The 144,179-nt window shown below is 38.9% G+C and overlaps 3 protein-coding genes and 1 long non-coding RNA gene across 13 annotated transcripts; 3 read left to right on the top strand and 1 right to left on the bottom strand.

The window, feature by feature from the left end:
- Positions 1-25,979: 25,979 nt before the first annotated feature.
- Positions 25,980-61,925, top strand: OTUD4 (OTU deubiquitinase 4). Of its 6 annotated transcripts, XM_074867400.1 has the most exons (23): positions 25,983-26,254; positions 30,283-30,799; positions 32,354-32,437; positions 34,319-34,369; positions 36,281-36,327; positions 39,735-39,807; positions 40,270-40,351; positions 41,157-41,301; positions 43,268-43,325; positions 43,707-43,824; positions 44,056-44,120; positions 46,135-46,235; positions 47,612-47,736; positions 47,849-48,029; positions 49,226-49,391; positions 50,698-50,818; positions 52,856-52,911; positions 53,465-53,623; positions 54,195-54,333; positions 55,397-55,476; positions 55,552-55,666; positions 56,377-56,417; positions 59,259-61,925. In XM_074867400.1, exons 2-23 carry the CDS (start codon positions 30,635-30,637, stop codon positions 60,507-60,509), a joined length of 3,423 nt encoding a protein of 1,140 aa, XP_074723501.1. In that variant the 5' UTR covers positions 25,983-26,254; positions 30,283-30,634; the 3' UTR covers positions 60,510-61,925. The 6 variants fall into 6 exon arrangements, with proteins under 6 accessions (XP_074723498.1, XP_074723502.1, XP_074723501.1 ...); XM_074867397.1 differs by having other exon boundaries at positions 25,980-26,254; positions 53,468-53,623; positions 55,397-55,666; XM_074867401.1 differs by having other exon boundaries at positions 25,982-26,254; positions 53,468-53,548; positions 55,397-55,666.
- Positions 61,926-63,732: 1,807 nt separating this feature from the next.
- On the bottom strand, positions 63,733-80,567 carry ABCE1 (ATP binding cassette subfamily E member 1). 2 transcript variants are annotated; one of them, XM_074867402.1, is made up of 18 exons: positions 80,430-80,567; positions 74,505-74,672; positions 74,117-74,202; positions 73,503-73,600; positions 72,997-73,114; positions 70,883-71,020; positions 70,646-70,715; positions 69,445-69,541; positions 68,788-68,877; positions 68,062-68,183; positions 67,170-67,391; positions 66,629-66,688; positions 66,485-66,543; positions 66,203-66,313; positions 65,966-66,108; positions 65,756-65,878; positions 64,500-64,611; positions 63,733-64,265 (listed from the first exon to the last, which is right to left on the bottom strand). In XM_074867402.1, the coding sequence occupies exons 2-18, from the start codon at positions 74,605-74,607 to the stop codon at positions 64,218-64,220; spliced, it is 1,800 nt and encodes a 599-aa protein (XP_074723503.1). In that variant the 5' UTR covers positions 74,608-74,672; positions 80,430-80,567; the 3' UTR covers positions 63,733-64,217. The 2 variants fall into 2 exon arrangements, with proteins under 2 accessions (XP_074723503.1, XP_074723504.1); XM_074867403.1 differs by lacking the exon at positions 80,430-80,567 and adding an exon at positions 80,369-80,387.
- Positions 80,568-80,810: 243 nt separating this feature from the next.
- On the top strand, positions 80,811-118,962 carry ANAPC10 (anaphase promoting complex subunit 10). 3 transcript variants are annotated; one of them, XR_012628808.1, is made up of 7 exons: positions 80,811-81,181; positions 87,595-87,711; positions 89,079-89,169; positions 89,970-90,090; positions 105,129-105,268; positions 107,001-107,117; positions 118,576-118,711. XR_012628808.1 is itself a non-coding variant. In XM_074867394.1 (5 exons), exons 2-5 carry the CDS (start codon positions 87,597-87,599, stop codon positions 118,804-118,806), a joined length of 558 nt encoding a protein of 185 aa, XP_074723495.1. In that variant the 5' UTR covers positions 80,835-81,181; positions 87,595-87,596; the 3' UTR covers positions 118,807-118,962. The 3 variants fall into 3 exon arrangements, 1 of the variants encoding a protein (XP_074723495.1); XR_012628809.1 differs by lacking the exon at positions 107,001-107,117 and having other exon boundaries at positions 118,576-118,694; XM_074867394.1 differs by lacking the exons at positions 105,129-105,268; positions 107,001-107,117 and having other exon boundaries at positions 80,835-81,181; positions 118,576-118,962.
- Positions 118,963-119,279: 317 nt separating this feature from the next.
- Positions 119,280-128,062, top strand: LOC141943006 (uncharacterized). 2 transcript variants are annotated; one of them, XR_012628807.1, is made up of 3 exons: positions 119,280-119,759; positions 120,928-120,997; positions 121,584-128,062. It is a non-coding gene; the product is annotated as an uncharacterized LOC141943006 (long non-coding RNA). The 2 variants fall into 2 exon arrangements; XR_012628806.1 differs by having other exon boundaries at positions 119,280-120,208.
- Positions 128,063-144,179: the final 16,117 nt, after the last annotated feature.

The following is a 144,179-nucleotide window of genomic DNA, read 5'->3' as shown; positions in this document are numbered from 1 at the left end:
ATTAACTATGCAGTTTAACTCTGTGTTATCTATTATGTGTAGGGAAATAGTATAGCTTTTTTTTTCAAGCAAATATAAGAGCTAATGTGATTGCATATGGTACCATTTTGCAACCAGGTAGAAAGGAACAGTACCCCAAACCTCTTGGGAGCACAGACAGGAGTTGCAGCCAATCAAAGAGAAGGAAGATCAAGAAAACTCTTAAAATTTTGACAGTTTTTGAAATATCTGGGAGTATGTTTAAAACCAGAATTTGGGGCCATTGTTTCTACGCAACTGTAGCTTATACCTATATGATTTGTTTGGATGCGGCAGTCACAAAATACAGGTTGAGAAATTTTGCAGGAAAACATTTAACTTCTATTTTTTGTTTCTCTATTGATATTCCATAAACTATAATCAGGCTGTGCTTTTTAAGGATGCCCTTTATTTATAAAGAGATAAAAAAATAATTGAAATCAAATGTTAAATGACACATTTTGAGGTTTTATGCAATCCAACTGTAATCCAGGTCATGGATTTAGAGGATATATTTTTCTTATGAAGAAGTACTTTTTGCATAATTCAGAAGAGTTTTACACAGAACTATATTCTCAGATGGATAAAGATGTGTAAATTCCTCAAAATCAAAGGGAACTGATACCCAGGAGGGCAAAGCAGACAAAACAGCCCATCAGCAACTCAACCACATGAAAGACCACAAAGAAACTCCAAAGCCACCCACACAGCTGCCTGAGGAGTCTGTCAAGGAATGAGAGGCTCTTGTTCAGCTCATGTTGCTGCTGGAAATGTGTTTGAAGAGCTTGGCAATACATCTGGATTTTACAAGTGGCACACAAAGATGCGAAAAATGAAGTCAGATTGCATTACGTGCTGCAGTACACTGGCGGTGTCACGTCTCAGCTAACTAGTATGTAATTTAATTTACAAGATAATGGAACAATCTCCTGCATTTTTTACTTCCAGAGGGGCAGCTGACAAACATATCCACAGTGTAAGTACAAACTTAACTAGATAGTTACCTAAAAGGCAAAGAAGATAGCATCCTTTTCATAGTATCTTAAACTGTGTTTATGTTTTAAAGATATCTAGAAAGCCTCTGTTTCTGAAGAATGAATATTCAGGCCTTGAAGATCAGAGATCTGTAAAACCAGAATAGATAATGGTGAAGAATCAAACCCTTTGTTCCTACACTCTTCAGAAACTACCAGTACTTACTGGTAGAGTAACAGAACAACACAGCTATTGTATCACTTGTTATTGCCTTCTACCTGTTTGCTTTATATAAAGCTGACAGAAGTGCCCCATCTTCCTGTCTTTCCACCTACAAATCTGAAGACAACCCTTCCCAAAATTCTTTGCTTTCCTCAGTCAGAAAGAAATATGACAAAAGACTTACATTTTCAAAACATTTGTCAATAAGAGTTCAAATCAACTCATCTTAAATTTTGATCTCGACTACACCAACTGAGCTCAGCTAGCTGCACTGAAATGTGAAAAGAGTTTTTGATGAGAAAACACTTATTTAAAGTACATTTTAAACAAATCGCCTTCAAGTTGCTGCAAGGAGTAGAAGGCAGAATGAGGAAAAACCTGGAACACTGAAGACGCTTGTCTTCAACCCTTGTTAAATGCTCCCTTGTTTTGTTCACTTTGTGAATCTGTAGTAAAGTGAACAAGATCTTAAATACACATGGTGAAGGCTGCGAACTCCTTATTCAGTCTCTGTTTAATCTTCCACAACGCTTTTTGTTTAAATTTGTGAGTGACTCATAGCAGTGGCTTCAGCCAAGCTTAGCACAGACAGACTTTGTGCGTGCCCACACAAATACTGATGAGTCTATTCCCACTGTTGGCTTGTAAGATTCCCACTATCACTATCTGGAGCTTTTTTGAGGAGAGATTATTCTTTGCATAGGCTTCTGCCAAAGTATCTCATATTCTGGTGATGGGAATAGTTGGAGACAAGAGACTCTATATATTCATTTTCATTTATGACCTAATATAGAAGATTATTTTTTGCATTAGTTCAAATGAAATATTTGTCCTGTGAATTATGCTTTTATAGGCCCCTGCATAATGTTCTTTTATTTGCAGTTAAAAAGCTCTCTAGGCAGTATCTTTTATATAAAACAAATTTATGTTGCAACAACATTCTCAAAATAAGAGTCTACTCACATGCCATTGCTCATTGTTCCACACAGTTAGGAGACTTCAGTGGCCAGAGCAAAAAATTCATTAGCTTTGACCATCTGAATTAAAATCTTAAATCCCCTTTCACATGAGAATCCTCTTCCTCATGCAAGTTTCTGGCACATGACTAGGTTCAAAATAGTTATAGTATAGTATGTTCTGCAATGTAGTTGCCCTTCTTTTCCTGTAATAATTAGACAGCACACTTGTTCAATATGTAGATCTTCTGCTTAAAAAGCAGGCAGGATGTGATTAAGTACAGAAGGTCCAGCCTAGGGACCATTACTGTGCTAAAATGATCTAAATTTTTAAAGGAAGGGTTTTACCCCACCCCACTTTTCTGAGATGGATTCTTTTCTCCTGGTGACATACTTTTTAGCCTGATCAGTTTTGTCACCTGGTCTATTTCCTGGCTGCTCAAATGCCAGTGTCAAGCCTGAGGGAGGCTGTGGAAATGCACACCTTGGGGCAGAGTAGGATCTCCCCTTTTGGCACTGCCCCTGAGCTTAGGTTAGTGTAAATGATCCTAGCACCACACTTGAGGATTTTGGTGGCCTGTTAAGTGTACCAGCAGTGGTAAAGTGTAACAGGGTTTAGTTGTACTTGAAGTTTTACAGCAGTTCAGCAGAGTGCTCTGAAACACCCCTGCATATTTAAAGGCCTAAGAGCCAACTGGTTCTAATTCCTGGCTCTTAGGCCTTTAAATATGCAAGAGTGTTTCATATATAATATATATGGTACTGAGGCACCATGGGAAGGTGTATACATTTTAGGATTAGGGTAGGGTTGAATTAACGAAATTTGACATCAAAATTGAGGTAGGAGTTAGCTATATTGGAATATAATCCTAAGAGCTTTTACACTAATTTTGATGTAAACCCTGTATATCCTTTAGTGGGTTTCTACTGCGTTGAAATATACCTGAATGGTATCTGATAACAGGCTGCTTCCAGCTCAAAATCTGCCTCATACAAGCGTACTTGTGAAGCTTGTATTCAGGGAATGAATTAAAGTCAGGTGTTTTCCTGAAGAAACTTGGTGGTGACAGCTCTGATTTCAAGTTACACATTTCAGGACTTTTTCTTGGCATTCATGCAGGTAGACTAAGGCTTTCTTTGTCTGTAAGGAGACTACTAGTACCTATGGGTACCATAATGGACCTATAGCTCTGAAGATTTTCCTGTGTTTAGATGCAAGATCTCAAGTAGATGAATTCTGAATTGGTAAAGCCTAATTTCTTCACCTTTTTAAAGAAGACATTTGTTTCTCAAGCTTCACATAGGACTGCTCTAATTTTCTCTCTATTTACAAAGTCTAATTTTTTATCCAAGTCACTCTAGTTAACCTTTAGTTAAAATTTTTAGTTAAAAATCTTACCTTTTGGTTTCACAACCAACTTAGGCTGATCTAATACTTTCGTGCAGACAGCAAAGATTCCAGATGTACCAAGAGGTGCATATTACAACTGAACAGCAAATTAAGATCCTTGAGTATACGATGGCATGCACTAGGTCAGTCTAGACCTTAGGCCAGCAAATATGACTCATTTATCATCTGATTATATTTTTTTTTTTTCCTGTTTTCAGACCTATTTCTACAGAAATCTGATTGACAAATTGATTAAAATTTGGGGGAGCTTGGCATTACAGGAGTAAGTTTAAATACTACATAATGTAACATACCTTACAGGAAGTGAAAATAAGACAAGTATCTAGAAATTTTCCCAAGTTCCTCCTATTTATTGTATTCTATAATACAGTATCGACTTGTAAAATGAGAGCTGAAAGATACTGCCGCCCAGTAATGGAAATATTTCTTCTGCTCACATTCTGGTATAATCCATCAAACACCAGGATAGAACTATAATTCAGATGCCTTACACTGCCAGTTACATTCAGTGATGGGAACCAAAGTGTTAAATAATTACCCAGTTGCTTTCCTAGATGTTTTTGAAATAGATTATCTTACAGATGTTTAAACCTATCCATCTATGCATTTATCTAAACTTTTGATGAAAATTGACAGCTTCCACATTCAAGCATCGTTCAAGCTTCTGAGGAGGCTGGAGGAAGTTCATAGAACTGTTTGCTGCTAATGCTATAACATGAAATAAGCTTTGGGCTTCACATCAGTCGTGATGTCTCATCACAACAATGGGGCATAGTGAAAGAAGGAAGTAGTTTCAAATACTAGCTGCGTTCACATCATCCAAATAGCTACCAGATGGGGCTCTGAGCTGCCTGGACATTCCACTTGGGGGGCTAGAGTTGCCCCTGCTCTCTGCAGCGGGATGAATGGGCTTTCTGTGTCACCACCGCCCTTAGTGAGAAACCCAGCTGATCACATCTGGTGAGAGTCCCGAGGTGGGCCACTGCAGTAGACATCAGTAGGGAACCCATGGGCAGAGGGAAAGGCTGACAGTGCTTCCTGAATTGTCCAGGAGTTCCTTAACTGTCCATTTTATGTGATTTATTCATTCTCTGGGATTAGGCAGTAAACTTCAGCAGCTAGAGAGAGAAGGACGTTTTCAGTAGCTGCCTGGATTTTAGTGCTGTCCTACCAGCCAAGGCTGGGGAAGGCTTCAAAAATACTTTTTCAGTCAGAGGTCAGGAGTTACAAGAAAGGGAACATGAAATTAAAAAGATGACTGAAATTAAATATTTACGTTTCCATTAATCAGAATATATAATATAAATACAAAAGCACACCAGATTACTTATCTGTAATACAAGGAATTTTAACAGTAGTTATAATATTTTTATTTTTGGTGTATCAGGTTTAGCTGTGTATCATACAGCTAAAATTACAGCTAATTTTCTGATACTTGAAACATTTGTCCTCAGAGCTGCCAAAGGGATATTTACCTGTAGTGAACTTGAAAATCAGACATAAATTTATACATCAGCTTAAATAAAATCTATAAAGCTTACTCTCTGCAATTCATCTATTAGTCATCTATCAGAGACAATGTATCTCAAGGCACTTGAAAAAAGTATAATTTACAGATAATACTCACAGGTTTTGTGTGTGAAACCAACTGTTCTAATAAACTACTTCATTTAGAAATTAAATGTACTTGTGTATTATTGCACAATTTAAAAAATATTTTGAAATTAAAAATATAATTTTTTAGCTATTTTACTTCTTAATATGTATCTTCTTGTACATTCATATTAGTAAAGTCAGGTCAAGAAGTCTATCTTGTACAGAGAAAAGATTTGAAACAATTCTTAGGTGCCTTAGATTGTTGAGAAAATTGATTCTTTCTCACACATGAGTTTTAATTTTCTTACAGTGAATACCATTGCATACCATGCACATCCTTTGTGTTCTGGCCAAGTGGATTTCATGTATGTAAGCAGGATACAACTGGTCCTACACTAGGAAAGGAGATATCTTGTACCACTACGTAATTGTGGCTGCATAGGTGGACTCAACCTGTCAAAAGTCTTGGGCACATCAGGACATGAGGCTTTCATGCTTTTGCTTGCCAGTGTGGAATTACTCCCATTCTGAGTGGCAGAGATAGGACACCACAGACCCTCTTAGAAAGTAAGAGGAAAGAGCAATAGTTAATCCTTCATAATTCCTTACTATTTAGTGAAAATGCTGAAGTATGTATGTGCATACTTTGCAGGCTGAGCTGGTTCAGAAATTCTCACACCCCTTATGCACAAAGTATTGCTGAGTTACTTCAGAGACATGACTCCCAGAATACTGGTACAGGGTTTATCTTGTAGCAGCTTTGGCTTCTCTTGAAAGCAGACATCATGGGAGGAAGCACATCTGGGTCACATTTTCATGACTTTATTAGCAACCATTAGGAAGAAACTAACCTGTTAAATGAAAACTCTAATTTTGATGTAACGACATGATGCCAAGAATAAGAGCTCTAAAAATGAAACTCTCATACGCTTGGTTATGTAGTGAGTGGCAGTATTCTTTTTACTGAACAAATAATGAACATACAAGCTTTGTGCTCCTAGAAGTCCCATTCCTTGAACAAGATATAAAACTTGAGTCCAGTATATATAATTAAATGAAAGATTAATAGAGAAATACTGATCTGGATAACTGTATTCCATTGAGCTGAATTGAATTTCTCTTGTAATTGTCCCATAGTTTTGCTCTTCACTGATAACCAGTAACCATGATTAAACCCAGAAGTAGCTGCCTTTTAACATTAACTGTGAAGATAATTCATGTGCATGTACTGATTTATCCTGAGTACCATGTGCACTGAAATGCGAACACGAAACTGTCTGACTCTTGTGGTGTGTCAAACCCAAATGAAACAAGAAAGCACTTAAATCATGCAAGAGGTTGAGGTTTTCAATCTAATTTCCAAAGTAAAACATTTAGATTTACTTCAGAAACTAATTTAATCTTCTGGATTCTTACTGGAAAAAAACTGAACCCATAATAATTTTTGCTTGAAAGGACTTCTCTTCTTTTTCAGCAGTACCAGACTTCCACTGCCTTCACTTATTTGGACTGTCCTTTATTATATGCCATTAGAGGAAGACTGGCAAGTAAACAATCTTCTAAACAGACAAATTACTCCATGTTATATGTCAGGCTGTGGATGTTGTTTACCTGGACCTTAATAAAGCCTTTGACACTGTTTCCCACAGCATTCTTCTGGAAAAACTGGCTGCTCGTGGCTTGCATGTCTGCACTCTTCACTGGGTAAAAAACTGGCTGGATGGCCAGGCCCAAAGAGTTGTGGTGAACGGAGTTAAATCCGGTTGGTGGTCGGTCACAAACGATGTTCCCAGGGCTCAGTACTGGGGCCAGTTCTGTTTAATGTCTTTATCAATGATCTGGATGAGGGAATCGAATGCACCCACAGTAAGTTTGCAGACAACACCAAGTTGGGCAGGACTGTGATCTGCTGGAGGTAGGAAGGGGCTACAGAGGGGTCTGGGCAGTTTGTATCGATGGGCCAAGGCCAATTGTATGAGGTTCAACAAGGCTCAGTGCTGGGTCTTGCACTTGGGTCACAACAACCCCCTGCAACACTACAGGCTTGGGGAAGAGTGGCTGGAAAGCTGCCCAACGGAAAAGGACCTGGGGGTGTTGGTCGACATGGGCTGAACATGAGCCAGCAGTGTGCCCAGGTGGCCAAGAAGGCCAATGACATCCTGGCTTGTATCAGCAATAGCGTGGCCAGCAGGAACACTGATCTTACCCCTTGTCTCGGCACTGGTGAGGCCACACCTCGAATACTGGGTTTAGTTTGAGCCCCTCACTACAGGAAAGACATTGAGATGCTGGAGCGTGTAAAGAGAAGGGCAACAAAGCTGTGAAGGGTCTAGAGAACAAGTTCTGTGAGGAGCGGCTGAGGGAACTGGGGGTGTTTAGTCTGGAGAAAAGGGGGCTGAGGGGAGACCTTATCGCCCTCTACAACTACCTGAAAGGAGCCTGTAGCAAGGTGGGGGTTGGTCTCTTCTCCCCAAGTAACAAGCGATAGGATGAGAGGAAATGGCCTCAAGTCACACCAAGGGAGGTTTAGAGTAGATATTAGGAAATACTTATTCACCAAAAGGGTCATCAAGCATTGGAACAGGCTGCTCAGGGAAGTGGCTGAGTCACCATCCCGGGAGGTATTTAAAAGACGTGTGGATGTGGCACTTGGGGACAGGGCTTAGTGTTGGACTTAGCAGTGCTGGGTTAACAGTTGGACTCAATGATCTTGAAGGTCTTTTCCAATCTAAGCAATTCGGTGATTCTGTGATTCAGATACTTTGATGTCAGATACTCTTATCAAGGAGACATGTTCTCATCACATGGTTCTTGCGAGGTATTCACCACTTTACGAAGCACTGTCTCAGTAATGCTCAAATCAAGGAGTAAAAAAGAATCCCTTCCAAGGATTGCTGTAGACTACAATTCAGCTTTGAGATACAAAATGAAGCATGGTAGTAAATGCTGAAGCAGGAGTGAAGAGTAAAAAGGCAGCCTGCCCAGTGTCTCTGAAAGGCTTCTACTCCTTCACTGTTTTCTTCACAGAAAACAGTTTTATTTCTATTTTCCATTCAATTCATTCTTCTTGTGCCTGATTTTTTTAAGTGAAGCTAAATAAGAAAATTGAAGAAATAAGTGCTTTTTATAAAAGTAAAAGCTGTGCATTTATGAGGAAACATCGTCTCTTTTCAACAGAGGTTTTATGTGTTTTCCTTACCTGCTGCACTATGGGGAAACAAACTTCCATTCACTTTGTGCAAACTGTAATCATCTGTACTCTTGTTTTACTGTACCCTGTGCCCATTACTGCAATTACAGAAATTTCACATTCCCTGAGGAAATATTTTGTAGTTAAAAAATACATATATATACATATATACTTCTGAATATTTTGCAGTCTGAGAGAGAGGAAAGTTACTCTCTGGCTTGTCAGGTTAGGGGCTGATGCTTTCACTTGGTGTCGCACAGTGCGGAACAAAACCGATCTGTTCTGGGATTTACAGAAATATGGCTACACAGGCAAAGACTAGCCACAAACTCTGAGAAAAAATAACTGGACAACTGAAACTAATATGAGGAATCAAACATATTTTCTGACTTTCTATCTCATGCTATGGAATGGAAATACTTATTTTGCTGGCTGATGTTTATCCACTAAAAATATCAACTGACAGAAATTTTATAAAATGTGATATATTTGTATGAAGATTGAGAGTGAGCAGAATAATTCAATGATTAATATAGTGATGAGGGACATAATGGCTTATTTCTACCCATAGGTGACATCATGCATTAATTTTGTAGAATTATTCAGGTCTTGAAATGGGGCAGGGGAACAATCTTGACAGCTCTCAAAGGGTGTGGTACACAGCTAGGAGAAAGGGAGCAGATAGAAACAGAACATAAAAAATGTTTGTGAAATGTGTCAAGGCAAGCACTGCAGGCCCCATTTAGTAAATCTAGAAGAAACATCCATATCCCAAAAATTAAAGTTTAAAATGTTTTCTCACAGTGATGGAAGAAAGATGTGCAGTTGAACTTAAGGGAGGCAGACAAAATGTCACTGCACTGCAATGAGTCCAGTGCAAATTTTAATAAGAAAGTGAAAATCTCCGTACATGACAAACTTCCACTAATGGCAGTTGTTGGTGATACTAATTTCTACAGATAACCATAGGGATAGATGACATGCAGTTTTCAAGGAGGCATGGTACCTCTCAGGCTATATCTAAACCGGGGACTTTTCTGTTAGCGCAGCCCAGTTGGGCAAGTCCTGAGGCTGGTGCAGACCTCAGCACAAATTTGACAAGCTGCTCCAGCTTACAGCTAGAGTCACCTGAAAAGACCTTTTCACAGAGCAGCATATCTGGACCACAGATCACCCCAGCAACTCACCCACTTCATTTTCATACATACAGACAGCACTGACTAATTTTACTGTGGGACACTGAGAGCCAGAATGCTGTGAAGTAGTCAAAGGGGGACTAGGAGCTAGCTCAGCTCTTACAAGAACGGGGACATCAGGGTATGAGTGTGGGGGAGCCTGAGTGGGTTAATACTATCCAGGGAGGTAAACTTACCAATTATCCCATACAACTCAGCATTCTTACTCCGATAAACAGGATGTACAGAGATTTTACCTAAGGTATTCAAAAGTTTAACCTGCATCATTCACATGCTAACCTGTTTGCTTTTGCTTGTTTTTTATTAATTTGTTTCTTTTAAAAATCACAGTATTCCAAACAAGGAAAAAAAGTAGCTTCACAAGAGAAAGTGACAATGAATCTGTCTACTAATCAGGAAAAGAAACTAAATTCAAGGGCAAGAATTCTGCAGGAATCCAGGAAACACCTGCAGGTTAACTTACTGGCTAGCTAAAGAAATGGAAAGCACAGCTGAGATGAAGCAGAGATGCAGTAGGTGGCTGACACGTATAAGGCCTGGGCAGCAGGATTCCCAACTTCTCAGCCTGTCCCACCTAAGTTTAATGTATGTGGTGATCATGGGAACCAGAAACCAAAGGGAAAAAAGGTGGGAAAAGTGTAAGAGAATAGAAATCACGAGGCTTCCCTTAAGGTGCATGTAGGGTGATGAATGAGAGGGAAATAATTTTCTTCCTGATGATCTATAAAACGTGAAAAGTTCTTGAATCTGAAACTGTGTAACTACTGCTTATATATAAGGCTATGTCTGCATACATGGGGGTATATATATGTATGTCTAGTTTGGGATTTTTGATGACAGGTTGTTTACCTAAGGGGGAAGATTACAGTGTTAGAACCACATTTGGAAGAGAAATGATTGTTAAGTTTCCTTTGCAATCCTTGATATCTTTTTAGTTCAAAAAATTTTATGAAAATTGATTCCTCAAAGCAGTTTTAAAAATATGGAGATGAAAAACTGAAGTGAGAAAACTTAATTCCTACTTAAATGAGAAGCTTATAGTTAGCCGTAGAATCACTGCTGCCACAAATACACACTACCACCACAAAAAGGGAATCTGGTCTGCTATGTTCAGCTCCTAGTATTGCACTCAGCAAAACACATAGAAACACATGTAATCTTGAGCATATGCTTAACCCTTTCCTAAATCAGAGCTTAAAATGTTCCCAGTAGTCTTTCCAGCCCAGTACAATTATTGGATTAGATGCATGGAAAGTGAACAGCATAAGGGAATGTGCATATTCTAAGGGAGAGATTCTTTTAGACTTTCTACACACTCTATATTCTTCTCTGTCCATTCTTGCTTCATTAATATTAATAAAAGCTTGTGTATTCAATAAATTTATAATACTGAATTACATTAGTCAGTGGCTCTAATTATGTTATTTCTTGAATTCCAGATTGACTCCAGCTTTACTCATTTTACCAGGTTTAAATAAGAACATGATTCATCATTTACAGAAAGCACATTACCTATGTTACAGTTTCACAACTGAGCACACTGGCTGTCTGCACTGAAGTTACAAATAGGAATAGAGAGGATTTTCTATCCTTAGTTTGAAATTAAACTCAGACTACTGTATCAATCATGTGAGCTCTGTCTGAAATGAGAACAGAAAACATTCATCACATGTTTTAGATGTTCCAAACTAATAATAGTCTGGGACTAGTTTTCAAAGAAAGATATAGCTGTGCTTAGGAAGGGTGTGAATCCCAAGTACAACTGCTGCAAATAAAAGCTTAGTTTCTTTTTTTTCTGTCGGATTCCTCATGAGGAAAATTTACTCCATATGTAGTACATATAATGGTTTTGCAATTCTAATGAAAAGTGTTAGCTACAGGCAGATTATACAGCATCAAAACTCTAGTACATTCAGCAGTGTACTGTGGCCTACAGATGTGACTCCAATAATAGTAAGTGAGCTCATCCTTAGTGTGGAAGATTATTCATTAGGGAGAGAGTAATGTAAGTGATATGATCATTACATCACCTTTTCCTGTACATTATTCTCACTACAGCTGACAGGGAAAACATTTCTCAGTTTTAAGTTACATTATTTTGCAGAGTCTAGATAAAAGGGGTATTTGAAAGTATATGTACTTCTAAAGTTTCATTTGATAACAAAGAAGGGCTAATGCTGCGGTGTTGAATTACTTGTTCAGTATCTCTATCTGTTTCCTTCATATTAAAATTATTATTCCATAGTATTACATCCCGCATCTATTCACACTAGCTGTTGTAATTTTTAGGTAAAGGTTTTGAAGAAAAGATGTTTTGAATCTATATAATCACATAATCACAGAATGAAGGCTTTTGGTTGAAAGATAAGATCAATCTGATTAGTGTAAAAGAGGTCTTCAAAAGAAAATTGCCAGAAGTTAGGAACTCAGGGAAATTTATATTCAGATTACAGCAATAACATGATTCGATGAGCATGGAGTCAACGAAGAAATATGAAAAGACTTCTTGGCTTTTTCTGTGCTTTTGGTAATAATGGTTTATATCCCTATATTCAAGGATGAGGAGAAAACCACATTCATTATGATGAGGATGGAATTTATAATGATGAACTGTGTTTACTGATACTACTGCGTAAAGGAGACAATAATGTAAAGCAACAGCAGAAGCCCGAAATTACACATATTTTGGTCTTATTTTTCCAAATTAGATTGCTGCTCCACAATGTTCTCAGCACCTGCCATCAGAATGAGAAAAATTATCAACTGTTTGTAAAAGCCTTAGCCTAGACTATATTAGTACAGACGTATGCATTTGTATATCATGGCCTAGTTTTTCAAGTTTCACTAAATAAGGATGTTGTGAGGATTTGGAATGCTTATGTGCAAATCTTACATAGCATTTCTAGAACTGAATTAATTTAGCAAAAAAATACCAGTTTCAAAATGTAAACAGTAGTCCTATTTGTGTTGCAGGGAGTCTTCAGACAATTAATACAACAAAGCTTTTAAAATAAACCCATTCACTCCATTTAGTGTATTGGACTGAATATTGAGGTGAGAAACAGGAATGGGCTTTCACAGCTTTTTCACAGGCTTTTTCTCCTGCTGCTTTCACCGGAGTACACCTCTTTGCATAACCACTTGCCACTGTCAGTATTAATAGAAAAGAAACATGTTGTTGTCTTAATCGTAGGAGAGTGCAACTGATCCAAGTATTTTGTGTAAGGAAATCATCAAAAAATATTTATATCCTGGTTTTGGCTTCGTGTGCACCAAGCTGGTTCACTACACACACTTCTACTTCTGTACTATACTGTTTTTCCTGCCTCAACAGTTACCAAGCAGTGCAGTATCAGTCACCATGTGGTGTAAATGCTACACCATCAATAGACAAGTTCCTCAAATACAATTAAATGAAATTCTGGAAACCTGCTTGTAGATATAAAATTCTGTTTTTGTCTCATTCCTATCATTCCCAGATGTGAATGGAATAGAAAATGTTTTCTCTTTTTCAAATTCAGGTATTTCTGTAGAATCATGTGTGAGAACTACGATTAATAAGTTGTCTTTAGATGTAAGATTTTCCTGATCTAAAGCACAGCAATTCTCTGAGAGCCTACATTTCATGAATGTAGATACACCCACAGACTGCTGGTCTCAGAAAATGGTTTGCAGGGGCCAAGCCAATTCGGTAAGCGGTGCAATAAAGGCAGTCTGGTTTACTACAAGCTGACATCCTACTTTAACTAACATTACCTGTCTCTCTCCTTTTCTTTTTTTTTTTTTTTCTTTTTGTGCTCCTTTCTTCCCCTCTCCATATTTCCCAGTCCTCTTCTAGGTGTTCTGTCGATTTTGGATTAGCAAGTGGCAGTAAGTGCTGTGGCTGGCATGGAGTTATCGTGAGTAGGTTGTCTCACTGGTACCCAGCCTGATTAGGCAACTGACTACAGCTACTTGTAGGCAAAAGATGATGGGTTGGAACAGCTTTCTCCCACCATGCAGGCAGTGTATTTGGGTCTCTTAATGCCTTTGATACCCCTACTTCTCCATTGTTTGGCTGATCAATAGGTTTAAAGATTATTACAGTGGACTGGCAGTAACTGTCTTGAATGCAAAGGGCTCACTTCCACAGAAAAACAGAAGAAAATTACAGTGGAGGAGTTGAAGGTCAGGAAATACCAAAATCCTCATTCCTTCCAACAGGGAGCATGAAGTAATGTTACTATTGCTGAGGCTGATAAAATAATTTTCCCCTCTTTCCCTCCTGCTCTAATTAAACAACTGAGATCTATTTTACTAAAACATTATTGCTTTCCCCCTTTAATCAGTGTTTCCATGGTTTTTTGGTTAACTTTCAGGTTTCTTGTCTGTTGTTCAAATTTCTGGGGGTTCATACCAGCAAAAGTTTTGCCCCCCCCAAAAAACTAGAAGGACATTGCTTCTCTGGAGTAGTGTAATTTTTAAATAATCTCCTGATTACAGGTGGGCCTATAAGAAAAATGTCAAGCATTACAAGATCTTACAACTTTAAAACTATCCCTGACAATTTTAAAACAAAGTAATACTTTCTGTGACATGGACAAAAACACATAGTTTATAAATGTTGAATTCAATTCTTCTTCATAGTAATAGTGCTACTTTAATTGACAGATTTCAAGATGAAGCCTGTAACTTGCCAGACTTCAAGAAACAGATTAAGGCTACGTTTCGCAGTAAGTTTTATCCATATAACCAAAGTGCTTAGACAGAGCTCACTACTGGAATGCTCTACTATCTCAGAAGACCTCCGTGAGATACGCAAGCAGCCGTCCCATCACTGAATGGACTGCTCAGGGCAGTGGTGGAGTCCCCATCCCTGGAGGGGTTGAAGAATCAGGTTGACCCAGCGCTGAGGGATCTGGTGGAGTTGGGAACGGTCAGTGTGAGGTTCATGGTTGGACTGGAGGATCTTCAAGGTCTTTTCCAACCGTGATGATTCTGTGATTCCCAGGTGTGGGAAGCAAAGGCATTACTCTTCTGCAGCAGAAGACCTTGTTGCTAGCACTTGTACTGGCTCACATCTGCCAACCTTGCTGTGTCTCCAGGGCACACGCCCACCTGGGTGCCTTCGCCAGGGCAGCATGTCTATCCCTATATGAAATTTTACTGGCTGGTTTGTTATGAGTGGGGACAGAAGCTTCTAGGTGCCGGTGCTGTTACGTCATTAGCAGAGGGGCTGGTGGCTGTGGGCTGGTGTGCTATGGGAAGACAGCTTCTTTCAAAGGAAGGGTTATGTTTTGCCAGCTTACAAACTTGTGTGGGAACACAAGACAACTTTTCTTAGAAAACTTTGTAGTGTAGATGAGGCCTGAGGAAATGAGGCTCTCTGGTTCCAAGGACACTTCTCACACTGACAAAGCTAGCTAAGTGCTTCCAGCCCCCTTTCCTCATCACTGATCATTTCCACGCCTGTGCTGACGCCCTGTTTGTTCTAATGTGATTGTCTGTGGAGCTGAGTAATAAACCAGATCAGAGAGCTGATCCAACTTTAAAAGCACTCCTCCTCCCTTTTTTCTATTTTTGAGGACATGCTGTTGACAGAATCATCTATAGAACTAAAACCTGCAAAACTAGGGACCAGATCCTTATAAACATTACAGCCAAAAAGAAATTAGATAGCTAATTAAATCTGTGAATCTGATCTTATATGACCTGTTCAAAATTGTGAGAATCCAGATCTTCAGATTCTGGCGGAGTCCGCCAGGTTCTCCAGATTCTGCCAGATTCCTATCTGGCACCCTAAAACTCAGTTAATCTTCTTTGTCATTTAGTAAATGAATGGTACTTTAATCTGTCGTCTTCTACATGCTGAAGTAATATATATTTCACAAATTTAATTTCAATAGAGGTACTAAAAATGTTGACTTAAGCCCTAGCTGAGGGATATGCAAATGCAACAGTATACCAACTATATTTGCACTAAAGATCTAATTGAATTAACTGTTCACAGAGCTTCTACACAGTCAGCTTGTCACGGCTTCCTTTGCAGCTTGACTACCTCCATTTTTGATAGAGAGATTTAAAAGGTTTTCTCTCTTCCCCTGGGATTAAAGATAGTGATGAGCACTAATTAGCCACCTGCGCCCATAGCAGAGTGCTACAGCTTGTTTACCTTACAAAGGCTGCTGCACCCCTGGGGAAAAGTCACAGTGTAGTGGTTTTTTCCTTTTAAATGTTTCAAGTTCAATTCCTTCAAGAAAAGTTTAACAGTTTTCGCAATTTTTAGCATTGATAGGAGGAGAAAGAGTCCCCTTTTCTCACAATGCTACCTGGATTCTGTAGGAGAGAAAATAAATACTGTTTAATTTTCTTCTCTTTTTAATTTTTCTTTTTCATCAAGCGATTCACACATTTGGTGTTAGCTGCAGCACATTGCTCCCTATAATATGTAAAAATGAGACTTTGAAAATAAAAGTAACATTTAGCAATCACAAGAGCTTTACTCCTGTTAGCACAATGTAGAATCCACTAAAGAGCCAATTAAAATATAAGAAAAAAATCAGAAATAAAGAAAAGAAACCTCTTCTCAAATCCTTTAATCCAGTGATACTTACGTAGCTTTTTTATTGTCAAACTGTGTCTTCGAATGAAACACTATTTAGAACTAGCAGCTGATATAGTTGTAATTTAAACTGTATTCTGATTCTTGTTTGCTATTTTTCCTTACCATGACTGGCTAAGAATGGTAAAAAATGTTCTGCTTCATTTGTCTTTTATAAATTCTGACTCAGTGGTAGGCAAGTACTACTTATGGGCCTGATGTAAAGCCTAGTGAAGTCAACTGGAATGTTTCCAATGACTTCATTAGACTTTGGATTGGGTCTGAAGTGCAGCAATTTACTCAACTCTGGAGCATAAATTACAGACATAAAAAACAAATTATTTGTGTCTTGCTGGATTACTGACAGCAAAATGTATGATGTCAGAAAAATAATAGGCAGAGATAGCCTGCACAAGTTGGAAAAGCTTAAAATACAGCCAAAGATAGGGGAATACTCTTTGGCAAGAATAGAGACAGTCTCAATTCCAGTGCCAATGGAGAAAGTTGAGTAATTTGACAGAAAATTACGTGATTAATCTAGTATGAGAAGACGCTGTCTCACTCAGTCACCACTCTGCTGCCTGATCACTGGACTAATATCTGGATGAGATGATGGTCTGCTATCACAGAAGGAAGAGCTCTGAACCCATAAAAACTGATGGAAACCCCTTCGGAAATGTTAAGAATTCCTAACTCAGGCCTAAACTCAGAGCAGAGGCGAACAATGTCAGCCAAACATATCAGTTGAGTTTGTTGCCAAAGTGGAATAGAATAGACTATTTCAGTTGGCAAGGACCTACAACAATCACCTAGTCCAACTGCCTGACTGCTTCAGGGCCGACCAAAAGTGAAAGCATGTTATTAAGGGCATTGTCCAAATGCCTCTTAAACACTGACAGGCTTGGGGCATCGACCACCTCTCTGGGAAGCCTGTTCCAGTGTTTGACCACCCTCTTGGTAAAGAAATGCTTCCTAATGCCCAGTCTGAACCTTCCCTGTGCAGCTTTGAACCATTCCTGTGTGTGCTATCACTGGACCCCAGGGAGATAATAACAGATTCTTCTCACAAACTTTTCCTCACTTACTGCCTTAAATTGTTATGGTCAAGAATGGGAAAGCTACAGAGAAGAAACCCTTGGAATAATACTTGGAAAGAAAAATTCTGAGTAACTAGAAATGCTTGTCTTTTAAAAATCAATATACGAGAAAAGATGCTTTTCTGAGATAATTTTTTCCCTTTCTTTTTATAATGGCTGTCTTCTTTTCTTAAACAGCATCCATTTTCTCCTGGGCAGATCACATACAACCTCACCTCACAAGTGTTGCACACTCTTGCTTTGCTCCACTAAAATATGTGCTCAACTTTACGTACGTATACTCCCGTGAATGAATGTCAACAGATAATAAACTATTTGATGTGAAAAGCTTTGTTTAACATGATTAAAAAAAAAATTTGGTAGGATTCCCAGGCAGGATTTTTACAGACATTTTCCCACATAAGATGGGCAGTTAGACAGTATGAAAAGTGACTTCCACTTCTCAAAGTTTCATTTCATTTGGGAGCCAATATGATTTAGCGGCTAGACTAGTTTAAAAGACACGGAGCCAGAAGAGTTTAACATTTAAAGGAAGGCTGAGCCATTCACCTTGGGCTAATCACTTAACTGTTATGTTCTTTAGTGAAACTATCTGTAATACTGGGTCAAAACACACACCCCCAAAACAACACCTCACTGAAAACCAGACATTTAAGTCTGGTTCAGTTCTCCAAAGTAAATAAATTACAAAAAAGAGCAAGACAAATATGGCATGAGAACAAGACATCCTTTAGCAACCTTACTAAGTCAAACTGAGACGCAGCTGCAATACAAGCCTACTCAAATGCAATGTTGCATATCACTGAAAAGCCATATCACTAAAAGCCAGCAAGAAATACACTCTGACGTCCACTTGATTATTAAATGCTCACTTGGAAACTAGAAGGCAAAATTCAGACTTCACTTATATAGCTACAACTTCACTGACTTCAGAAAAAACAGTGGAAATCCATGGAGTAGCATCCTGTGAAGTGGAGTCTAAACTTCATGCACACAAAAGAAGACACTTTTAAGCCAAGGAAACAGGCATTGGCAGCATTCGGTACTTTGTGTTCTTTGTTGACATGTGCTTACTTTAAAGCACTGTGTATTTTTATGGTACTCTATCAAAAAGAAAGAGTTGTCATAGCCATTGTTCTTATCTGGATACTAGCTCAGACTATCCTGTGGAAAGCAGCAACACTATTGCCATATAAAGATGTACAGCAAATGGAAAATTAATCTGGTAGTTAAGGCACAAGAATAGAGATCAGGAACCCACCCAGGTTCCATTTCCAGATATGTTAGATGCTTCATGGATGATCACGAGCATATCATCAGATTTCGATGTTCCAGTTTCCTCATCTACAAAATGGATCTAGCAGCACTTGTTAAAGAAGTTCTGTGCTTTGAGACGGAGATGGAAAAAGGCTTGAAAGGTCTGCAGTTAAGGAGGAACTGCACACAGCTAACTATGGCAGCCATACTAAATTCTTTTCCTTTTCAGTTAATGCATCATTCAGTTAATTTGGTGTGTCACTGAAAACATTCTGAGTGTAGAGGCATACACAGTTTGAATGTCCCAATGTGTCATCATCAGCTGAATAAGCTATCTCTTACACAGAATGCACATTAATTTTGTACTTAATAACATGCAGAAGCCCTGTATCCTACTGAAACGCAACACAGTATGTGGAAAATCTATAGTTTCAAACAACGTTACTTGCAGTGGTTCACAAAACCTAGGGACACAATGGTATTTATTTGCAGCAAAGCAGTGTGCTATCGGTTACGCTTCTTTTCATAATCTTAAGCACAACTACCTACTGCAATACTGTCACTTCACACACTAACAATAGAACTAGACCTAGTCACAGCACAGGGAGCCACTAATGTATCGCTCCAGCATATAAAGAGCTTCTCATGGCACCGAGCCAACAAAACAGTGTATTTCTGTGCCTGTATACAGCTGGCAGAGGCAGAATAGATAGGAAAAGAACCTGACAACCCCCTGCTGCTTTATTTACACCTCAGAGTTGTTGTAGTACAATGCCTGGGGACAGATCAAGCTCAGAACTGGTCATTTCTCAGCCCTGTGCTCTGGAGCTGGGCTGCATCCTTCATGTCTTCAGTCAAAAATCTCTTTTTATGTTTTCCTTTTTTTTTTTTTTTCGGGGGGGGAGGGGGGTGGGGTGGGAGCAGCATGCATTGAGTGTACTGACTGTGTTCCCCTAACAAAATATTAGTTCAGAAGTTATCGCCGTGTTCCCTCATCTCACACTTGAACACGTGAGAAAAATGAAAACCTAAAATGTTCAAGGAGTTAATGCCATCTAAAGGCTCACAAGCTGAACTACAACCTATGGCCACTAGCCTTATAACCATAAGGAAAACCACTGCATCTAGCTGCTACAGATTTTCACTTTGCTCTGAGAACAGCATAGCTGGAATGGCAAAAAAAAAAAAAAAAAAAAAAAGTTCTTATTAATCAGCAAGATTGTCTCATACAAAGTCCATCTCTTTGTATATGATTTTTTTTCATTTATGACTAGAGCTTTGCTAGTAACATCATTTATCCTGATTTTACTTATGAATATTATTTCATTGCACTTGCACTTAATTTCAGCAAAGTTGATAATAGGATGAACTGCTACCCATTTCAAAACACATCAGAAGTCAAAGAATGAATATTCTGCCGCGATATTAGAGATTTATATATTTGAATGACATTTTTTCTAACTTTGCTAGCCTTTCTAACAGGCTCCTCCAGTCATGTACAGCCTTTTTAAACATGAAGAAAAGTACCTGGTTTCTAGAAGATCCTGACTTTGTGCTCGATTTAAGTGTAAGGCTAAAAAATGGTTCTTCCCTAGTAACTGCTCTGGGTCTCTAAAATAAAATAACAAAATCACTCAGGTTGGTTAATTTAAATTTCAATTTTAACTATGTTTGCTTTACAAAACAAATACTACAAAAGTAGTATTATTAAGCAGTATGGAGTTTCTGTTCAAGCTATAATGAAAGTCAAGCTGCTGAACAATTAATCTAGGTTTGCTGAAGCGTTAAACCAGTTTTTGACAAGCATCTTTTTCTGCAAGCAAGGTGGCAGTATTTTCTTCATTTCTGCTTATTCAACTAGCTCACTTACCTGAGCTGATTTTTTTTTCATTATTTCCATCCATAAATAAAAAACAGATGGAAAGGACAGGATGATCTCTACTAGTTCTATACACTTGAGTGATCAAACCAATTAAATGCTCTTCCTACACATATACCTCCTTTTTTTTAAATAAAATCTTTTTCAGTGCAAAACAGTTAGATAATCTTCTTAAGAAGAAGGTTCAAATACATTTATAGTAATCTTATTTAACTAAAAGCAACTATAAAGAGGTTTTTTCTCATTATTTTCTTTCAGTTCCCATATTTATCCACTAGGAGTTTGATATGAATCACAAGTGTAATAACTATCTAGTAAAAAAAAAAGCAACAGTCCTCATCTTCCAAAATAGTAAAATGTATGTAAAAATTAAGAATCTATATAAATGTTATATTAAAGTCTGAAATGTCTCAGATTTATGTAGATATAGCATGCCCTGTTTGTTAGCAAAAAGGAATGCTAAATTATGCATAAAGACTATAATCAGCACATTTTAATGGTTACCAATCAGTGAAAAATCAGCCTTCAAGAAAAAAATACAACTGTAATTCAAGATTAAAAGCAATCATTTAAATCGAAGTTTCCTGTTCACTAATTTGATTCATTTTCATGATGGCTGATTTAAACCACTTCTCTAATATATGCTACTGTTTATTCTTTCTGAGTTATAGAAAATGTTTTTTTCTGCTTTTGAATCAAAAGATTGCTGCTAGACTCCTCACTTCTAACTGCAATCACACATTTGCTTCTGTAAGCAGGGTTATGTCCCTTCACTTCCTAACCCATATCACGGACGCCCCCTGTCCACCTTTCACTGACATCAACGTAGTTGCAGCCAAGCACTCAGCTGCATCAGTTTCCTGATCCAGATGAAACAAATTTCTTGAAAACAACACCAAATTACTTTTGATGAAGGACAGACTAGGCACAAGAGGAAGCAGCTAGAACAAGCCTGGGGAAAAGGCGGGAGTTCTTCTCTGTAACAGTCTTGTGGTGGGTTGACCCTGGCTGGACACCAGGTGCCCACAAAAGCTGCTCTACCAATCCCCTCCTCAGCTGGACAGGGGAGAGAAAATATAACAAAAAGCTCGTGGTTTGAGATAAGAACAGGGAGATCACTCACCAATTACCGTCACGGGCAAAACAGACTCGACTTGGGGAAAATAGTTTATTTTATTACCAATCAAAATCACAGTAGGATAATGAGAAAATAAAAACTAAATCTTGAAACACCTTCCTACCACCTCTCCCTTCTTCCTGGGCTTAACTTCATTCCAAAATTCTCTACCTCCTCCCCGCATCAGCACAGGGGGAAGGGGAATGGGGGTTGCGGTCAGTTCGTCACCATTGTCGCTTACACTCCTTCCTCCTCAGGGGGAAGACTCCTCACACTCTTCCCCTGCTCCAGCGTGGGGTCCTTCCTACAGGAGACAGTCCTCCATGAACTCCTCCAACGTGAGTCTTTCCCATGGGCTGCAGCTCTTCATGTTACTTCAGCATGGGTCCCTCCCATGGGGTGCCATCCTTCAGGAACAGACGGCTCCAGCGTGGGTCCCCCACGGGGTCACCATTCCTGCCAGCAAACCTGCTCCAGCGTGGGCTCCTCTCCCCTCGGGGCCACAGGTCCTGCCAGGAGCCTGCTCCAGCATGGGCTTCCCATGGGGTCACAGACTCCTTCGGGCACATCCCCCTGCTCTGGCGTGGGGCCCTCCCCAGGCTGCAGGTGGGTCTCTGCTCCATCACAACCTCTGTGGGTGCAGGGCACAGCTGCCTCACCACGGGCTGCACCACGGGCTGCAGGGGAATCTCTGCGCTGGCACCTGGAGCACCTCCTCCCCCTCCTTCTGCACTGGCCTTGGGGTCTGCAGGGTTGTTGCTCTCACATATTCTCACTCCTCTCTCTGGCTGCAATTGTGCAGGTGTTATTTTTCCCCCTTCTTAAATACTTTATCCCGGAGGTGCGACCACCATCGCTGATGGGCTCGGCCTTGGCCAGTGGTGGGTCCGTCTTGGAGCCGGCTGGCGTTGGCTCCAGCAGACACTGGGGAAGCTTCTGGCAGCTTCTCACAGAAGCCACCCCTGTAGCCCCCTCGCCACCAAAATCTTGCCACACAAACCCAATACAAGTCTATGTTAGTATAAAGAAAGTGGGGAAAGAGTACACTTTTTGGGTACAGTGTAACTATTCACATTACCTGCAGTAATATCCTACACCAATTCGAACCCAGTTACTCATGTTTTACCTTTATACAACTAAAGACATTCTTTTAAATGGATATAGCTTTGCCATCTTCCTTCATATCAGTTTTATTGGCCTCAGAGCATACTTCAGTATACACAACACTCCAGACCCCTAATCTAACTCTACAGCTATACTAGAATCCTATTTCAATGCATGTAATGTTTCTCTACATATGTACCAACTACCTCACAAACATCTCCCTGTGGTCTTCTGTTGTCTTCTGATCACCCAATACCTCAGGTAACAAATTTGGCTTTGAATTAATTGAAGGTTTACAGATAGACTTACATCTTCCCAGTTTGGAGTCAAAACATGACTGTGACAGGCATTACAAAGACAAACCCTTCATTTATCTTTAATGTTAGGACTACCACTTTTTCCCTAGTTTGCAAAAAAAAAAAAAGAAAAAAAAGGATCATTTATACTGTCTGCTTCATTATCCGTTGGTTTCTTCTCTTCTCTCTCATACATGCTTGAAATCAATCTGAAAATTGTGAACATGTATGACAGAGGAACAGAAGACTGTGATGACAAGATTCTGTAAGTATCATGAAAATCAGTATCCGAGACAAGGAGAAAGACCCAAATTACCATCGCTGTTGACCACTGAAGCTACCTGTCCTGTTTGGCCTCCTGGCTGGCTAACACGCCAAGCCCCTCAGCACAAAACCACAGCATATTTCAGAATCAGGCTCGACACCTGCTACCTCTTGTTCAGGACTTTGGGAGCATGGAGGGAAGAGGAAGATGTTACAGTGCACGTGAGAGAGCTCAAAGTCTAATGGGGTGCCAGAGCAATGTGCGTGGCATCTAGAAATAGGGGAACACAACAGGAAGCTCATGCTGATGGTGTAGCAAGACGGGGGTGTAGGTGATGTAAAGACAGAAGAAACAAAACTGTGGGAAACCAGGAATCCGTATTTCTGCTGCTCCAAGATGAGCTATGCTTGGAACACAACCACTCATGACTTCCAAAACCTTTTAAGTGACTCTTCTTGCCTCACCTCTCAATATTTCTTGACTACACAAACTTATGCCTTCAGACCAACATCTTCAAGACATTTTATAAAGAAGCATTCCTCAAGGGCAGAAGTTCCCCCTCGAATCTGATGCGGTATTAAATCCGCATGGAAGGAAAGCTCTTAAAATATCAGCCTGGGTTTTCTAGCCTTGATCAAAACTCTCCAGAAGGCAAAATGTTACATGATTACTACATTTTTGAAGAATAATATTTTCAAACTTGAGTAGACTGCATTTCTGAAGTTCCCTGATGTGTAATGAAGGAATGTAGATCCTGGGAGTATATGATCTTTGATGTGTGCATAAGCACAGAGATGTAGTCAGCTATAAATAGAATGCAGGAGTAATGCAACCATTACTATATTTTGCTATGATTGCACTGCTATTCTGTGACACCGACATGAAATCCAGGTCTATTCTTCATCAGCAGAATTAAAACCAAGTTGGTCTACACACAGAGATCCATAAATAAAATGGTTCATGTTGAAGATGCTCTTACCCTTCTGTGTTTAAGCCTGATCCATCACCCACAAATGGCAACAGAAATCTTCCTACTGACTCAATTAAACGTTGGACTGAACTATTTATGGTACCTCTGATGTCTGGAAAGGTTTATTCTTTCCTTTCAACAGGTAACAGCATCTGTTACTGTTCAATTATTTTGTATACGTATTTTTTAAAGCTTCTGCATAAGGGGTGTAACTGTTTTGTAGATGTCAGTAGGAACACAACCTGGGTAAGAAACTGTAAACTTTCACAAAATACTCCAAACCCAAGTAATCGTTACTTGTCAGAATGCACGCATCTGATGGGGAACGCATTTTACCATGGAAGAATTAAATAAAGACTTTGAACAGGCTGTTCAGATTTGGTACAAGGGGTCTGGGACAACTCTAAATCTTAACATCCTTGATGTCTCAGGTTGAAGTTTGACAAAGATCTGACCTGGCACTATACCAAAACCAAAACCTCTCATCTCCTCTTCATCTATTTTCTCTTTCCTACCTTCTCCTTCTCTTGTGTCAGTGTTTGTGCAGCAAGTGCACAACAAAATGGTTTGCAGACCTGATCTCACTGAAAAATAACGTAGGGGAACGCCTGGCTGTCAGCTGGGTCAGTTTTCTCAACGCGCTTCACTGTCTGGCACAAACGCAGGCACACGGAGGCACTACCAGCTTAAATGTGTACGGTGCTGTTAACTTTGGAAACCTAAGAACATATAGGGATAAATGACTTCCACAGGATTGCGTTTTAGCCTACTGTCTTCAAAAGTACTGTTCACATGCCAGCTTCGATTTAATATGCACAGAATAGGGAAACTGAATTGCACCTTACCAGATAAGCCTAATAGTTTATATAACCTCATATTCTATTTCAACCAAAAATGGTCAATTCAAAGCCAAAATCTCGTAATGGACTACTAAGCAAATGGGCAACCTAAAAATACTTTTTTTTCTAACCAGACTACGCTTCTATTTTTTTTTTTTACTGTGTCCCCTTAAGCATCAGGCTTTATCACCGTTATTAATATTTACGCTAGCTAGCTTGAAGTATTTGTTTAATTTTTTATTAGGTCCCCTTAAACACTTTGGCTTGGTCGTGCGTTTGAGTGATGACTTCCTACACTGAATAAGCATTTTATTAGGAAAAAAAAATCAAATTTTAATTTGCTACGCACTTGCTTTATCTTCTCGCAACCTTCCCACCACTGAGTTACAGACATTTTATGTATTTCTTCACATCCGTTATAGCATTTCTGAGAAAGAGCAATGCGATATGAAAACACACAGTCACTGTAACAGCACGCATATACCGAGGGCAGAGTTTTAACAATTTTTCCTCTGGGCAGCGATTGCTGGATCCCCCCTCTCTCCTGTCCCACACTTGTTCTTCCGGGCTGTTAACTCATTACAAAAAATACCTGTCAGAAAAACTCTTAAAAACGTTTTCCGTTGCATCCCACAGCCGGGGCTGGGGGGTGTGTGCTTACAACTAGGCTAAACTGCTGCTGAAGGCAGCGGTGCCATTAGGCAGGGGGTGTGAGGGCGGGCAGAGACCCTCACCCCCCTCCCGCCATTGGTGGCCGCGAGCGCGGGGACCTGCCGGCTGGGGGGAGGGAGACGTTCCCCGGCGGTACCACTGCGTGTCCCCGCGGGTGGCGACATGAGGACATCGCCGCTCGCCTCAGCACCACGCGGCTCCTTAAAGCCGCCCAGCGACGAAGCCCGGAAAAACAGCCCCCCCACACACACACACCCCGCGAAACCCTCCATCTTCCAGCACCTGCGTATTCTCCCCTGCCGCCTCCTTCCTCCCTCCCCCGTGCGGCAAATGGTACGAGCCGCAGCAGCCTGCACAGGTGTGGCCGGTGGGACAAACCAATAGCGGGCGGAGGGGGGGCGCCGAAGAGTGATGAGAGGGCGGCGAAGCGGGAGGGCGAGACCGGGACGGGGCTGGCAGCGGCCGCATCATCGGGGAGCGACGCGAGCGGAGCGGCCGCCGCGGGAGATTGAAGTGCCGGGGCCGCGACGAGGCGAGGAGGGGGCGTCGCTGCTGCCGCCGTCGCTCGGGGGGAGGAGGAGAGGAGAAGGAGGGGGCCGCCCGCCCCTCCGCCGGTAAGTGCCAGTCAGCGGCTGAGGGGAGGGTGCGGGCCCCGCCGCGCCGTGGCCTCTCCAGGCGGGGAGTCCGGCCCCGCAGCCCCGGCGGCCCGTGTGCCCCCGGCGGGAGGGCCGCCGCGCAGGCAGGGCCCCTCGTGGGGCCCGTTCCTCCGCCGGGCTGCAGGCCGAGGGGCCGCCCCTGCCCCGGTGCGCGGCCCTGGCCTGGGCCGAGTCGCGCAGGCCAGGTTTGCGGGCTGGGAGGAGGCTTCTGGTGAACCGGCGCTGCCTGAAGCGAGAAAGGACAGTCGAGAGGCTGGGTGAGAGCTGGCCTCCTCCCGCCAAGGCTGCGGTTGGATGAGTACAGGCAGCCCCCGCCCGCCGCGCTGCCCCCCCCTCCCCTCTGCCGGCCCAGGTGTTGGCACAGGCAGGCCGTGAACTGAATCACAAAACTAATCTTGGTTTAAAAATAAAAGTTGGGGTGATTTTTTGTTTGTTTTTTAGCTTGAGTCAGCTTTCTGAGCTGATTCAGTGTACAGGCAGCAGAAGTGTTTGTGTGGGCAATAGAGTTTGGTGCAGAGGAGGAACTAGTGGCTGGAGCTGCTGCTTGTGGTAGAAGTGCTGGCTGAAAGTTTTAATAAAGCTGCTTGCTAATTAGAACATCTGTAATAACTCATGAGTTATAATTTGGCCATTCTTATCTTGATAGAGCATTTAATGTTGAGGTATTTCAGGTGTCTTTTGGTGGATGCATTTCTCCTTCTGCCTTAGAAACTGTGCGTGTACAGGCTAGATACCTTCAGCGAGAACTTCACCTTTTTAGAAACAGATTGCTTCTTGAGTAGCAGTATTTGGAAAAACTAATCTGTGGGTCACCATTGCTTGATCGACTTAAGGAGTCAGTTGCAAAAAGAGCAGGCTTTTAAGCAACTGACCACTATATGACTTCAATTATTTAATTTTCTCAGTGTATTCCCTTCATCAGAACTACATTTACATTCTGTCACATACTAGATGACCTTGTGTGTACAGATGTTCTTGAGTTGAGCAGATGTGACGAAAGGCATTTGCCCTTCCTCTAACCAGCCTTTAGAATCACAATGACAAAAGGCTCAAATATGAGAGAAGACAAATTTGTAAACATGTTGGAGGATAGTTCTGTCTCTAACAGTGACAAATAGGGTGAGGAAAAATGGAATATTCCTAAGAAACTCTTAACTGGATACTAGTTTGATAGGTCTTAAAAGTGTCTTGCCAAATTGCTTTTATCTACAGAAGAAGCACCTCTAGCATGCAGGACTCTTCTAGTCTGAGTTTCTTAAGTGAATATGGTATCTGAGTCAGTGTCATCAACTGTTTATGGTTCAGTTTTGTTAGATAGCCTTTCCCATCTTCTGGTGAGAAGTTTGAGCCTTCCCTCCAGCTCCTTGCTAATATTTTTACATCATGCTCCTTTTCTTAAACATCCCCACGCTGCTTAACCAGCTCTCTGTCTTAGAGGTTCAGGTCATAGAATGGTTTGGGTTGGAAGGGACCTTAAAGACCATTCTAGTCCCACCCCCTTGCCACAAGCAGGGACACCTTCCACTACCCCAGGTTGCTCAAAGCCCCGTCCAACCTGGCCTTGAACACTGCCAGGGAGGGGGCAGCCACAGCTTCTCTGGGAAACCTGTGCCAGGGCCTCACCACCCTCACAGGGATGAATTTCTTCCTTTTATCTAATCCAAATCTGCCCGCTTTCAGTTTAAAACTGTTACCCCTCATCCTGTCCCTGCACTCTGTGATAAAGAGTCCCTCCCCACCTTTCCTGTAGCCCCTTTCAGTACTGGGAGGCTGCTGTAAGGTCTCCCTGGAGCCTTCTCTTCTCCAGGCTGAACACCCCCAACTCTCTCAGCCTGTCCTCACAGGGGAGGTGCTCCAGCCCCCCAATCTTCTTTGTTGCCTCCTCTAGACCTGCTTGAGCAGGTCTGTGTCCTTCTGATGTTGGTGCCCCCAGGGCTGGACACAGCACTACAGGTGGAGTCTCACGAGAGCGGAGGGGGAGAATCCCCTCCCTTGAGGGGCCACACTTCTCTTGATGCAGCCCAGGACACGGTTGGCTTTCTGGTCTGTGAGCACACATTGCTGGCTCACAGTCAGTTTTCCATCCGCTAATACCCCCAAGTCCTTCTCCTCAGGGCTGCTCTCAATCCACTCTTTGCCCAGCCTGCATTTGTGCTTGGGATTGCCCCAAACCATGGGCAGGACCTTGCACGTGGCCTTGTTGAACTCCATGAGGTTTGCACAGGCCCACCTCTCGTGCCTGTCCAGGTCCCTCTGGATGGCACATCCCTTCCCTCCAGCGTGTCCCCACACCGCACAGCTTGGTGTTGTCAGCAAACTCGCTGAGGGTGCACTCGATCCCACTGTCCGTGTTGCCAACAAAGATGTTAAACAGCGCCAGTTCCAACCCCGACCCCTGAGGAACGTCACTCCTCACTGCTCTCCACTTGGACATTGAGCTGTTGACCACAACTCTTTGAGTGTGACCATCCAGCCAATTCCTTATCCACCGAGGGGTCCATCCGTCAAATCCACATCTCTCCAATTTAGAGACAAAGATGTTGTGTGGGACAGTGTCAGATGCTTTGCACAAGTCCAGGTAGATGACATCAGTCACTCATTCCTTATCCACCAGCACTGTAACCCTGTCACAGGGCCACCAAATTCTTCAGGCATGATTTGCCCTTCATGAAGCCATGTTGGCTGTCACCAATCACCTCCTTATTTTCCATGTGCCCTAGTACAGTTTCCAGGAGGATCCGCTCCATGATCTTACTGGGCACAGAGGCGAGACTGACTGGCCTGTAGTTCCCCGGGTCTTCCTTTTTTCCCTTTTTAAAAATGGGGGTTATGTTTCCCCTTTTCCAAATGCTGTTAGAACTTTACTTTCACTTCTCTCAGTTTCTGTTCTCCTCGTCTACACAGATCACTGGGAATTTGCTTTTGCTTCCAGTACACCAACTCCTTTCTGGCAAACCTGGGGTTTGATCCTGCCTTTTTTTTTTTTTTTTTAATGTTTGAGCTCATTCTAGAGCTGCTAGAGCACTAGACTCAGCCTCCCCTGTAACTTCTGCTTACTTGGTCAGTTATTATTGTATACAGATCTTGGCTCAAGTTACTACCCTGCCTGGGCTTATTACTATGGGCTGAAAGTAAAAATTGGGGTGTTCATTCCTTCTGTCTTCACCTCTCTTTCTTACATCTAAATTTGTTCATTTAAACTAAGTAACCAGTAGCATTTTACTTATCACTAGTGCTACTGAGAGCTTTGTAGCTCTTCCTCCTGGGTAAGTCACACAATTACAGTAAAAAAAGCCTTACTAGTTGGGAAAACTTCCTCTTGTCATGTTTTGTGCACCAAGATCTTCTAAAGCCTGTTTACAATGCCAAGCAAAATTTAGTCATGCAGTTGTAGTAAAAACGTTTGTTGCTTCTTACCATTAAGAGTGGTATACAGAAAAAGTAGTATATTCAAAGTATTGAGTGGCTATGGGGTTTCATCCCTTTTAATTTAAGCCTCTTTTTACTATCCCAGTTTTATTTCCATCTCTTTCCTGCAGGTGGATGGATTTAAAAAATAATTTTACAATCTAATCTGTTGGGGGGGGGGGGAGGGGGGGAACCCCAAAGCAAACAAAACCCAGACTAAAACCACAAACCCCGTGTATCTAGGGATTAGGTGTCGGACATCCCGCTGTTAGTTATAAAACTAAAAAGCTGCAGCGGAGTGAACTGAGGCAGACTGGGTGCGGGGCTAAGGGGCAAGACCCCGAAAACGGGTGTCACCCCCCCGCCCCGGGCCGCTGCGGCCGCGCCGGGGGTGGTTCCCGCTTCTTCCTCCTCCTCCTCCAGGACTACCGCTCCCAGAAGCGCCCGGGCTGAAAGTGAAAATAAACGCCAGGTTACGCTGCTGCTTTTTTTTTTTTTTTTTTTTCGTTTCTTGTTTTCCGCTCGGGTGCCCGGCGGCGGTCGCACATGTCCTTTCCCTTTTGTTTTGCGCCCCGCAGGCCGGCGGAAGCCGCCGGGAATCGCCGCCCCGAGGGAGAAGCGCGGCTCGGAGCGCCGCTGCCCGGGAGCTGCTGCCCGGCCCTTTCCGGACGCCTGAGCACCGCGGCGTTTAGAGAGCTGGAAGTCCAGACCGCGGAGTAAAACTTGACGGTTTTCTCCCCGCGATTTCAATCCACATGCGAGTTGCTAACGGGAGACCGGCTGCTTTTCCTCCTCCTGCTGCTGCTACCGGGGGGGGCCGGCGCTCGCCTCCCCCCGCCGCCGTTCCCCGGAGGTGCGCGGCGGGCTCACCCTGCCATGTGGGGCTAGGAGGGGTGCAGCCATTCTCCACCAGCGTCAGGCGGTAAAAACATGGAGGCGGCGTGTAAACCCGACGGCGGGGAGCAGAGGCATCAAGGCGGCGGCGTGGGCGCCCCTGGGGACGCTTCCATGGACGGCTACTTGCGATCTCAGGGCTTGTACAGAAAGAGGGTTGCCAAGGATGGATCTTGTCTCTTCAGGGCTGTGGCTGAGCAGGTAACCGCATACCTCAACAGAGCTACTGCGCGTGAAAGCATGGGAAGTGGATCCCATTAGTGGGGGGACAATCAGTGTGAAAATGCAGTTAAATACAGGTTAAGGTTGCGTGGCCAGGTGCCAGCGAGGGGGGGGGGAAAAGTTTCTATCATCCGAGGTGAGAGGGGGAAGTTCTGTGTGTACAGTTGCCTTCTGTCATCAAGAAATTGGTCAAAACAGGTAACTTCCACTGCCTCCTCAGCTTTTCTCAGCCTGATTTCAACATTTGGGTACAACTGCTTTGTACAAGACTATTGAGGAAACGGAATTTAGCGGAAAGAGCTGAAAAGCCTTGTTCTTAGTTTTGTTAATTAGTTCACTATAAAATTAGAGAAAGTGAGTAATTTACTTTCAGTTCTTCCTGTTGAATTCCCCTCCCCCATTTCAGTGTTACTGTTAAAGGAAAAAAGTGACAGCGTCATCTTGTCTTAAATACAAACAAACAGCAGTGGGAGCTCTGGTGCTTCTGATTGTGGGAGCCCAGATTCCTGTGCTAATTTTACACAGTTCACTCTTTAAAAAAAAAAAAAAACAAAAACTTTCCCACTGAATCTATAAGTTCAGGCAAGCAAACGCTATTGATTTGAAGTGAGTGGGTTTTTTTATTTCAAGGGAATAATCAATGAATATACACTGATAATCTGATGTTTTTAACATATATAGAAGGTTTCTCCCACACTTCTGTGCATATAGAAGTTTTTTTCAACTATTAATTAAATTTTTAACGTCCCCTTCTTATTTTATTGAAGGGAAGGTCTTTAATTCAGAGTTAGTAGGTGTTTACCCACAAATTTGGCCTAATTTCTGTACTCTTCATGCTTCTACACTGATCTGGATTTGGAAATGTTTTAAACTGAGGGTAGTGTGTAAGGATTGCAAGAGAGTCTGCAAGTTAAAGTGACTGGAACTGCCCTACATCGTTATGAGGATGCAGACAAAGTCACATTAGAGATAGCTCTGAGCCTACGATGAAAGTACTATTTTTCCAGTAGAGATTTGAACAGGAGGTAGAATGCAGGTGTCATACTGGGATCTGAATTCCTGGCTTCCTAATCAGTTATGGGCAACAGACCTACACCTCTTGAAGTCAATAGAAAGTAAACCTGCACTCGCTTAGATTTGGCTGGATTTCATTTGAATGAGTGGATGTGGGTAGCTGATTTCTTCATCCACTTCTGCGGTAACTTACTTCTTCATTTAACTGAAATCCTTTACAAAGGAGTCAGTTAAAGAATGACAACAAATGCTATTCATTTTGCTCAGTAAATCCTCTTACAATGGAATGTTTGAATTCACAGATTTACTAAATTCTGTAGTTACTTAATTTTTGATTAAGTAAAAGAGGTTTCACCTGCATAAAGATGTTACTGAATGAATGTGCATTTTCTATGTTCTTAAAAATGAAACTAGAGTATTTCCAAGCCTGTATTTAGACAGCAGTCATTAATTATTTGTGGCCTGTCATCAAAACTCGCTGAGAACCACTGTCACTTTCTTCTCTTTCTCCCTTTGTAGGTGTTACACTCTCAGTCTCGGCATATTGATGTTAGGATGGCTTGTGTAGACTATCTCCGGAAAAATAGGGAGAAATTTGAAGCAGTGAGTATTTTTGTTTTCTTTGTGAGCATTTAAAAAAATGTTACTTTATTCCTTCCATTTTTTGAAGGTATGTTCTGCTGTTTGTGACAGTATTCATCATCTCTATATACTAGCTGATGTTTTTTCAAGTGAGCGCTTTTTAAATTAATTGGCATGTGTGTTGGTAACTAATTTTCATAAGGCTGGAGAAAGACCTCTATACTGCTTGGACTGAAGGGATGTGGGAGTAGGAAGAGTTTTTAATGCTTATTAAAAACCAAAACAAACTTTCTTAAACTTTAATAGTCTGTAGTGGAGCTATCAAAATCTGGATTTTATTTTAGTCATGCCTATATTGATAAAGGTCATAAAATGTTCTTACTGTGCTATTTAACTGCTTTTACCATATGTAAGGGATTTGGCTGGTGAGATTTAGTGACGTTTGTTTCAGGGTCTACAGTTTATTGTGAGTTGCCACTGTAGTTTTTTTTCTAAACGTCTGTAACAAAGTTCTCCTTCATCAACCGTGGACATAAAATATTCTGATACTGATCTATATTTGGCCAATGTTGTCAGTATTAACATTAGGAGATCCTTTTTTTTTTCCTTCCTTCTTTTAAAAGAACAATAATAAAGAATGGCTCCTGTTTGTGTTTGTATGTGTTCTAGTGTATATACCCTTTAACCAAGTTCCAGGATAGCCAGAACAGGAGTATGTGTAAGCATTTGTTACTAGAGGATTATTACTCAGCTCTCTTTTTCTGTTCTAAATGACCCAAAATAAAAAAGCTGTTTTAGATGCACATTGGCACAGGGAAGAGAAGGAAATAAGAGTCTGTAGTTTCTGACCAAGTGCCCTGTGCTCAAATGGGACTGATCACCGTTAATGTGGAAGTTGTCAAGAATGAATGCCAGAAAATACAGTGAATCTCTCTGGGAGAATGCAGCTCTGACTTGACTATTTTCATTTGCCAGGGCTGTTTGTTTCCAGTCCATCTGAGGACTTACCAACTCATAGATCTTTCTCCCTTCTTACTTTATTTTATTTTTTCACTGTTGGCTTTTTAATCAATTTCTTTCCAGAATTACCCCACTCACTCCAGTATCTGCTTCTCTACTTCTGTTTTATGTTGTGTGGTTTTTGGAAATACCATGACCCTTCTTGACTCTAAATGTGTGTTGTTTCCTCTCCCTGATTCTGGTGTCTTCTCAGCCCGGTAACTGCTTTGTCAACCCTAGCTGGTTTTACCATCTTGGTCTCTCTCCTCCAAACTCCCAGTCTTACTGTTCTTTTTTTCCTCAGACTTGATCCAAGCGGTATGACCTCTCCTCTATCCATCTTTGCTGTCCTTCTGAAAAGTCTCTTTTTTTTAAAAAAAGTTTATTGTAAGGCTTCAGAACAGGTGTTTCATGTACAAGGTTGAGGTGTTTCATATCTGTTCTCATTTCCTAGTGTTCCTACTCCCTCAGGTACCTCACTTCAGCTCTGCTGATCTCCTTTGCTCTCCGTATCTCTTACGGATCTCCTTTGCTCTCTGCATCTGCTGTGCACACCTGGGATGAATTGCCCATAGATGTCTACTTGACAGCATCTTTGCTTTCTTTCCGATTTCCCGTTTGGCTGCTGGATTTCTTTTTGGGTTTTTTTTTTGTTTTGTTTCGGATTGTATGAAGACTCCAAAAACTGTTTATGTGGTTATTTTCTGGAATGCAGACCTACATGTTTGACCATTTTTTCCCTTGTCTCTACATCACTTTTTATACTTAGATTGTAAGGACAGGATAGTCTTAAACTTCCGGTGGTACATTCCTATTCGTACAGTGGGTCATAGACTGGGGATTCTATATTCTGTGCTGATAAAAGTAACTAATTACTAATTCTTTTTTTTTAAAAAAACACAGTTCATAGAGGGGCCATTTGAAGAGTATTTAAAAAGTTTGGAAAATCCACAGGTATGTTAAACTTGTTTTATGATAGAAAGCAGTAATCTTGAATTTGATGGATAACTGGATTTTTTTTTTTTCCTCACAGGTGTTTTTGTCTGAGCTTAAGAGGTCTTTGCATTATGTGAATATATACATTTATTGTAAAATGACTTGGGGATTTTTTTTTGGTCTTGATTTAAACCTATTATTCCTCAAAACTGTATCCAAATGTTTCTAGCGTCTACAAATGCCAAGAAACGTAGCATGGCTAGCTTTTTCTTCAGGACAGCCTTGAACAAAGGTCTAAAAGTTTAGGTGATGAAAAGACAGTTACTCGTGTAAGGAATATTATGAACAGTAGCCACGGACTCTTATAAAGATACTGATTTGAAGCAAAATTTTTTTTTTTTTTGCCTAATTTAATTTTAAGTATTTTTATTAGAGAGTTAACCATTGGTGTAAGCTGAGGGGGGAAAAAAGAGGACTATCGAGTACAACATTGCAAAATTTGTTAACTTTTTTTAAGCACTTGTACATAAATTTTATTAAATTTTCCCTGCCTAGAAGTCAAAGCATGATTTTATTTTTTTTTTGTTTTTTTTTTTTCCCCCTGCCATGCCTATAGCATCCCTAGTTAGAAATGCTAATGAGATGGTTCTTTATTTGTTTCCAAAATGAATGGTGGAAGGAGGAAAAAAGTGGGTGTTAGCCTATTCTGCTTCTGTTATGCTTTTTTTATTCCAGGATTTTTAATTGCGAAGCTTTGTTAGTCAGATCCTGAGGTTTTATGCTATGCTAAATGGTAAATCTTGCTGTTTCCCAGTAGAACTTACTCTGCACTGAACTACATCAGTGTGAATGGTTCACAGCACTGCACTGTGTGTATAGAAAATGTCTTTTTCATACATGTCTAATAATGTTTAAAAATTTTTTAAAAATAAAACATATTGTAGCTTTTTTACATGATCAATTAGTATTATGTTATTCTATATTTGAAAATTGTCATGAGAATTCTAAAAAATGATTTAAAAAAGTTGAACTGCTACAAATTTCTACCCCAAACTTAATTTCAGTCATTTTTAATTTACTAAGAATTTTAAAAAGAACCAAAAAAAGGTTAAGAATAAAAGGAGGAAGATCTAATTGCGTCATACTGAAGCGCATTACAATAGTTAGGCTGGTAATGGAAGAAACAAGTTTTAACTTCTCTATGATATGAGTCTGGGTTATGGTGTTACTGACATTTCACTGTTTAACAGCTTTGAAGGGCAGATTTTTGGTCTTTAGGTACCGATATACAGCTGCTTCCATGAGAAATGCAACTAACTATCACAAGTTTATTTTGGCTGTTTGGAAGTGGTCTGTCTCCTTCGTGTTGGAGCACTTCACAAGAATGTATCAGTATATTTGTATGGAAGTTATCTCTGTTTTACGCATGAGAGTTAAGCCTCAAGGTTCTTTTTCCAGTTCATCTATAGCTAAAGACCCACAAAACCAGACAGTTCTGAAGGTAGTGAGTAACATTTTTAAAAGCACTTGGCAAATCTGACGCTCACTTTTTTCAAAAATCACTTTTGAAAAGCTAGAGTGCTGGTTGTTTAACAAAAGAAAAAAAACACTGTATCACCTTTCAAAATCATACTCTTCAGTGGTAGATCTGCATTTATGTGATTGTTTTTAGTTCTCTTGGTTTTCATACACATCCATTTCTAGTTTGGGAAAAAATCCCCCTAGCTTGTACCCCTTAACCACTTTACAGGAATAGTTACTGTTATTTCAAAAAAACCTTCAAATACAATCAGAGTGTCTCAGCTGAACTCCAGACTCAGTGTTAATATATTTGGTTTTGGCAATGATTTCTTGCTTCTCTTGATCTACACAGGAGGAAGTATAATAATTTTGACTTTGTTTGAACTTAATTTTTTTTTTTCAATACAGGAATGGGTTGGACAAGTAGAAATAAGTGCCCTTTCTCTTATGTACAAGTAAGAAAACCTTTACATTTTATTGAGATCCGTTGTTTTCTTAGTGAATCAGGTGGAATAGCAAAGATGGAATTGTATGTTATACTGTAGTTCTCCAGAAAATAACTAATATGCTTTGAAAATTGCAGCTGTCAAGATATTAAATAAAAATAGAACAGTGAACTTTGAAAATGACTTTTAATAGGGAGTTTGAATACAGGTTTGCAATAAGTTGTGCGTCTCACGTGTGCAACTAAAATAAATTTGTTAATTTTCACATTCTAATTTGTCTGTTAAAATTGCTTTTCTTATTTCTCACCAAGGCTTTAACACTAATGCTATTGCCAAGCTGTGGGCTGTACCCATTTATTTATTACCTCTGTACCAATGCTCTGATGTAGCTTAGGGATAGGAGTATTGTAGGCTGTATGCTAGAAAGCCCTTCTCTCACCTCCCCTGTATGAACTTGTATGTACTGATGTAAGACTACCTGGTGTACTGCTGTAGCTTACTCTCTCTTTCTTGTGTAAGTTTTCTTCTTTCTACTGTATCAGCATAGATGAAATAGTATGAGTTTGTCAAGGGCCATAACTTGAGCTATGCTTAAGAAACATTTTGGTAATTGGGCATAGATAAACACTTCTCTTGGTGATGAACAGTTTTGCTGATGTGTTTTTATTAAATATAATCCTATATGTAAATATTCAGCATATTGTTTCATACTACTTTGTGAAGAAAGATTAATAACTGCTTTCTAATGACTGTGCAAAGGAATGAGCAATGTACAGCATCTTCTCTTTCTGCTGTTTGTAAACTAGATAAAAATGTAGTACTTTAAAATGTGTACTATAAATTCATGACTTTATACTTTGACTCTTGATGAGACAGTTGATAAGAAACAAACTAGTTATTACTTTCAGGTACTTAGTGCTAAGTGCAGGAAATTGCATAAAATTCTATCTTTGCATTTATGTGGTTAATGGGACAGTTTGGAGTTGTATGTGCTGTATGGGAGGAAGAGCACTGAACTGAAAGTCAGAGTAATGTTTTGGCTGGAGGCTTAGAGAGAAGTCTGAGGGTTAGATCGAGCCACGGTGTGGAGGGGTGTAACTCAATTTAAGTCAACAAAATTACATGCCTGATTATGTTGGAATTGGATGGTTGTGATTTTTCTGTTGTATTTCTGGTCATGAGAAATGTATGTTCATGAAATAGCAGCAGTTTATTTGGAAGTCATGATACATTGGTATCCAGGACCATGACTGGTAAGCAAATACAGAGACAAATCCTGGTTGATAATAGTATTTTTTAAATTTCCATTGGAAGCGAGAGGAGTCTTGGGGCATAATTGCAAGTATAGGTAGTACTTCACTGCAGAGGTGAACACACAAGAATTGTTCCTGCCATACTTGTTTTGGGAAGACTGGCCTCTATTAAAAGGCAATTTAGAGGCTCTGGGAAAAGTAGAAATAGTGATGGAGGTAGGGGGAAAGAGCTGCTTCCCTTCCTGCATGCTGTCAGACTGAAGGCAAGCAGAAGTATGAATTTCTTGTTCTGTGCCAAGGGGAGAAGTGAGAGAGTTTCAGACTTTTCAAGCACAGGACAGAAATGCAGTATGAATAGGTTTGTTGTCATTTTCACTCCTCAGATCTATCACAAGTATAATTTGGCTATCTAGTAAATTTTCCTTGCCTCCTTTAAGTGGGTAAGCCTCTGAGCTATGAAATTCTTTTCCTCTCAGAATTACTTTTTCTGAGTTGTTGTAGAAAGTTTTGTTTTGTGATTTTTTTTTTTTTTAATCCAGAAACTGCACCTGTGAATATACTTAATAATTTTGCAAGACTAATAAAACTTTTGCTTGTGTGAGCAAGGCAGAAGTTGAAGGAAGTGATAGGTTGCTGAGCAAAGAATTTGTAGGGAGGATTATGGATAAAAGAGAGAGAGAAAGTAATTAAATTTAAGATCATGACAGACTGATTATAGCAGACAAATAAGTAGCAAAGATTGATAGTCTTTCAGGTTTTAGAAAACAAAAAATCAAATAGCATGTCATGTCAGTATCAGTTATGGATTTTCCTGTATTTGTCACTTCATATCCAGTTCCACTTTTACGCTTTCTAATCTAACAAGCTAAAAAAAGAACTAGGAAGTGTGGAATGTAAATTCCAAATTTGCTTAACTGTAGTAGCTCAACTCTTAATTTATGGTATTTTTAATCCTCTTAAATGAGATGAGGTACCCAAATTTAGTTTGCAGGAATAAAAATTTTGTAAACCTGTTTTGAAAAACTCTACTAGACTGATACCTTTGATGATGAGTGTCTGCCAACACCACAGTGGCACACTATCTGCTGGTTTGCTCCAAGCTTTCCAAAAAGTTTGTTGCCATTCTCTCAGTTTCTCGGAGTCCATTAGTGTATCACTTCCCTGGTATCCCTGAGAAGCGAGATGAATTCATTACTAAATTTGTAAATTCTGCATCATACTCTAATGACTACAGTTGGATTGCTTAACCTTGTCCCGCTCTCCTGTCTTCTGTATTATGCTCGGGAAGCTTTTTTGGACTAGCAGGGCTTCTTTGCCACTTTAAATCCAGCAATTTGAGTCTAATGAACACAGCATGGTGTTAGACTCCACGTTTCATGGAGTTTTTCTCCAAAGAAAAAGGGAAATTGAGCCCTCTGAATGTCTCTTTTGCAGTGTATTATCGTTTTAAAATGCAGAAGATGATTGTTCTCGCTACACAGGAAAAAACTGAGACGGGTGGAGGGCATGGTTTTCAGAGGTGGTGGAGCGCGATTACAGTATCTGATCCTCGGGTGGTGCCTGCTGATGGTCTGTTGGGCTTTCGGCATGCTCCTTAGCACACTGTAGCAGCTGGGTCACCCTTTGGGAGTAGAAATGTCCTGTGGACCCCTGTGAGCACGAGAACTTGATTTGGGAGGCAAGAAGAATTTCTGAGCAGAGACGTGGGCTGTTCTGTTAGCTGGTCTCCCAGCCCAAAAGGGTTCTCGCACACATGTCATAAATCTGCTAGTACAGATGTAGCCTAAGCCATTCCTCACCTTCTGGAAACTTACCACTGTGTCCTGTCTCTGTTCATAAAACCGACCTCCTCTTTCTTCTGGTGGGTTTCCAAGTGGCAAAGTATAATGAATTTCTCCAGGCCTGGGGAGGCTCTAGACGGCCATGTTTGTTTTACTTGTCATTGGGTCTGTGCATGTTGTGCCAGCACATGTTACTCTAGTATATTCTTTCATAAAAGTAAGCCTTTTTTTTGACCAGTGATAGTTGTACTCATCTTTTTCAGTATTCTTTTCCACTAAGTGTTTTCTGTGGTTATGTATGTTCCTTGAACTTGACTTGACTATTCTGATTTTTATTGATACTAATTTTTAAGTGAATTCTTAACTGCTACTTTTTTCATAGGAAAGATTTCATAATATACCGGGAACCAAATGCTTCTCCTTCACATGTAACTGAAAATGGCTTTTCTGATAAGGTAAAAAAAAAAATAAATTACGGCTATTGTGAAAGGCTCAATTAAGACTATAAACAGCAAGTAGTTTCATGTGAGTCTTATACACAATGAAATGTTCTGAGAATTCAATTTTAAAAATTTCATTTGTACGTATTTAAGGCAGCTATTCTGTTAATACATGTAGCACAGATGGTCCATATTTGGGGTGTGGTGTATCTTCCCAGTAATCAAAAATTCTGTAGAAATCAATTTAGAAGTGCTAACTCACATAGCTACCCCTGTCTTGAATTTTTCTTGACTTTCGGTCAAATTCTTTTTGGTTTATAGGACATCTGCTAAACATTTTTATCATTTTATTGATACTTTGAGATCCTGAGAGATAAAAAGTGCATTGGTACATTAAATTGAGTTTAAAAGGTAGTGCTCATATGAAAAACCAAGTGAGATGCAAAACCTAAAGTGTCTGTGTGGTTTTTTTAATAGGTATTGCTGTGCTTCTCAAATGGAAACCACTATGATATTGTTTATCCCATAGAGTATTCAGAAAAGGCTGCTTTGTGCCAATGTAAGTATTATGTTGGTTAGTTAAAAGCACGTGTTTTTACCAAAAATCTTAAAATGATCACTATCAGGTTTCAGGAAAAGGCTCTGTATGAAAATTTATTACAGTCATTCTTTAGTGGCCTAGTTTTCCATTCGAATTGTCAATAACTATGATTTTGCCAAAGCATGACTTCTTATTGTGTCCTGATTCTTGACAAAGCAGATTATATACCAAGAGGAGAAGACTTACCTGCCTCTTTGAATCTTGGTGGTCTAATGTAAACAGAAAATGTTGCTGTGCTAATTTATAATCTGTTGCATTGTCTTTGGTCAGCATTCTGGTTTTAATTTTGTGTTTCAGTCTGTGTTAGCAAACTAACTGTTTATGTTAAAATTATCCTTGTGTGTGTAACTTGTCACAGAAATTACAGGGGTTGCATGTGCAAAAAATACCTGTCTTCAGGGATTATTGTTTTCTTTACTAGATTTCAGAAATGCCCAAAGGCCCTATTCAGGTTTGGTGGGTCACTGTGACAGTCCCTACAAGGATTCTAATTCTTCATGAAATCTCTGCCTGTGTGCAGAGTTACAAGGCAGAGGCCAAATTTGCCTGTCAAGAGACCTGATTTCTAGTAGTTTCATGCATACCCATTAAGCCATAGTAGCTGCAGCTGGTTTTGCTTCTGATGCCTTCACTGTTTCAGTTGACACATCAAAATGTGCTTGCTTTGATTGAAGTAATTTGAAATGTGTCTGTAATGGTGGTATAAAACCTAATTTACCTTGTAATTGATTTTGCCCTTCCACATTCTTCTCCTCTTCCCCAGCTCTGCTGTACGAGTTGCTTTATGAGAAAGTATTTGATACGGATGTAAAGAAAATCATAGCAGAACTTAGTGCTGTTGGTGTGACAGAGGAGAGTAATGGTAGCAGTGAAGTATCTGCTTCAGATTCAGAAGATGACAACTACAGGTAAACGGGATCTAAAAGTTAATGTAAGATGCCTGTGGGCAGTACATGTTAAATGAGTTTTCTGAATTTCTGGTGGGTAGTAGAATCTAAGTTAGGGCTGAAAACATTTCTAAATTACTAAGAAAAGAAGCACAAAGAGGTAAGGTTAGAACTATGAAAGAATGAAATGTGTAATCTTCACTGTACCTAAGGACAGGGTTCTGGTTCCTCTGTTTTTCCTGCAGTCTAGCTTTGGGTCTCTTTACATAATGGAATATTGCCATTGCAACATGTTCCTCTTCCTGTTTAAAATAGCAGAATCCCCTGGGAGAACTGTCAGCTTGCCAGTCTGGCATGGTAAACTCCAGGAGAACTACTTGGCTCACTCTTGCAACTGAGTAGAGTTACAGGAATCTAATCCAACTCGTGTTGCTTCCACATCTGGGGGCTGAAATGCCTGCTTGAGATGTAGCTAATGGAGAAATACAGATGTAGCTTGCTCCATTTTGTTCCTTGATCTTTATGAAGTGATTATATTTGTGGGTTTTCCTTTTGCTGGACCTGGATGCTCTAGCTAGCTTTGAGATTTTGACCTACTGATTCCTTTTGCACAGTAAGTCTTTCACAGTGCCATTTTTGCATTTACATAGCGGCAGTTTTTCTTCTGTTTAATGCTGTTCTTAAAACCCTGGCTTGTGTGAAATTCCATTGAAGCCATGGAGATTATGCTATATTAGTGCATCATGTCCCCTCTTCCCGCTGAACGTCATTAAAGGCCTTTCTGGGGGCTCTGCTGTAGTCTGTGTGGCATGTGGCAGAAGAAATTCTTTGAGACGTCGGGAGCTGATTTTTATCTCAAGCTGAAAACAACAGAAAGGAAGATGATGGAAATCACCACAGAAAGAAAACCAAGTTCTGGGAAAGGGATTAGCTTCCTTTCTTGTTTGGAAAAAAAAATACTGGAGAACATTTCCAATTAAAATACAAAGTATTTCTGCCTCGGGAAACAATTATTGTAGTTAAATGTCAGAGAGTGGAAACCTTCTTTATTCCTTTCTGTTCTTGGAGCTTTCCTGGGCTTCATATGCAGTAGCATTACCCTGTATCTTTGGGATTGATAAGAAAATACACTGCTAACCTCCATAGCACCTTTGTAAATGAAGGTCATATACTCACATGAGACTATCGAACTCAATGGTTGTGATTTAAACCATATGTCTTATGATGCAAGAGCTAGTGTGTGTGACTTTTGACCTAGTTAACCCAAATTACGAACACTTTGCTGTGTTTATGAAGTCTTAAAGTTTTTGCTTGTGTTAAAGTTGACTTCAGCTTGTTTCATTACCTAGTTTTCCAGAAGATCTTTCTCATTTTATAAATGTGAACTTTTCAGTTATGTTGTTATTAAATGTAATAGTTTATTTTGGTTTTGGGAGAAGTTAATGCTGACAGTTGCCTACAACTGCTGTAGGGAAAAATACTTGTTTTTTCTCTGTGGAAAGTAGTTTTCCAGCAATGTCAGGTGTAGAAAAAGTAAATTGGAGTGCCTGATGCCAATTAACTAATGGAGTGGCTTTTGGTTTTGAGTTTTGTTTTTTGGGGTTTTTTTTATGTCTGCTTTTGCTATGTTTTCCTTGCATAGTTGCAAAAATTTTAGAGGAATTTTTTGTTTCCCTTGCCTGCCCCCTCCCCTCTTTTTTTTCCTTAAGTGATGGCTAAGTCAGGACATGCAAGTTAGGCTTCTTAAAACTTGTAGTTAGAAACAAAAATCTTATTTTTAGCTTTCTATGATACAGAAATGTAGTTCTTGTTTTAGACTTAGCTTTTTCATTTTAAGAGATGAAGATGTTCTGTGGTATGCCTATTGTGGAAAAACATGTAGAGAGTGGTAGTTTCAGTATTTTTATCCACTTGCAAGGTGTTTCTTACCTGCTCTCCAGGCCTTATTAATACTGTATTACCACAGCTTGCTTCTGTCCTTTTGCAGAAGTAAAGCTACAACAGTTAGTGATATGAATGGATTGAAGTCTGTCTCTGGCAACAAGGTATTTATATGTTAAGATTTATTTTCTTCCTAATAATTTTGCTGTATTTTTCAGTGCTTAATATTCATGAGAGAATCTTGAGCTTCTAGTTTTCCTAACGTGCAATATCTTAAAAACTACTGATTTCTTTGAAAAGTAATATTTGCTTTTGATGTGCCAAAATGTGGATAGTGTCCTTTTTAATGCTGCTTATTTCTTAATTTTGTTCTGGTATGATTAAAAGAACACCATTGAATTATTTTTTTCAAAGCTCTTTATGCTTTATGTATTTTCACCTTCTTTGTATTTCAGTTTAAAGCTTGAGCACTGTGATTGAAAAGTGGAAAACTGTGTATCTTTGTGTAGTTGACCATTTAGCACTTTGTTCTGTTTCCTGTTCAGCACCTTAAGAACAATGGGAATCCCACCTTGTTGGTCTTACCGAAAAAGGTTCTTAAATCACTCAATCCATCAGTTTACAGAAATGTTGAATATGATGTTTGGCTCCAATCCAAATGGGGTAAGTAACCAAATACTTAAAAGCTTCAACTTTTGCAAGCTGATGCATAAAGTGAAGCCCTCTTGAAGACCAGGGATGCAAATGGCAGTTTGGGTTTAGGCAGTGGTCTTCCTCACATGGGTCAGCGTGCAGATTTAGGGCCTGAACTTCTGGTTTGCAGTTTTACTACATTAAGAAAGTAACTCTCGGCATATTTTAAGTGACAGCATATCTCTGCTAATGTATTTACAGATCAGCAAAAACAAGATTTTTCTATTGCTGCTGGCATGCAATACTCAGTTGGAGATAAATGTAAAGTAAGTAGTATTGAATTGTAGTTTATAGAGACGTTAACATTTTGCTCTAGGTGCTGGTTATTCCTCTGTTAACTATTTTGATGTGTAATTGCTACTTTCTAAATATTCTTTGCTTGTGTCTTCAACTGTGCCTATGCTCATTATTTGATTGGTGCTGGTGTTAATGACTTACAGCATGCATGTAGAAAAGGCATGTAAAAGACATCTGATCAGTGCGATTTTACTCCATTAAAAAAGTCACAAGGTTAACTTCAAGAGTGTATTTAAGATGACTGTGGACGTTAACGTATGCAAATAAGTTTGTGCAGGCTTGCCTCCATGGGTCCTTGCTCAGTGTTGTGGAGTGCTAGTCTCTGTGAGAAGTAGGTGCATTTAGGGCAAGTTTACTTGGTTCAGGCTAAGCTCTGCTTTCTCGGTGAGCTCCATAAGCTAACTAGTCGATATCTCCGCTGCATATTTTGCTGATAGCTGTACTAGCTTTATCATACTGCTGCATGATAAAGTGTTGGTGTGAATACAGTTGCACAATGAAGAAGAAAATTGTAGTGTTTCGTCATATAGGCTTTTCTTTGGAGAGACCAAACCCAGCATCATAGTTCCATGTATTTATGTTCAACTCTAGAGATAATGATTACTGTTTGTAAACTGGCTTTGTTCTAATTGCATTACTTTCAAGTAATGGAATGCAGCTCACTTTAGTGAAGATCCTGATGTTCTGGGCGATACTTCCTCTCGAAGTATTCAAAGTGTGTTATACAATTGCTTTTTAAATTCTATTAAAATTTGTAGTATGTGTTGCTGCTTAAGAAGAAATAAGATTTGCCATTAAATTCTATAGTACTCAGATTGTAGATTAATCTCCTTAGGTGTGTTAACGAAACTGGTGGTACATGACTAAATATGGTTCTTTCTAGGATATTCGACCATCTATTGAAATTATTAATATTAATATGAAAATATTCAATTAGGTTTATCATGCAGCATGGGGGCTCTTTCAGGTTGTACCTTTTTTATTTGTGTAATGGAATTAAGCATAGTGACTAAATTGCAGGAAAAACACATCTCTAAACGTCAAAAAAAACCCACAAACCCCCAAAACTCCACACAAAACAAACAAAAACTCCTAATATGGAGTTGATTATATATTGCTTAATAGTACAGGCTTAAAATTTGTTTTTAAGACCCTAAGGCTGTCTTGTGTAGTATTTACTGAAGGTTTCAGATATTACTAGTAGAAAAACCTCTAGTAATCAACATACTTTCTTTGTCAAATTTTCTATGTACGTGGCAAGACAGTAAATATATGGGATAAAAACATGGGACTGGAAGATGGGGTAAATAGTGAAAAGTGGAGTTGACCAAATTAATACAATGGGAAAGCCAAATGTTGTAGCATAATGTTATGAAACGTTATTTTGTATTTAATGGAAGAATTTTAAGAACATGGAGTGTCAGTCAGACAAGTAATGCTGTGATCATGTCTGAACTTTTTTTAGTTGTTTTAAAAATCTTTCTGAAGAATAACTTCAGAAATAATTGGTGGTCCTTATGTTCTTAATTAAACTAAATTTCACTCAAGTTAGTAATTTTTCTTTGCTCTACATGGATTTTAACAAGTAAAAGCTTTGGGTTGTATTCTGAGAGAAAGTGTTTTCAGTAAAGCTGAAAAGCCTTAATATACTGATTACTCTTAACTTTCTCATGTAGTTTTGAAAGCTGTATTTCATTAAATAGTGTTACCCAGCAAGCTTTCTGGGTTTTGTTTTTGTGTGTGTGGTTTTTAATTTTTTTTAATAGTATTTTTATTTCTTTTTGGAGAAAGAAGTGATATAGATTGAAGACTTGCTTTTGATACTTTTACTGAATTATGTGATGTTTATTTCTCAGGTCTTCTGTTGCCCAGAGGAAATGTTCTGTTTTTAACACTGCTGACAATTTAGAGAGTTACGTCCTTTTGTTGTCTTCTTTGAAGCCAATGCACGGTTTTTTTTTCCCTTATTCTTTTTCCTTATAGGTGCGCTTAGACCATAATGGGAAATTTTATAATGCCCATATTCAAGAAGTTTGTTCAGAGAATGGGCCAGTTGTTGTATTCGTAGAAGAGCTTGGAGCAAAGTAAGTGCTTAATTTCTTTTGGAAAAGAGTGCCAAACTGAACCTTAGTAATGGCAGCCTTACTTTAGTTCAGAGTTCATTTCAGCCCCTGAAGCGTATCTACTTCTTTACTTGAAGCGGTACTACCACAAAATTGTTAAGAAAACCATGTACTAAATAAAAAAAGGAAAAAGGGTTTCTGAATTGATTGTCACATCAGACTTTTTTCTTTAGTGCTAAGTAGTCTGGATATTACTTGAAGAGTGAAACAGTAACTATGTTAGTATTAGATAATATTTTTTTTTTTGGCACAAGATTTAAACAGATTGACACCATCCTAATTAAGTGTTGCTTGTTGTGCTTAATAATTGGATGCTAGATTTGTGACAAGCTTTTCATATTAAGAGGTCCATCAAAGCACCTGGCTTCTCTGGTTGAGTAGCTCTGTCTGATTTTATACAGACAATGCCAAGTTTAGATCAGCATCATCTTTGTCCTACCTTCGGCTAAACTGTTTAAAGTTGTTGGTGGGGGTTGTGGGTTGTTTTTGTGTGTTGCTGGTTGGTTGTTATTGTTGTTTGTTTTTTCTGGGGTGGTAGTGGTGGTGGTTTTGGTTATTTGGGGTGATGGGGATTTTTTGTTTGTTGTTTTTTTTGGCGGGAGGTGGGGTGGTACTTTGAGACATCTTCTTGAGCTTTGCTGTAACTTCTGTAACTCTTCTGAGGCAAAAAATCCCCCACAGTTGAGTGTAGTTTGGGAAGAGGAATCACTTTCAGTCAAGGTAAATGAGGGAAGGAGAAAGATGCCCATTAATCTCCTCTGTTAAAAAAAAAAAAAAAAAAGTTGTGAGATCTGAAGATTGTCTTGCAGTTTATTCCCTTTCTAAATTGAGATTTAACCTGATTTGAACTATTATAGATTTGAATGTCTTCCTTTCAAATAATGTAAACAGTTGCTTGGACATCCTACAGCATCCTCAATTAAAAACACAGTAATTGCTCTGGGATATAAACCACCAATACAATGTTTTTCAATCTTTACATCTATTGCAGAGCTTGTGATAAGTTTATCTGAGTATATTGCTTTTTCTGATCATTCTTCTTTTCTGTCTGCCCTGAAGACATTTTGATACTCACTTCACAAATGGCTTATCATTCTTTACTGGATAAGTTTGCATTAACTTATCAGAGTTCTATTTAAAAACAACAACAAAAAAAGAACACTTCTTGTTCTTCTACATATTGCTTGAGTATAATCATAAAGAACAAAGGACTTTGAATCCAATGTTCTTAAAAATGGAAAGATCCATCGGTCTTAGTAAATGTGTGGTATTAATTTATGCAAGCCCCAGTCCGGTCTTTTAAGATATTTTTCCCTCCATAATTCCTTGTTTTGTAGGCATGCTGTCTCACTGAAGAGCCTTAAACCTCTTCCACAGGCCTCTCCTATGGAGGGCTGGAACACTGTGCCAGGGAAGAAGATAAAAAAGTTTTTCTCAACATGGGGGCAGAATGCTCAGCCTGGTAGGATTGTACCTGTCTTTGTGTGGCAGAACCTTTATTATCAGATGTTTTTTCCCAAAAAGCTTAAAAAATGATTAAAAACCAAATATCTATTTTCACGTCTTTATCACAGATGCAGATTGCAGAGGGCCAAAGAATCAGAGCAAGTCAATAAAACCCCAGTCAGCACTACCTCCTCGACTTCAGCATACTGTGGGAACCAGGCAGCATCAGTTCTTATGTTCTGGACCCCAACCTCATCAGACCTCAACTGAGCAAAAAGCTCCAGGCAGGAATCCTTCCCAGACTGTAAGGTAAAACTGCAATTAACATCTTCCTTATCTTGAACTCTAGCAGAGCTTCTTGGAGCACAGGTGCCTGCTTCAGATGCTTCCAACATGATCTTTTGAAATATGTTGCCATTGAAATCTTAAGAAGTGTTCCAAGTCCTTAAGAATACACACAAGCACAGGAAAAATAATTATTTCTTTTTCAAAATCACTGCCATCATAAGCTCCCACTTTTTTTCTTGCATGGCAGCATCTCCCCTGGAAGCATTGTACACAGAATTGTGGTTTCTTCTTGAAAAGTGGATGTTGGTTTTGGTTTTTTTTCCTGGTTGGGGCTGAAGTAATGTCCAAGTAGCGCTTCTCGGGCTCGGCTAAGATCTTTCCTCAGTTTCTGCAGAACTTGTCATAGAGATCTGCTGCGTGTTATGACCGATCACTTGGAGTACAGAAGAGCGTTTTGCCTGTGTTTGTTGGTAGTGACTTTCTGATCCATTGTGCTGTTGCAGCAGAGTTTCTGTCTTCATCATTGCCACTCTTCTATCTTATCTAAAAGACTATTCTGTACTTTGCTACAAACCCAGACTCTTCATGGTCTATTCTGTCATTCTTCTATATCGTAACTCTTTATGGAATAAATGGGGCTGCGTTGTCTCTGGATTCTGCCACATGCAACATTTTAAGGGCATTTTTCTTCCACCTTTAACCGAAATACATGATTATCCTAAAATCTTTAGTTAAGTAATTGAGAAAGCTGAAACAGTGATGTAAATCTTCTGTAGTGTTGCTTCAGACACTGAAAATTATAATGCATTTTCCCTTTTGTTGCTGTATTCACAGAAATCTTCTTCCCCAGCTTTCTCTTGCATGTTCCATAGATAGCAGGTGGGGGGTGGTCAGTTCTCAGTTGGCACAGAAACGGATTAGATCACTTGATGGAGGCATTTGTTTTTTAACTACAATCTAGTAATTACTGTTTGTTGTAAAGTCTGTCAAAATTGTATTGAACTGAATAAATCATGGACAAAATCCATTCTTTCCCTTCCTTAAATTTTATGTGTATGGGTAACTTGCAGTAGGCAGAAACGGATCTGGTATATGTGGAACCACATAAGTAGTACTATATAATGATCTTTCTTCCTTCTAAACCATGAGTTTGTATTGTGTTTGATACTGGTGAATTTCTTTGTCAAAGTGATCCCGTTTCATTTTTTCCTTTACAGAAAACCAGACCGGGAGAGAACTGAAGATGTGAACCATGGCAGCAGAGATTGTAACTACTTTGGCCTGTCTCCAGAGGAACGCAGGGAGAAGCAAGCTATAGAAGAGTCTCGTTCACTTTATGAGATCCAGCAGAGGGATGAACAAGCTTTTCCTGCTCTTTCCAATGTATGCTGTTTTCATAGTGCATTTTTCATACTTGTCCATGAACAATTGTTTTGCTGTCCTTGCATTACCATACAATTCAAAAGTTAAGGATATTTTCTTCACACTCACTTTCTACATAGAAATATGTGAATCTATAATGCTTTATGTAGTCAAGATAAGACACGTACGTAGTAGTTTCCCCTAGGAATAATTAATGTCCACCGTACACAGTTCTTTAGGCATGTAAATATGATAGACGTGTGAGCTTCTGAAGCTGTGGGCTTCTTTCTTCATGTTCCTCCTGTCTTTTTGGAAGGCTTTGCATTCCCTTACAGTTACTCAAATGTTGCCTTTTTCTTGTATGGTGGGATCAAACCTCAAGGTGAGGACAGAACTTGCTCTGAAGTACAGCTTAATTTAGCTGAGAAGTAGCTCAGTAAAATGGCACTGTGGTGCTTGAATTAGTATCAGAGGTGACTAGGTGATTGGTTTGGATATGGTTCACATAAAACCTGTTTTATTTATAAGTGACTTTTCTATTTAGCCTGAGAACTTCCTGGAGTGAGAACTTGCCTGGTGTCATGAGTAATGCAGGTTCTTTGTCAGACTTGCTCTTTTTCTGTTGTGGAGCTGAGTGGACTTGGCTATGTCTGAGGGAAGAGCGTAGCCTTTAGATTTTGAGAGATTATTCTGCTGATCCAATTTGTAAAGAAAGCCGATTGGAGTCTCAGTGGGCAAAGAGCTGCTGTCTGCGTAGGTTTGTTCTAGAGATGTGTCTTTTGGATTTAAATCCTGGGGCAAACAGAAACAAGAACCAGACCAGGAAGAATGAGTAGGTGAAGGATGGGCCTTAAATCTCTTGCTTTGCGAAAGTGGCTTCGTGCGCACTGTCTTTCAGTTCTTGAGCAGTAATTACGTATGTTGGTGTGATCAAGAAGAAATGTACAGCTCTTCAAGAGCAGGCTAAGACTGAAGCTTAATGGACATAGGTTGTTCTCTCTCTCTCTCTGAGCTGTGGTTAACAGTATGCTGTGTTTGCTCACCTGTAGAAGGAGGATGTGATGTTAAAGTGGATGTTGTCTGAGTGAAGCAGTTTTTGTGTCATGTAAACTAATGACACGAATGATTTTAAAGAACACTTTGCAAAATTTAGCGATGAATGAACGAGTGGATGAATCTGAATGCTACTGATCAAGATTGGTTTCGTACCGCATTCACAGGGATAAGTATTACGTGTCATGAAGTCATAATAGTATCATATCAGATGATGGCAAAGTGTCATTGGACTTCTTATATAAATTAATATTTCTGCTTTTGTAAACTTTAGAATCAGTCTGTCTGTCAGGCTGCTACACAGACTGTGGATAACTTGAACCAGAAGAAGTTCTCAAATAATGAGAGAAGAAACAGCAAGTGGACAGCAGAGATGGAAGAGCAGAAAGATAAAGGTAAAAATAAATGTTTTTAGATCAAGGGGTTTTTTTGTTGGCTTGTTTATATTACCAGCCTCAGAATTTATTTGAGATGGAGCATCTCTTTAGGCAATGAGGGGAAAATTATCATAAGTAGTAGTGCCAAACTAAGCTAGGCTCAAGGTAGCAAAGGTGTGGTTTGGGAAGAAAGTACATGTTTCCCTGCTTTGTGAATGTGGCTGAGAGCAGACTCCTTGCTGGGATTTTTGTAGTAAATGGGAAGAGGAATGAGAGAAACAAAAAGACTATCAGAGCTACTGTAAATTAGATCCTGTTGAAATTCTAGTGAGTGTGGCAGAAAGTGCCTGTGGAAGGATTATTAAGGGTGCTTACTGGACTCAAGAGAAAAAGCAGGTAAAAGTATGTGTGGCATGGTTAAGATTTAGCATACAGTGGTACAGAAAGAGGGGAGAAGATGGTGTACAGAAGAGCTGACACTACACCCCCCTTTACAGTAGAAGGAGCTGTCACATGGTCAAAATTTACTTGGGTTTTCTCCCTCCCTCCCCCCAATGTGCTATAACACTCTTTAGCTTCTCTTCATTGACTCTAAGCTTTTCCTCTTCTATGAGGAAGTGGAACGTGGCAGTAATAGATGAGAGCTATAGCTGTCAGGAGGTAGTTAGTAAGTCTTTGCTAAATGCAATTGATTGGGTTTTTTTGTTGTTTTATTTTTTTTTAAATTTTTTTGTCCTGTCAGCTTTGCCACAACTAAGCACTGAGTTTGGTCTCGGCTTCTTTATATTTTTTTTGTTTCCTCTGACTAAATAAAATTCAAACTCTTTAGCCTCCTCTTAGAAGCGGTTTCCTCTGTTTTTTGAATTTTTGTTGTTCCTTCGCAACAGCAGAGGCACTGCTGTTGTGTATTTATGGTACTTGGTCTTTGTAGTCCTTCTTACAACATGTCATGCCTTCTTGAATGGTCTCACAAAGACTGATGTTACCTATTTTTCATTCTCCAAAACACCTGAAAACTTGTTTAATTTGAAAACTTGTTTCATCAGCAATGCCAAAAAAGAATGTTCACGTAGAGAAAGCTCTTTACTACAGTGTCATGATAGGTTTTGCTGAAGTGCGTGGCATATACAGCTTTCTCTGCTTTTTGTGATGCTCTGGATTGCGTTGCCTCTTCTGAAACTAGGTTAAAAATCCTATGGGAATAAACTGTACTTCCTTCTGAGTATTTCTGGATTCCTATTGGTGCTTGGGGAATTGACAGTAATTCTCAATCAGTATTGTTTTAATGTATGTTGTTGTCTAGTTGTGATGGTGCATATACTAAGCTAATAAGTACATAACTTATTTAGTGGCTACTATTAAACATATGTGCATGAATTTGATTGACCAGCAGTAGTAACCAGATCTGAATGTGAGCTAGAATGTGAAGAACTTGTACAGATCTTATTATATGAAGATGATGCCATGACTGTTTTTTCAACACTGTCTTCCCCCACCAAGTGTTTGCTGGTGCTCAAGAAATTAAACTGTCTGCATCAGTCTGAAAACTTTCTAGACCTTTTAAACTGTTGAAACCTTCTAAACTGGTCTATCTTCTACTCAGTCTAAAGTAGACAAGACTTTAAGCTCCTGTTATCTTAACGCTTGAATATGAAAATGCAAAACGTTTTCACTTTAAGCAAAGTACAAACTGATTTCTTTTTTACTGGGAGGGATTTAGGATGAATGTTACATATTTAAAGAGACAGCTACATTTCTTTCCCACTTCCCTCAAGCGTCACCAAAATGATTAACAAACACTGGTAAAGAACTCCTGTAGAGTTTTGAAAACCCAGGTTGAAGTAGCTGCTCTGTTACTGCCCTAACAACTGTTTATTTTTGGATGCTTTGATCTTTGATTAAAAACTGAAGTTTAAGTTTTCTGAAGTAATATGTGCTGAGGTAGGTTTTGTTTTGAAGGTTTAACTTTGGAAAGACAAACTTTAACTGGCTTAAGTTGTGATAGCCATAAATGGTGTAATGGTTCATTTACTAGGTTATGTCTTGGTGTTACAGAGTCAAATTCCAGGCAGATCCACTTAAGTCAGAAGCTTGAGCCAAATTCATCTGAGGTAATCTTAAAGAAAAGACCAAATTTTTTTTTAATGTTATTGCTTCTCTGATACATGATTAGCAGAGCAATAGCTGCCTGTAGAGCTGTGATTGCTGCTGCTGCTTTACAGCTTTTAGTGAAATACTTCTAAGGTTGGAGGCTTGTATTGCTGTCAGCTTTCCTCAGCCCCTGTAACCCACCCATACTTACAGTCTTTCTCTGCCATCTGAGTTCTCAAATCTGGGCTATCGAGAGCACTTAGGAATCTGGATTTGTAATTGCTTGGTACAGTCTGTACTTTCAGTATAATGGGACCACAGAAGATTTGATGTTTACTAATAGCTACTGTGCTAACAGACCATGATCTCTGAAGTTCAGTGAAGATTTGTGGCCTCTTGTTGGCTCTTAACCTTTGCTGTCCTTTCAACGAGCAAAATGTTACACTAGTATAATAGTGATTGGGTGCTTAGCCCACTTTGTATGTAGTGTGGTTTAATATCTTTGAATGCCTCTTTGAAAAGTATGTCTTATTATTAGACTAGCTGTGTCTGTTGTTTCTAACTTTGCTTTAGAAGAATAGTCAAGATGAGAGTTATCCAAAAGCTTCATCTCCTTTGGAACAAGTCAAAACAGATTCTCCGATCCTTGCTGAGCAAGTAAGAAATGTTTGTTTGATTTCAAAGTTTTCCAGTCAGGAGACTTCAGACAAAGGGGAGCTTCATCACAGCCACGTATGTATTATAATACTGGCTTTTAATTACGTAGTCATTTCTATGGTGATAATGCTAAGAGTTTGTATTTACAGTTAGGAATCTGTTATGAAGACTGTAAAAGGACAACCCTTGATAGAAAAGTAAAAGTATGCCCTTTCTCTTTTGAGAGAGGGATTATTTCATATCTTTCTGCTAAAATAACCCTGCTTTTCACTTTAAATTCTTCACCTTTTACTTTTTCAGGTTTCTCCAAGGTTATTGGTAATCGTTTGTGAGGGTGGCTTTTCTTTTGGATGGGAGATACTTAAATTTAATGCTTGTGGAGGTGGTTATAACACTGATGGCTGTCTGTGGTACAGGCACATTCTGGATAGAGCTCAGTGCAGAGTTCCTCACACAGTGATGTAATGTATCTCAGATCTCTTACGTGTGCGGCCTGATATGTGACAACTTAATATTTTGCTTTGGTGATGGTGGTAGTGTAGATAATACGGAGTCATCAAGCTGCCTTTGGTAGAAGTCTGACACATTAGGGGCCACTGACAACGGTGATTTAGAATAATTTTATGTGATCTCTTTGTTTTTGTAGAACCTGACAGAATGCTTACCGAGCATAACTCCAACACCCTCACCAGTCTTTTCTGAGGTGCATTTACCTCCAGCAGTGCCTTCTGTACCAGCCATCGTACCAGCTTGGCCAAGTGAGCCAACAACTTATGGACCAGCAGGTTTGAAGAACTATTAACATAAATCAGAAACAACTAACCCTGAAAAATCCTTTTAACCTCTTGCTAAATTGAAGGTGCCTCCAGGAGACACTGTTTCATCTCACTCCACATTCCAAAGGCAGTAATTTATAAGAATATAGTTCCTCCTTGCTTAAAGCTAGTGAGAGTTCTAGTAGATCTTTCATTGCCCATATGTATAGTTTGCTTTACTTCCTACCTGAAGGTGGAAGAGGGATGCGTGCTCAGTTCTCTTGTTTTCCTCCAGAGTGGGATAGCGTTGAGTTTTGAGGGGGCTTATTCTGAGGATCTGCTTTAAGGTAGAACACGTTGTTAGTGTGTTGAAGTTTGATGTGTGTTTGTGCTCTGTGTCCCATGTAGTAAGCTCCTTGATCCACTGAGGACTCAGATTGGGTCTGGTATGTCTGGAACTAATGACATCTGTTTGGACCTGAGCTGCAAAGCCACTGTAATGTTTTTTCTGTGCTGTGCATATCTTCTGATACGTGGAATTAGCTTAAATTCAATATTGCTTATTAGATCAGGTGCTGTATTTTCTCTCCCACTGTTGGGTTTCTGTGCAAGAAGTAGCTTTCAAATTATCATACTGTGTTCACATAATCCGGTAATAATCCTGTCACACTTGACTACATCTGTGACAGAAGATGCACAGCCCAGTTCATCTGAGCTCAGAGTTGACGGTAAATGACTAGTCAGAATGAGAACTGAGGAGATTCACAGATAAGTTTTGGTTTGCTGCTTTTTTCCCTTCCTATTTCCTTCTGGTATTCATAATTTTAAAAATAAATACGGAAAGGGTTTAGCTATTTCCGGAAAGCTTCACTCTTTCTGAAAACTATTCTCTGCATTTAGCCAAATCTTCTTTTGGTTGTAACTTCCCAACGCAAGAATTTCCTCCTGTGTCTTCTTGAATACCATTTTTTTTCTTTGTTTTCTCCTGTCTTTTGAAACTTGCTTTCCTGCTGTAGTTTTCTTTTGTGATTGTATATAGTTGAGCTATATATATGTATACACACACACATACACACATGTTTTTTTCACTTAGGTATTCCAACCCAAATACCTGCTTCTTCATTGATGCCAGCCCCAGCAACGGGACCTGACTCTATTGTATCACAGGCTCAGGTAACATCTGCTCCAGTTGCTGGAGTTCCTGTGTCGCTACAAGCAGTTAACCAGCCTTTAATGCCTTTGCCTCAGACTCTGAATCCTTACCAGGATCCGCTATACCCTGGATTCCCTTTTAGTGAAAAGGGAGAAAGAGCTGTTGCACCCTCTTACTCCCTGTGCAATACTGGGGAAGACTTACCTAAAGGTGAGAAGCTAGAAGAAGGTCTGGACTTTGTACCATTTTTCCTGATAGGTTTTATTTTCTTCAAATGTAGATAAAGACAACCTCTTTGGTCCTGTTGTTAGTCCATGTTGACAGACCTAACTGTTGTCATTCCATGATTTAATGTGCAGAAGGAAATACTGAATAGAGTTGTAACTCTTTAGTTTGCATTGCTAATGTTATTTTAAGTGGTTACACCTGGAAATCTGATAGGATTATTTTGTGGTTCTTGGCCTGACCCACCATAACTTGAGTTTTTGTGAATGTAATGGATTTTCTTTAGAGAACTGCTTCCTTTTATGGTAACAGGTTTTGTCTTGTAATCAAAAGCTTGGAAATTGTTGAGCGTTTCCTTACCGGTCTGTGAAAATACAGCTTGTGGCATACTACAAATATGGAATATGCCTGTAAAGAACATATTGTGTCTGACTGCACAGTGGGTTTGTTTACTGAACCTATTCTTTAAAAACTCAGTTCCATAGACTGTTAAAATTGAAATTTAAACTGCAGTTTTGTTTTAGATATCTCACTGTGGCAAAAAACCCACCCAAATCAATCAAAGACATGCAGACAGCAACTTAATACCAGTGTGTCTCTACTGAAATGGAACTTTATGCAGGGACTAATTTTTGGCTGAGATGAAGTGTAATATTTTAGGTCTTCACGGATCTTTTTCTGTTTGTTTTTCCTAGATAAGAATATTCTTAGATTTTTCTTCAATCTTGGTGTGAAGGTAACTCTTCAAATTTACTTATGTTTTTGTGTTTGTTATACCATAAAATTTGCTTGCATTTGGTAGTACTTAGAGTGCAGAAGTTTGGTTGCTACAGATGTTTATCTTTAAATTTGAAATATTTTATTATTTTTGTCTTCTGTTAACTGGGATCCCAGCAGCAGTCCATGTTGCATTTCAAGTCAACAGGAATACGTTTTATCTCAACAGTGATAGTGAGAACTGTTGGCTTGTAGCTGTGGCTGTACAGTCAACAGATTGTGCTTTACAAATCCACGGGTAAACCGTTGCCAGTTTGAAGATGCATTCTTTCGGAAGCAGCGCCTAGTAAAAGAGGAAAGGCTCTCTGACTTGGACCATGCCTGTGTACAGCCATTGCAGTACACATACCCAGTGTGTCTTGCCCTGTGGACACTCCCTTAAGTAACCTGCATGTCTGTCCTTTCTGCTCAGGTTAAGGATAACAGGATTTTAACCTTCTAAGTAATTATAATAGCGGTTGATGTGCATATGGGGTGCAAATTCTGTGTGTGTGTTTGGGGAAGAGGCTCATCCAAAACGGCAACATTTTCTATTTTGTGGTAAGGACTAGTTGTTTAGTTTCTCCCTTCTGCACATAAAAACGTTCTTTTTTTACCTTCTCTTACTTTTTCTTCGGTGGCTGTGCATGGAAAGAGGGCATGTTCAGCACAACTTAGTAAATTTAGGTTAGATAACTGTGTGCCTAATACAGGTCTCTTTGCTTAACAGAAAATCCATAAGTCATTAGTGAGTGGCACTGCAATATATTGAAACAGCGTTTGTTTCCTAAGCCTACACATATATTTGGGCCTCTTGGTGGTGGTACTTTGTATTGACTTTGTATTATTTAGGATATAGTCGGTGATTTTGGTGCTTCAGCACCATCTGCCGGTCAGAGCGCCGTGTCCTGGCAGTTGTGCTCCTCGGCTGGTGACCGCACACTGCGGTGGGAGACCTGGGAACTCCTTCCTGCGTTACCAGGGCCCCTGCTTTGGTCCTGGATGCTGCCATGCTGTTTCCCTCACCCTTCCACCTGCTTGCTCGGGGCTAAGCGACTAGTTCCCGTTGAGAGAAGGGCTGGGGAGGCCTCTCGGGACAGTTTGCTCCAGGGACTGTTTCTACAGATGGCACAAACGACTGTGCCAGGTTTTGGGCCCTGCCTTCTACCTACTCCGGTGTTTCCCTCGACAGCCCTGTGCCTCCAGCAGCCCTGTGTGGTATTCTGTACGGCCTGAAATATGTCTGTTTGGCACATTGTATTATAAAAATGCCAGTTGGAGAAGGACCTGGGGGTGTTGATTGACAGCCGGCTGAACATGAGCCAGCAGTGTGCCCAGGCGGCCGAGAAGGCCAATGGTATCCTGGCTTGTATCAGAAATAGCGTGGCTGGCAGGGACAGGGAAGGGATCTTACCCCTGTACTCGGCACTGGTGAGGCCGCACCTCGATTACTGTGTTCAGTTTTGGGCCCCTCACTCCAAAAAGGACATTGAATTACTTGAGCGTGTCCAGAGAAGGGCAATGAAGCTGGTGCAGAGTCTGGAGCACGTGTCGTACGAGGAGCGGCTGAGGGAACTGGGGTTGTTTAGTCTGGAGAAGAGGAGGCTGAGGGGAGACCTCATCGCCCTCTACAACTGCCTGAAAGGAGGGTGCAGAGAACTGGGGATGAGTCTCTTGAACCAAGTAACAAGCGATAGGACAAGAGGGAATGGCCTCAAGCTGCGCTAGGGAAGGTTCAGACTGGATATTAGGAAGCATTTCTTTCCAGAAGGGGTTGTTGGGTGTTGGAATGGGCTGCCCAGGGCAGTGGTGGAGTCCCCATCCCTGGAGGGGTTTAAGAGTTGGGTCGACATAGCACTGAGGGATCTGGTGGAGTTGAGAACGGTCAGTGTGAGGTTAATGGTTGGACTAGATGATCTTCAAGGTCTTTTCCAACCGAGATGATTCTGTGAAAAACATCCTACAGTGTTGCTATGTACCAAAGACAAAGTCTGCGTTTATAAACTCTTTAACTCCGAGCAACGTAACTGTAAGCCGCTGTGTGCTAGTTAGTTAAGGAACTAGAGGAAAGGGAAGGGGTTGCTGCCTGAGATGAATGACTTCAGTATTGTGAACGTTGTGCTAACAGCACAGAAAAGGTTGCTGCAGAAGATGGTGCGTGTCCATTTTGTGACTCCCACCAGTACCTGGAAGGTGCGTTGTGTATCCTAGGGAAACCTCTGCCCCTGCTTCCTGAAAGGGTTTCTAAGAAAGCTGATCTGTGGGTTGGGTTGTATGTATATATATGGGGATTTCAATCTTTACAAATTGTCCTTGGGGAAATGATCTAACGTTGAGTCTTGGTGTAGTCTTTTTTTTAAAGTGAAAATATGTGGTTCTTGTTGTTTTGATTGTTACCCCTTAGAATTTTGAAAAGTGACCTTGTAGGGCAAATTGCCAATTAATAATTGTGATTGTGGAAAATGAATTTGAAATGTGTGTCTTCAAATGCATAGCTAAAGGGTCACTTAATTTAACCACATGATGGATGCTATTAACTATATAGAAATGGTGACCAAGTTTTCTTACTGGTCATAACTGTTGCCCGTTGCAACTGTGTTTGGAAGGAAAACCAAAAATGAGAACATCATCCTGCAGTCCTAGATATTCTTTACAATTGAGGGCAGTCACTGTAAATAAAATTAACCTTTACTTCCTGTAATTAACTGTTTCAAAATGGTAAATGACCTGTGTGCTTTTACATCTGTCTGAACATTCAAAAGACCAAATGCTTCTTTTTTTCTTTTTTTTCTTTTTTTTTTCTTTTTTTGCCATCTTGCAGGCATACAGTTGTCCCATGTGGGCGCCCCATTCTTACTTGTACCCCCTGCACCAGGCCTATTTAGCTGCTTGTAGAATGTACCCAAACGTGTCCCTGCCTGTGTATCCGCACAACCCCTGGTTCCAGGAGGCTCCACCCGCTCAGAATGAAAACGAAACTGCACGGACAAACAGGCACTTTCCTGTCCAGAGCGAGGCCAGATCCAACGGCCAAATTCCCCCGGGTGACGGTCGATCTCTGTCGCTGCCTCTGATCATACCGACAGCTCCGGTGTCAGAAAGTCAAGGACAGGTCTGCGTGGAATCGGAGAATCCGGCGCAAGCTCTTCATGCAAACTATGAGGAGTCCCTGAGAGGGAAAAACGTGTTCCCGCAGCCGCCCTTTGGACACAACCACTTTCTAGGAGCTGTTCCAATAGCGCCTCCGTTCTTCCCTCACTTTTGGTATGGGTACCCCGTTCAGGGTTTCATTGAAAACTCAGTAGCAAGGCCTAACGTTGTCATGTCACCCGAGGACAAAGAGGCGACGGCAGGCACCTCTGCGAACGTGTATGTGGCTAAAGAATGCAGCCCTCCAGCTCCTGCGGCGAGCTCTGCAGAACAGCTTCAGAAGACCAATGGCGGCAGCGGCGGCTCAAACACTGTAGTGTTCCCTGGGGCCGGCGCGAGCAGTGAGTGCAGCGCCCCGAAAGAAACTTCAGCTCGGGCACCTACGTTGGAGCAAATGTGTCCTTTGGCTTCTCCCGCTAAGCAAAAACCAGCCGGGCAGCAAAATCGCTCTCTGCAAACGCAGGGGACTGAGAGGCAGACGGCAGCGCCCAATGCTCCACCGCTGTCGGCGGAACCACTGAAAAATGAACTGAGAAATAGCGTTCCCGGTCGTAAGGAGAAGCCTGAGAAAGGCCGAGATTCTAAGGGTGCTGGCAACGTGCAGATAGAAAGCAGGGCCCAGAGAACCAGGGAGGAGAGCTCCGAAGACAAGAGTGAAGTTTCCGATATGCTGCGAAGTGGTAGATCTAAGCAGTTTTATAACCAGACTTACGGAGGAGGCAGGAGGCCTCGACTCGAGTGGGGTTATTCCAGCAGGGGAGGAGGATACCAGTTCCAAAGGAACGAGGAGGCCTGGAAGGGAGCGCCCAGCAGAGCCAGAGATGAAGGCTACCAGTATCAGCGGAACTTCAGAGGGAGGCCCTACAGGAATGACAGGAGGAGGGCAGCACTGGGAGAGAATCAGAGGGGGCATCAAGCGTAGACCGAATGGATAATTGAACATTTCAAAACACAAAAAGTAATTTTGAAGTAGCAGTTTAAAATCTTTCTTTTTAGTAAAGTTCAAGGATATGTTCAACTTTTGGCGAGTGAAGACTAGGAAGATGTGAACTCCTACCGTATGGTTTTTGGGGATTATAGTTTGTTTGGCTTAGCATTTTTTTCCTCAATGTCAAATTAGAAAAAAACAATATAGGTTTAGTGTTTGATAATTTTTTTCCCCCCCCCAAAGGTTTGAGTTTGTGATAGAAGATGGATGCGTACATTTATATTAGTGACACATTATAGCATTTGATGTGATCTAGATTCTAAAATTGACGGTAACATTGCACCAAATATAAATGTATTTTATCATACAATGCCTTAGTTCTGAACTGAGCTAAAGGAATTCTCAGCCTACTGCACTGTTGTCTTTGATATGCTTCCAACCCAAAGGCCTTTCATCTCAAAAAAAAAAAAAAAAAAAAATCTGTCAAACTTGAATGTTTCTCTTCAGTGTGCGACACACATGGCAGCCAGCTAACCCTGTGTCTTAGGTATGTTGTATATAGTTCTTTTCATATTCATAGGGTATATTTTTGAATTTTAAAAAGCATTTATTTGCTGAAATCAAAATCAAGACAAGCAGTCGAGAATAGCTGTGTATGGATTGGTAAGAATGGCTGTTTCCACCAAGAATTCTTAACGCTGGTGTGACTAGACTGGTGCCTATGCCAACTGAATATAATTACAAAGACAATAAAAATGTAGATGCTATGCATTTCCAAAATAATTCTGCATCTGTTATAATAGCAGAAGTTTTTTTAATGCCACTTTAACACTAATGCACTGACAAATCCTAGATACTTTGTGAGGAGATGCATAAAGTACATGTTACGTTTTTTTTAAGTTTGTATGATTGAGCTACTGTTCAGTATTCTTTTGTTGTTGCACTGTTGATGCAAATTTATGTTTTGCATGTACAACTCCTTGCTGGAACTACTTTTAAAAACAAGATGGGGAGTCTGGGTGTGCTCTGCTCTTCCCTACAATTCAGAAGAAAGTGGCTTCTGCCTTATATTTTTACACTGTGTCAGAGTTCTGATGCTGTTTCTTCTGACCCCGATAACGATCTCCGCAGTGTTCCTGTTGCCTTTGCAGTTTGGCTGTTCAGCTGTCAGACTGGGAGAGTGCAGTGTGCACAGTATTCACTCAGCTCTGTTGCTCTGTAAAATTAACTGTTGTGTATATTTTTCTATCTCTGTATATACTAGCGTAGGTGATGGTACCCCTTCAGTCATGTCCCAGATTGTACGCCCTCGATCAGGAAACTCGAGTGATAGCTACGTGATAAAAGAATTTCTTTTCAGATGCATGCCATGTATAAAACCCTACTTAAAATAAATGTTTTGTCTTTTCACTTTCTTTCTAGATTGTATTTACAGACTTGGAAGTGTTGCAGTGACATGAAATGGAGGGGTTTGTGCTGCTAGGAGCCACTTGTAGACAGCAGCAGACCTATTAACAGTTAATACATAGGCAAGCTGCAGACTAAAAGGGGACATAAACTGGGTTTCTAGTTCTTATTCAAAATCGTAGTGGTGGGGGCTGTGCTGTGGGGTTTTTTTTAATCTAAATACTTTTCCAGTCAGAAATGCATTCAGGATTTCCAGAGGCAAGCTTCAGTTCTTCAGGTTGAGAACAAAGCAAGCACTGAGGGATTTAACAGCTGATACCACTGTGGTCCTCTGTTTACCTCTACTACTAGACCTAAAAGGGGCTTCTTGTCATCTTTCCTGGGAGGCTCTAAAACTAACTCCAGTTGTAGCCCAGCTCTGTTCACTGGTCAGTACTCAAGCAGGCATTTATTGTGAGCTTTGATGCAAAACAAGGGCAGAAACTTCTTGGGGAAACGGTGGAAGACATCATCATGGCAGTAACTGTGGTAGGGCCGCATGTGCTCTTAGAATTTACTTTTAAAAATTGACTTGAAGTATTTGAAGTGGGGCCTATGCCCTGCCTGGCTACTCTAGGACAGTGAAAGAGTGAGATGTGCAGCTGTGGTATTTTCTCCACCTTCACTGTTGATACAAGTCAGGCTGGTTTCCTCTGGTTTTGCTGAAAGACTTGTAGATTGATTGGCCAAACCCTTTACCTGGGGCAAGATGGTTTAGGTTGCAGAGGTAATATTTAGCATATAATGAAGTGATAGAGCTTCAGAGATTTGCTGAACCACCTCTTTTCCTTACCCCAATTAGGCCTGCTGAACAGAAGATGCAGAACTCAAGTCCAAAGGGATCTGCATGACTTGCCTGTAAGTTTTAGTTAGCTTTGGGCAAGTTTTTGTCTAAACACAGGGGGGGGGTGGTGGTGTAAGGCTGCATTTGTTAACTGTACACTTTCACAGAGTACCTCTGCAGGCATAACGCGGGTGGATTGCTGTTGGCACTTAGACATAGCGAGGTACAGTGTGTGTAACTCCTACACTGCCAAGGTTAGAAAATATCCAAGTTACTGACACACAGAATGGCTTAAGGACAAACGACAGCCTTCTCCTGTAACTTGAGGCAAAAACGTAAATAAAGAACAAAGCCCTGTATTCTTTTCTCTCTCATAACACTTTTCACATGCCAGTGAAGGCAGACAACTGTTGCATGGAGAATACCGTTCCTTACTTTCAAGATACATAGCTAAAAGTTTTTACATGTCTGCAAAACTTACACAAGTAGGAACCCTTAAAAACAGGCAATTTTCCCTCTGTCTCCCTGAAGGACTGTACTTTTTATGGAAATTGATTTTTGACAAGTTATTTTATTTACCTTCATTGTTGTCTATAGTAAGGATCAAAGCTTTTGCTTTAGGCAAAAGTAATTCTTGCATCTTAACCTTAAATCTTTCCATGGAAAGAGGGTGGGTGCCAGCACTTCCAGATGGAGGAGTGACTTAGAAAAAACAGCCATTAACCTTTTTTCACTGTGCTAAAGTTACAGAAGATTAAAAGGATTTTAATATTTACAACTTTATTTAACTGATTATTCTGTAACTAGGTTTGAGAATATGTACAGGGACAGATGACTGAAAAAGGCAGATATCTTCCTTCATATTGTTTGTGTTCCATTTTTTGGTGTTACTGTAGTGTAAGAAAAGGTGTGCGTGACAACATCATATAAATAAATAGGCTTTTGAATTAGTAATTCAAAAAATTTTGCACTGTGTCACAGAAGAGCTGTAAGTTAGGAGGATATTTATTTATGAAACCCTCATCCAGAGAGATTCAACCTTTTTAAAATAGGAGTTGCTTCTGTAGCTTGACATACCTGGTAAGCTTCCCTTTTATACTGAAAACAGCTTGAAAGACTTTTAAAATTAAGAGGAAGTGCAGTCAGTACTTGTTACATGAGTAGGATATACTGAATTGAAAACCTCCCTTAAATTTTGAAAAATCAGGCGACTCATTTGCGCAATTTCAAGGTGGTCTATTTTGAAAATATTACACTGAGAATAGGGCTGTGTCACCAAAATATAGAAAGTGGCAGTTTTACTCAGACTAGGATTTACACTGCTACTGGTCTTGGATGTTACACGCAGCAAGAGATTTTAAGCTCCAAAAGATTAAGTGTTCTAAAACCCGATCGAGCCTTCTCATCCACAAATATTTAGATTCCAATAGCCATTTCTTTGTGCCAGTTACAAAGATGCTCAGATTCAATATTTAGTCATCCAGGAAAAAGTAGTTTCCACTCTTCTTTTGTTCTACATCCTTGAGAAAAGAAAAAAGGTCAATGTTACTTAGTTGTCTTTGGCAGACGTGGACATAGCTGAAATAAAAGACACTTATCTAAACTTCTTCCTACTCCTCTTACTAGTCATTCCACATGCTGTTTTCCAGCACAGTAGAAGTACCAGGTTAGTCTTAATTTTGTTCCATATTTGAAAACCCAGCTTTATGTTAAACAGTCTTGGCTTCTTTACTGTAAAGGGGCTTCTCTCTTACCTTGATTGAATTGAGTTTGTTTATTCTTGGTCTGTAATTGTTGGGGTCTCTTCTAAAAGTGATTTCAAGTTGAGATAAAAACTTATTCATTCCAGCCAAAAGGGTCTGCGGACTGTTAAGAGAGAAGAACATTCCAGCTCAATTCTCAGAAGTTCTATACTAACAGGTTAAAGGCAGCTTCGATCTCCATCCTGAGCTCACTGGGGTCTGGTAACACAAGTGCGAGCTGTAGACGACGTACCAGGATGTGCTGCTACATTTCCAATCAAATCATGGTCTCAGACAGGGAGTCGTAACTGCTGCACTTATCTTTCAGCAGTATCTCAGCCTGGCACTACAAGACTCCAGGCTGCTACCTCCACATGATTTTTACTTTGTATCCACACCTGTGTGTGCTGGAAATTCCACATTTAAAATTCCAAGGAAAAAAAACAGTTGCACCATCAGCAAGATCTAACAATAATCTTCATGTATACTGATGCTGAGGAATGGTTATGTGATTGTGATTTTTTTAATTCAAACAAGTCTGCTCTTGGAAGGAATACCATCAAAACCAGGCTAGCCCTGTGTTGGGAACACACTGGTAGGCCAATGTGTTTACTTCATCTGGCTCATGTTAAGTACTTAGTAATTACACTGTTCTAAAAGCCTGGTTTCTAATAAGCCTGCTCCTCAAAAAGTCTCTGTAATTTACGTGAAATTATTGACAGGAACAAAAGCAGACATATCAAAAGGGCCAGCTTTGAGAGTAAAACTCACAGATCGGGCCCATGGCATGTTGCTGTCAAGCCCTGCACTTCATGAGATTTGCATGCACGTCTCGTTAGTACACCGCTTCCTTTTAATACATCTGAAAGTTATTGTCATAAGCATAATTTACAATTGATCCTTTTCTTCATTCCTTACACTTGATGCCACTTATTTGTTCTTCTCTGATTGTAATTTAATTGGTGTGCAGTCGCCTAAGACTAGTTGAAGCCAAGAGCTGGTCTAGTTTTAGAGGGCTTGGTTACGTCCTCCAGCCAGGCCCCAACTCGGTGTCTAGGCAGCCTCTGACTGTGGGTTGATCCCATTTTCTTTTTCTCGCTTCAAAACACAAGCCAGAACGCCCAGGACACTCTTGGATCGCTTTAAATGCAGCTTAAATTTCCAGAGTTGGAGATACTTCATCTCCTTGTTCTTGTTGCTTCTGATAAACAGTTTATTTCTACGTTGTCCTCCTTTATCTTGATTACTAATCCAAACAAGTCTCTTACCTGTTCGCAAGTGTGTTCTTGGAAGGAATACCATCAAAAACAATCACACGATCAGCAAGATATGTAGCCATGATAAAATCATGTTCTACCACAAAAGCTGTTTTTTTAGCATGGAGAATGAAACTGAAACAGAGAAAAAAGAAAATGAATGTAAACTTCTTTTAAAACTAGTGAGAATTTCAGTTATTTTTCCCACTGTGTATACTTTACCGTTTAATGACTCTAGCAGCCATCAGACGTTGTTCAGAGTCTAAATATGCTGAAGGTTCGTCGATTAGGTAGACGTCCGCAGGTTTACCAAGACAGAGAGCTAATGCAACGCGCTGCAACTCACCACCAGACAACGTCTGAACCTGTTGGGGCAGGGGGGAGTAAGGCCAGATTTAGTTCAGGTACAGGTAGAGAATGAAGAAAAACAGTCAGGATATTGTCTCACGCAATGAATACCTCCTGGTCGATGATGTTTTCTATCTGAAGAGGTTTCATCACATCAGTTACAAACTGGGGGTGTGTATAGGCATCTCTGATCTTCTCGTGAAGTAGCTGACGGACACTTCCCTATTAAAACAAAAACGCTGCCCCTCAGTTTTATGCAGCATACCACAAGAAAATGTGAAGAAATAGAATTAATAGAGCTTTTTGTTCCTGGCATAAAGAAATTCTACCTGCGTACTAAGAACATGGTTTTTGTAGCAAACACAATACTTAATGAATAAGGCTTAAACGTACCGTAGATTTAGGACTGATCTTCTGTGGTTTGTAGCTGACGTTTAGAACTGGGACCTCACCTATGAAAAGATAAAACTTAAGAGTGAAAACAAGAGCCTTTCCAGTATGTTCAAAATAGGTTTCGACTAAGGTATTAAGCACTACCTCCTTCATCAGGCGTAAGTCTTCCTGCAAGCATTCGGATAAATGTAGTTTTGCCAGTTCCTAAAATAAAATGCAAGTTACGTATTACTTTGGACTTTTTAGTAACTTAATCGTTAAAGTCACCAATACAAAAAAAATACAGGCTTAATGAAGCATACATTTTAAAATTAGACTGCTTTGAGAATTCCTGTATTTGCTTTCAGCAAGCAGCATTTGCTGTTACTTGTTTTTTCAAATGGAAGAGTCAGCTCAAGCTCCAGTAGTCTAGACTTGTGGCTGAGCTCACCAGGTCAACCCTCATCTTGCCAATCTAAGTTCTTAAAATGGGGTAAAAGACAACCACAACGGCATCACGACCACTCAGGAACTCCCAGTTCCCGCTATTCAGAAAGCAAGATCCTGGCTTGACATCTTTGCTAGGAAACAAGCAGTTCAACCTGACTCAAACCCAGTAATTTTGAAGCCTGGCTCCCAGGCTGCAAAAGGACTTTAGGAACATATTTAGGGCATAGAAGCAGTTTCCGACAAGAACTGCACTTACCGTTTTCCCCCAACATCACCATAATTTCAGAATCAGTGAATTCTCCAGCTACTATGGATAGTTCAAATTCTCCCATCTTTTTTTTCATTCCTGGATATTTGTACATACACATCTTTTTAACCTCTTCTTCATTCGCTGTCTCAGCCACTTTAAATACCAGAGATGCATCTCGAAACCTTAGATTTTCTGTTGGAACGTAGCCATCTAAGAAAATGTTTATGCCTACGAAGGGAGGAAAAGAGATCATTAAACAAGGTCTACAACAAAGCAAGACAAGGTGAATTTCAATGCTTGGCTGTAAATTCCAACCAGCTCAGGAGAACACTGCATTTTAAATAGCAAACCTCCTATTTGAAAGTGGGTACATTATGCAAATTGAATGAAGAAGAATCTTACTAAAATTACAGAAAGGCTGTAGAAGCTCTTCCTGAAAACCTAGTATTAGTAATGTGTGTAGGGTTTAAAGAAACTACTGCTGTTGGACCCATTCTCACAAAAACATTTGTTACGGAGTCTCAGTGCTAGAAGTGGGGTGAGTTCAGTTGAACACTACGTACCTCTGCACTGGGCAAACTGTCTCCTGCCCTTTCGCTACTATTTATAGGGTCTTTTGTGTAACTCCACTGTTTACAAAACACCTGCAAGTATCAAAATCATGTCCATAGCAAGAGACAAGGGGCATTTCATAATATTAAGACTTCCTGGTAGAGTTATAAATTTAGGATCACGTAAAACAGAAATTCTGTACAACATAAACCAGCAGTTTTTTAGTTACTGAACTGTAACAGGAAGAAGACAAGTTCATGCAGTAGACAACCAGCATTTTGGTACCTTTTTTTCTTCCACAGATATTTTTGGGTATGTTTAAAAAGAGAAATATGGCAAGAATTACCTTCTCTTACGCTGAAAGGCATAGTAACAACACCATAAGCACTTGGCACACCATACAGGCAGCAGATAAAGTCAGAGAGATAATCTAACACACTTAGATCATGCTCTACAACAATAATGTACCTGAAAAATAGAGCCAGAGAGATGCTTTTATACTTCAATTCAAAACATTTTTCTTTCTTTCTTAGTCTAGTCTTGCATAAGCAAAAGCTATCAACATGATTTTCATTTAATATAGTTTCTTAGCTTTATACTAAATAACAACAGAGTTCAAATCTCTGATAAGCATTTTTTTTAAACTGTCCAATAAACAGACACTGTGAATGACAAGTTCAAAGTCCATCTTCAGTGGAAACTGGCAGCTTCTTTATGTATGGTAAGTGGAAGCATATTGATTGACTGGAGTGAAAAATAGCACATCTTAAGAAAAAAAAAATCTTTGTGAGAAGGGGATGGAACAGCAATATTCAGGTGAAAAATAACCACCTATATTTTCACATTCTTATTACAAAATCTACCCCAATGCTGAAATAGTAGAGAAACTATAGGAAATAAGTTTCCAAAATGCAAAGGAATAGAATATTACTGACTTAGAATATTTTAAACGTCTATTAGTGTACCATACTGAGAAGTCAGCTCTTCTAGGGAGATGGACTGGATGTTTCTTCCCTCTGTAAACAGTCACCTATTGTTACAGTCTAGCAAAACATTTAAAGGTTGTATTTACCTGTCAGGGTTTATTAGGGATCGAATAGTAATGGCAGCCTTCAAGCGCTGCTTGACATCTAGGTAGCTAGAAGGTTCATCAAACATGAAGCTAGCCCCAAAAGAAAGAATGAAAACTTAGTAATGCAAGCTCTCTACATATTCAAAGCTAATACTAACATTTCAACCATTAAATACGAATAAAACATTATTATTTATATTGAGACAAGAAATGAGAATTATGTACTGACACCTGCCTTGAATCTCTGACGACTGTCACGTGAAATTGTTCAATGGTTCGAGTTAAGTATTAATTTGCCAGAAGCTCTGGTAAAGTTATCAAACATTACTAGAAATCATCAGTGAGGAATCCTGTGCATTCAGTTCTGATTCAGCTTAAATCTAACATGAACTGAAAAGTGCAAAAATTCTTTAGGAGACTGGAAGACAGACGTCTTCCAAAAGAGAAAAAACCCAACAAAACAAACAAGAAAAACCAGTCAGATGAATTAAAGTATAAAAACCCCAGAGGTTATATAGCGAGTAAATATGGGTTGGTAAAAACAAATTATTTTTTAAGTATTTTAAACAAAAGTATTATTTCTAAGAATAAATTAGAGGACCATATTCTGAGACAGATCATTAGAAGCAATGTGTAACAGAAGTAAATTAAACATACATATCGGCCTTCTGAATGCAAACAACTGCACAAGCAAATCTCTGAAGTTCTCCTCCTGAAAGGTCCTCAACATTTCTTTCTTTCAGATGGGTTAAGTCTGCAAATAAGTGATTCATTTTAGATATGTTACAACCAACACACCAATTCATATTTTTATTACCTACAGAAACATGTATAATCACAGCAGACATCCTACACAGAGGAAAAAACACAAAGTAGTGTTCAGTTTATACAGCAGCATCATAATGCTATTTGTAAGTCACAGCTTCTCTGCAGCACTAGCAGATTAATTTGTATGGCTGCTTCTTATTATGCAGAAGGATTACTTTTCTATTTGTTTTTCCACCATGTATTTGGTAAAGATCTCTGGTCCTAAAAAGCAACCATACCAGTTTTCAAAGTGTTTCTTGTTAGACCTGGCTGAAGAGTTTGAATTTTCAGGAAAATCAAGTCCCCCAAACATTAGATGGGCAAAGCCAGTATTTTCTCATCAGAATATACGTTTCAAGAATATAGTATTTCACTAACAAGTTAAGTGGGAGCCAAAGACCAAGCTCTTGGTGGCACAATGCAGCCCCACCTTTACCACTCAGCTCCACAAAAAAGAACCCTGTTGTGAATTTAGCGACACCTAAATTAACACCTAAATTTAGAAACAACTAAATTCACAACACCTACAAAAAATTACCAGGGCTGGGCTATACAGATGTTGTTCTTAACTGCATTGTTCTCAGAAGTCAGTACTACTCCCATTATAATTAGCTATATACAACTTTTTTTTGGTAAGAAAAAAAAACCATTTTTTTTTGGTACTTGGATAATATTTCTTAGATGCAATGGTTCTCACAAGAGAGGATGCTAAGATTTTGCCAGAGTTGTGAGCAAGCATGAGCAGCAGATGGTAACTGGAATTTTTCCAGATTTAAAAATAAACTTTTTCTACCATGAAAAAAACACTGCATTAAATTCTGTTAACTAGTATCTATCAATTAGTTTGCCTTTGCCACTAGAAACTATTATCTGCATTGGTTCAGACATGCTTACAGCAAGTCCAAGGCTTCAAACTAAATAATCTTTACTTTTTTCTCTTTTTTTAACTGGTATAATTTAAATCTACTATCACATTAGTAGTACCTTTATTTTTTTCAGTAGATACGAATTTCTCAAATGCTTTGAAGTTTGACTTTACAAAACTACTTACCAAGCTGCTGACATACAACAGTTTGCGTCTTAGTTTCATCCTTCCTATCCAGAATTGATCCCACTGTTCCCTGCATGATAGATAATAAAAAACCTCTCAACATTATTTCAACATTAAAAATTTCAGACAGTAGTGGATTTTCGTCATTGAATTATACTGCTAAAGAAAATCTTTAAACACAAGAGAAGTTTTACAGGAGGAGCTCCCAGCCTTCTATTAGCTCATGAAATTTCTCACCTTTGCAGCTTTAGGAATCTGGTCCACATACTGAGGTTTAATGATAGCTTTCAGGTCATCTTCCAGGATCTTGGTAAAATAATTTTGTAATTCAGATCCTCGGAAGTAAGTCAAAATTTCTTGCCAGTCAGGTGGATCCTGTGACAAAATTAAAGTCTGTGTTTAATTTTACCGTTCTAAAAACATCATAAAAAAGTCAAATTTTAAAATTCCTATCAATACAGCAAATAAAATATGCTTGCAAGATCAAAAAAAAGCCTGGATAAAAGTTAGTTACCAAACTTATGCTGCCTCTGCAAAGTTTGCATTAAAAAAAACTATAGAAAAATTATAAAATTACAAAATGGAGGTCAGAAGTTCAGACTTTTTTTTCCCCCAGGTGCATTGTCACCTGCATTCTCAAGAAAAAGCATTTTAAATTTGCACAAAGGATATCCAAAACAGTCCTTAAACAGTTAAGAACTACAAGTGAAATTACTTCATGGAGAAAATTACAGTATGGATTAGTCTAACTGCACTCATTAGCTATGTGATCTAGCTACTCCAAAGGAAAAGGGTTGGACTGATAAAATCAACTTGCGCAAAAGACGCAATAAGATCTGGTCATTTTCTCTGCTTCATTTCCAAGAAAACAGAAGGAGAAGACAAAGGAAAAATGACAACCACAAAAAAAGGAACTGTTCAGTGCAATCACCCAGGAAGAAGTCCCAACTGGTACAGTTTTGTTTTACGCAGCATACTACTCTGGATGGTGCCAAGCTAATTATTTTGATGGTAAACACTACAGAAACAGAGTGCCACAGCTGTATGTCCAAACCAAGCGAATACACAGAGGAAATGATTCCTAAGTTTTAGAGCAGAAGCAACACGAAAGATTCAATTCATACCACGCGTTTCTGTGGTCATAATGATTTGGCTCTTCACAGGAAAGTCTGATTTTGGAAGCATGGTAATTCAATTAAGTACATATTCAGAAAGTCAAAAGTTTTGCTATTTCTGCAATACTACCACCTGAAACAAGAAGTCCACAAAATAATATAAACCAAACTTGAAACAGAATGGAAAATGTAGCTGGGAAATGATTATTTCTTTGCAGTTTTAAGGGGCAGCCACAAAATGAATAATTTATTAAATTGTTACTCTTTCAGGTAAAGAAACTGATGAAGAAAATTTGAACACACTTGTTCCTACAAGTCCTTCTTGAAGGACAAAAGCGAGCGTCAGAATACAACTGTCAACACAGGATTTGAAGGTGAGAAGGTGATAACTGAAATACTGTTTTATAAGAGGAGTCACAATAGTTATTATTTATGTCTTTTATCTAATAATATTCACTCTCTGGAGTAGTGCTAGGTAAACAAACCCCTGTAAATTACTTTGCTTGCTGGCTGCATGGTTTGACTTAGGGTAAATACACAGGAAACTGGATTATGATCTCCCATGAAGACCAGTAGATCACAAGTTGTTCTATGTCTGGTTCTCAAAAAATACTATCAAAATTTCTAAGTAACTATCAACATGAAGAAACTAAGGATTTTCAGAACTCAGTATTGAAGTGTACAGTGGGAAATACCTTCAGCAACAACTTGTAATAACTACACATTTTATAAGAGATCATCTTCTAAAGAATCAAAGATAAAAAAGCCTAAGAGATCACAAGGACACATGGAAAGTGCTCACAGAGACTAGAGCTGTTCAGCTAAAAACAATGTTGAACTTGGAAGAAACTCCAAAACTTGAGCTACCTAAATCCCTTGGTGGGGAACAGGTAAATTGTGCAGGGGAAAAAAAGCTGACATTTTAAAAGACTGGTATGAAAAGAAACCTTAAGTGTGACTTAAAGACAGAAACCTACCTCTGAAATTTATCTGTAGTGAGTTACAGTTAAAATTGGTATCCTTATCTTTCTTGAAAGATATACAGAATTTGCAAAAAAGCCTTTCTTACTAACATCCTTCTACTATTGTTTCTGTGTGGAGCAGGTCACTGGCTGCTACTAGGGGAAGTGCCAATGTCCTCACAAATTCTATCATGTTCACAAATACAAAAATTCAGTAAAAAAATACAGCCACAGCTATCTATAATGCCAACTCTATATTATTGCTGATACATACATCATATTTTCCAAGATTTGGCTTCTGTTTTCCTGCTAAAATTTTCAAGGCAGTTGATTTTCCAATACCATTGGTTCCAACCAGTCCCAGCACTTCACCTGGACGAGGGATAGGCAACCTGTACACAACATTGATAACTCTGGATTATATTAATGCCATCAGACACCAACATTTGGTGGTAAACATTACAACCTGTTTTCAGACTTTCTGATTATTTCAGCCTACTTTGTTTCCTTGCCAATACATAATTCAGATTAAATCAACATTCCTTAAAAACAGAAGATCAGGACAAAGATTTAAGAGCAGTCTGTTCTTTATAAACAGGAGCTGCATAAAATGAGCGCTAAAATTTTATTTCATTATAATACTTTTTAACAAGAAAAAAATAATTAACATTCAAAAAGGAAGCTACTGAGGTAATAACCACAAACACCTTGATGTGCACTATGTTTGGACTATCAAAAACTTTTTTTGACTCTTTTACATTGATTTGAAAAATAAAATACCTGTGAAGTTTGAAGGCATTGGCACAATATCTATGCGTTGTTTCTTTCTCCAGGTTGCTAGGTAAATTAACAATTGACAAGGCTCCAAAAGGACATTTCTGTAATTGAAATAAATTTATAGATTACTAGTGCACACAAGCAATTTATTAACAAAGTGCTATGTTCTGTAGTGCACCCAGCTGTGCATTTAAATACTTAAAAAAGAACTTGTACCAAACTACTTCACTTTCATTTACATAGTCAACTTTCCAAAGAAGTTCTATACCACAGTTTTCAAGTTAAATAGTTACCAATATAGACTGTCAGTCTGACACACTGCATATATTCTCTAGCTCTTTTACAAAAACATCTTTCTACTGGTCCGTATCTACAGCCACAAACAAACAAAACCAAACAAAAATAAAGCCACAAACAAAAAGTTACAACCCACACCCTGCAACCCAACCAGTTCAGTAAACTGACACAGTACTTTGCTTTCTATAAACAATAACAGTTAGCAAGGTCTGATCATTCAGGGAAACTAAACTGCTTTTTGAAGTTACAGTATGCATTACTAAATATAACGGCATAATAAAGAAATTTTAACACGTTAAATAAAGGAGCCTAATTTTTACCTTGATGCAAATACCACAACCGATACAAAGTGTTTCTGAGATCCATGCTATTTTGCTCTGTGATGTGACTTCTATGCAGAGTTTTCCTGGTGAAAAAGAGTACGATTAACTGAGGAAAGTTTCTGATGAATCACAGTTCTTGCCAGTACTACTAAATTCCACAGAGGAATGTGTAACTGATTAACATTCATGCAACCTCCAGATCACCTGAAGACCTGGAAAGTGGCATAGTTGTTCATGCTTTCAGTGGTATCTCTAAAGGCTTTATGAAACAAAGCATGAATGATAAACAAAAAACTAGCAATTATAAAAGTATTGCGTCCTTCTAGTAGAACATTACCTAAAATGTCTCCAACTGATTACATACTTTGTAAATGACACTCCTTACCCATTCGAACTACAGGACAACTCTTCTTGCATTCTTGACGGCATTTCTTTGGCTTACACTTGTCATGGTTGACAATAGCAATTCTTGTTAATTTGTCTGCCATAATGCACGATTTAGGGTTAAACACATACACCAGTTATGAGGAGGAATAGCGGGAGTCTTACAGATCTTAAGAAAGAAAAAAAATCCAAAAGAGAACATAATTACTGACAGCATAGAGAAGAACATACATATCTGAAGTTACTACTAGCAGAGCTCTAAGATGAAAAAAGCAAAATGATTTGATTTTTTCCTCTCTTAAGCAAGATGGCAAACTGGGCAAAGTCTCAGATACAAGTAGTAAGGCTGCTGATGTGTAAATAACTGCACAAATCTTAAACATAAGCATTCCATTCCTTTACTATTTCTCCACTGTAAAATAAAATCATGATTATATCTGAGAATGTATTTGTTTCCAAGAAAAGCATGTCGTAGTAAGAACAGAAGAATCTATACTGCTGCAAATTTCAGTTTCACAAGCTGCCTTGTGTAAAGTAACCCTGTTCATGCTACAGGGTCTGGTAAAGTCAAATTATGACTACAACTATTACTCCAGTAATCTGATTATAATATTCATTTTGCAAACTCTAAGCCAATATTCTGTATTAAATGATTAAAATACTGTAAAATGTAAACCAGTTTCCAAAGTGAACATTTGTAGTTGCATAGAGAAAAGTAATCCAGACAATGTGAACAGACATACATGATGATGTTTGATTCTTTTAACTCGAGTTTCGTTAGCGTTTGAATAATTACACTTACATTCTGCATTTCCTAGTATAGTATCAATGACTATCATATATTTCAATAAAAATAAGTGAGATTCTTTATAAAATTATTTTTAGAAGAGAAAGGTCTTGGAGCGCTAGATGATGAAATATTCCTGAAATCACAATTAAATACACTCAAAGAAGTGAGATTACTACTTGTATTCATCTACATAACTGTCTCTTCCCTTGCTTAGGTATTTGTAATGAACACTGACAAGCACTGGATTGTACTGGGAATTTATGTCAGCAATTGCAGCAGAAGGGAGGGAAGGACAAAGAATTTAAAATGTAAGTCTTGATAGATAAAAAAGGTGGAATGTATTTTAAAGTGCATTTATATTTCCTTTACCATATTCACACACAGTACTGAGAATAACAATAATGACGACTTTATCTTCCTATGAGCCACACGCACCTAAGGACAATTACCCTCCACTCGCTCCTGCTCCGGAACAACAAAGACAACCGAATTACAAGGCTCTCGGAAGTTTACAAGTTATTACAGATGACAAACTGATTTTTTAGGTCTAAAGAAAGACCATAAATACAGCACAAAGCATCCGCTAAATAAAGTGATGGCAGCTCTACAGATGATGCCAACTGAAAATCATTTCAATTTAATGCAATATGCATCAGTAGTTCAAAGACATAATTGGGAAGGAGTCTTGAAATACTTCAGGTTTCTACACAGTCCACATGTGCACTTCCTTCCAAGAAAAGGATTCCAACATTTCTTATTAAAGAAATATTTTCTGTTAGATGGCCGGTTCATCTTTGCTCCACCAACCTAAAGTATTCTGCAGTGGTTTAGAGACTATTTACTACATACAGCTATTATATGAAGAAAAGTCGTGAATTCCAATCTCTGAAAGAACCAAGAACAAAATAGGTGTATGGCACATTTATCACCTTGAACTCCATCCTCCCCTAAACCCACCTGTGAACTTTAGTTGGAAGGAATCCTACAGATATTACTGTAATATGAAAGAAAGGAAGAGACTGGCATCTAACAGGGAGCAAAGGTCAGAAACGAAGATGTTATTGTATCTTTAAATCCATTATTACCATAGTTATGAATATTTTAAGTGGTTCCTTGTAAAAGCGGTAGTCTTATTTCTCTTTTCAATTTCCAAAGTGGTTTTAAATTGGTGTCTAAAGATATTCTCCATCAGATATAAATGGATGTAATTATTAGTCATACTGCCAACCTTACTGTGGTAGTTTCTAATTTTTTCAATTTTTTTCTCTAATCTTTTAACATTTCCTAAACCAAAAAGTCCTAATAACATAGTTGGTGTTTTCAAATAAATGACTGCATATTAAAAAAAAATTAAAAAGTGATTTTACAGTTCTGCATTGTCAGACTAGATTGACAAAGTAGGGCTGAACATTGCAATTACACCCATAGGTGAGGCCAACAGACATCGAATAATGAATGGGTTTGCAATTCTCACTTTAATACATTTTTTCTTCCATAGAAAACACAAACCTGAAAGTCTTATTCTTAAAAACTGTAAGGATGTTTGAGTCAGCAATATTCTAGGAGACAGATACTGGGTTTTGTCAGTGCTTCAAATAAAGACCCATTCTTTGGGAATATATCCCAGTGCTTTTCATAAAAGTCCTGTAGTTTGCAGTGCACAGAGTTTTCGGGGGTGAATCACTCACCCTCTCTTTGCTTTCCCAAGGGAAGGGCCTCACCTGGGTCAGCCCGTTCTCCAACAACGTCGGTGTGGCCGAGTACCCTGGGCAGACAGACCGACCACGCTGCCTATCTCCCGGGCAGGGCTTTCCCTGCTAGTTCTCTCAGCTCCAGCTAGCACGGAAAGGATTTCTACAGGTTACAAAGCAAGCTCTAGAAGACAAAGCTGCTGTACCCCAGGAGCCTGCCTCCCCTGCCCAACCTCCCAAGCTGCTGGTTGGGTTACTGCCTGAGCAGTACAGATAGCAGACCAAACTCCGTCCTTAGCCATCCACCCTCGTCTGGTGCTGGGTTTAAAGCACCAAAGCAGGACTATGGGGTGGGGTTTGCTCCAAGAGACCAAGGCAAATATGGCTTAAAACAATTGGGTTTTGCCACCTACCTCAGCAAGCTTTCCACCCAGTCTTAGTGGGATAATCAGGCTGAAGTTTACACTACTACCCATTGCTGAATCAGATGCGGGTTGGTTAAGTAAGAAAACAGCCTCACATTTTTTTTATGTCTAACTTACTTGTATGAAAAATGCTGATCTGTGGTGAAGAGTTTTGAAGGGGCCACAGAAGTAAGTACTCCAAACCTTTATAAAGTACCTGGTGGGGGGAATAGGCTAATGAACCTGCATGGAGACACACGCTCGTCCCTCCCTGCTCCCACCTGCATGATGGAAGTGTCACTTTATCCAAAACTCTGCAGGGTCTTAAACCATTTTCAGTAAAAAATATTTACAACTTCTGTCACTTCTGCAATATTTCCAAGACTGTCCTGATGTTTGTCCACAAGAGAAAAGAATAATTTCTACTTAGAACTGACAAGTCTAGAGAAAACTAAACAACGCTGTCCAAACCCAGACTGAACTCAAGTTACATATTTATATGCAGTTAATTTGGTGGCATTTAACATACCAAATAGGATCGTTTGATTTCAAGGTGCAGACAGTAGAACTCTCCACAGACCTGTGGGTCAGCAACACATACAATATGCATACGCTACAATGCTGCATACCAGTAATTGTTAAGTATAGTCAGCAGTTTAAGGGCAGGAGAAACTGGTATTCAGAAGTTCATATCTGCATTTCTGCTTTCCAAACCATGAACAGAACAAAGTGCAAAAATATTAATTTGTTACTAACTACAGAGTAAAGCATTATTTTGAATTAGTGAATTCTGATGGAGTGACAACAGAAAATCTTTCCAGAACAATGGACTGGCAACACAAGTGAAAGAATAAGAGAAGGAGTAACAACTGCTAGCAAAAAAAAAGTTCTAAAGAACTTGACAGTATCATTTATTGAAGCCAAAAGCTGTTCATTAAGTCCAATTATGACACTTAATACAAACACTAAAATGTCTAAAACTAAGACACAAAACATGTTATCACAAGCATTTTAAGTCAGTGTTCTTAGGGTCTGACACAGCTGCCGCTATCTCTGACACACCAGAAGAAATTAAAAAAAAAAACAAAACATGTAAGCAGACCTTGCTACTTGTCACAAAAAGCAACAGCAATGTCCAGTTTGTACAACAAATGTAATGTACTTGCATTAAGAAATGCTGATATTTATTTCTTTCACAGGCATTAGAATTATATTAGATTTTATTAAGTCGAGTCAATTATGACCCAGAAAGATTTATAATCACATTGAATTATTCGGACATAAACAAAGAAACATTAAAAAAAATTAAACGAAGGCTGAAACATAACCAGAGACAATTCAATTAAATGATATGAAGGCGAGATCTGTGTTCAGAATTGAGGCGTACTTCAGTCACTTTGCAGAAAAACAGTTAATATTTTAATAATTTAATTATATTTTAATAATTTAATAAATTATATTGCATCACACCTCAAAGATAAATGCTGTGGAAGGTAGTGAGAATGAGTAGCATTTACACTTTCCTCTGAAAATAATTAACCTCAAGAATTATCTCTCAATCCATTGCTGATGGACAACATAGAGTCACTCCATAATAAGAACAAGAAAGTTAAGAACTAGAGCACCCAAAGTTTAAATGAAAGACAAAGAACAAATTTTCAAACTGCATATGGGAGATCACTACATTTATAAATGTTAAAGCAGAAATAATAGCAAATGCTACAAGAACAAACAAAATCTACTGCGAATGAAGAACTAGTCTATGCTTAAGGTTTTGACGTTTGTTTTAGAAACTGAGACAACTTACAAAAAGAAGTTGAAACAAGCCCCAAATCTCCCTACTGTATTTAACTCCTATTACTCATAAGGCACAACATGAATATGAAAATAAATACAATGTTAACATGAAAAAGCATATGGTCAAATATACTGACGCAGCATAATGAGTGGGTGTGTTTAGCTGGTGCTGAACAATATTCATTATCACTCAATCTTTAATATTTCCTTTTAACACAAAGTAAAATGCATGGGAACAAACCCATAAATTAGCAATCTACCACAGGAAAATTACAGTATTTCACACTAGAGTTTAAGAAACCATAGCAGAGAAATTGAAATTAGAACTTGAAAACCGTCACAGAAACTTGCAGGTGAAATAATTAAGACCATTCCAGAGAGGCAACACTACCATGGTCCTAGAGAAAAGCCCTGCCAACCTTATATACTTTTTTTTTTTTTACACATACCTTGTAAAAAATAGCCTTACCCTACGACCTTATTAAACCTGCAAGAAGTCTTGATCTCCTCGCCACACAAGCACGCACGTGGCTATTAACTTTCTCCAAAATAAGGCAAAACACGGCTTTTTCCTCCAGCAGAGGAAGGCCCCTGCTTTCACAGGAGAAAAATTCCCGCTTTCCCTCCCCCGGACCCCGGCCATCACAACGCGAGGAGCCCTCCCAGGGTCCCCACACGAAAAGCGATTCCTGCGGCCGAACCCATCAGCAGAAGGAAACCTTTTCCCTTCACCCTGCTGCTGCTGCCCGGCCTAGGACGGCTGACAAAAAGGCAAAGCACTGGAAGATGACGTACAAGTCGCCAGAGAGGACGAGCCGCATGTACGGGCAGTGCCAGCCAGGGAAGGGACGGCCTCCCACCCCTCACGGGCCGCTCTTTCTGCCCGGGCCGTGCCCACGCCGGGATTCAACGGGGCGTGCGGCCCGGCTCCCTCTGAGCCGGGGGGACACGGCTTCAGGGCGGCTCGGCGCTGCCGGCCCAGGCCGGGAGTAGCCGGCCCCGAGGCCCGGGAGAGGAGCGGCCGGCTGGCCCCGCTCCCAATGTGGGTGGGGGCGAGTCCCAGGCCCCAGCGCCGCGGGAGGAGGCCACCCCCCGGGCCGAGCCCAGCGGCGGGAGCAGGGCCGCCCGCACGGGAAACCGGCGGCGGCTCCCAGCAGGGGGAAGGGGGGGGGCCCTTCCTTACCTCCCCCACGCCATGCGAGGAGGCCAGTATCCCCCCCACCCGCCCGTCAGAGGCCGCCTACCGGGAAAAGGAGGAAGAGAGCGAGGCGCCCCCGCTCCCCGGCCGGGCCGCAGCGGGGAAGCGCGTCCCCTGTCCCGCGGGCCGGCACGCAACGTGCTCCCGCCGCCGCCACCCGGCCAAGATGGCCGCCGCCCCCACAGGGAGGGGCCTGGGCGCGCACCATAGAGAAGAGAGGAAGGAAGGGCACGAGGTTCACCATAGAGACGGCGCCTCCGCTCAGCGAGACGGGGAGAGAGAGCGGCGCCGCCGGCGCGGGGGCGGGGCCAGGTTGCGCTCCGGGGAAGCGACGGCTGGTGACGCCATCTCCGGGTGACGCCGCCGCAGAGGCGCGTTACGCGCGAGGCGGGCCCGCCTCCCCGCCCTCATCCCGGGGCGCTCGGTGAAGGCGGCGGCGGCGGCGGCGGCGGGGGGGCGGTGGGGATTGGGCCGTTACGGCCTAGCACCGGCTCGGGCACTGAGGGGAGACCCGGGGCGGCAGCGCGCGCCGAGCGCCGCCCCTCCCCGCACCGGCTGCACGCGGGCACCTGCGGCCGGGCTCCACCTCCCCCCGACTGTCGTTCCCTTGGAAGCCGGGCTCGCGCGGGGCTCTGCGCGTGCGCGGCCCCGCCCCGCCGCCGCCTTGGCGAGCCCCGGGCGGGTCTTCGGGCCCCGGCGGAGGCGGCGGTCCCTGCCCGCGCTGAGGGGACCCGGGCGGCCCCGGCCCTGCTGCCCCTCGGCCGCCCCCTCACCCGCTGCAGCGGCTCCGAGGATCAGGTGGGGACGGTGTTTCGTACCGGCCCGGGGGGGCTGAGGCGGCGCGGGAGGCGTAGTTCATAGCCGCCCTCCTCGGCCGGCGAGGAAGAAGAGATGAGGTGGCGCGTTCTGCCGCCCGTCGCCTCCCGGTGTCTCGGCAGCCGCGGGAGCTGTGGCCGTGCCCGGGCAGAGGCTCCGTTGTGGGGCGCGTTGCGCTCGCTTGCCCTTTGGAGCGCCCACCGGCTCGGGGGGGGGGGGGGCTGGCGGCTGTTTAACCGGGCACCCCTGCCGGGTTCCTCCATCAGGGCGTGTGGGTGTGTTTGCACCGACCCCCCCGGCTGACCGAGGGGAGCTCGGGCTGGGGAGCGAGCACAGCCGGTGGGCCTCGTGAGGAGGTGTTGCTGATCTGCTTCCAATAGTTGAGGGGTTTGTAGGCCTGGGGGACCTGGCCATAACGTGCTGTTATAAAACGAATTAATTCTACTTAAAATCGTAATTAAAAGTCCTACAGAGGAGTCGTGGGGGGAGGGCTACCGAGGAGCCTGAGCGAGGGCAGCTCGGTTTGTCAAACCGGCTTCATTCTCTGGTTGCTGTGGTTTTTTAAACCTTTCACCTAATGTAAGTACTTGTAAAGAAGGACTTGCATCCTTTAAAGAACAGCTTATATCCTTACCAGGTAATTTTGGAAGTCTGGCCTTGTACAGAAATGCATCTTTAAAAAATGTATTTATTTAGATTGATTTGGGATACGTGTATAAAAATTGCTAAGGTAATTCTCTTGCGCAGTTGCTCTAATTACCTTAGTTTTAGTAAAATGTATTTATGTTTGTGACAATGAAAGACAAGTAACTTTCACTAATAGGCTTAAAGCAATATACTGAAGGCAGAGTAAAAATAATAGGTGTTTAAAATTGTATTGAGAGAATAATCTGAAAGATCAAACGTACAGGTGAGCTAGTTGTTGAAATAGGTTGCTACTGAACACTTACTAACTTTGTTAAATATTAATTAAATATTAGGAATTTGAATGTTCAGTGTTAGTGTTTAATCCTCTATCTGAATAAAAAAAAAGGAAACGTAGTCAGAGACTAGTTTCTGGATATATTTTGAGATCTTTAAAGTCCTTAAACCAACAAGGATCCATCCAAAGAAAAAGGAGAGCAGGGAAAAGAGCTTGTGAGGTAAAATGAGCTGTGAAGTATGAAAGTCAGGGAACCTGAGGTATGAAATCCCCTTCTGTTAAGAAGAACAGGAAAAACAGTCTTATAAATCATGGATGTTGCAAAAATGCTGGAGTAGTCAGTGCTGCCTTTGTTCAGTTTCGCTGGAAAAGTTATTGTTAGATACTTGCTAAAACTGAATAAAATGTTGGGAATGCAATCAAAATAATAATTTAAAAAAAAGAGCAAAGCTAGCTGAGCTTTGATCCCCTGAAAGCTTCTGAGGAGGTGGTTTTGGAGAACAATGTGTCAGTAAAGAGAAGACAATTAAAAACAATGTGCCAACAGAAAATGGACTAGTTAGGTTTGTTCTTAACAAAAGTCTGGATCAAACTTTTTTTTTACAGTAGCCAATGCAGTAAATGAGGAAGGAATATAAGGGGTTTGTCTTTGAGTTTTACAGGATTTCTGCCGTTGTCTGGTTTGATGTTAAAAACAAGTTACTGAAATGTGGTCTAAAAATAATTTTTGTGAGAACTTGTACAGCTGGTTGAAAAATTGCTTTTGAAGCTAGCTTGTAAATAATTCGCTTTTAAACAGGGGTGTCACAAAAGTGTCCTCGTAGGGAGTTCTGTTTTGAATGTATTTTTACGGTTTTCTGTAATGGTGAACGCAAAAGAGATACGTTGCCAAGTTGGAAGGGTTGCAGGCACTGGACAAGTCAGGGTCAGAGTTCAAAATGATCTTAATATTGATAGCAGATTGGAAATGAGTGTAATTAAGCTCAGTTAACAGGAACTGAGGGAGGAGGAGAACACATAATTAGTGGAAAGGGTGTTACTGAACAGCAAACAGTATCCCAAAAGAGCATGTGAGCACTGTAGTGCATAGTATATTAAATATTAATTGATAATATGATGTCCTAGATAAATGTTATTTTGGCATGATAACAGGTGTGATTAAACATAAAGACAAGGAAAGTGATTGCTCTGTTGAATAAGGGCCTTAGCTAAAATAGTATGGCTGGTTTTTTTAATGGTAGTATGTAGATCTCTAGACTCTGCAAGAATATTGGGTTTATAAAACTCAGTTTGTGGGGAAACTTTAAAGGCATAGGCAGAAAAGAAGAAAGTAAGCAAACTTGATGAGTGCCCTCACATCTATAAAAGGGTCACTACGTCAGGGCTGGTGATTAGTTTTCAAGCTCTCTGTAGAGCAAGAGAGAGAATCATGCTTGTTTTTAAAAGGGAATACCCTAGTTGGATGTTAAAGCAAAATGTTTGACTTTTAGGTTGACAAAACACCGAAGCTGGCTGTTCACAAAGACCGTGAAATCTCTTTTGCCAGAGAAGTAAATGGCTGGACAGGCTGGTCTCTCAAAGGTCCCTACAGGTTGAAACAGTTCTGTGTGTACTAATGCGATGGCATTAGAAATATTAATGGGAGAAAACGCCGTTGGAATCTGCAAAAGTTTCCTTGAGCCTGGATTTTTATGGGGCTCTAGTAGAAAGGACCAGGATGTGTCCTTTTCTATCTTCTCTTCGGTGTGTTGCAGAAGAGTATGTTTGTGCTTAGCGAAGGGTTTACATTCAGGTGTGCACCTTGTAAAAGTGCCTTCCACTCGTATACTGAGAATGACCTGTCTGTTCTGGTTGTAAAAACTGTAGACTCTTAAACCATTGAAATCCCTTTCACCCGGTTTATAAACTGTACGTTTGTTAAAACATCTTTAATGGCTGCTACTTGACAGGGATGTTCTCTGGAAAAGAGCAAACTTCTCTAAGGAAGATGCTGAGGGATAAAGAGTTCAAGGAGGGGGGGAAAAAAGCTTAGCTGCTGCCTGGTCTTTATCGAAGGATGTGCATGCCATATAGTGGCAAAATGAAAGTGTGATGTTGATCGTGTCATTAAGACATTTATATATTAATATTGTCAATAAGGAAACCAGCGGCGTATTAGTTATGTTTTGGGATAACGGAATTGAAAAATCAGAGATGTTTCCAGTCAGTGCTTTATAGGTGCGGTGTGTCTTTTCATTCTTCAGTACATGTCAAGGAGAAGGGCTTCTAGACAGATTACTTGCTTTTACACAGCCTGCAAAAAATGAGGAAAACCGGTTCTCTTTCCATTATCTTTTTGGGGTAAGAAAATGTTGGGTTTTTTTATTTGGTGACTTAAATTACTTTTAAGTATTTGTCTCTTCTCCAAAATGAGGTACTTGTACTAGCTAGCAAAATGTCTACTACTTGCTAGCAAAATGTCCAAAAGTGTTACTTTGGTGAGCTGGCCTGTTGCTGTATTATTTTGTCTTAGTACTTCTATCAGCTTTCTAGGCTTTTAAAATTCTTAGAGTATTGGGAAGCTTTGGCTATCCAGAATGTATTGTTACTAAGCTGGTTAAAGAGAAGTTCTGTCATGAAAATCCGACTTGATTACTTCAACTCATTAGTTCAAACATTAAAGATTTTCAGTCTTTCACATCACTAATGCACAATTTGTGGCGAACTTATTTGTCAGCAGTGTTTTGGAGTTGAAATCTGGATCTTGAGTTGCTTTGCCTGCTAGATAGAAGGAAACGAGCTCGGTTTAAGACAGTAGGAAACTTGGGTGGTGTTTCTTGCTGTATGTTTCAGACCCCCAGAATGTATGCTCAAACTTTTGTGAACCGGTGCAATACAGGTCTTGGCAGTGTTCAGTGATTTTGAACTTCACTGTGTGTGCTGAAGCTTATGAGAAATCTCAAGATCATTGTTTCAAGGGATTCGGCATACTTTAAAATTCTAGTAATTTTTCTAAAAAGCACGTGTAATCAGTTTTCTGAGAGAATCTGACTGTATGACGTATTTTCTGTGATTTACCTTATTTTGGTGGGTTTTGATGGGATGTTTGCATATTCCTTGTGTCTTAAGGTTGGGTTTTCCTTTAATCTGAGAACAGCTATTTCTAGGAATGAAGATGTGACTATCCGATGCGGAGTTTGTTGTTAATTTTCTCTTGAAGTCAAAATAATAAAGGAGTGTGAAGACTTGCTGGTGGTGATATTCAAGAGGTGTTTTGTATCAAGTGAATAATTTAGCTTTACTTTATGAAGTTGAATTTTCTATGTTTACATTTTGAGGTGGGAAGAACAGCATTATTGGTTTCTATATAAATCTGAGAATTTAAACGAATGCAACTCAACCTCTCTTAGGTGGTTTATTGTCGCAAAAGTAACAAAATAATGCAGAGTTTGGACTAGTAGGTGATTTGAGCTTTAAAATTCATGAGTCCAGGAAAATAGTTTCCCCAGTGCTTAATAAACATAATTTGACTTCTGGTGTAGGGTGGGAGTTGGACTAGGTGATTTTTTTGAAGATCCCTTCCACCAGTCCGAACCATTCTGTGAAAAATGTTTGTTTTTCAGGTAGCTGTGAACTAAGTGTTTTGTAATTTTTTTCAAGACTATTTTAAATTTTTAAAAGATAAGAATACTTGTGATATTGTGCTTTACTGAAGTTGCTATCAATAAGTTTAAAGTTGTATCAAGTAGCAACTAGAGCAAGTAATTTATTTTCTATTCTAGTCTATTCTGCAGGTATACAGTTTTATGCTGTAGCCAATTCAGTAGACAACAGCCACATTTGAAAGAGCCTATTGTAAAGACCTGATAAAAATTTTAAAACGGATAATGCTGTATTTAAATACAGTGACTAGGGAAGATTTATGTGCTGGTGTCTTGTTATAGGAATGGCTAAATGGATTGCCTGTTTAATTTTTTTTAATAGTTTTGTATTTTTTTTGAACAAAACTTTTCCGCATGGACAAGAACTTTAAAACATCTTGTTGCATGAGTTGGTTTTTTTTAATTGGATGGCATTAGGATTAGTATATCTGTGAATTATATGAATATACGTGAAATCTGTAGGATTAGCTGTGTAGTGTTCAACCCACTTTTCTGAGAGGATGGTGTTTGAGCAAGGCTTTCTGTTTGTGGCCTTTTGTGACACTTGCTGTTGTCAGTACTTAGATTTTATTACACATGTAACTATTTCTTCAGATTTTTTTTATGGTAGTCAGGACTACTGTCTTGTATGTGAGAAAGTAGGTAAAAACCCCCTGGAAGTCTGTCTGAAGTCTGTGTTTGCAAAATGAAAAAAAAAAAAAAAAAAAAATGAGCCAAGGGTCAGTAGAAAGTGTTTGCGGACAGCGATGTACACTACAGAATTCAGATTTCCTGTGTCCAACAGTTTTTAGCGACAGAGTTATTCTTACACAGACAATCCTATCTCTGCTTTGTATTAGTTCTGTAGTGGTTAAGGTCTGGATCCTGTGGATATCAGCCTAGTTCAGTACCTTGTTTGCTATCTAGGTGAAGTACTTGAAGACTTTTCTGAGATTAGCGGAGCATAGTATGATGTGCGTATTAGCAAAGGATTAGAAGTCAGCTCTCATTCACTGACTCCTGAGTGCTTTGTGTTTCATTTTAAGATTTAATGTAGTTCCTTGAATTTACGTGTCTTTGGAATATTATTTTCTTATGGAAAAAAAGGTCTTTTAAGCTACTGTCTAGGAAGTAGTAAGGTGCTACATGATTATGTTGTAATACATGTGGCAGTAGTCTAGGTGTTGAGACTGAATGGGATTACTTGAGCAGTACAAGTCACAGGTTAATGATTCCAGATGAACTTGTGAAGTTAAGGAAATGGACTGTGGATACATGTGGCAATAACCAATTCCTACCAAATTAGACTGTATGATTTGTTTAAACTCTCATTTCCTATTTTTAAGGAGAAGTACTTGGGAGGACAGGCTTGCTCTAGCTTCTGGACTTGCAGATTAAAAAAACCCCTTTAAGTGCATGTGGGGGGAGGGAGTGAAATTGTTGATTTAAAGGCTAGCAATACAGGGTCTGTTTTAGTTTCTTAAAAACTAACAAAACCTTAAAAACCCAAATCCTGAAACCCTGACTGACTCTGTACCTGTGAATTATAATAATACAAGCAAAAATGTCATATGAATGTTCCAAGTCTGTATTGAATTTTTAGGGACACAAAATTTACATGTGTTTAGAACCTCTTATTTAAAGATATACTTTATTTTTTACTTTATTATATATATAAATAGAAGGTTCTACAGGCATGCAAAAATGTATGCATGTATGTATAAACTCCATGTTCTATTAAGTCTGAAGTGTGAAGCCAAAGAATTAAAGTGTCTATATGAACAAACACAATCCTTTAATTTTCCAATCAAGCTAAAAATATATCAACTAACTTACTTGTTTTCTTTTACTAGAAATGACTACCCCAAACAAGACACCACCTGGCGCTGATCCAAAGCAGTTAGAGAGGACTGGTACTGTTAGAGAAATAGGCTCCCAAGCAGTTTGGTCTCTCTCATCCTGTAAGCCAGGTAAAATCACAACAAATGATGTAAAAAGCTGAATGTTAATTTTTCTTCTTAGAATATATAGTGGTTTATGTTTTTATAAGAAGACATACATACAGAGTGTAGCAGTAAAACTGCTGTAGTGTAAGCTGTATGGGTAGCCACTACAAATAATTTTGGCCTAGTCTATATTTGATGCAGTATGAAAGTTATAACTATATCAGAAATCCTAGAATGAGGAAATATCTCATACTAACAAAACAGATCTCTTACCAGTTTTATATGAAATTGGTTTTTTTACTTGCACAGTGAACAAACTAAACCATGTGAGCAAAACCACACCCAACACTGTGTAATTGTTTATGCTTTGGCATTTTGCCTGAATATCTTAGATTTTTAACTTAAAAAACCATGTAGCTGGGTGACCTAAATGTTATGTCCAAACTTTGTGTGGACTTTGCTCCCTAAAGTCCTGTGAAAAAAGTGAAACTGTTATAAGGTGCAGTTAATGATAGCTTATACCTGCTCAAAGTATCTGAAAATCTATTCTTTTGAGGTAGTTGAGTTGCTATTTCAGAAATAGCTGTTGGGAATTGATTCTGGTATCTTGCTTCAACCTAGAGTCAGTGATCCCTTTATGTCACGATATTGTGCTCAGGCTGAATGTCTTTAGTCTGATATCCCATTATCTTCCTTGGAGAAAAATATCATACGGTTTATTCACTTTGGAATGAAGATAACTTTTTATTGCAGATTAAACTTCAACTGCTGAATTAAAGCTGCAGCTAGTGTGGGCAATCAATAAAAGGATATGATTAGTAAAAGGACAGGTAATGAGGGAACAGGAAAAATAAAGATTTGGAGTTGTTTCTTTAAATGTGACAGCATTGACTTTTAGGAATACTGTTTTTTGGCATCTATTTATTGCTTGTTCTAGCTACTAACTTGAAAAAGGAAAAATATTTCAGGAGACTGCTTGAAAAGAATATTTGACTAAAATTTTACAAATCAATGGTCTCTGCTAATGGTTTTCCTTTAGTTCAGCAGTTAGATTATGGAATAGGTGGAAAAGCCGAACCATTAAGTATTCTTCTTGCAATTAGTATGAATTAACTGTTTGAAATTTCAGGACATGTTGAATGGTTTCAAACCCCACAGACTTCAGTAGATCAGAATGTAAAGACACTCAAGTGCTGAGCTTTGACAGATTCCCCTGTTTTGGTTTTGTGTCACAGAAGCATAGACACAACTTGGAGATCTAGAAATATTTTCTTATATATTATAACTTAGGATACATACTTCAGTTTGTAACAGCTGAAGAAGAGTTATGTCTGTGATGTCTGCATCACAGAAATGAGATATTCAAGACTATCACATTTTCTTTTTCTTAGGATTTGGAGTGGATCAGTTGCGAGATGATAATCTAGAAACTTACTGGCAGTCAGATGGATCACAGCCTCATTTGGTGAACATCCAATTTCGGTATTAAAGATTATTCTACATGGGTTAGGGTGTTTTGTATAACTATTGATTACTGTTCACCAAGATGGGAATTTTGGAAGTGCAAGGACGACTCCTGGTTTAATCCCTTTACCCAACTGGTAAGAAGCCAGTTAGGTAGCATTTGAAAAAATGAGATTTTTTCAAATGTTATGGTTATTAAATGCCTAAATAAGCAACAAAAAGGAGGAATGTTTAATAGTATGTAATTTGTAACAGTTTCATATTTACCTAAGGTGACATTTTTGTCCTGACTTTGAGTGTAGTTTGAAGAGTAGATGCCTATTTTTAAAGTAGTCCTGTGTGACTTAACTGATTATTTGAGAAACCTTTCCCATTCTATTCTGTGTAGGATGCTTTCAGTCCTTTTTCTTTAACCAAACTCTTAAGATGAGGTTAGATGTTTGTCACCTTTTTTATTTGCTTTCTGGAGAACTCCTTGGTACAGTAATAGAGCCCGTATTTGATAAGCTAAACATATGCTTAATCACGTACAAGTGCTTACTTGGCATCTTGACCTTTTGTTGTATTTCTTGGTATACTGACACTTCTGAAGGAGACAAAGGAGAAGAGTGAAAATGAAGTCTGTGTGTGTAATTTAAAGCAACTATACAACTGGAAAAAAGTTTTTTCCACATTAAGAGCGGGGTTTTTATAAATTAGTAGACACAATTCTATTAAGTTTTAGAATGTTTAAATCTGTAGTTAGTACAAACTAGCAACACATTCATCCTGAATATTTTTCGTTATGATGCTTACATAGCTTTTGTTGCTTCTTGCAGAAGAAAAACAACAGTGAAGACGTTATGTATTTATGCAGACTACAAATCTGACGAAAGTTACACTCCGAGCAAAATCTCTGTCAGAGTAGGAAATAATTTTCATAATCTCCAGGAAATCCGGGTAGGTCAATGATGCTCTGCTTTCTGTCTTAAGATAGTCCTCTCTTTAGCACAGCTGATGAAATGAAATTGGTTTTGGAGGTAAAATACGGCATTGTGCTTGGAGGGGGAAATGGCCGGGTTTATTTTGGTGTTTGCTTTTAGTTTTTATCTTGTAAATTTACTAGGCTGGTTTCTGGTTTTTATCAGGCTCCATTACCTACATGGTTATAAGAGACTTGATATCTAGATCCTGTAATGGAATAGAGTGGGGTTTTCCAGAACAAGGCTGTTGAGAATTGGTTAAACTTCGATCTCCTTTAAGATATCTGCAAACCCTATGCATTGCATACATCAAAAGGGAGAGTTAGCTTTTAAATACTTGCATTTTTAGACTTTAAAAAAAAGGCACAAATTCAAGTTTTCATGAATGGGTTGCTCAGCTATTGAGTCTCACTAGGAATCAGAATTTAAAACTTCAGGTTTTAGTTATGGCTGTGTGGTGCATAAATATCTTTGGAGTCTGGATTTCATTTTTGGGAGGCTGCATGTACTCTTATGAACTAGTAGCATCTGATTCAAAGCTCACTTTGAGACCCTGGCAGAAAGAAATTGGGACACAAGGCCTGATCGTCAGTTGTGCAGAGGTTTCTTTGTGTTCTGCTGGTTGGAGAATCTTCATATAACTGGGAATCTGGTACATATTTGCTAATAGCTGGTTCTAGCCACTGCTGATGGTGAGAGCTAGCAGAATTGCAACACTTAACTTTTCCAGCATTGTATATAAAACAAGCAAGATACCAATTTAAATTGGAAGTCTAATGTAAAATACCATCAGGTGTGTTCATAAAGGATGTTTTACTTTTAAGTATAGTGTCTAATCTTTTGCAATGCTTTTTTTACACTGGGCAGTCACCAAGATATAGAAATTTTGGAAGGGATGTAGTATTTTTGTTTTTAACAATATGATGCAATATCCACTTTCCACTTCTGTAGATACGCTGTTTGATGCTTAAGACTTTGAATGGGATATAGATTTGTAGTGTTTTGTTAATATTTTTATTTACAAAAGTGTGATAGTTAAAACTATTTTTTTATGGTAGCCAGAAGAAGTTTCTTTGACGGAACAACTGAGATCAGATTTGTGTTGCTATAACTGCTTAGTTTTGCTAGCCTTTTGGTAAATAGTAAAAGCAGACTTAAAATAATCCATGATCTTCGTAGAAGTCCACCTTGTAAACTAATCAGGTTACTCATGAGCCAGGTTTCTTTGCTAATTTTGAGTTACAGAAACCTGATGTTTCAGCTTCCTCTGGAGCTCAGCAGCTCCTGGCTGATATATTGGGAAGGTTTAACTTACCTCCCTTATATGGCGGGTATTACAATAACCGAAGGATTGGAATGATGAGAAAAGGCAGGTGCTAAATAGTGGTTTGAATTTTTACTTTTTGGGATTTTTATTGTTTTCACTTTGTTTTTTCAGTGTTTGAAGTCCCAACAAGAGCAACTTATAAGTAGAAGGTTGTAGATGCAGTGGGAATAGAAAGTGTAGTAAACATGTATGCCTCTATGTTGGTGCTATGTGGCTATATCATTTCCAAGGTTTGTGGTGTTTCTCAAGTTTAGACTTTTATCTGAACCTTAAATGAAAGAGTCTTGACTTTTTTTAAAATTAAATATTTTTTTTTTTAAATAAATGAATGGTCACATTGCTTTGACTTTGATCAGCTGCAAATTGTCCTTTGGTCTTCTTAACTGCATCGTGGCAATTTGGGAGCTGCACATTGTGTAACATACCAGCAGTTGGATCTTTTCCTTGCGTGAGGCTATGGGTCTGTTTTCCGAGTGTCCACTAGATGTCATTGTTGTCCTTAATTAGAAGTTTGATTTTGTGCCTCTCATCTACTCTTCCAATAACTAAATGATTATTCTTTTATAAAAATGTTTAGTACAGCATTATATGTATAACTACAATAACTTAAGTTTCTTATACAGTGGTAAACTTCCACTTTTGAGGGTATATGTGTCATTAAAGATCTATAGAAACAATAAAATGTATAATAAGCGTATTAGTCTTATGCAGTTTCTCAGGCAATATTTCTTTAGCTTTTTTTACATTATGTATAGAATCCTGTGTTTAGTATTTAGTTAAAGTCACTTCTAAATGAAAAAAGTTACTAGTATCTTTTATAGTATATTAATATGACTGTAATATGTTTCATGAGAGCAGTAATGCTATGCATACCACATACCCATGGCTTTTTACTTCAAAGCTGAGATGAAAATATGGTCGAGCTGCTTACTAATGAGATATAATACTTTGATGGTGTAATATACTAGTGACTAACTTTGTTGCCAATGTAATGTTAAATATTTCTATCAATTTTCATATTTCCTAAACTGCTTGATACTCAGAATGTGTTCCTTAAAGTTTCAGGACTGAAGGAAAATTTCTCTTTTCTTCAGCTTCCCTGACACATAGGCAGGTTATTAAAGCAGTGTGAACTGTTATGAGCTCTTTAGAGAAATCTGCTTAATTATACAATGATTCCATTGGCTTCGGGACTGATTAACTGGGTGGAAAATCCAGCTAAATCATTTTATATTTTTCCATGGATCCCTGCCCAGCTCATAGTGTCTAATGAAAGTCCTGTGATGCCTCCATGCATTTTCTTCCTAATGGTCTAATTTTCAAAACAATGCAATGTGCTGTTAGGCTCGGTTTTATCACTTATATAAGATCAGCTTAAGTTTAGGATCTAGTATGTAGGCATGTCCTTTTTGGAACTTAAGATGAAATTATTTTCTGAATAAAAGTGTGTTTTCCCTCTGAGAAACAAATAATTTGTACCCCATGCTACGGGTGAGAACAGCTGTCATGATCTGACAGTTTTATTCCCTTGCTCAGCTGGAGAAACTACGGTGAAGATGTAAGCTTTCTCCTCTGACTTAAGTGCCTGTTTATCACAACTGTCAAGCTTGGAGAGCAAATATTTTCTCATTCCCGGTCTCAGAGGTCTCCCACATAATGGTGCAAATAGGTTGGATAGACAAGATAGTCTATAGAGGCCTTTTAGGAACTGCATCTAGACTCTTCAGTATGTGATTGAAGTTGTTAGACTTTCTCATGATATGAAAGTAACCCACTGCAAAGGATGCAAGTGAAATGTTGGCTGCAAGAGATCTCTGGTCTCTTCAAGTAATGCTCACCTGCTTGTTGCCCTTGTACCTCTCCAAGACATTTAGGTCATCAGCAGTTCATCTTGCTATGGAAAGATTAAGTGTTGTGATGTGAAGTGCAAGCAGGATTTTGGTTTATATTCACCTAGTAGTTTCAATGGATTCTGCTGTCTGTAATGTCGGGGGAGGGACTTCACACAGCAAAGCAAGACACCTGTAAACTCTTGTATTCGCCAGTTCTACACCTTTGGATATAAAAGACACTGGAAAGGTGAGGGTCAGACTTTCTGAAAATAGCTACTTCTCACGTTAGTTCACATCTGAGAAGCCATTGGTCTTTAATCCCAAAATTCAAGTTGCTTTAAGAGGCATAACACCTCTGGAAAGAGACAGTGTCTTCTATTCTGCTGTGTCCCGTAGAGTACTCAACAACCAAATGTGACATATTTGTCTTGGCTGTAGCTAGGTAAGATGCAACTGGACAGGTATAATTTCCTTCCTATTCCAGTAGCAGTTAGTTCTTCCAGCATACTTTTTGGACTTCCTCATGATTTTTGATTTGGTGTATGACATATTTTTCATTTAGTAGTTCAGAGAAACTGGCAAGCTTTGTGATAGGACCAAACCGTTGCTAGTGCACACCGTAGCTGTGGGTACTTTGCTTTTCAAACTGCTTAAGGGTGGGAGTAACCCACATGGCAGCTAAGATGTATTAGTGTTCAGGCCTACAAGGAAATGGTCAGAAATACCCCGCTGAAGGCAGGGAGAGAAAACCTCTGGCTGTGAATGTGCTCTCTTTATGTAGTAGGGCAAATTTGCAAACAGATCATGGCTTTGTGTAATGTAGACAGGCAAGGTGTTTGCATTTGGCTTCTCTCGGAAGCCGTTCGGTCTGAAGCAATGTTGTGGGAGCACGGTAACTCCCCTGGTTAACAACCTGTATAGGCATGCAGTGCTCTATCGCTGGGCAGCGATGCGTAGCCCGTACGTAGCAAAACCACACTTTCTCACTGGAGGTCCTATGTAGCAGGTCTTGCATCAAAGAATGATGTTAAGTATTAAACACGGCTTTGGAAGAGGTCCGCTTTAACTCAGTTGCTGTACGTTTTCCTCCTGGAACAAAAGCCTACTTAAGCTTTTCAACAAGATGTGGTTCTGAAGATGACTTTGAAGACTCAGGTGAAAGCCTTGTTATCTTAACATGTCTTTGCCGGCGACAGTGCGAGTCCTTTCGTTCAGCTTTTTGTTGTCTTTTGCTGAATTGCTGTCTATTATGTTTTCAGTTTGTTTTTGAGCCCTTTTGGTCTTGGTGTTTGGTAGCCAGGTGCTCCAGAGCCGTGGCAAGTGCAGCAGTGGCCCCGGTGGCCACATGACTGAGCACCACGGACAGGGCCGCTCCTTCACTGCTCCAAGAGATTCCACACTGGAGCAGGGAGCAAGCAGCCAGAGGAATGCCCAAACTGGGGAGCTTTCTGACAGGTAGTTAAGGAAATCGGACCCTACTGTAATCTCGTCACTCCTACAGTATCCAGTGACTGTAGTGAAGAGGCTGGGCTTTTCTAGCCATTTTCTGAAATTCAACAGCTAGCAATCTCAGCCTGTTTTCTGTATGTGGAGTAAACTTGGATACTGAGGAACAGGGAGATGCTAACTTGTCATAGAACTGTTGTGAGCTAATGAATCAAGAAAATGTACTGCTTCTGAGTCTGGCCAAACATCTCTAAGGTGCTTTTTAAACTGCTTTCCTCTGAAGATGGAGTACTGAGTTGTTACTCCTTTATTTAGATTCCTGACTAAGCTTCAAGTACTTTGGTTAGAAACCATTCCTCTGTGCTCTTTCTTCAGTACAAGAAAAGATGCATTTGTGTCCCCTAATTATTCCTTGGGTTCAGAATGTCAATTAAAAATATTCAGTCTGCTTTTTGCAGACTACACTTGATGCTAAAAAAAGACGGAGTAAGCTTTAATTTTATAGAATTTCAAACTGTAGTCTTGTCTGCCTCTAGGGTGCTCTGCAGATGAGGCCATCCCATCAGCTTGTTCATTTTAATTGTTATCTTGCTGTTATGCTAGTTGGGTATGGATTTAGTTCATCAGCATGCAGACAGTACCTGTTCTTTACATCTAAAATTTACCAGTACTGGAAATCTGTAAAGCAGATTCCACTGCTGTTGGTTAGTTATTAGGCCTTGTGATTGATGTCAAGGGTAGGAGTCAAGTTTAGGAAGCAGGGTTATTTCCATTTGATGCAGCTGGTACTCCATATTTCCGCCTTCCAGCAGAGAGGCTATTTTGTGAGTCACCAACTGTGATGTTCACATGACCTCTCTTTACAAAAGAAAGGCTAATTTAATGACATAACATTGCTGTTCCCTGCCAGTGTCAGCATCGCTGTAGATGATATGACCTGCTCATCATTCCTATGCTTATGGTAATGAACTAATATATGCTTCGAACTGTAAATTGTGAACAGGATTGCAGTTTTCCTGCTATTTATACCCTGGAATAGTAATACATTGGAAGAGAGCTTACTATGCAGTCATGAGAAATGCAGTTACAGAAACAGCCTTTGGTGCATATGAGATATGTGCATACAAATACCAAGAGCCGCATTAGATCTAGAACAATTCTGAAGAATGGGAGATTATTTTGGTCCACACATAAAATTGTTAAGCATTTTCAGAGAAATAAGCATCTTTCCTGTTGGAACTTAGAGGAAAGAGAGAGGAACATTGTTTTTATGCTGTGGCATGTGTTGCATGTAAAAAGATACTTTGTTCTTGTTTTGTTTTTGATTGCTGGGACACAAATCTAGGAAGGAACCTTTTCTTGCCACAGAGGGACTAAATTAGGCAAGGGTACGTTAGAGAGGCCCTGTATTTTTAATACTGTCAGTCCAACTTTACTTTCTGAAGCAGGGGAAAAGCCAGGTGAAAGAAAGTGGCAACAGCTCCATGGAAGGCAGGAACTTGATGAAGTACAGAGCTTTCCTCGAGGGAACTCAAGTATATAGAGGCAAGGAACTGATCGAAGCACAAAATATTACATGTATGTAAAAGCCTTGCCTGGAATTATAACCTTTTTCATGATTATTCGATCTAAGTTCCACCATGGAAAAGGAATTAGAAAACATGTATTTTTCATCTAAAAGTGAAAGAGCTTCTCTCTCCACTGCCAATGAGAAAAGGCGAGATAACTTAGAATCGATTTGACACTAATTGTTATGTTATGCTGTGTAATACCTATTTTGTAGCAAGTGTTTGGTTACATGGTTTCATCTTGTTGCTGTGCATGAAGTTCCAGTAGGAGGGATATGAGGAGATTTCTTGAAAAGCTTGTTCGTTATATATTCTGTAAAAATCTTTCTGGTATGGATGGTTTAAAACTTCAGATGGAAAAAAAAAGGTGTGTTTTCAATGCAGGGAAACTATCCCCCAACATGATTGGGGGAATTTTTCCTAGGCTTTAATGCAAGCTTCCATTAGTGTATTCTAATTACAATACTATAAACAAATTCCAGTCCTTTCTCTAGTGGACAGGAGCAGGTTGCAGATAGTGTGTGAGTAAGAGCGTGAAATACTTGAACTTTTCGTATTAGTATTTTTTTAAAAAGTAGGGTTAGAATTGTGGCCTTATACCAAGTATAGAACAGTGTAGGAAACCAACTGCAAATTTAGATGGATGTATTCTCCAACACTCTTTTGAAGCATGGAGAATGATAATACTGTTGTAGAGTAGTAACAGTATTAATCATCTTGTAGGAAGGTGAAGTGATTTGTTTGTAGTCTGTGCAGATGATCTGTGCTGTTGAACCAATATCCCAAGTCAAAGTCCACATTGGATTGTGTCCAGTTTATACCTGACCAATTGAAACTTTTAATTGTGATGTTCATTGGTACCAGGTTGTGAATGCCAGACACTTTTGTTCTGTCTAGAATGGCCTGATTTGCACTGATGTAATTTATATCTACCTAAAAAACCCCCCAAAATCAAGGTAAAGCACCATATATACTTATGTATAAAGCTGCTTCTTCAGTTAAGTCAAAATAAAGCACTCCCCTTTCCAGTCCTTAAAACCTATTGTTCCCATTTGTGCATCAATTTGTTATACTGACTCAACTTTTCTTGGTAACATTTTTCAGAAAAAGTGTTTGTTTTCAGTGGTGCTTTAATATTAATTAAATAGTTTTTAGAGATTTAATATGCTGTGTTAAATACTTCTGTGTTCACCAAGTTTATTGCCTATGGAATCCGTGTTTCCTTATTGATTATCTCTGTGATTGTCTCCTGTACTATAGACTTCCCAGGTGGTTTCAGGAGGCTTTTCAGTTTTTCTAGTATCTGTGTAATACCCAAAGTGATAGAATACAGCTGTGAAAGATTTCTGATTTTCCATTATAGTTTCTTACTTTCTTTGTATCTCTGAAGGATTTGTTCAGAGAAGACTTGAATAATGAAGAGCAGTGTACACTAGCCCCTTTACCATTCCTAATTAGTAAAAATGGAGAATCTCTTCGTCGCAAGAAGATCTTTGTGTGAAGGGAGTACATGCATGTTTTAATACAAGTTCTGTGAGACTAGGGTCTGTCATTTTTCCTCTTCAGGCATTTTGTCAGTGGCATGGCTGTGCTGCTGACCTACAAAAATTCTAGCTAGAGCTGTGGAATAGTCCTGTGCTTCTGGCTTTTGTGAAAGCATTTTATGTAGTCTTTAACCCCTAGCGCTACATATAGCATCTCTGTTTCTTTTAAACTATGGCTTTTTCCTTTTTAATGCCTGGATAGAGCAGAGATGCTGAGCTGTCTCTGATAGCATTACCAAATTTTTGGAGCTCCTAGAGAAATGAGTAAAATGTGCCATGGCTCTTATGAATTTGTCCAAATATGTATATTTAGGTACAATAGATCATATATTTAAAACAGTAGCGCCCCCCCCTCCCTGATTCAAGTTGTAATCACTTATGTGCTATCAGGATGAGGGAAGAAAGGCATGTTTTTCTTTTACATGCCCAAAATGTAGTGAAAATCCCTGTGGACAGTCGTGTTTACAAGGGAAACTGTCTGCATTCAATTGTGGGTTATAAAAGTGCTTGCTTGAATAAATACACTGAGCTATCAGACAGAACAACCAATAGTTCCTTGGACTAATTGACCTCGTCAGTAGAATAGAAACACTTGCAAATAAAATTCCCATTGCCAGCAAAGTTGCAACTGAAAACCCCTGAAGAAACTGTGTATATCCTCTAACTATCTTGGAATGCAATGATTCAAGCAGCAGACATGTGCAGTGGGGGGGTAGGAGGGGGGAATCATTAACGAAGAAAGTTTTATATCCCAGCATTTTTCAGTGATCTTTTTTTGTAGCATGAGGTTATATGCGTTCCGAAAATCATTAATTAGCTCACTTGCCATATTCAGAGTTATGTTTTCTAACAATTGTTATTACTTTTACCATATCTCAGGTCCCCTTGTATTATTTGTTTTGCTTTTATTATAACATACCCTTTTCAGAAAAGGCAAAGATGTTTGGCTAGTAACCGCAGCATGTTGTAATGAGGGTGGAGTATGTTTGTCATTCTACAGCAGTGGTTGACTTACATGAATGCCAGTGTCCATAACCACACATACTGTGGCAGTTTATCTTTTTGAATATATTAAAATTGCGTAACAATAGAAAAGAATCACAGTAAATAACAGAAGATCTGGTCTTCCAATTAAAAGCGTGATGGAACCATTTTTTACTTTACCAATGATGAGTCATGTATCTTCTTATTAAAAAAAAGGAAAACATTTCACTCCAGAAATAAATCTTCACAAATGAATTAGTCATATATCAGACATTTCCTTTTAAAATGTTGGATAATGTCACACAGGTGGAAGTAGTGCTAAAAAAAAAAGCGACAGTGCAAGACATAACAGGCTTCACTGTGTGCTATAAAAACATGATTTTATTTTGGTTAGAAAACAAAACAGGAAAAATCGCATTTGGGAAAAAAGTTTGAAAAACAGTCTAGTTAGCTGCTAAATAAACTTCAGAGATGAAGGTTTAAAAAAAGCACCAAGATTTGTAAAAGGGGGGGGATAGTGTATTTCACCTTAAGTAAGGGACAATGTGTAATAAGGGATTTTGTGGTTTTACAGCTCGGTGCATGTGTTTGAAAGCTGTTCTCTCAGCAACGTGGGTGGCAGGTTATGCTACCATATAATGTATTGTAGTTGGCTCTCCACACTTGTCAGGGTTAGCGTTCAACCATTCGGAAAATTTTCCCATTGTTCTATCATGTGAACCGAGGCTAGTGTTGAATTCCCAATAACCTTCTGCAGGAAAAAGAGGTTTAATTAGAAAGTTTGAAATTTGATTACTTCTGTTATTGTTTTAATGTACTTCTCTCTAATTTAGGTGCTTATCTGCAAATGCAATCAATTTTTTCTCAGAAAGATGAAAAACAAGCTTAACGCTGTCCTGCAGTTGCTTCAACACTTTTAAAAGAAAACTTGTATACTCAATTCTGTCTTTCTTCAGCATTAACACTCTATTTCCATCTTAAACATGTTTGCTTTAGATGGATCATAGCTTTTGGCAGCTACTGCATTTTTAGCAAATAATACTGTTTCTAGTAAGAGTTGCAAAAAAAAAAACTTTGTGTGAGGTCCTTGTAAACTGAACCTTGGGAACGTTATGTTATTTCTGTATTTTCCCTTCTTTTGTGCTTCTTCTCTATTTGTGTCATGGTTATAAATTACATCGTTTGAACTAGAGAATTAAAAACATTTTATTTTGTGATTCCTGTAATTTAAAAAAGAGAATGTTTGTTTTATGTGTATTTTTTTTCTTTTTACCTGTTATTTCAGAGGCTGGCACACAGAGAAATAAGCAATTATGGTATTGAAATTCCATTGTGCCAGCACCTCCAGGGCATAATCCAAAAAAAACAGAAAAATCGCCTGCTGGGTTGTATGCAGTATGCTTGTGTGAACATCAGTGTCTGCTGTTCACACATCATTTTTTACTGAAAGTTCCTGTTGGAATAAGGGTTCTGTGTTTGGAGGGTGCACTGGGATATTTGTTGGTCAATGGTTTTTCAAAGTTTGTAGGGATTTCTAATTACAGTTTACCAATGTAGGCTAGCTAGATACTTCTGAAGCATTAATGATTATCTGCAAGAAGTAAGAGAAGCAACCAGAGATTTGGGGTTGGCCACATAAAAACTATCAAAGAGGAGCTTGATGCTCTTCCCTTCGATTAAGCATTCTGCTTGAAGACTCAGCATCGGAGTGAGGAACAAGGTGGGTGGGTGGAGGGGGAGATGATCGCATGAAAGAAGAGACTCAAATATTTAGTTTCCCTACTTCAGTATTTTAACCCCTTCTCCTCCTTCACTCCCCTTTTTAATGCAAACGTGTTGTCAAGTTGTCATTTTAAAACAGTGCAAGTGCATCCGCATTACAGTTTATACTGGGTTTCAGGCTCATCTAGAATGTCTTCGTGGTGATCAACCAGATCACCCCTGGTTGATCAGAATTAATTTCAGGTCTAGTTTACAGAACACGTGTAATACTATTCACTTGCAAACTGTAGTGCGTAGCAACATCTAATTTCTCATTTGTTTTTAATCTCTCTGCACTTGAGCATATTGTTGGACACCCTGGTAGGCAAACTGTTTAATGCAGGGACAGATGATTACAGTTTCTAGTCTTTTGCTAGATTTATAAAAGCTAAGAGAAAAGGAAGTGATTCTAAATCAGATTATAAGGTTCAAGCTAGGTAAAGTGTGATAGTTTACTTTGATACTTAGGATAATTATCTATTTATCTGACTGAGTAAACACTGCTAAAGTCCTTCTACTAGTATAATTGCCAGTGGCAAGTGATGTCAGTGTGTGCTTGCCAGTAGAGAAATCATGCTTTTGGTTATCTCTCTAAAAAAATATTACAGACTGACTTCACTTGTGGGTTTTTTTTGGATCCTGCCCCCCTCAACTGTGGTTAAGATCATGTCACATGACCACAGAACTATATATACATGTATGCCTTTTTCCTTTGACAGAGTAATTGCAAAAGTGTATGTCTCTCCTTACTGTTATCGGTATGGCAATGGGCTAGTTCTTAGCTATATGTTATCTTAATTTCTTTTTCAGGTTAAAGGATAATGCTTTTCCACTCAGGTGTGGTCTTCTATGTTAAACAGCAAATTACTTAAAAGTTTATTTTACTGTTTTTGTAACTTCTTGCAAACAAATGCGCTACAGTCCATTGAAGAAATTAGGTCAACAGGTTGTTTGGGTACAGAATTACTTTTTTTTTTTTTTTTGATCATGGACAAGGGGAATGCCTGCACTCTGGATTTCCGCACAGTGTTAATTGCTGTAACAACATCATGCATCTCTTCTAGTTTTCCTTTCTTGTGAAGATTTGAAGGGAAATGTCTGGTAACAATTTTAATTGGGTGTATCTCCAAGGGGAATTTGCTGTGTGTTTGTCAGTTTTTTTTTCTTGGATGTTTGAAGAGGCTCATAATCACATAAGGCTTCAAGGTTTGAGCTAAGGAAAGCCGAAAATCTTTGTTTTCTTTGTTTGCCTGCTGTATCCTTTACTGGCTTTTGGGGAAGTGCAGGGGGGAAGTGATGAGTATTCTGGGAGGAATCCAAACACCTGACTTTACCAGTTATTTAGCAGAGCAGGGAGGTAGGTGCCATTGAAGAAACTGTCTGGACCAAGGGACTTTTCTTTAATCTCTGTGGAGCAGCATGCTAGGGACAAGGTCTTGGAGAAGTGCTTCCTGATCTCAGCAGACCTGTATTTGAAAAGGAAATGATGTTTTTCTGTAATAAAGGGTCCTGCATACTGCATGGAAACTCTTTAATAGAGGGCTGTTTACTTATCTCCTCTTCTTTTTCTTCTCCCCCTACCACGTTCTACAACCATGCTTTTTCCCATCCTTGAAGATCCCCAGACCTGAGAAATCCAGAGTTACCTGCTCTGGTTTTGGATCCCATATGTAAAAGAACATCGTGGGAGTCCAATACTGAATGCCAGCATCTTCCTTGAAAGATTTAAAACCAAGTTGTTTTGTGTCAAAGATGATAGTAAGACATTGCTTGTTCACTCCTGCTTTTCTCTTTCTGGAGAGGTTGCTAGCCAGTTGGAAATACCTTGCAGTGGCATTTGAGCTATTTTTTTCCACAAACTGTGAATCAGAATTGGGAGGATAGAGTCAGTGAATTATAGATAATCAGCTTTGATTTACCCGATTGTTTTCACAGACTTAATTGTGGAAAGTAATCCTTAGAGGGAGTACTCGATAATTTCAAACAGTGAGAAGTGCTAAATACATGCAGAAAGCTGAAATCAGAGATTGATTCTGATCCCTCTGGGTGCTACTCCTAACACAGCGTGAAAATCCTTCAAGGAGTAAATCCATCAGTTGACATTTAATTTGGGTTAAGCATAAGAAAAGAAGATATAAAAGGAATGGGAGCTTTCTAAGATGCCCAAAAACTAAGAAAGTCTTGTGCGGTCATCTCAACTGATGCTGGTCAACTGGTACACCACACCTCATTTTCTGTTTCACTTAAGCAACTTGAAGGCAACAGCAGCTGGGAACATCCTGTGACTATCTTAACCACTCTTCTTTAACAGTTTAGCAGTGGGGTGGGGGGAGGAAGTGGCCCCAGTGTAGAAGAAATTAGGAGCCAGTTGCTCCACTGCTTACTATTTTCTGGCCTATGTGTGACTTCCATGTTGTAAGCATCTTTATTTGCATCAGTACAAATTCAGTCAGATTTAACTGTAGTAGGTGTTGTCTTGTGGCTAAGTTAGCAGGTGCTTCTACTAGGTAAGATTTCAAAAAAAGCCCCCAAAACCAAATCCATAAAATGCACTGGATATGCCCTACTTTGTCAGGCCAGCACCAAAACAAAGAACCAAAAATTTCCATACATTCACAAACAGTGTTAGCATGCAAAACCAGTAGTAAGAATATATTATTCTGTATCTCTAAAAATTAAAAGACAGACTTTTTCGTCAGATAAAAGTAGATGAACAAACGTATTTCATGTAGGTATATGTGGGGTGTTTTTCATGAAAGTCATTAAGTAATTTTTTTTTTATAATTTCTGCAGCTCAACATTTTAGTGGAGAACTGAGATTGTAACTACTAAGAAAGTAGTTAATGGTAAGAAATGCTTTTCACATGACAAGTTAAAGCCATCCTTGAGGTTCAGAAGAAAATGCTACCTGGCAAGTGATAGATATCTAGAACAAATATAGAGTTCTTGAGCAAGCAATTCAGTTGCTTGAGCTGTCATCATGACAGTCCTTTCTAGAGTTAGGTCTTGCTCCCTCGATTGCTGAAATGTTATTTTGGTCAGGGATCATGTGTCTGCTAGGAGCTTTGAGGAGGACGCTGCTAGACAGTGTCTACATCATATTTGCTAAAATTTCAGAGATGGGAAGGGAATCGAATGTAGTTTTATCCTGTTCCTTATCTCAAGTAGTGTATGGAAAAGTTTATATAGATAGTATATAGTATATATATATAAATTATATAAATTATAAATATAAATATAAATATATAAATTATAGTATAATTTATTTCTTTCTAAGGACTATTCTCCGCCTTATTCTGTCATAAGATAACTGAGACCATGCATCTGAATCGGAAAAACCTTTCCCAGTATTTTCCCATTTTCTTCAGGAACACACAAGACAGGGTGGAATGAGAGTAATAATGTAGCATGTGTGTCTGGCTTGAGTGTCTGTGCTCTCTAGCCTTCTTTGTCCAATTCCTAAACTAGGTTTATCTCACACTCCTATTTTATTTCAGAATGAATTCTGGAACGTTTTATGTCTCATGTTAAAGGAATGTTAACAAATACAGTTTTTATTGAGGCTTTTTATGAACGCTGTTCTCAGTCTTTGAGTGAACCATGAGAGTCTAGCCCCTAATACTTATTATGCTCCTTTTTTAAAAAAATTGTTTTCGTCCTCTGTATCTGTCAAAGGTCAAATTCAGCTGTGTGTATGAAGGATTTTTTTGGGTAATTTCTACTAGTGAATGCAGAAAATCCTGATTTGTTCGTCTTATGTTGAGACTCATTTGTTACTTCTTAGCAAGATGATGTTACTGAGGCTAATTAGTAAGGTTAAATCAAGTCATATTTTATTTTTTCATTGTTGCAAAAAGAGTTGCAGTTCCATATCAGGAGAAATGATTCAGTAAAATTTTCAAGTAGGCTTCCCTCTGTTTGAATAGGTCTGTTGTGACTGACAGTCACAATGTTTTAATGGAGTAGTTTTCATAAATCGGCTTTGGGTAAATCCAGCACTGCTGGGGTAAGAACTTCTATTGTGGAATTATTGGACTTTCTGCTTTTTATTTATGCTGTCTGTCATGAAGAGATAAAGATTTACTCACATAGCAGAATTAAGCAGAGGAGCACATGTGCCCACAGGACTTCAAGATACAACAGTAAGTCACATATCCTTGTAATCCAATTCCGTCAGCTTGTTACTGACTTCACATCTCTAAGCAGTAAGACGATATCCAACAGTAGCTATAGATTTAGGACTTAGTAGGCCTATTGGTAATCAAGTTTTCAATTATGTGATTCTCGTGTTTTGTTTTTTCCGCTGCCCTCTCCTTCTTCAGGAACATACATGATGTAATTTTATTTCAGTTCTCATACAGTTTATGCTGAAGAGCTGATATTCTTACATCTGTTGAATGTAGCATTAAGGCTGTTCCAGACTGCTGTTTACAGTAGACATGCTGTTGCAGTAAGGTAGTCATTAGCCTAACACTGTATAGCTCCATCTGGTTATCTTTTTGAACTGTACATTCTTGGAGTGAATGATGACTTGAGGAATCTTTGACTCCTAGAAAGAAGTCAAGAAATGGAATTCACCTAGATTGAGAGGAGCAGAGTCCAGAGTCTGAGCTTCACATTAAACAGTGAAACGTAGCCTTGCATTTTTCTGGACACACTTACATATGGATTTGTAAGAAAGCACAAGCAAAAGGTAAAAACTCTACTGCATTTATTCCAGTACGTTAAAGAAAAAGAAATTGTGTGTAGATGTAAAATTAAATGCTTCCATTGGGCAACAGTCCTGATTCCAGCTCTGCAAATTTATGAAAGTGTATTCTGGCTCGTATAAAACTACCCAGCTGAACCTCTGACAGATATACTCCTATTTCTTCTCTTTTAAAGTTCATTCGTAAGGAAATATGTCTCCAGTGAGACATGTTTATGAATTTGGGATCGTTCTCAGATGAGGCATTGCATTTTAAATTTACGCAAATAGTTTTCACAACAGTCTCTTGCATTTGTTTCCAATGAGTAAATATTCCTTGAGTTGAGCATTACATCTGCTCCTGATCCTGTGAAATGTTACTCTGCATTTGCTTATTGAAATCTGGCATGCTATAATGAACTTGAGTAATGTTACACTTACCGGGTTTTGCCCCACTTGCCTTTACTGAGTGTCTGCATCCACAGAGTCCTTAAACATTTTTGCATCTGGATTACTCGTTTGTATACTAATACTTCTGCAGGATTCGGTGATTATTTACATAGGTTTAGGGTCTTTAAATTCCTTTATTTTAGTAGAGGCAACCCTCTTTCATTCTCTGCTTGCTCAGAAACAAGTCATTCCTGTGGAACCAGGAGAAACCCTTTCACTTAACCCCATTGGTTTTGTGTCTTACTAAGCGACAACTTGTCCTCTTGCTGGTAAAGAATAAGTAGGATTTTTAAATTTGATAGCACTCCATAATTTATTGCAGTCTTTCTCTAACAATTAAAATCACTCAGGAACTACATTTTCGTGTAACTGATAAAATGTTAGAGCCATGCAGTTTTGTGGGCCTCTCTTTTTGTGGAAGATCAGAAATCGAGCTCACGTCAATGTATAATAAGTGCCCTTTTCAGTGAGCAGAATGTTTTTCTTTTGGTTTAGATGTACTTTCTTCCCCTCACCTATGCTAGCAGCTGCTACTACTACTACTGACTTTTTAAAAAATCTTGTGCTAATCACATTTTCTTATATTTATTCATTTCCCATATTAATTTTCTGAAGCGTTCCAGCATTCTCTGGAATGCAAAGTGCAAGGCATGAAGTGTAATCACTAGGCTATCTCCTCTAAGTTATTCAAGATGATTTGATATAAGATTAACTCTGTGGCTAGTTTTCAGACACTTAAATCTTTAATATTCATTGCATAATCTGATTTTTTTCAAATACTTTCTTTGTATAATTTAACTGTAGCTATGTCTAGACATATTTCCTGGATATGGCTAAACAATTTTGAAGGTAAATTATGAGCTGATTTTTTTTTTCCGCTTTCACACAAACATAGTATCATTCCATTAGATATGTTAGAACAAATGGGAACTGCAGACATTGGAAGTACAGTTTTCATCCATTTTGCAAACCTCTGCACCTTTGTAAGATTAGTTATTTCCCAGTAGTGTTTTCAGTCACTTCCATTTGCAATAAATTTGTGCAGTGCATCCATACAGTCCATTTATATTGTTTCTGCTTGTACCCAGCAGTTCTGGTTTGGAAAAATTGATAGGACCTCTTCCTTTATGCTCTTCTACCTCCAGTTTTCTGATATTGTAATTCTGTTTGCCTTGAGGTCATCTTGTATAAGGCCATGGCTTAACAAGTAACTATTGTAGGATTTTTCTTTTAAAGCACTCATTTCTTTGCTTACAGGAAATTCTGCTTATTCTCTCCTTTCTTGTAGGATTCTGTGGTGTTCTGTTACCTTTGATAAGAGGCAGCTGCTGATATTAATGCTTTGTCCCCTTCTTCAGTCAGCAGTCCCATTTGTAATGTAATTTCACCTGAACTTCAAAGGGAGGTGGGTTATATATTTTCAGACTACTTTGTAGCGTGTTCCACTGCTCTTGTTCAATCTGTTTTCTGTTCTCTTTGTATATCTCTCTGCTCTTCACTTTCTGCTATCATAGTTTGTGGTTTCCCCTACCTTTATTCAGTAGGTGGCTGAAGTGCTACGGTCTTCCCTGAGAGCACCTGACTCACTTGGAAAGTGTAGGAGATGATGTCCTTATTTTGAATGGATGCTGCTTTGAAGAGGGACTAAGGGTTTTAGATCTTAGTACAGGAATTAGAAAATCACAGGGTTTTTCAGTGCTTTTGGTGGGGAGGGAACTCAAAATTCATGACTATGATAAGAATTTAATTAAAAGGGCTAGTTCAAGTAATTTTTAAGAACTTTTGTGTCCTGTTTCCTTTGTTATGAAAACCTTAGTGCACATACTTAACCAGATGGGTGATTTTGAGACTTCTGTCACTATTTTGTATTTTGTGTTGTGACTATAAAGTTTGAATGCAGATAGTGCCATTTGTTGCAATGAGGTTGGGAAATTGTAGGGGTTTTTTCTTTTGTTTTGTTTGACACTTTTTTTTTTTGTAAAGCAGTCTCCCTGATTTTTCCCTGTCTTCTGATCAGGTAAAAGTAACTGGAAGAGTTTTCAAAGAAACAGTGCTATGAATTGCATTTTCCATGTTTATGCCATTGTTTGCTTCATTTTTACAACAGTTGATGCTTTAAACATGTAATTGTTAAAGAATCTTCTGGTTTTATTCTGTATGGTCACACAGCATACCAAAAATGACTTGTGTCAGCTGGTCATCATCTGCCAGACTCCTGCTTAGTAGGATACTTACCTGTTACTTGGTGTATGTGGGGGCCTCCTCCTTAGTTACTTGCCCATAAAATGAAAAAACATTGCGGTGAGATAAGCTTTTATGACTTGAAGGCTATATATTTTCTAATAATTTTTGTGGTTTTTTTAAATGTACTGTTTCCTTTCTCACATCTGCATCTGTAATAATCTGAGCTACTGATAGTTTCAGTTGGATAGTACCCTGGTTTTTTTTAAAAAATAATCCTTCATCCCTCTTTCAGAATGCTGGAATTTTGGTAAGTTTAAAGACTTAAAGCAAACCATAGCTTTTCTATCATCAATTTTTAGACCGGGCTGTCCAGATGCAGTCTGTTCCAGTGTGTCTGCAACTTAGACTTTAAACAACTTAGATACCAGAAGCAGACAAACTGAAGCAGAAAGTTTGTTTTGGGCTGCATTACCTATTTTTGACACTGTCAGCCAGGCCACCACTCTAGAGCATAAGCTCAAGAATTTTTTTGTTGCTGTTTCAGCTTCAGTGTACAATCTGCCAAGCTCAAGGGAAGTAACTGAGATTCACACTGGAGCCAAGTCCCTGTAGGTCTGAAGGATTTCCCCTGATAACCAGGAGTCTTCTCAAAGTTTAACATCAGTGCATCTGCAAAGGGATGGCGTTCCCATGTATTGTGACAGCTGGTTAATGAGACGTAGGTTCCGGCAGGAGAGTGCGAATGAGCTTAGGATATGTTTGCCTTCGCTTCCTCCACTCTTGACTGATCCTTAAATGAATTATGAAAACAATTTTTTATTAAATTAGAGATCCAAAATTTCACAGCTGTTATGAATGATTTTAGTTGGAGACAGTATTTCTTCTGGAGCAACAGGTTCCTGTTAAGATGGAATCTGTTTTAGCGGAAACCAAACTAAACTTAGATGGCTTCCTGCTGTGGGTTGAAGGTTTGCTTTGGGATTTTAGGCCTTATTCATATACACGCACATATGAAACTCCATGCTAGATTGCGTTGTCACTCTCTATTTGCTGATTTGATCATTCTGCTTTCCAAAGGAACAGGGAGAGGGTTTTTGTATTTTTCTTAAGTTGCAGTGGACAGGATGGCTGGCACTTAAAACATACACAGACAAGGCAGCCCTTCTCTAATGAGATTTTTATTTATGGATGTGTCAAATACAAACTCTATTATGTGAAATTTCAAGTGAGCTTGCTCAACAAAGAAAAAAGGATTTTAAAGATGTGGGACTTGAGAGCAGACTGTCCAACCCTATTTAACACTTTCAGCTTTCTCTGAATCATATACGTATATCTTGAGACATATTTTTGTAATGAATTTTGAACTGCTTGTGCATCATCCCTCACAAAACATATAAAAAAAAAAGTATATGGCACAACAAATGTGAAAACAGTGTAAACAGTGTTCCTTTCTTTCCAGAGAGACTTTCCTAGGAAACAATCTGTGATAAATTCTTGATGTTTTCTGCAGATACATTTTCTAGAATGAAGAGTTGTTTTCAGCCAAATTCTAGAGGATGAAGTATTCAAAGATTGTTGTCTTTTTTTTCTCCTTTCCTTTTTTCTTGCACTTTTTCTGCAACCCAAAGTTAGGCAGACAATATTTCCCAAAATGACAACTGAGTAAGACAGTTTTGGCTGACAAACCCCCCATAGCCGAGTATTTGGCAGGCTGTTTATTTGTGTCTGGGGTTGCACGTACCTGACAGTACACACGTTACCAGTTGTGCGAGCGGCTGTGATAGGCGGGTGCGATGGGCAGGGTGGTGGTTGCTTAAGTACCACGGACAGGGGCCCCTCCATGTCTGTCCAGACCAGCCCGCTCTCAACCTGTGGCACTTCCACCAAAGGGACTTCATCTGTCAGGAGTTTCTTCCGTGGGCAGTTCAGCACAGCCTTGACCCTCTGGTAGGCATCAGTATTTATGATTCTTTAGCATTTGATAGTTTTGAAACAGCTGTTTTTCCTGCGAGTCCATGTCATAAAATTCTTGGTGTTTCATGGCATGTGCAATTGTATCCCATTTTCTCCCATTTGACAATAGTCCCATGTGTGTACTTACTCACCAGAGACTCCCCTCATGTCTAAGACTTAACTGTTGTCCTCTTACATGCTCCTCATCTGATTTCCAAAGATTTCAAAGACAAACTATGATAGCAGTAGTAATGCAAAACCTGACTTTCCCTGTTTAACACTTCATGGATTAAATTTCAATGCCTTATTCTTCCTAAGTTTATACCTGTTGTAGTATTGAAATTTTTCTGAATCAATGAAGTACATCTGGGAAGAGATTGCATGGTTTGATCAGCAGAATCAAATCAGATGGTTCCTTGATTATTTTTTTTTTTACCATATGGGGAAATTCTAATCAGGACACCTCATTCTAAAGAATATCAAAATGGCCCAGTCAATGAAACTGTTTCATGAGTTGGCTGGTGAATCACTTTTCTGCTCATCATAGCTCAGTTGGCATAATCTGCTTGAGAAACATGCCTGGTTTTGTGATCTACAAGGTGATAGAACCCAGTGACATTGTTCAACATGTGTTGTACTGCTTATGTAATCCAACCATGAAATTTAGAAAGGTGGTATAAGAATCTCTGAGCATCGTAGATGCTAATCCTTGGCGCACCATGCAAGGAGGATAGGGCTTGCTGGTTACCCACCCAGAGAACCTATCCATGCACTTTTGTAGAGCAGCTATTTACCTCTAGTAACTGTGAATCTAGGAGGTGTTGTAGTTTAGCTGCTATGATTGAGCCTGCATTAAGAAACCATAGGCATGTAGGTGTTACAAGGAAATGAGAATAGATCAAGACTGGTTTTTATGTAGGGGACCACTAGGCAGTATAGGACTTACACATGGCACTGTTTTGTAGAATTCCAGTTCTTCAAACATATTTTTTGTGTTCCTGAGGATGATGGGATGAGGGGATGCCCACTGGCAATTCTGTATCACAGTTCCTTCTGGATAGCCATGACAAATACTGATATTCAGGTTGGTAACGATGGCAATGAGCTGGGGGAGAGAGGAGGGGCATGGTGTGATTAAATTTCAGATATAACTTCAGACAGGTTTGTCAATAGTTGTTTTTTTTTTTTTGAATTGTATCAGTGATCTATCTGCAGATACCCGTCCATCCCTCCAGTTGCATGTGTTGTGTAAAAGCTACTTGCAAGTTTTCAGTGGTATCTGTGTAGAAGCATTATATTTTTAGTTCCAAGCATTACACTAGCCTCCAACTTAATGAGTTTATTCTATTGACCACATATTTTTTAGAAAAAATAAATCTTTTGTGGTTTGAATCTTTTTTGCACCTCAGTCCATGGGTCCTTCACAACTTGTCGACTGTATTTAAAACTTGTCTGGTCATATTTTAAAGGATGAGATCCTCATAGTGGGATAACACTGTCTTAGTTGTTTCCTTCCCCATCAGAGGCTATAGCTCCAGTTTTTCGATGCCTGCCTTTTACCAGGCATTCCCAGTGAAAGATCCGCAAGATGATGGTGAGCTGCTTCTGCTTGATATAATAAAGCAAAGTGTCACTTTACAGAGCATTTTTTAAAGAATATTTAATTTTTGCAAGACCCCTTACCACTTCATTCACCAGTTCAGAAATGAGTGAAGTGAAGACAAGCTATGGGTGATTCTGGACATACATACCCTGTCACTTACAAACAGTTTAATTGCATAAACTGAATTGGCACACTTGATGCATTTGATTACTTGTACGGGTACAAATGATTCTGAGAGAAGCTTGGCAAGATGTGTTGAAAACTGTTCTGTGTAAAATTAAGTAAAATTTAGTGCATTCATGAAAACTTGGCCTAATACATTTCGTCATTTTTCATAGTGTTTCCCTGTTAGGTTGAGCTGATTGAGCACTTCTCTAGTATGTTTTCAGGGTCTCTGTGGTCTAGTTGATCTCTGTGCTACTTCTAGACTCAGATACATATTCTATGACAAATATTTATTTTGGTAATCTGTATCAGCAAACTTTACTTACTCTTTCTAGTGTATTTACTTACTCTTTCTTGTGTATTTAGTTGTCTTTATTTTAATTGGATACAACTTGCTAACACCTGGGCATTGGTTAATATTTTACTGTTTCAATCTGGAGCAGAATAGTCTGAAGAAGGAGGTTCTATAAAACTTTTTCAAGGATCTTTTTGACCTTTCTCCTTCCCAATCTTCCCAAAAGTTATTTCTTGCAGCTTGTTTGAAAAAAAAGCTTATATATGATAGAGATTTTTAGTATTTACAGGTTTTGCTGCTTATTCTTATTCTTTCTTATGCTTATTCTTTCGCTGCTTAATATATCTTATTCTGCAACTAGTCCCCTGCCTGCCTAAATCTTCCTGATGGATGGACTCTTGAATCTTCCTAAGGGATGGATTGCGCTCCTCTAGACTCTTCAGGAACTGCTGTTTGGAAGAATGGAAAACTTCTCTTAGCTAATGGACTGAAGTTAGATTTCTTGACCATTTAAGGAGGTGACTGATTAAGACCACAGAGCCACCTCCTTAGGTGGTCGTTGCTTCATTAGAGCAAAGAAGTGCGCTTTTCACAGTGGGTCCTTTGAGCATGTTTCTGTGTTTCTTGTTAAGCTGCTAATGTGGTGTCCCTTCTTTGACTCACTTGGAACTTGTGAAGTTTCTTTTGGACATGCTTCATTTTTCTGCTGGAACTGGTGCATCACTGCTATTAACTGGTTTTCTTCCTTCCTAAGTGAAGTGATGGCTGAAGCCCAAGCTCTGCTACTTCATGTGTTGACAGTTCCAATACTTGGAATTACGCAGAGGCCTACTGATTCTGAATCCTGGTAGCTATATGGTAGGACATGGCAGCTATGGAAAGAGAAATTTGGAAATTTAGCTAGCCTTCTTTCTCTTTGCCAGTTGTGAAAACGTATTTGGATAGTTGTAAAAAAACAATGGCTAAACAGGGAAAAACCTTTCCCATATTTGATCACTTTGCTTGGAGAAAGCCTGTGCATTGATAAATACTTAATTTCTGAAAATAGCATTTATTTCCTCTGGAACTTAGTTTTATAATCTTCTGCTTGGAAGAATACATTATTTATTGATAACACCTGCTTTGAAAAGCTTAGTGTTTTTATATGGTAAGAATTAATTAAGCACATAGGCAATATTTGTGAACAAAAGTCTAGCCACTATTAATTTCAAAGGTGGCTAAGTCATTACAATAAAAAGAAGCAACTTTAACAGCTTTATGAGAAAAGTAGGAGGAGTAGAATCAAATGCTGTTTGGTTTCACAGCCTGTTATAGGGACAGCCACTAGAAATATGTGTTGCCATTTAGATTTGGTAGTACAGATGATGAAATGGAAATGTGATGAGGTACCAACATCTCGGAATCATGTTGTAACATGCTGAAGCTGTGGTGGCAGCAGTAGGTCTTAGCTTTCTGTCAGTACATCTGTGCAGAAGAGGATTTTTTTTTTTCTCCAGGGTAAGAAAACAGACTGCTTTTACTTCCTAGATATGCACAGAAAAACTTATTCCACTGAAATCTGGGAGCCCTGTCTAGCACACGTTCCAGATGTGTTTGTAATGATCCTGAATATGAAACTACTTGCAGTGGTGTTTTTCCTTTCTGTATTTTCACAGAAGATATCTCCACAGGGCAACAAAAATCATGTATTGTTTCAAGGATGTTAGCTTACTGTAAATATAGCAAACAACTTGGGTTGGGTTTATAAGCCTAGCAGAAGTAGCAGTTTGAGTTATATGCCACTTTGAAGACACCACAGAATTTAAGCAGAATATCACTGAGTATGGAAAAGAGGTCAATATTAATTTAAGTAGGATTAAGTACAATAGAAAAGCCTTCTTTGGATGAATGATTTCCTAGCCTACAAGGAGGCCAGCAATACCAGTGTAGAACAAGCTTCCTCTTAAAACCTCTGGTCTTGTGTTCAGTCATCTTTTTGAAGTGTAGCCTCAAGTTGCTTTGGCCTTGAATTTTTTTTTATTTGTTTTGTGGTTTGCATCTTCTAGGGTAAAACACCCATTAGTTGCAATAGTAGCCTTGCCAAATGTGTATGGAATTCTGTAGAACCTCTGGACTACACAAAAAAGTGAAGAAATAGGGCTATTAAATTGTCTGGGGAGGAGACTTCTGTTGAGAACACTATTGCTGCTTTGACTTTCAAAATAACATGGATTACTGGGGTGGGAGTATATATCCATAGGTAAAGCTGTAGCACACAGAGGACTGCAAAAATGAGAAAGCAATGGAGAGAAAGCAGAAGAGATAGATAAGAGTATGTAACAGCAGCAAAGGACAAGTGTGTGATTTTTCCATTTCAATTTTTATCGCTTTGTTCCTTTATTTTGACTTTCATGCTCTTCTTGTTTACCAATTGTCACAAAATTTATATTATTAGAAGCAAATTCACCCCCCCACCCCCCCACCCCCAAAAATCCCCCAAAAACCAGTAAACCAAAAAACTACAAACCCTAGGCTTTTAGTATATTGTATGTAAGATTAGTCTAGAGCCACTGAGTTACTAATATTGAACTTGTATTGATTCTTTCCTTTGTTTCCCTTATTAACCTTTTCTGGTAAAACATGTAATATGTAACAGAAGGAAACTTCCAATTTTTAATTTCACTCAGGTAATTAATAATATAGTTGATTTTTAAAACTTTCCTGGAAGCCAGTTAATTGTGACCAATTCTTAATGACCTACATAGGAGGAAAAACACAGGTGGAAAATTAACCTGATATTTTCTCATAGTGGACTTAGGCTGTAGAGTTGGGGTGAAACGTGTGTGTGTGTGTGTATATATGTATATACAGTGGCTAGTGCTTTTGACGAACAGGGTTGACACCAAAGTCAACTGAAATGGATTTAAAGTATAGTATTTACTATAGGTAGAGCTGCTAGTGCCACCTGTACTTAAGGTTGTGTGTTCCATTTTAAGGCTTAACTCTTAGTTACTTTATAACTTTTGCCAAAGTTCAGTTCAGACGGATTTTTCCATGCCAGATGTCTGCTTTGGGTTGAATTTTTTTGAAAGTTTCAGCCAAAGTGTTCTGTTCCAAGAATAAGGCTAGTGAAAAGTATGCTATTTTGCTTGTGTGAGAATATTCTGGTGTACTTCTTTGATGCTCCAGTGCCCCCAAGCTCTGAAGCGAGGATTTGAAATTTGGCAATAGTTCAGCCTTTGTGTTGAGGATGTGCCTTTTGCCTCCCTGTAAAAATCCACCCAAATTTCCAGACCGGTTTACAAGGCTTTGAAAGATTGCCATTTGCATGGGCTTAATAGGAATTTCTTAAAACTTCACAGTAAGTTTCCTTTAGATTCTGTTCACACTGGGAATGCTCCGGGCAGAGTAGAGCTGCATATTTCATCCCACTTCTGCTAGGAGTTGTAACGGCTGGATCTGAGTGCTGACATTGAACTAAGAGTGGGCAGCATTTTGTCTTGTACCACCACCGCCTATTCCCATGTCCTATTCCTTCTCCCTGGTGAAGGACCTGGGCCCTTTGGGAAAAGAAACTGTCTTGCTCATCTGAAAAAGCATGACAGATGTGGAGGAGAGGAATTTAGGAGCGTGTGTGTGTGTCTGATTTGTACCATTCCTTTGGTCACAGAAAATGTGTGTATCATACTAGCAAAATATGATTTCCTTTTCTAGTGGATATTTAGATAATAATCATTGTGTTGTATTTAAACTTCAGTAGCTGAGTGGGTCTCGAGGTTTTAATCATTTTACTGAACTATGTAGGCATCAATTTAAAAAAGTTAGACTCAAAAAATGTCACAGTACAGTGATGTTATTTAGAGGGCAAAAATCAAGAGCTCAGTTCAAACATTTAAGTCTAACTCAGAGTTCTTGCACTTAATACATTGTAGTAGAGCCTCCAACTGCATCACAAGTGTCACATGCTTTGTTCAAGAGGCAACTATTTGATTGGAATGAGGAAAGAAGTCTATTCTGAGGATGAGTCCAGGATTTGTATAGTAAAGGATGTGTATTCGTGTGGTGCAGAAGTTGGAACATGTGGAGTAAGCGAAGCAGAGATTTCAGGAATTAAAAAAAGGCTTTGTGGCTAAGACAGCTGAATGCTGCTTGATGAATTGTGTGCAATCTGTGCTTAGTCATGGTGTTTTTACATGATGCACTCAACTTCTTCTAGGTGGCTGCTCATACTGTGTGTTCTACTGGCTGGTTTGAGAACTCTATCAGTTTGCAGAAATGCAGACACTTAGAACTGCAAGTGAACTCAGTGGGAGCTAAGCCGCATGTAAAATACTGTATGTTACTAAGGGCAGTAAAAATCAGGTTCAAAGTATGTGAAATTTGACATCTGGAACTAGGGAATATTTTAATCTAATTAACCTAACGCCGCAGTTGCCTGTTTTACAGATGTAGAAATGACTTGTCCCATCTCTGTAGGAAGGCTTGTGAAGAAGTTGGTTGCCTTTGTAGCAGGACTGAAAAATACCATGCTGTAAATAAAGCATATGACCGCCTCCCATTGATCAGGGATGAAACAAAGCACTGATAAATATGTGATCAAAAGCTTATTTCTGTAATAAGATACAAGTACATTATTATGTTAGTTGCAACCCTTAACTCTTCCATGCTTTCCTTTTTGACCCTGATAACTCTTTTAAAAATAAGATGTGATTTTCTCCATGAATTTAATAAGCATCCAGCTTCCTTTTGTACAAACAGTTCAATTTTGCCAATCCCTTAGTAGCTCTCTTGATTCTGAAGGTGGAGTCATTATTTCACTCTTGCAATTTCTTTCCCAATAAAGCATGCACACCTGAACTGCATCGTATCTGTCTGAAACCAATGATGTCAACCTGTAGAAAGTGTTAATTTTTTTTTTTTTTACTGTATCAGCTACTCTGTTTCATACTGATCCAAGCATAAAAATCTCAATATCATAGCTCCGGAACTTAAATTTTCCACTTTCAATCAGCAGTCAAAATTTGTAAACCATGAGAATAATATTATAATTCAAGTTTAATTAGCAATAACCTTTTAATTCTCCTCTAAATCAGAGCCACTTTACCTTAGTGCTAGTTGAGTAAAATATTACTGGGACTCTCATTCTTTCTGTTCACTGTGGAGATGGAAAGCGTATTTGCTCAAACTGCTGACTACTACCTCACCATGATAAACTTCCCCTTTGTAAAGCTGCTTCAACAATATGTCATTTTTATCACTTTGTAAAGCCAAATGTTACCTGAAGTTTCCCATGTAAAAAAAGATTTTGTAGGGTTTTTCAAAAGGGACACGGTTACAACAAATAAGTGAATGTGTGTTTGTGGAAGTGTCTAGCTCCCAGCGTGAAAAAGATTTGCTGCGAAGGTTTAGTGAATTTAATGCTTAGGAAATTATTTGTTGGAGAGTTTTGCATTGTGGTTTGTTGTTTTTTCTTTCTTTCTTTTTTCAAGGTGGAGGTGTGAGAGGTTATTTTGTCTCTTTAAAAATAGTCATCAAACTTTTTTGTTTCATGGGTCATTCCCTCAGGGTGTTTGCTGCATTTGAAACAGTAGATCTCAGATGGGTCTTTTGAAAGCTTCAGCAAAGGCAAGGTATTTGACAAGATGTTTGTCATGCAGTATTTACAGGAGAAAGATGGGAATTTTGAGCTGCTCAAAGCATAGATCTTCCTTAGAGGAACTCAGCTGCTAAGGATAGCAGTCTTATTTGCTTAGCTGTGTAAAATCCACTTGTTTGTGGACAACTGTTTGGGTTTTTTTTTTTCTTTTCCCCCAAGAGTTCCGCTTACTTGTGTGCTCTTCCATATGTGTTTTGATCTGTGCTTTGAAGTTGGGCAACTAGCTTTAAACAAAAGCTGTAACCACACTTCAGCATAGCATCTAGCTTGATTTCGGCACGCTGATGTGTCAGTGATGTGGTTTAGTTAATGAATTGCCATTCTTCGCTTGCTTTGACATTGGTTTCTGTAGGATTAAAATTAAAAAAGAAAAAAATAATCATATTACACTTGGTTTGTTGTATAAAAGCCAAGTCGAGATGGACCTCAGAATGTGATTAAATGGCTGTGGAGCAACTATTAGTTGGCCAGGCATCTGTCTTGACACAGGCGAGATAAAGTCTGTGAGCTATCCTGTATTTTTTCCTCTGTCACCTTCCTTTTCCTCCTCCACGGGCCCTCTAATAATCTAAGGAATTTCTGAAAACCCAGACTTTGTGTGGGTTTAGTTTCCTATGTAAGTCATTCTAGCATATTTTAGTTCAGAGTGCCTAGATAAAACAGTTTAAGATGTGTATTTTCTGTCATCTTTGAGCAGCATACTTCAGTAACAAGATCCAAATAGTACTGCTTTGACTTTCTTGAATTTATACTCAAGTCTGTATTTCTTTTATATTGATTTTTAGTTTAAGCTTAAGGCACAAAATGAAGGGTAGATTCTGAAAGGCAAAAGCAAACACAACTGTGTCCAGTCACACCAGCAGTAAACTAGCTATGAGCATTCAACTGTACTATTTCAAATTCATTTGACAAAGTAACTAAAATCTGATTTGCAAGACTCTGCTTTATTAAATAGGTTTAATAAGTGATCACCTATATTAATTAACTGTTTCTGAATGTTTTGCCTTTTTTTGTCTTGTTTTTGGCAGCAACTTGAATTAGTGGAACCAAGCGGCTGGATTCATGTTCCTTTAACAGATACTCATAAGAAGCCTATTCGCACGTTTATGATTCAGATTGCTGTTCTAGCTAATCACCAAAATGGAAGAGACACTCACATGAGACAAATCAAAGTGTACACCCCAGTGGAAGAGAGCTCTATTGGTAAATTTCCTAGATGTACAACGATTGATTTCATGATGTATCGCTCTATAAGATAAAATTTCTTAATGATAAATAATAAAGGCATTTTTTAATGGTGGTGTCATTGCTTAAGTGTTCAGATACTGAAAGAGCAGGGTTTACTTCAGTATAATTGTATCTTTATGCTTATAGTTTGTACAGTTTTGAAATAAAGATAATCTTGTCTTACAGTATATTGTAGTCTGTAAGTCTGCATTGCCTTTGCTTGGAGTCTTTTGAGTGCTCTTGTACTGTCTGAGAGGAGGAGGGGAAAAAAAAAGGGGTGTTTTAACGTATTTGTGACTTGGAATCAATAATTGATATATTACAGTTCTTTTTTTTGGGTGATTTCTCTTCCTCCACTGATCATGCATGGAAATAGTTTGTTCTGTGGTGTTAATGTTCATTCCTTTACCTAGAAGTTGCTCTTTTTAAAGAGATTCTTCTTGAACAGACATGGTTTAAAGACGTTGCCAGTAGTGTTTTCCCCTTACTGCTTATGTTCATGTGTTGTACCCTTTTCTGTATAGGTTTTTTCTGCTTAATGACTGTCTGCATGGATTTAGCCTTCATGACTGTGACATAGATCATAAAATCATGGACTATCTCAAGTTGGAAGAGATCCATTAGGATCGTAGATTCCAACTCCCTGCTTCTTGCAGGACTACCTAAAGCTAAACTGTATGACTAAGAGATGTTCACATGCTCCTTGAGCTTGGTGCGGTGACCACTTCTCTGGGAGAGCCTCTTCCAGTGACCAGTAACACAATGAAGCTGACAGTGACATGAAGAAAACTGAACCTTTCCAAATTACTCAATACAGTATGTAATTTAATATAGATACACTGAGTATAGGTCATCTAGATGTGATAGCTGTTCAAAACAGGAGGACAGTTAGGAATGCTCCAACATCATACAATAACGGTAGGAATGAATCTTGAAGGTCCAATGCACCTCCTAAAGTACTGAGAACTCACGTATATAACACAAGGTAATCTCAGACTCATAGCATAGAGTTTTAAAGTAAAGAACATTGCAAGGAAAATGTATGCTTTGTGTACTTGCTGTGAGTAGGAATAACACCTTTACTAATGTCTTCTTGTAATGGAATTACTAGTTCTTTTAACTTTTAAAAAAACTAAGTAGATTTTGGAAAGAGAGGCTGTTGAAGTAAAGGGTTTCTTTTTAAAATGTTCAGTACTGATTAAACCCCTTCTTCCTCCTAGCCCCATAAAAGTTGATGGTAAATCCGATCTAATCTCAACCAAGGAAAACTTCTGACACTTCTTAATTGTGAGCAAGGAAAGGCTAATACTAGTGGAGGCTCATCAAGCAATGATACAGCATCGTCCAGAGCAGAAAGGAGGTGAAATAGAGGAAAACAGGGAGGCTGTCAAGGATAAAGATTCAGCTGTTGAAACCCTTTGTATCCTTAATGAAGTAAGCTGTTTAATGAACAGTTTTCTTCTCTGGCTGAGTTCCACAGTCTTTAGGAGGGTATTTAAAATGGGCATTTCCTGATAATGAACCTTGTAGACAAGTCTATGACTAGCCTGAGTTCTCTATTTAAATGTGGATTCAGTCATTTCGGGAGGACCTTAATGGTACTTTTACCTTTCCATGTAAAGGATGTATCACCAGCAGAATTCCTGTTCAGCAGAAGCTAGTTGAACTCGTGATTTTTGCCAAGTCTGTCAGTTCAATGGATTTTATTATATAGTGTCAAGGAGTTGTACATTTCTATTCACTTATTTGAAGTAAAGTTTGTACTTTTGATGTACTGCTTCATATTTTTCTGTAAAAAAAAAACAAACAAAAAAAAAAAACAAAAAACCAACAAAAAACTCAACAAAACAAAAAACCCACCAAAAATTGGATTTATCCAGTTACTTTTGGTAAGTTATTAATAGATTTTAAAGAAAGGAGATTTAGGCATGCAATTTGCCTATTTTTCTCCAAGAAGGTAAGATTGTAGTTATCAGTCCTACCTTTGTGTTGTCAAGCCCCTGTTCCCTAATAATTCTGTGATAATTCTGAACTCTGTTCATTAACGCTTAAAATATTTTGATTCGAAGAATCTTGAAGTATTGTTTTCTGTTACATGACACTACATTATTTATTACATACTTGAATAATATATGCATTCGTTTTCTCATCAGTTCACAAAAGACCAGTCCTTGAAAAGGACAGGAGTATGTTCTGCATGAACCATCCCCAAGAGTGGTTCAGGTAAAGTTCAAGGGTTGCATAAATAATTAAATGGGTCCAAGTTAAGTGTACGTATTTCAAAGCAGCACCCATTATCATTGGGCTAACGAAGTCAAAGTGATATTGCTGTATGATGAACATTATCCAGTAGACTAGTCAGGTACAGGCCTGTCAGTGCAGTCTTGTTCTGCTTATTTCTGCCCTGCCTTAGTAGGCATCATTTTTGGATCCTTAGAGAGCTATTCCTGTTTTATTGATTTTTTTTTTTTTTTTTTTTTTTTTTTTTTTTACCCCCCCCAGGGCTCCTATGTCCATGCAGGATGGGTGCCAGTATATGTCTCAAATTTGGAATCGTTATTCTTGACAAATGTAGCTTGACTACTTATCCTGCTACTCTGAAATCATAGATGATGTTCAAATGGTTTTAAGGACCTATGATACCTGTGTTAAACTGGATGATTGATACTATGTTAAACTGAAGCTTTACTGTTGGGGAGGGAAACTGTACTTAGAAATTAAATTTAATGCAGTCTTTTAGTAGATAGTAAGGTGCACATGGCTCTTTAGAGATTAAGGCTGTAGTTACACTTTATTCTTCTATCAACAGCAGATCCAGTCTGAAGCTGCACACTCCAATATTTTCTTTTCTACCTTATTGCCAGAAATAACCATCTCCATGGTGGAGCCTCTCAGATGCTTCCATGGCTGTTCGCTAACCTACATCTGTGAAACAGATCCTTGGTCCTTATTTGACTCTTTAAAATAAGTATATTCTTAGTATTGGGTGGAAGCAAGTAATATCTGTGGTGAAACTGTGGGAGTGAATAGTGAGTTATGATGATGAGAGTGGGAGTAGATTAAAAGGGAGAGTACAACTAGTAACTCCTTCAACTGCTGCTGAGAAAATAATATATGACCATGCCTGAAAGGCAGTATAAAAATGCAAACTCGTTACTACAGTTTGTGTCTTGCTCTTTGATATTCAGTGTTACTTGAAAACATGTGCGGTGGCCATTCTAAATCCATCTTAAGTCTTTCCTATGTTGTTTTGTAACAATTGTAGATATATTGCATTGGTATTTAACATCTGTGCAAGGACATTTTTTTTTAACATCTGTGGAGCTTAGTCACATAAGGCTGCTGACTTTTTATGATGAGATCCTAGAGGATTGTGTCTGAAAATAAAGCAAGTTACTGTCTCTGTGTATTAATATAGTACTTGCTATTTGAATTGGGATAAACAAACTGGACTGCCAAACAATTGCAGGCAGCTACTACACGTATGTTGTGTTTAACTGCTACTTTTTCCTCATTTTTTTCAGACACACAATTATCTGGGATCTTATCACTTGAAAGAGCAATTTAATGTGACTAAGCACCAAAATTGCTGAGCATACAGATCTTTCCAAAGACTGAGTTTGAGAACAGAAAGTTCCTGTAATGTTAATTTAGTTAAAGCTTATATTTTGCCTAGCCACATGCTGCTTTGGAAAGTGTCAACAAGTGCTGTAAATTACAGTTAACTGCTAACGTGTGCTAGAGATCCAAAATTGCAAACCTAAAGAAAAACCAGAATGAGTTACCTTTGCAGTGAAAATTCATAAAGATAAACATTCTTAGACTCATGTATGAATAGTGCGAATACTAGAACCATTTTGATGCTGATAATGAATTTGCAGGTTTTTAGTGAAAATGGGAATAATGTTTCAGCTCTATATGCTTGTGTCTCGTATACGTTTCCCACTCAGTCTGAAAAAGAAATTTCCTTTGCATCCTTTAACCATATCTTACATTCGTAACTCTTCTGTTTTCTTTTTCCCCACATGCACACTTTGGCTGCTGTTTAGAAGGAGATGTGTCCTGGGAATCTGTAGTCTTTGGTATGTCCGAGTTGTCAGGTTCTCAGTAGAAATTAATACAGAGCTATATCTCTAAAAGCATAAAGTCAACAATTGACCTGTTTGCCCTATGGGCTGGTTCTACAGATGTTAACTTCAGGGAATGCTAAAAAGAGACAGGTTGTCAGCTTGTTGCCAGCTTAAAGAATACTTTTTTTAATGATGAGCAAACAAGACTGCTTTTTCAAAGTGATGTGGAAAAAATAATCAGATCTTCACAAACATGGCTTGCTAAGAATTATAACTCTGTGCCTAAACTAAGGGTACTTATGTGAGTATTTTGGCTTGCTTATGAGAAATATGGGAGTGTAAGGTGTACTGGTTACAAGGACAACTGATCTTAAATAATTTTGATCCATAGAAAAAAGAGAGCTCTTATAAAACTTTACAAATTTTACAAGTTGTATGCTCAGGAAATACTTTTTTTGCTATTTGTCAAATAGAAACATACAATCTCAGCATTGTTTTTAGCAAGCTGACTACTAACTGAAGATATTCAAAGTTTGGAATTGAATTCAAATCAGTGACGTGTTCGATCTAAAGGTTTTAGAGAGGGGAAGAAGGTGTGTTTTTATATTCAGCAATGGCCAATACTTTAGGCTAATAACAGTTAAACACTCCCTGAGTAACTGTTTTTAGGAAAACAATGATCTAAGCAGTATACTATAGGTATGTCCCTATGCTTTGGGTCTTTTTCCTTACCCCAAATCACAAGACTTTCCCCGCAGACCTGTAAGTAGTTTCCCGATTTGTTTTTACAAACCTTGTCTCTGAAGACAGATACCTTTTTCACACTGGTGCTCTTCTCCAGCTGGAGACCAAGAATATAGTGGATGATTTTGTGTTACTACTGTAGCAGTATCAAAATTGGCTACTTTAGCAAGTAGCGACAATCCAGGAAACTGAACCAAGGGAGTTCGGAGTTGTTTGTTTCTCAAGCATTATAAAACTCTTCAGAGCTGTGTGCTGGGAATAATGCTGTCAGGGAGAGGAGAGGTAGCCACGATGCCACCATTATTCTGTGATGGCCTGTTGTGGCCATACACTAAAATATTTGATAATTTATGGTCCCTTATGACTAATATGAAAACTGGAGGGAACTACAGAAATATTTATAAAAGCTAGTAAGGTGTGAACTTTTCTCTTGTTTGATGACAAATTGTAGAAAAATTCCAAGTTAAAGCTCAGAACACTATCTCTAAACCCTGCTTTGCTTTTTTGAAAACACTCTCTAAGAAGTGGATGAGCTCTTAATTTACTTGTTTTCTGTTGATGGAATAGTGCTTATTAATTTCAACAGAGTATTGGGTTAGGTCCTTTTGCATATTGAATTATAGTTGCTTCCGAGTCTTAGGTTTTCAAATTTTTGTACTCTGACTAGTGTTATCTCATGATGACTTTACCGCAGTCTTTAAAATTTTGTGTTTTTTACATCTTCACTTGCTAATAAAGAAAAAGAGAATTGCAAGTTGCATCATGGCTGAAAAGTTGGCAGTTTTCTAACTTCAAGCAAGGTATAAAAGTATATCCTGAACTTTTATGTTTAATTGCAGTATCAAAAGCAGAATTACAGGGTAGATGAGAAAAGAAAGGTAGGAATCATCTTGTTTTAACATGTGCAATGTGGATTTCCCCCCCCTCCACAGCCGTAGCTTCGTCCCTCACTGTCGAAGCAGGCAGCAGTTTATAATGCCAAATGGGCTCACTGGAAAACTACCATAAAAAGGGATAAATAACAGACTATTAGCGTATTATGTGTGAATTGCTATGATTAGCTGTATTATATTGCAAATATCAGTCCTTGATTATCAGACTGTGTTTTCCATACCTTTTATTTTGTCATCTAAGATGTCATTGTTAAGTAGTCTTTTCCTATTGTATAAGAAATGTCTGATAAACGAGAGATGAAGAGTGTTTGTTCTAAGAAATCATGACTTGGCAATGACGTGAAAGATCACTTCAAATAGTGGTAATTTAAGGTTTTTAAAACTCTTTTGAAAGATACCACAGTAGGCCTTTCTGCCTCGCAGAACAGAAACGTGATTCCTAGTATAAATGAAAAAGCCTTTCTTTAAATTAAACCTTGGCTTAATTCTCTCTGTAGACTAAGAAGAGAGAGGTAGCTGAGTGACCAGGATCTTGAGGACCTTCTGTTGAAATGACTGAGAGTAACTGTGTTTTGGCGAAGTCATGTCTGTGTGTCTGCTCAGTACCACAGTGTAAACAAAAAAGGCAGATGACAGGCGAGGGTGAAGAGAGGTATTTGCTGCTCCTGGTTTCTAAAATGGAGAACAGCAAAACACTTATGTTTTGCTTAAGCTAGCATAGGGAATCTCTGGCAGAGCTGGAAGTTGAAGCCGTATCTCCTTTGTCTATCTTCTCTTATTCTGTGAAGCAGATTTTCAGAAAATGATACAGTTTTAAAGGTAAATTTTTCAGTAATGCAATTTCTGTATGTAATTCCATTTTAAAGTTTAAACTGCATTTTGGGTTTTGCTGTTCTAGTTCAATCTGTAGGGGAAATAGTTTTGCCAACATAGGTACACAACTGAAGCTCTTCAGTTGCTGCCTTAGTGCCTGCCTTAGTACCTTACCAAAAACGCATAGCGTACTGTTTAGTGGAAGAGGGATAAGCTACCTTACGTTTTATGTGGGATACTTGACATGAGATTTATATGAGCTTGCAGTCTGGCTCGAAGATCTGTGTACACGCCATTTTCCACGCTTTGTTTGGTGTAAATGTAGAATGTTGGACTTCTATTGACTTTTTTTTTATAGCTGCCCTGTACGTTAGACTTGAGATGGCTTTTGCCCAGATCCTTACTTAGACATGAGTGACCTGCTTAAAACATTACTTGCTATTTGATTCTGTAGTCGCCCTAGTCTTCACAAATAGGCGCGCTGCTAGGCTGTGGGGTGCTTGGAGCTCTGATTCAAGCTCAAGTTATTGATAACCCGACATGAAGACTATCAGACGAGGTGTTTACTGAACAGTTGGCATGTGGGTAGTTTTCTGAGAATCAAAGGCTTAATCAGACATGAACAAAGTGTGAAAGATCAAGAACTGAAGCGAGTCTTGGGACTTGTTTTTCTTCATCTCTATTATAATAGTTTAAGGGAAGTAATTGAAACATGATTTGGGCTTGAAATCTGTTCGTACACTAGAGAGAACACTAGATGTCCAGATTGCCAGTACTGATTAGCAAAAATGCCTGAACTTGTGTGTAATAAATGAAGTGATTGAAGAGGCTGAAGGACCATGGAGAGCTGCCGGTTCTTGGGAAGGCAGATCATCTCGTCACCTCAGACTGAGCTGCATCTCCAGCCAGCAGGCCATTGCGTGAAGAATCCCCACCTCTCAGAAAGCAGTAGCCAGCAGTATTTGTAATTGTCCTGAGTCAAGAACTGCAAGTGAAACAGGTGCTCAGGCAATTTATACCACTGCCTTGTGATGTAAGTTGGGCTCGCTACAGAGCAGAGTGCCGCTTGCAGTAAGTCAGGGTGACGACTGGGCCTAGTAGTTGGGTTTGAATCACATTACATCCTATAAAGAGAGAAGGAGAGTCAGAAGCTAGTGTGGGTAAACTTCTCAGGAAGTCCTGAAGACTTTAGACATTGTCAACCATAAACATGTGTCTTTATTTCAAAAGGACCAGTGGTTTTTTTCTAGAAGTCACATTTTCAGGATGGATCTGGATTAGTAATATAAAAAGCGGCAGTTTGTTACTATGCCAGGTCTAACTGCAAGAGTGATTGGTCATCATTGCTGTTACTGTGTTTTGGTCTGTGAATGAATTATGGAGACCGTTTTTAGTGGCTATTTTTCTTGAATTTACCATCCAGCTCTGCAGCTTAAGTAGAATGCATCAGAGTTCTTTGCGATCATTGGAGCGAGCCCGGGTTGACACCAGCTTGCCTACATGGAGGAATGCAGGTTTGGGACTCTGAAAAGTAGACGGTTATAACATGCAGTAGAATGCTATGCTTTGAGAGCCTGACTTGTTGAATCGGTGGTAAACTTTGGGTTCTTATTCCTAAATTTTGTCATTATATGTAAATGGTTATAAACAGTGATTGGTTGATTACAAGAATGCTTTGCATTCCTTTGCATGTATACACAAAAATAGCGGTTTATTTAATATTTCACTACCACATTATTTTACTTAATTAAAAGCAATAATTTTTTGCTGGAGCATGAGATGACAATCTAAATGCAATTAAAATGTTCATAGTATTAAGAGTATGTACACTGCCCTCCAAAGACTGGACTGCTGAAGCTTCCAGGCAGAGGTATTGGGTGGTCTGCTGTTGGTTTGGAATACTTAAGTGTTCTGCTTTAGATCAGAAAGGTGTTAAGGTGCTTTTATAAAACTGTGTAAACCATCATTAAACATTGTTCATTGAGGTAAATTTTAAGTAATCCTTCACGTGACATATTTGCTGTAGTTCCAGGCTGACATTTCAACAAGCTGTTTTACGTCAGCCTAACAATTACCTGTGACAGTTTCTCCATTTGCACCAAAGAATAAACATTTCTTGCAGCCAGTCAACACTATTAGTGTGGTTTAGTTTAATGGAAGAGGATAAAAAAACCCCGAGTAATGAAAATGATGCTAATACTGGATGCTGCTAAAGGATATAATCCAGACATAATTACATATGAAATGAGAAAGTAAGTTTGGGATCGCTGAAAGCATTAAATATCTGAACTCTGATCCCACTGAAGTGAATTACCACTGTTAATTATAGTAGGGAACAGTTAAGCCAATATTTAATACTTTAATTCAAGTAAATTAAATGGGATCAGTGACTTCGCAGTTACGTAGATAAAAACAGGTTGATCTGGAGCAGTTTTGAAAGTTTTTCTCAAATGCTTCTTTTAGTATACAAAACACCTTTCGGAGTAAATTCCAGACACATGCAATGTAGCATTGAACGTGTCATTTGTTGAAGTCCTTTTAAAATCGGAAGGTAAAAATTCCTTGTGTAAGATGAGAGCATCAGAGCTCTGTGACACTTTTAGTTTTGAGGCAGTTTATGGCCATAGATTCAGTTCTGGTGTTGTCTGAAGATGCCTACCATCATCACACTGTTGACTGGTTATCTTCTCCCACCTTCAGGAAAGCCCAATGATGGTCTTAGATCTGGCAGCTGAGCTAACAGTGTGATATTTTTTATTTTTATTTTTTTAAAATAAAAAACCATGACCCTTTTGATTGAATTGGAAATTGATCTCCAATGTATGGGATGATTCACCCATGTGTAATTGGCGTACTTGAAGGGTAGTAACTGCTGGTTGTGATGAGTGACTCCGCTTAGAGGGGAGGGCAGGCATGGATGCAGTAGTCTTGCCGGCTGCTGCGTATAGAGCTAGGAGGTGTGTTTTTAGCATTAGTAGTGCTTAAACTTTTCACTGCTACAACTGAAGCTTGGCAGTTGAACTAACGCAAGTTGAGAAGGAAAAGCACTGGATTTGGGCTCTACAGGCAGCCTGATATTACATATCAGTAAAAAGGTCACTGAGAGCACTACATGGAAATTTGTGCAATTCCTGGAATTGATTTTGGTTACTGAAACCAAGCTAGTAAGAACAATTAAATTCCCTAGTTTTCATCAATTTAGTCTTTCATAATTAAAGGAAATAACTCCCCAGAGAAATAATGTTTATAACGTGAGTAAAAAATTTAAAGCTAATATAAAATTAGCTAATTAATCAATTGAAGCAAAATGAGATTTGTAATGAAAAACTCATGTTCTTCTAACTGAAGGTGCTACTAACCTTAAAGGAATATTTAACAAAAGGAATTACCTAGGTTTCTTGAGTATAAGACTGTAGTATTGCCTGGGGGATATGTAGCTTACAGAATTGGCCAAACAAAATAACCAATAGCTGTTTCATTTCAATATTTATCATATTTTTTACTGGAGTTTCATATAATCTGTAATCTGAAGTAGCAGAGGAGAAAGCAGTCTGTACAATTGATTCTCATTCACCCTAGAACAAGCACTATTGTGACAAGCAGTGAATTTATGAAAAAGTATTGTCTAAGCATTTTAATTAGAAAACACCTCATGAAAGGAATTGTCTGGTTTTTCTGCATTTGTGCATTTCCTTTAAAAATGTTTCTCACTCTGTTTAAAGTGATTAGAAATTTCAAGTAAAAGGTGAACTATAAAATCTTACTGCCCTTTCACAAAGGAATTATTTGTTGTTTTTCTGTGTAACTGCTTCAGGTTGTTGTCCTGCTGCCATTGAAAATCAGTTGTAAAATAAATAGGTGTTCACTCTGGTGCTGCAGGGTACAATCTTTAATCCTGGACCCCGTATCTCTGAAGAGGATTTCTACTCTTAGGAATAAATAAAACCATACAATCTAATCCTTCAGTTGTCTTTAAATGAATCCTCATGATCTGTTTGGTGTGATTTTTTTTTTTTTTTTTTGTCTTTTAAATTTTTTTATCTTTAAACCCAATGTCCTGTTTATTATAATACCTACTGCTAGGCCAGGACCTTGTGATAACTCGCATTCAGTATTAAATCTTATTCTCCTGCTTTTAATTCAGACTAGTCTTAAATATTTCCAACATCATGCTTTATCCGTTCTGTCAGTTGCAGATGATATTTCCCGTTATTTGGCAGGTGACAGTGGAGAATTACAGCACTTCCTAAAGGTACATTTTCCATTGGAAAACCACCAATGTGATTGCAAGTTTAAAGGGGCAAAAGTTTAAACCAAAATCTTAGTGTGTGTGGAAATGCTTATGGGGTATTTATCTTCTAACAGAGCTAGCTGATCTTTTAATATGAGTTATGTATACCTTCATTAAGTTTGATTATTCTATCCTTCAACATATTGAACAACCATGAGAGAGTCTTAATTGAGAAGCAGCACAAAATAAAGTCTCAAGTTATATTCTACATCTTCCTAGTATGTAGATATTTAAACCTCAGTGGAGGCACATGTCCACATCTTCTTGCCGTATCCTACATACCCAGTCCTACTGTATTTTCATACTTTTATTCACTGTGGTTTTTTAAAACCCCACAATAAAGCAGTTAACGTAGGTAATCCAAAAATCATTTTTTCTATTTAGTTTTTGTCTTCCCTAACCTCTCTTTTCTACCTCCAGTAGTAATTTGCTTTTGATTATTCCTGTCTGATTTTTTTTTTCTTTACCTTTTTTCAGATTTTCTGAAGGTTGTTATCAAATAGTAGTACTTCTAAAAGGAGATAATTTATCTGGGTATACCTGAAAAATAGCACATGATTTGTCTTTGGTGCTCACCAACAAAGTGTTTGTGTCATCCCCGGAACTCTCAGAAATACTATTTTCTGAGTATATCATTGCCATCAAATATCTGTTTAGACAGCTTTCCTCCAGATACTTTAGTTAGAAGAATTAATTGTGCTCTTGTGTTAACATAAAGTAAGGGCAACCTCATTAAACCAGTGGAACAGTGCAAGTGAGGAGAGTCAGGTCTTGCATATTAAATGAAAAAAAGATTGATACAAGTATCTTGCAAAGGTTGCAATGACAATTACTTTTATCTATGTTGTCAAAAATTAGGATTATCTACATTGTGCAATCCTCTTGTTCCCATAAATTATGATGTGGTCTTTATGTAATTACGTATTCTTTTTTTCCCCACCTTGTATTAGAAATGAATTGAAACAGCATAGTGAAAGGAATCTGTTACCTCTGACTCATCTGGAAACTTGAAAAGTATAGAGCGAGTGAGGTGAAGTCTTGTGGAAAGGGAGGACATGGTTTTTTGATTAAGACAGATTGCTATTCTGGAAAGTTGGACTCCATCTTTAGCTTCTCACACAAGGATTCTAGCAAAGTCACGTGAATATTTTTATAGTTGATCACTAATTGTCTGTTTCTTGGAGGATTTACTCTGAAACCCCTGGTTCAGATTTTCTGAAGTACTTAGTGTTCTCAGATGTTGCTGAAGTCAGAGGTTTGCTTGCATCATCCATTCTATTCCACTAAAGAGCTGGCCTGTTTAAAAAAAAAAAATAATAAAATCTTTGAATTAAAAACAATGTAATTCACTTATTTTGGGGTCAAAAGCTTGCATTCATTTAGTCCATTTCTCTGGCTTCTGGTGGCAGCCATAAATTTCTTGCTCTAGAAGTTGTCATCTCTGGACCCTGCTTCACCCACGTGCAGTGCTTGTTCCCTCCCCAGTCTTCAAACTGGGCCCAGACTCACCTCCAAGTCTGAGTGCTTTCCCACCCCAGCCTTTAGTTATCCTCTCGTCTGTCTCTATCCCTTTCCCAGATTCAATGTTGCAGCATTTTGTATCCTGTTTAGTCATAATTTTTCTCGCACAATACCGGTTTCCTCAGTTGTCTCCCCAAATCACCTAATCTTCCAATTCCACCCCAATCCTGAAGATTTTCCTTCCTTGCCCCGCTAGTCCCAACTGATACCGCAGTCTTCCTCCCTGTATTGCATAATACGTATTCTGCCTGTCAGCTCCCTTCCTGTCTAGCTGAAGCAGCAAGATGATGAGATTATTGAGAGCACAGGGGAGAGGTTTTTCTGCTTTTGCTTAAGTCAACCCAGCCCAAGGACACAATACCTGCAGGCAGCTGTTACAGCAAAAGGATGACTTTGCCCTAGAGCTTCACACCAGATCATGTTCAGGATTGTTCTGTGGGGTCTGCATCTTTAGGCTTGGCCAAAATTGGGCAGACTTTCATAAATGGTTATAGGTATAGCTTCTATTCTCTCTCCTTTCCCATCTAACTTCAGAAACTCTACTTTAAAGCATTAGAGTGCTAAAAGTTTCCAAATAAAAGATTGTGAGAGTATTTCTCAGAAATGGCTGAATAGTTTTGGCTGGAGTTTTCCAAAATAAATTCAGCCCGAGGCAGACAGCTGGTATGGGAAATTTCAGCTAAGAGTTGCAATTTGGCTAAGTTTTGAGAAACTCAGAAGAGATTTGTGAGGGAATTAACCCTGGGTAATGTTTTGCGTTTCACCAAATATCATCTTCTGGGCAATATGCTTAGTTACTTTGCTAGACCTTCCCATTTGGTTTAAAATTTGTTCCCTATAATAACTAGCTAAGCTTCAATACAGTAGAAGAGCTGTTTTTATTTGGGGTTTACAGAGTCAAAGTGTTTCTAAAATAATTTATTCTCTTCCCCAGACTAGTTGAAGTAGCTTTCTATATAGGTATAGTCTGTCAGGGCCATTTGTATTGGAAATATCTCAGTTCTTTTATACTTGTTTATAGCTTACACGAGAGTAGCAGTGTCACAGAGCTAGCTCTTTTAGACAGTTGTAACCTACCACCGCCTGTAGCACCATGCTGTGAATCTGCTTCCCTAGTGTGCAGTCCGTATGGTAATAAAAAAGGCAAAGTACACTCCTCCTGCCCAGTTCTCCTGAACTACTTGTGTGAGCCAGACTTATTCACACTCTTGTTTTTCAGGCTCTGTCATTATTAAACTTTTCTTTCTTACCCCCCCAGCTTTTCAACTGGTTTTCAACCCAGGTTTACCTTCGTTACTACAGGCCTTTTTGGGCTAATTGATGGTTCTTGATCCCTGGTGTCTGGCTGTGACATGCCTAATCTGTTCAAAACTGTTAAAAAGCAGTATCTTCTGTCATGCAAGGTTCTCTTTGCTAAATAAATGTTCCAACCATCTTTATCACTCAAATACTTTATCTACCTGGCCTTCAAATACAAGACTTGATACACTAGGGCTATCGGGAGTTTCTAAACTCTGAACCTTTTAAACCCAAAAGCTCTTCTTTGCCTTCAGCAGTACTTGACAGACAAATCTGATCATATGGAACCTTTTTGTGCTCTGATGGTTCTGAAGCACTCAAACCAAAATTAAAGCATCCAAAAAGCCCCAGAAAATATGTCAGTTCACCCTGGAAGATAAATAAGGCATAGAAAGTCTTTCCCCATCTACTTCATGTTAGCTTCTACTACCATCTGGATGGGTGAGTTGGGGGAGAGGAGTGTTACTTCAAGACAATCTCTCCATTGAATGTAATTTCTTGTTTCACACACCTGTTAAAAAGCAGCCTGCTAAAAACTGAGCACTGTCAAATATAGTGATTAAAATCATGAATACCATGGAGTGAGTAGGGATTGATTTTAGCCCCCCCCCCCCCCCCCCCCGCCCCGGTGTCTTTTTCAGTACAAGAATGAGGATATCAAGTTATATCAGCAGATGAGAAAATAAAAAAATATTGTTCTCAAAGCTGTATTTAAGCTGTGTAGCTCCTGATTGCAGCAGGTTGTAGACATTTAAAGCTTGCATGGTTTTTAAACATGACTGAACAAATTCATGGGAGAAAAATCAGTTGATGATTATGAAATACAAAATACAGAGGCCATAAATTGGAGATTTCTGTAGTACTGGGTGAAATCCCATTACATTCTTGTCCTCCTACACTCTTCCATAAGCATTTGTTTGCTGGCATTGGTCTGTACCAGGGCCTTTTTAGGAACAAGATAGTGTCAAGCCCTAGCAACACCAAAGAACTTTTGCTTGGAAAAGGAGGAAGGGATAAGGGAAACCAAAGCTTGGAGAAACGAAGTGACTACAGGGGACAACAAATGTGATAAAAGGAAGGAGTGTTAAGTTCAAAGTATCAAAGATGGAAAAACAAGGAAGTGGAAGGGATGCTGTTCAGAGCACTCTCCATAGCACTAGAAAATGCTTGGAAATATCTAAGGACCTGGTGGATATTTCCTAGGGGCTCCTATCAGGGACAGATTGGTGAACTAAACAGACCTTGTACTTGATGCTGCTATTTCTACATTCTTCAGCAGTTTAAGCTGTTGGCAAAATTTGCTTAGAATGTGAAACCAACTGAGAGTAGAAACATTATGATTTGAGAATTAAGCGTTGCATTTCTCTAACCCCAAAAAGCAAACTTTTGGGGGAGGAGTATGTTTAAGAAGGGGCGAGGGGTGAGACCTTAACTGTTTTCTCATCACAGTACACTGAGAAAATGTTTAGACTGATATATAACCTTCGTAGTGTTGTGTTCTATAAAATTGGCAAGAGCTTAGTTCTTAGTCTGAATGCTACACTTGTTTTGAAATTTAAATAATAAACAATTTATATATGTATATATTTTACCTTAAAATCACATTTTGTCGGATTTGGCTGTTAATAAAAGCTTATGGTGGAATCAGCACTCTGTCCATCCAGTCAAAATATGAACAGGACCACACAGAATGCTTCCACTGTGTCATTTCTTTTACTGCTGTTCCATTAAAATAAACTCCTTGCCACAGAACTTACTTGTCATTTCCCGCTTCTCAAAAATATCACAAGTAGTGTAGTTTCTAAAGCTTTTCCATGTCTAGCTTTGGTATCGACTTGACTGTATTTGCAGAAGATCCCTTTAGATTCCTCCCTGCCATTCCTTTTCAACCACATACATTACTGGATCTTAAATAAACTGTATTAAATGCAGGTTTTGGCCAACGCTGCTTACAGCTAAACCTGGGCTAGTCAGATAGTGTCATATTTATCTTGGTTTCTATCATCACTGATTCCAGAAAGAAAGTGCTTTTGATCTTAACGTATGTATTCTTCTGTCCATATCTACTTTAGCATTTACTGAGAGAAATTCTTCTTGAATTGTATCTTCTTCTGGTTACAGTGTGCTTTTTCGTTTCCTCCTGGATTTTATAGCTTACTGAGCTCCACTGAAGTAAAGAGACTTCAACTTTATGGGTGTTTGTTGGACTGGATAATTACCTTATCTTGTTTGTGTGTTTCTGCTATCTCCTATAATGTGTCATTATCATGTCTGCTGGGCTTTCTTAAATCATAAAACCCACAAATGTATTCTTATTCAACTTCCTTGATTCAAAACTACTTTTTGTTTCATCTGACAATGGGATTTCCCCTCCTTTTTAATAAAGCATGAGAATAATTCTTTAATGTGTGTTTTCAGTACTCCTGAGGTTTTTCTAAGTTACTATTCTGAAGGCAAGTGCAGGTTTTGTTTAGAAAGCAGAGGAACCAGTTTAGTGGAGAAATATTTTACAATTTCTGCTTTGTATGCATGAATTAAAACGCACAAAATTTCTTTGAATGTAGTCTTAAAACTCAAAAATGTAGGTAGTGATACCTTCCAAACCCTAATGCCCAACAAGTAGTGAACTGGGACTCTGGAGGTTTAGGACGAGTTGTCATATGAATTTATTATTCAGTTGCCACCAACTTTGGTATTTCCTTTGGCATTGTATCATCTTCAGAGTAGGTAGATGGAATTATTAAGATGGTTTCTTTAAGACTCAACCATAGTATCATGATTCAAAGTTGATCTCCCAAATGATAAGAACACAGGAAATTGACATCCTAATAGGGCTATAATTCTATTCTGGTAACAATGTGCAGTAAAACACTAGAGGTGCTGTTAACATCATTAACAAAAGTTTTTGTTTTAAGCATGAATCAGGATGCCTCTTAGTTTGCAAATCTACTTACTTTACCTCTTAAAATCCTGGGATCAAATAACAGCGCTCACTTGCTCCTACAGTTGGTGAATACTTACAACATTTTGTTACATTTTTCTATGCAGTTAGTTTCCAACACCTTCTCTTAGTTTACAAGGGTGTGAATAATCTGTATTTACATGTACTGCCAGTAGTGTTCAGAAGCTGGCAGGCAGGTGATACTCACAGGGCTGTGCTTGAATGCACCACTTCTGCTGCGCTCTTACCCTCCACTGTGCCAACAGCTGAGAGCTGCGAGTTTTCCCTACACTCACATCTTTCTGGCTCATTGTCAGTCAAGCCATGCCAACTGCACCAGACAGTAAAAGCATATAGGAAAAATAAATTTGTCATAGGAAAAGTACAGAAAAGTGATTACTTTCATGCAAGACTACAGTAAAGGCACTGTTAGGCTACACTTTGCTAATGCTGAAAAAATAGCTTTCCAAATCAGGGGGTTTTGTCAGTGGTAGTGTGCTTGAGGACACTTCCACTCAAAGGGTTAGGACCAAAACTTGTCTTTTTAAAACTGCTGTAATGTAAACATTTTTAATAACTCTATGAGTGGATGAGACAACATGATATCATTGTGTGGTATCATTCTCAAAGAATTCTGTGTCAATAATAGTAAAAGGATGTGCTGGCTGATACACAAGAAGATACAAGGGATGCGTGTAACAAAAATTATGTTTGATGATGAACTGCAATTTCTGCAATGGTTTATTCATTAAGTCTCCAAACATAGCATTATCCAGATTATTTATATTGTAATATAAAATAATAGAAAGTACAATAGTTGTTGAAATACATTTGTGACCATTAGAGAAACTCAGCAGACTTTTGTTTTTTTAATCTTCCCTAAACACACACCATTTCCTCTTGTTATTATAGGGAGGGGAAATCAAGCAGGCTGCTGCTTCTGTAGAACTTCACTACTGATTACAAATTACAGCTTCAGGATTTGTGTGATTATTTTGTGTCTAATTCTTCCAAAGAACTTTGCAGGACCATACAGAAGACATTGTGATACTGCATGCTTCAGCTTACGCTTAAAGTTGCTTAGTCTTGGCATATTAATCTAAATAATGACAGTTTGCTTTTTTTGTTACTCATACGTGTTTAGCAGAATCAGTCTCATAAAAGTCAGTAGTACAAGTAAAATTAACATTAAATAATGCAGACGATATTTGTCAGAACAGTCTTAAAGGGCTGTTGCAAGTGCATCAATTATTTAACTTAAAGACTAAGGTCAATCTCATTAACCTGTATTTAATTTATTGTGTTGACTTATTGGAGACTTAATTTCTAGCCTTTGCTCAAGACTTACTTAATGTGTGGCTATCGAGTAGAAAGTTCTTTTTATTGTTCTGGAATTAAGGAGTACAGGTCATAGAATGGCATCATAGTTTCTGAAGTCAAAATGTTCAGAGAATGTAAGATGTGCAGAACATTACAGGTGCTTAGCTTTGACATTTATGTACAATCTTGTCAAAACTTGCAGAAACCAGTCTGTACCAAAACCAAGACTGTATTTTTTCCATTCTGCTGTGGGGGCTTACAGTACCAAGAACACTTAGGAGGAGGGGTTTTCATGGGAAAAATATTCCCTATGTGGCAGAAAGCTAACAAAATCTTCCTTCATTTATACCTGCTATCTCCCTGATCCTCATGTAAGGTGAGGAAAGGGCTATGATGAAAACTCCAAGAAAGGCAAGGGCTTGGTGCTGGTAAATTGCACCGTATCAACTCCTTTCCTGACATGAAATGCCTAATCAGTTTAAATCTAATCATAGAAGAAGAGTGAGTCACCTGTTGTTGCCTTAGTTGAATGTAGATAGCACATATGAAGATACATATCACTTATACGAAGTTACATATGGGAAATAAGAAGCTAAAAGAAAACTAAAATAATTTCTGCAATATAGAAATGTAATTAATTATAAAAATAATACAAAAAGTAATATTAACATATTTAATGTAAGATACTCTGAAGGCCAGGCTGTTACCAGTGTAGCTTGCGACAGTCTGTCTTAAAGAAAGAAGACCATGCTTTTTTGGCTTCAGAAGACAGAAAAAAACAGAATTTCTATTAATGACAAATCAGTTTTGTTCAGTTGATCATCTTGTCTCAATGTGCTTATTGTGCATGGGAGGTGAACCTAAGAATGCCAGAAAAATGCTCTGTTCTTCTAGATTTCTGGTGACCATTCGGATAGTTTAGTTAAAACTATCTCTTCTTCTGTGAGAATTTAGAACTTGGCCAAAATGCTGTATAAAATAGGTATAACAACAGTGGATTAATTTCTCCATCTTTTGGAATGTAGTTTAAGTGAGCAAAATTCCAAGAGATACATGTACCAGAACACCTGCAACGATTTTTCACTGGGCTCATCTGAGCCCTGTGAAGCCCCAGGAACTTAAGTTATTCCCATAGCTATGTGAAAGCTCTGGCCTAGATCACAGAGTTAATTTGGAGGCTTAAATGCTATCTAAGAGCCATCCTCTGTTTCTTAATACACTTTTTTGATCTCCAGAATGCCCGCTCTGTTATCTGGCTGTATCAAAAAACCGTAGGATCTGTATTTTCACTGGTTCATTTCCTCTGTATATCTGTAGAACCACTCACATCTGATTTTAATTGGCTATTATTATGAATCACAGGTGTGTGTTTATGAAAAAGAGCATAAGAAAATACTCTAGATAGGCATGTCTCTAGGAACAGGGAAAAATTGTGTTCTCTTCCCTGTGCTGGTTCAATGAATATTTCCTTCAAGTAGATCAGTTTAACATGAAAAATCAATAAACTATTTTCCTTCCTTTGCTCGCCTCATTCTTGCATGCTCTCTGATCTTCCGTGCAAGTGATAGATGTGGATTCAAATCGCTCTGGATCAGAAAGGTTAGTGAACTCTGGTGTTGTGCTTTGGTGGTGGGTGAGGATGAAAGGAGAGGGAAAGTTTTGGGAGCTGTTTCAGTGAGTACTTTCTGTGATATAGCTGTTCCTCTGTGAAAGCTCTGTGATGTTGCATCTTCATGTTTATTGTGACTCAGACTCAATGTCACTGAATTGCAAGCTCTGGTAAGCTGTGAAAGGGAGAACAATTTGAGTTTTCTTGACCCTTTTTTGGCTTAGAGCCCTGAGGAAGGGTGGCAGGCGAGACCTCCATCTATAAATGAGCAGAAGACTAAGCACAGAAGATCCTTCTCAAGGATGGATCTTGGGGATGGTTCCCACAGCCTTATTTGTAGGAGAAAGATGTTAAAAGGGAAGAAGGAAAGTCCCATCATAATGTGACTGTACAAATCTGTGCTGTCAATTGGAGTGGTAATTTACGGGCCATGCTATTAAAACATGTTTTAATAGAGTTCATATATTTCTGAGATTACTGTAATGATGGCTGCTTCTCCTGAAAGGCAAACAGTACATTCCTTGATGTGAAATCCCACACAAACGGCTTAAACACAGATTGTGACTTTCACTTATATTCCCTTTTTTTGGAAATAATTCTGATTTTTCTTTCACGTTGGATAAACTGTTCTTGAGCAACTAACAGCTTCTTTTCAGCTTACTCCACCCTCTTTTCCTGGATTTCTTATGCTTCTGAAGGGCAGTGGGAATACAGTTAGCCATTTAATCACCAAGTAAGAGTCTTTTAAGTCCCTTGTTATATGAGTTTTTGATGCAGGTGGGTTTTTTCTTGGACCATATGGGCTAAATAAGCTTGAATTTACCAACTTAACTGTCCTCACTCTCTTGTGTACAAATAGAACAAATCTCTCAATAATTAAAAAAATTACTTTCTTGCTGTAGAAGACCCAGCTGACTGAGATTCTATGCTTGAATCCGTGGAGATTTAGCTGCACTCATACAGAATTTGGTGCATCACTACTACTTAGTCTAATTGATATGAATGAAGAATTCAGAGCATGGACTTACATTTTCTTCATTCACAAGTTTATTTAATATCAATAAAGTTTTAAACAAAATTGGTATTTAAATGAGCTTCTGTAGTTGCAGATTTTTCTCATTCTCACTTTCAATACCATCGTTCCAAATCTCTAGACAGAGTCTCATCTTATAGAGAAGTAATATTACTAACAGGTGGAGAGTTTTTAAATGTTAGTTTCCTTACATACTCAGCAGTCATGAGGCCTGCTAATAAGCTGCTGGACACTACTGTGGCACACTTTATACAGGTATAAGAGCTAGGTAGATATTCTCCTATGTGTGTACCAGAGTGGCCCCTGCATCACCTCTTCTCAAATTCTGGTAAGATTTGTTGCTGGTGAAAAATGATGTGGTGTGGCAGTCACCAGCTGCCAAACAGCTCCAATTACTGGTGGTAGGTGGAGTGAGATCAAACACTTTCTATCTAAACCTGCATTTCCTTCCTTTCTTCAGTTGTGTGAAGTGCTGTTCTCTAACAGTTCTGAATTTGGGATCTGGATCAGCTGGAGTAATGAACAGTTGTTGAAACTGCAAGACTGAGCTGGTGATGCTACCAGAACTAATTTTCTCCCAAGAGGGCATGTCCTCAACTAATATTAGCTGATAGTGCCATTAAATCTATAATTTCTAATGTTTCTACTGCTTAGAAATAAGAAGGCAGAAAGAGTTGGGTTTTTTTTAAAAAAACCAACTCAAACCTTTAATAGAAATATCTAATATTCTACAGCATTTTTTAAAGCTTTATTTAATTTAATAGGCTAGTACATTGTTCTGCGGGGTATTTATCCTGCTTCCATACTCTCTGGAGGAATCGCATTCTCCATTTTAAATACCATTTCAGAGAGATTATTGTAGAATTCTTCCCATTGTCTGGTTCTCAACTGAGCAGATGGACCCTAAATTAGAATTCATAATTCATTTTGTTCCTGTTGCTTGTCATTATTGCTAACTCACAAACAAACCATCATTAAATATTAACTTAGAATTTCATTTGACAATCATAGTAATGGAAACTTTGTTTTTGGGGGGGGGGGGGGGTAATGACAACAATACAGAATTGAAGACATCTTTTAAGTTATCAACTCTAGTCCGCACTTCTATCTTTTATATGCCTACAGAAGTATATTAATATGTGCTAATTTAGATAATATCAATTTATACCTACTTGAAGGAGTATCAGAGGCTTTACTAAAGATGCCATTTTACTTATGTGGGATATGAAGTACTTGCTGAGATTGCACTGAAACTTTTAAAAAAAGTGGCCTTTCCAACAGGAAGTGGAAGTCAATGTCTAATTACTTCAACGTCATTGTAATTAAATAAAAAAATACCAGTTTATCCAGTGATAAGAAAACACTGTGATTGTTGTCTATTAGGAATGTTAGCAATTCTTTGAGATAGCTTGAACATACATTACTATAGAGTTAATTAAGATCTAATAGTTGTGTTATGCATCAACTACCCAAATCTTTAGAACCTGATCCGTCTCACACTGAAGCCAACACAAGACTTCTCAGCCGACATCAGGTTTTAAATTAAGTTGCTGTGAGTTAAAAGTTTTGAACTATACTTCTCACAATTATTTTGTATTTATTTAATTCAAACCTTTCTGCTTTACATGACCATAACACATCCATGATCTCCCCGGAATTCAGGGGGGATTTTTGTATTGTATTATCTGTTGACGTTGATTTTTTTATATATGATAATGAACTGTAAATCTCCTATTTCCAGTCAGAGGATAGATCACTGTAAGTTGTTATATAGAACTATAAGTAGTATACGAGCTGCAAGTTGTTTTTAATGGTCCTTTAGAAAGGGAAGGAGGATGACATAAATAGCCCAGGAACTAGGCATGGGAGAGTGTGTCTGAGAAGCATCACTTATGCCTGCCTGTTTCTTTTATTTTTTTTCCATAAACATTCACCATGACTAGTTTCACATAGGGTACTGGGCTATATATATGTCCATGTATACATGTCTATTTGACTTGTTTTGTTCTGTACATTAGAAGACTAACAATGATGTATTTAAAATATTCAGTACAGATAAATGATATGGACTCTAGGAAGTGTCTGTTCATCACTGGCATTTCAAATCTTTTAATGTCAACAAAGGTAATTTAAAGCTACTGTTTTATATATGTAGCCTTCATCTTGGACAGAAGCTTAACTTGGAACTGCTGGACTGCTGAGAGACAATCATAAAATATTGACAAAAATCACTCTTTTAGCAGCCATACCAAGAGGTGATTAGGAAAGAAGGTGTGATGGCAACAGCAGTGCTAAGCTTTTGTACTCCCAAACCAGCATACTGGTTCCTTGAATGCCTTTATAAACTGGTGAAGCTATGACTAGTCCAGAACTATTTTAAATTCTTGTGAGAACCATACTGGCAACGATCTGTCTTAAGGTTTGAGCAGAGACAACACATTCCCTAGAGGCTAGCTCCCAACATTGTAAAACCAGGAGCTTATGTTATGGGATCTTATACTGTAATTTTGAAGTGCACACTGATCTTTCAAAACCACTGAAGGAGAAGTTGAGGCATCAATCACAGGCATTGAAAAGTTTTCAGTCTGAACTCTCAAAAGTAGATGTCATGAATGCCGCTCATTCTCAAATACTGCTGCACCCAGTTGTATCCATTACACTACATGGTGTAATGGAGACCTGTTCACTGAAACACAGAACTCACTTGACTTTGGAAAGAACAAACTATTGGGGATTTAAGAGGAAGAATCTCAAAGCAGAGCTAAACTGGTTTCATTAGATAAGCTGATAAAGCTGAAACTCTTCTTTCAAGGTCTCTTTCAAAATATCATTAAAAAGTTCAGAACTCCTTCAATCCATGATCACAAAGTGTTTTTACAGTAGGTTGGTAAACAAGAGATACTGTGTAAATTTATCCTTTCATAGTGATTTCGTAGCTGGGAGAGACATAGGTAAGTTATTTAGAGTTTAGATATCTTCAGCAGCTTTTTAAATACATGGCTTGTTTTATCTCATGATAGCTCTAAAAAATGTTTTCTAAGTTGGGAAGAGATTGTTGTGTTTGAATTGTTCTTCAGGAATAAGTTACCAGCCTAGAAATCACCATTACATGTAGAATTTATTAGGCATTCATCCCCTTCTCTTTATCCCGTGCTATAATACTCTTACTAGCAAGATCATAGAATCACAGAGTGGTTTGGGTTGGAAGGGACATTAAAGATCATCTAGTCCCACCCCCCCTGCCATGGGCAGGGACACCTTCCACTAGACCAGGTTGCCCAAAGCCCCGTCCAACCTGGCCTTGAACACTGCCAGGGAGGGGGCAGCCACAGCTTCTCTGGGCAACCTGTGCCAGTGTCTCACCACCCTCACAGGAAAGAATTTCTTCCTTACATCTAATCTAAATCTTCCCTCTTTCAGTTTAAAGCTGTTACCCCTAGCCCTATCCCTACACTCCCTGATAAAGAGTCCCTCCACACCTTTCCTGTAGGCCCCCTTTAAGCACTGGAAGGCCACTATAAGGTCTCCCCAGAGCCTTCTAGAAAGGAGGAATAAGCATATAATGCCACTTACAGAGTGGCTTTACTGCTTACAGAGTTTGGGCTATTGGTGTTGTTGGTCTGCACCTTTATAAGTGAAAATGTGATTTTTAAGTTAGAAGATAAAAGCTGGGGCAAAAAGAAGTGAATTAACAACAAAGTGCTTGGAAGTTTTCAGTATGCTAAGATAGTATCTGTTCACATAAACCACCAGGCTACAAAGGATTTCAGAATTTTACAAAGCTTCTGCTCAGCCTCCAGCTGGCAAAAATAACCATATTTTCAATAGTAGGAAAGGTGGTGGTTATGCTGTTTTGCATTGCAGAGTGTTCCATATCCCATGTTGTGTCATGTCTCAGAGTAGGTCAGTATGAAATCAAGAATGAAAGAAATGAAACTTTGAAGATATTTGTTTTTTCCAGCTCAGTAACTTAATATTTCATCAAGGGCCTTCTGGGAGCTGATCTGAATATGCTGCAGTGAAGAGAGCAGCCAGGGAGGAACTCTAATGAGTCCTCAGTATACATTCCTGACTGCCTTCAAACAATTTGGCGGCCATAATTTTTTAAAACATTCCAAGCACTCATCTCTCATTGTCTTTTGTGGTTTGGACAGAGGATTGTTGATTGTTGGACTGGTTTTGAGGTAGTCCCTTGAGTGAAATTGTGGATCCTACCTCACACATTATCATCTACATTTGCATATAATTGAGACATAAGCTTTCTGGCAAACTGCAAAAGGAATGCTGTAGAGCTGTTGTTAAATTTTCGAAGAACAAACAATAAGAATGTCAGCCTAGGATGTAGGTCAAGAATTTGTCCATGGAATATTCTTTATTAAATCCAGTGAAATCCTCTAGAGGTTGTTAGATACGAGTTAAAGGAAAGACCTGTATCCAAGGCTTCCTTACTATGGGGACTAAGATAAAATGAGATTTGGATCTCCTTTGTCTCTACACTTGTTTGTTTGAAACTAAAATAATTCCAGAATCGTTCATTTTTTTTTAACTTTCAACTTTTTTTTTGGAAAAAAGCACCAAACCACCCCCCAAACCCCCACTTTTGTAAATAACACACATGCATGAGTGTATGTGTGTGTATGGGGGGGGGGGGGGAATGAGACAGAGAGTGAGAAACCACAGAGGCACTTTATACTGAATGTTGCTCCTGCAGCAGCTAGTAGGGTGAGAGGTGACTTTAGCAATGACTTACATTACATAATACCTCCCATCTCTCTGCAGATGTGTGAGTTTGTTTAAATGTTTTATGGGGTTTTTATTACACTGTAATATAGTCCCAACCCCTCTGCAGTTGCCAGTTTGGTCACAAAATA

This window comes from Strix uralensis, chromosome 4, assembly GCF_047716275.1.
Source record: "Strix uralensis isolate ZFMK-TIS-50842 chromosome 4, bStrUra1, whole genome shotgun sequence".
Taxonomy (NCBI): Eukaryota; Metazoa; Chordata; class Aves; order Strigiformes; family Strigidae; genus Strix; species Strix uralensis.
Note: the sequence above shows the minus strand (reverse complement) of the source record. Positions and strands in the feature narration are given on the sequence as shown.

What these genes read in the sequence shown, in the direction of transcription:
- OTUD4 (XM_074867395.1), top strand. Translation starts at nt 30,635, where the DNA reads ATGGAGGCGGCGTGTAAACCCGACGGCGGGGAGCAGAGGCATCAAGGC. An exon ending in ATAGGGAGAAATTTGAAGCA is followed by an intron (nt 32,438 to 34,318) that starts GTGAGTATTTTT and finishes AAAAAAACACAG; the next exon opens with TTCATAGAGGGGCCATTTGA. An exon ending in CTTTTCCTGCTCTTTCCAAT is followed by an intron (nt 49,392 to 50,697) that starts GTATGCTGTTTT and finishes TGTAAACTTTAG; the next exon opens with AATCAGTCTGTCTGTCAGGC.
- ABCE1 (XM_074867402.1), bottom strand. Translation starts at nt 74,607, where the DNA reads ATGGCAGACAAATTAACAAGAATTGCTATTGTCAACCATGACAAGTGT. An exon ending in GCTGCTAGAGTCATTAAACG is followed by an intron (nt 65,879 to 65,965) that starts GTAAAGTATACA and finishes TCTCTGTTTCAG; the next exon opens with TTTCATTCTCCATGCTAAAA. An exon ending in AAGAACACACTTGCGAACAG is followed by an intron (nt 64,612 to 65,755) that starts GTAAGAGACTTG and finishes CTCTCTTAACAG; the next exon opens with TCCGCAGACCCTTTTGGCTG.
- ANAPC10 (XM_074867394.1), top strand. Translation starts at nt 87,597, where the DNA reads ATGACTACCCCAAACAAGACACCACCTGGCGCTGATCCAAAGCAGTTA. An exon ending in TTGGTGAACATCCAATTTCG is followed by an intron (nt 89,170 to 89,969) that starts GTATTAAAGATT and finishes TGCTTCTTGCAG; the next exon opens with AAGAAAAACAACAGTGAAGA. An exon ending in ATAATCTCCAGGAAATCCGG is followed by an intron (nt 90,091 to 118,575) that starts GTAGGTCAATGA and finishes TGTTTTTGGCAG; the next exon opens with CAACTTGAATTAGTGGAACC.